At 42.5% G+C, this 129,997-nt stretch overlaps 1 protein-coding gene across 2 annotated transcripts; it reads left to right on the top strand.

Annotated features, from left to right (window-relative positions):
- Positions 1-28,237: 28,237 nt before the first annotated feature.
- Positions 28,238-93,694, top strand: pcp4a (Purkinje cell protein 4a). Of its 2 annotated transcripts, XM_034177471.1 has the most exons (5): positions 65,631-65,636; positions 72,798-72,804; positions 81,152-81,203; positions 89,843-89,875; positions 92,940-93,694. In XM_034177471.1, coding segments are annotated over exons 1-5 (222 nt in total). In that variant the 5' UTR covers positions 65,631-65,634; the 3' UTR covers positions 93,068-93,694. The 2 variants fall into 2 exon arrangements, with proteins under 2 accessions (XP_034033361.1, XP_034033362.1); XM_034177470.1 differs by lacking the exons at positions 65,631-65,636; positions 72,798-72,804 and adding an exon at positions 28,238-28,336 and having other exon boundaries at positions 92,940-93,683.
- Positions 93,695-129,997: the final 36,303 nt, after the last annotated feature.

Here is a 129,997-nt window from a genome sequence, read left to right as displayed (position 1 = left end):
CAGGGGCGATGGGCACAGGTAACGGCTGGAGGAGTCCCTGTGCCCGTTGATGGTCAGCTTTACCCCTGGCGCAGGTGGTGCAGGCCTGGACATAGTCCCGGACGTCGGCTTCCATGGACGCCCACCAGAAGCGCTGCCGGACCACTGCCACGGTCCTTCGCACACCTGGATGGCAGGAGAGTTTGGAACCGTGACAGAAGTCCAGGACGGCAGCTCTGGCCTCTGGTGGGACGTAGAGGCGGTTCTTCGGTCCGTTCCCTGGGTCCGGGTTCCGTGCCAGGGCCTCCCGGACGGTCTTCTCTCCGTCCCAGGTGAGGGTGGCCACGATAGTGGACTCGGGCAGGATAGATTCCGGCGGATCCGACAGCTCAGTTTTGACTTCAACTTCATGAACCCGGGACAGGGCATCCGATCTTTGGTTCTTGGTCCCGGGGCGGTAGGTGATCCAGACGTCAAAATGCCCGAAGAACAATGACCAGCGGGCTTGCCTGGGGTTCAGCCGCTTGGCGCTCCTGATATACTCCAGGTTCCGGTGGTCCGTGAAAACCGTAAATGGCACCGCGGCTCCCTCTAACAGATGTTTCCACTCCTCAAGAGCCTCTTTCACCGCGAGGAGTTCCCGATTGCCCACGTCATAGTTCCGTTCTGCCGGGGTCAACCTGCGTGAAAGATAGGCACAAGGATGGAGTATCTGATTGGACTACCTGCTCTGGGACAGCACGGCTCCTATCCCTGAGTCCGAGGCATCCACTTCAACCACAAACTGGCGGCCAGGATTGGGCTGCAAAAGAACTGGTGCAGTCGAAAAGCGGCGTTTCTACTCCCTAAACGCGGCCTCGCACCGATCCTACCAGGTAAATGGTACTTTGGAGGAGGTCAGAGCTGTCAGGGGGCTAACTACCTGACTGTAGCCCTTAATGAACCTCCTGTAGAAATTCGCAAAGCCGAGGAACTGTTGCAGCTTCCTGCGGCTTGTCGGTTGGGGCCAGTCTCTCACCGCCACAACCTTGGCCGGATCAGGGGCGACGGAGTTGGAGGAGATTATGAACACCAGGAAGGACAAAGAAGTGCGGTGGAACTCGCACTTCTCACCCTTCACAAACAGCCGGTTCTCCAACAACCGCTGCAGGACCTGACGTACATGCTGGACATGGGTCTCAGGATCTGGGGAAAAGATGAGAATATCATCTAGGTATACGAAGACGAACCGGTGCAGGAAGTCCCGCAAGACGTCATACCAAAGCCTGAAACGTCGCGGGGGCATTGGTGAGGCCGAACGACATGACCAGGTACTCAAAGTGACCTAATGGGGTGTTAAATGCCGTCTTCCACTCGTCTCCCTTCCGGATCCGAACCAGGTGGTACGCATTCCTAAGATCCAACTTTGAGAAGATTTTGGCTCCATGCAGGGGCATTAACACTGAATCTAACAGGGGCAATGGGTATCGATTGCGAACCGTGATCTCGTTCAGCCCTCTGTAATCAATGCATGGACGGAGTCCGCCGTCTTTCTTGCCCACAAAAAAGAAACCAGCACCCATCGGGGAGGTGGAATTCCAGATCAGCCCGGCAGCTAATGAGTCCCGGATGTAGGTCTCCATTGATTCGCGCTCTGGGCGTGAGATATTGTACAGCCTGCTAGATGGGTATTCAACGCCCGGGATCAAATCAATGGCGCAATCATACAGACGGTGCGGGTGAAGAGCGAGTGCCAGATCTTTGCTGAAGACGTCAGCAAGATCATGGTACTCGGCTGGCACCGCCGCCAGATTGGGGGGTACTTTAACCTCCTTGTTAGCGGTCAAACCGGGCGGAACCGAGGATCCTAGACATTCCCGGTGACAGGTTTCGCTCCACTGATCCACAACCCCAGACGGCCAATCAATCCGGGGATTGTGTTTAACCATCCATGGAAAACCCAAAATCACGCGGGAGGTAGAAGGAGTCACAAAAAACTCGATCTCCTCCCGATGATTCCCAGACACCACCAGAGTCACAGGTAGTGTCTTGTGTGAGATTAAAGGGAGAAGGGTGCCATCTAGTGCCCGCACCTTCAATGGCGAAGGAAGTGCCACCAGAGGGAGCCCTACCTCCCTTGCCCATCTGCTGTCCAGCAGATTCCCTTCTGACTCCGTGTCCACCAGTGCAGGGGCCTGAAGGGTTAAATCCCCACTCAGGATTGTAACTGGGAGTCGTGCAGAAAGACGGGTTTGTCCCACGTGAATTTCTTGACCCACCCTTAGCCCAGTTTCTAAGAGCGGGCGTTGGTGTTTAACCGTTTAGGGGCAGTCTCTCTGCTGATGCTCGCTTGAGCTGCAGATAAAGCACTCTCCGCGGGCCAGCCTCCTTTGTCTGTTAGTGGCTCTGACTTTAGCCCTGCTCGTGTCCATAGCATCGTCAGCAGGGGGAGCTGTCGCCACACGGAGCACTGAGGCAGTGGAGCATGGGGAGGGCGGTGCCCTTTCAGACCCGGTTGGTGACAGCTATGACAGATTGGTGACAGCTGTCATAGTTGATGAGTGACAGCTGTCACCCCGGCTGTTCCTGTGAGGCGGCAGCGCCCTCTCGTGCCCGAAGCCCGCACTTCAGGCAGGGCGCCCTTTGGTAGTGGGCCAACAGTACCTCCTCTTCAGCGGCCCACACAACAGCTACTTTTCAGATCTGAGGTTGTACTTTGAGAAAGTTTATTACAACATGGTCAATTTACCCCTTTTTTGCCGAATCATGCAAAGAATTGAGACTGTCATAGGCCCACAAAATATTTTGCCCTATTGATATAAAAATGTGTTAAATGCCCACATCAGCAAGGGTCTGTAGACATCATTTTGACACATTCAGGGCTATCCAAGGTTCAGGGGTGGTCTTCAGGCCCCCCAAAATAAAACTTTTAACCCATTTTCTTCATTTTGGGGAGTTTGAGACCTAATTTAGCATGAATAAAGGGTATTCCATAATCATATGAAGGCAGAGGGGTCCCTTGCAAGCAAAAACTGATTTGTGTGCCAGAGATAACAAATTCAGCCAGTTTAACCCTTTCACACTGGAACTAAAGCACCATCCAGAATTTGATGTTTGTCCAAATGATAGCTGTTCATATGAATATCTTTCCTTGATCCTTTCCTTTGTCCAAAAGGCTTGTAATGAATAACTGACTGATTGGTTGATTGATTGTAAAGATATCCTCTGGGTGTAAGAGTGGGTCCAGGACTATGATTAGGGTCATCCAGCAATCATTAAGTGGTTGTGCCTCAGCCTCTAGGCCATTAGGCTTTTCAAGAATCTCTTAGGTTTGGAATCTTAGTTAGCAGGCTCCTAATAACAGGGCAGCTGTCCCTCCTAATGATGGGACAGACGCCTCTCCTGATGGCTCCCTTGATGACTCTCCTGATGACATGAATGACTCATTACCATGAACAAAAGAGTCTTTTGAGAGTGCTAACTAGAGCACAATAGGTGCTAATTAGAGCTATTGTTTAGTCACTAGCCTATAGCAGTCGGCCTCTCGGTAGGAGGGGTCTGGTTAGGTTAAAAACTCCAGCTTTTGTTGGCTTCTGGTTTATTCTTCTCTACAAGAGTCAAGACAGAAGTCAGACTACCAGAGCAAGAATTTTAGCTGAGGAAGCTTCTGTGATTTGAAGTGAAACGTCCTCACGTCAAGCAACCCAGTCCAGTCGAAGATTCAAACTTCTCTACTATGGAAACCACCTGGACAACTGAGAGCCTACACAGAAACATTTTCATTGGAGCACTAGAACACGCCTCCTAAATGTGGAGTCATTTCGCAATGTAACATGCACATTATTTTTATTTTCATCCCAAATTGAAAACATGGTGTTATGGTTCCTGCTCTGTGTTCCTGGGACAGTTTTGAAGCCAACTGACTGGACCGTGTTGATTGCCGTGGTCGTCTCCATCTGATCCTTTGCTCTGCTGGTTTGGCTGATCATTGGAATCATCTTCTGCTGCAAACGCAGGAAAGATAAGAGTAAGAATCTTGATGTGTTATTTCTGAGACCCCCAACACGGATGCAGTTTTATGCAAATGTTTGGGCACCCCTGATCATTTTCATGATTTTCCATTATAAATCACTGGTTGTCTGAATCAGAAATTTCAGTTAAATATATCATATAGCAGACAAAGACACTGATATTTGAGAAGTGAAATGAAGTTTCTAGTATTTACAGAAAGTGTGCAATAATTATTTAAACAAAATTAGGCAGGTGCAAAAATTTGGAAACCCTTGTCATTTTATTGATTTGAATACATTTAGCACAAATTATTGGAACACAGAATTGGTTTGGTAAGCTCATTAACCCTTGACCTCCTTACACAGGTGAATCCAATCATGAGAAAGGGCATTTAAGGTGGCCATTTGCAAATGTTTCTCCTCTTTGCATCTCTTCTAATGAGTGGCAACATTGGAGCCTCTAACCAACTCTAAAATGACCTGAAAACAAAGATTGTTAAACATCATGGTTTAGGGGAAGGACACAAAAAGCTATCTGAGATTTCAGCTGTCAGTTTCCACTGTGAGGAACATAGTAAGGAAATGGAAAACCACAGGCACAGTACTAGTTAAGGCCCGAAGTGGCAGGCCAAGAAAAATCTCAGATAAGCTGAAGCAAAGGATGGTGAGAACAGTCATAGTCACCCTACAGACCTGCTCCAAAGACCTACAACATGATCTTGCTGCAGATAGTGTCTCTGTGCATCATTCAACTATACAGCGCACTTTGCACAAAGAAATGCTTTATGATGGTGTAATGCAGAGGAGGCCTTTTCTGCGTACATGCCACAGAGTTGCTTGAGGTATGCTAAAGCACATTTGGACAAGCCAGCTACATTTTGGAATAAGATGCTGTGGGCTGATGAAACTGAAATTGAGTTATTTGGACATAACAAGGGGCAGTATGCATGGCAGAAAAAGACCACAGCATTCCAAGAAAAACGCTTGCTACCAACAGTAAAATTTGGAGGTGGTTCCATCATGCTATGGGGCTGTGTGGCCAGTGCAGGTACTGGGAATCCTGTTACAGCTGAGCGTCACATGGATTCCTGTCAGTATTATCAGATTCTTGAGTACAATTTTCATGAATCAGTGACAAAGCTGAAGTTGTGCCAGGGCTGGATCTTTCAACAAGACAACGACCCTAAACCTACAAATCTACTAAGGAATTCATGCAGAGGAACAAGTACAATGTTCTGGTATGGCCATCTCAGTCCCCAGACCTGAATATTATTTAAAATCTGTGGTGTGATTGTAAGCGGGCTGTCCATGCTCAGAAACCAACAAACCTGACTGAACTGGAGATGTTTTGTAAAGAAGAATGGTCCAAAATACCTTCAACCACAATCTAGACTCTCATTGGAAGCTATGGGAAGCGTTTAGAGGCTGTTATTTCTGCAAAGGGAGTCGTGGTCTGAGAGTCCTTCAAGTGCCTTTTGGCAAACTCCAGGAGGGCTGTCATGTGCCTTTTACTAAGGAGTGTGTTGGGGTTTTGACCCAAAAACCAGGACTGGACTCCAAAGCAGGGAGGATGAATGGAAAGTCAAACAGTTTAATTGTACAAAGATGGTGTCACAGGACAAATGCTGCATGAATAGTGAGCACTGATTCTGAGGATGGCAGAGTGGTGACCTGGCCCGCGTTGTGGTGGAATCAGGTGGTTGCAGCCCAAGTAGAACTGGTGTGCAGGTGGCAGTCCTTGATGAGATGTTGGGTGATCTGTCGTCCAGGTGGCCCCCTGTGGAGCTGACGGAGAATGGTGTCACTGCGGAGGAGGAGAAATAATATGAGGACTGCTGCTCACAATCACTTAGACCAAAACTAGATCAGGTGACAAGAAACATGCATATAACCAAACAGTGAGTACGGCGACGGAACACAGACAGATTGGCTCTATACAGGAATAGAGAGGCCGATACCAGGTTGTGAACACTGAGTCTCTGGCACCAATGAGCTGTTGAACAAGGGTTTATATGGAGGCATGTAGATTGCAGGCAGGTGTGCTCATCAGGTCCACAAGGAATGCCACCTGGAGAGAGAGAGAGAGAGAGAGAGAGAGCAGGAACCAGGATGACACACAACAGAGTGGCTTCTCTCTGGCCACTCTACCATACAGGCTCGATTGGTGGATTGGTCTACATACCTTATATTGTATGTAGACAGGTGTGAGTCATTCCTAATCATGTCCTGAATTTACCCCAGACACATCGGACTATGAGGTCAAGATCAACAACTTGCTCAGTGACTCCAATACATACGAACGTCTGAAGAGAGACCCCACGAGCAGCCATAAGAAGAAAATCATTAGCTACCTCCAAAACCTGGAGAAAGAGGGACTAATCGACAGGCAGGCATACTACAGACTGTACCCTGGGGATGCAACTCCATGCATCTATGGACTGCCCAAAATCCACAAACAGGACGTGCCACTCAGGCCTACTGTATGTAGCACAGATTCCATCACGTACAATTTGGCCAAGCACCTCAAGTGGATTTTGGCTCCTCTAGTGGGTAACTCAGACCACCATGTGGAGAACACACACGATTTTGTGAACAAGATCAAGGACCTGCAGCTGGAGGCAGATGAACCTATGGTCTCATATGGTCTGATGTGACGTTGTTGTTCACCTGCATCCCCACCGCTGAGGCCATCTCAGCTGTGAGGCAGAGACTGCTGGAGGATGTGTCTCTACTTGAAAGGACCAAACTCACACCAGACCACATCTGCCAACTCTTAGAGATCTGTCTCAACACCACGTATTTCCTGTTTAGGGGGAATTACTACAGGCAGATCCATGGTTGTGCGATGGGGTCTCCGGTATCACCCCATTGTGGCCAATCTGTACATGGATCAAGTGGAGAAGACAGCCTTGACATCTTTCACGGGCATCCCTCCCAGTCACTGGTTCAGATATGTCGATGACACATGGGTTAAAATCAAGCAACAGGAGGTTGAAGACTTTACAAAACACATCAACTCGGTGGACTCCAATATCAAGTTCACATGTGAGGATGCCAGAAACAACCATTTAGCCTTCTTGGACTGTCATGTTACGATTGGAGAGAACAGGCAGCTCCAGACAAGGGTTTACAGAAAACCCACTCACACTGACCAATATCTGCACTTTGGCTCAAACCACCCCCTTGAACACAAGCTCAGGATGATCAGGACTCTTCAACACAGAGCCCTACAGGTGCCCACAACTGCAGAGGGAAGGGCTAAAGAACAACAACTTGTCCAGAAAGCCCTCACAGTATGTGGGTACCCACGATGGTCCCTGGACAAAGTGCAGAAGTCCCAGAGAACAAAGAGACCAGATAGACAGGAGAAGGAGACAAGAAGAAGAGGAGTGTCTCTCCCTTATTTAGCAGGAGTAGGAAAAACTATGGAGGATCTTCAGACAGCACAAAATCCCAGTTTACTTTAAATCGGTTAACACCTTGAGACAGAAATTAGTTCACCCTAAGGACAGGATCCCTAGTTACAAACAGAGCAATGTAGTGTATTCTATCAGATGTCAGGAAAACTGTAACGAATGCTACATATGTGAGACTAAGCAACCTTTACACAAAAGTGGACCTCAGTCTGCAGTTCATCTCCACCTTAAAGACACTAACCACGTGTTTGAGGACAAAGAAGTTAAAATCTTAGTCAGAGAGAAGAAATAGTTTGAGAGAGGGGTCAAGGAGGCATTCTAGGTGAAACAGTTGAAACCCAGCCTGAACCGGGGAGTGGGTCTGAGACACGCTTTGTCCCCTGTTTACAATGGGGTACTCAGGTCAAAGCAGTTTCAGTCTTTTGTTCATGGTAATGAGTCATTCACGTCATCAGGAGAGTCGTCAAGGGAGCCATCAGGAAACGTGTCTGTCCCATCATTAGGAGGGACAGCTGCACTGTCATTAGGAGGGTGCTAACTAGAGCATAACAGTTGCTAATTAGAGCTATTGTTTCATCACTAGCCTATAGCAGTCTGCCTCTCAGTAGGAGGGGTCTGGTTAGGTTTAAAACTCCAGCTTTTGTGGCTTCTGTTTATTCTTCTCTACAAGAGTCAAGACAGAAGTCAAACTACCAGAGCAAGAATTTTAGCTGAGGAAGCTTCTGAAACTTGAAGCGAAATGTCTTCGCGTCAAGCAACCCAGTCCAGTCGAAGATTCAAGCTTCTCTACAACCCTCATTTTTGAGAAACGCAGGAGCATACGAGGTGCACTGAAAAAGTATCCAACCCTATTTTATCCCACAGAAATAAATGAAGTGTGAGAGTTGTCATTTGGTGTGGAGGTGTAGGGAACCTTCTTGCGCATTCCTCAATTTTTTCCTGCCCTCAGAGTTCATCAGTTGCTAGCAGTCAACCTTAGTGTGAGTATGTGTACTGAGCACTCATCTGATTTTCATTTGCTATAACTTGATGGAATGACTTGAGCAAAGGCTTTGCATCAAATTTTGCGAAAAGCTTGGTGATACCAACTGGCAACTTGAGACTGCTTGATATGACACTTATGCAGAAGTGTAGTACTTTGACTGGCCACTTGAGGGAGGCTGGCTCCAAAACAGAGCATAGTCAAATCAAATCAAATCAAATCAATTTTATTTATATAGCGCCAAATCACAACAAACAGTTGCCCCAAGGTGCTTTATATTGTAAGGCAAAGCCATACAATAATTACGGAAAACCCCCAACGATCAAAACGACCCCCTGTGAGCAAGCACTTGGCGACAGTGGGAAGGAAAAACTCCCTTTTAACAGGAAGAAACCTCCAGCAGAACCAGGCTCAGGGAGGGGCAGTCTTCTGCTGGGACTGGTTGGGGCTAAAGGAGAGAACCAGGAAAAAGACATGCTGTGGAGGGGAGCAGAGATCAATCACTAATGATTAAATGCAGAGTGGTGCATACAGAGCAAAAAGAGAAAGAAACAGTGCATCATAGGAACCCCCCAGCAGTCTACGTCTATAGCAGCATAACTAAGGGATGGTTTAGGGTCACCTGATCCAGCCCTAACTATAAGCTTTAGCAAAAAGGAAAGTTTTAAGCCTAATCTTAAAAGTAGAGAGTGTGTCTGTCTCCCTGATCTGAATTGGGAGCTGGTTCCACAGGAGAGGAGCCTGAAAGCTGAAGGCTCTGCCTCCCATTCTACTCTTACAAACCCTAGGAACTACAAGTAAGCCTGCAGTCTGAGAGCGAAGCGCTCTATTGGGGTGATATGGTACTACGAGGTCCCTAGATAAGATGGGACCTGATTATTCAAAACCTTATAAGTAAGAAGAAGAATTTTAAATTCTATTCTAGAATTAACAGGAAGCCAATGAAGAGAGGCCATATGGGTGAGATATGCTCTCTCCTTCTAGTCCCCGTCAGTACTCTAGCTGCAGCATTTTGAATTAACTGAAGGCTTTTTAGGGAACTTTTAGGACAACCTGATAATAATGAATTACAATAGTCCAGCCTAGAGGAAATAAATGCATGAATTAGTTTTTCAGCATCACTCTGAGACAAGACCTTTCTACTTTTAGAGATATTGCGCAAATGCAAAAAAGCAGTCCTACATATTTGTTTAATATGCGCATTGAATGACATATCCTGATCAAAAATGACTCCAAGATTTCTCACAGTATTACTAGAGGTCAGGGTAATGCCATCCAGAGTAAGGATCTGGTTAGACACCATGTTTCTAAGATTTGTGGGGCCAAGTACAATAACTTCAGTTTTATCTGAGTTTAAAAGCAGGAAATTAGAGGTCATCCATGTCTTTATGTCTGTAAGACAATCCTGCAGTTTAGCTAATTGGTGTGTGTCCTCTGGCTTCATGGACAGATAAAGCTGGGTATCATCTGCGTAACAATGAAAATTTAAGCAATGCCGTCTAATAATACTGCCTAAGGGAAACATGTATAAAGTGAATAACATTGGTCCTAGCACAGAACCTTGTGGAACTCCATAATTAACCTTAGTCTGTGAAGAAGATTCCCCATTTACATGAACAAATTGTAATCTATTAGATAAATATGATTCAAACCACTGCAGTGCAGTGCCTTTAATACCTATGGAATGCTCTAATCTCTGTAATAAAATTTTATGTTCAACAGTATCAAAAGCAGCACTGAGGTCTAACAGAACAAGCACAGAGATGAGTCCACTGTCTGAGGCCATAAGAATATCATTTGTAACCTTCACTAATGCTGTTTCTGTACTATGATGAATTCTAAAACCTGACTGAAACTCTTCAAATAGACCATTCCTCTGCAGATGATCAGTTAGCTGTTTTACAGCTACCCTTTCAAGAATTTCTGAGAAAAAAGGAAGGTTGGAGATTGGCCTATAATTAGCTAAGATAGCTGGGTCAAGTGATGGCTTTTTAAGTAATGGTTTAATTACTGCCACCTTAAAAGCCTGTGGTACATAGCCAACTAATAAAGATAGATTGATCATATTTAAGATCGAAGCATTAATTGATGGTAGGGCTTCCTTGAGCAGCCTGGTAGGAATGGGGTCTAATAGACATGTTGATTTTTTTTGTTGGAAGTAACTAACGAAAATAACTCAGACAGAACAATCAGAGATAAAGAGTCTAACCAAATACTGGCATCACTGAAAGCAGCCAAAGATAACGATATGTCTTTGGGATGGTTATGAGTAATTTTTTCTCTAATAGTTAAAATTTTATTAGCAAAAAAAGTTATGAAGTCATTACTAGTTAAAGTTAAAGGAATACTCAGCTCAATAGAGCTCTGACTCTTTGTCAGCCTGGCTACAGTGCTGAAAAGAAAACCTGGGGTTGTTCTCATTTTCTTCAATTAGTGATGAGTAGTAAGATGTCCTAGCTTTACGGAGGTTTTTTCATAGCGCCAACAGACTCTTTTTCCAGGCTAAGTGAAGATCTTCTAAATTAGTGAGACGCCATTTCCTCTCCAACTTACGGGTTATCTGCTTTAAGCTGCGAGTTTGTGAGTTATACCACGGAGTCAGGCACTTCTGATTTAAGGCTCTCTTTTTCAGAGGAGCTACAGCATCCAAAGTTGTCTTCAATGAGGATGTAAAACTATTGACAAGATACTCTATCTCACTCACATAGTTTAGGTAGCTACTCTGCACTGTGTTGGTATATGGCATGGTATAGTCCCGTAGGACTCCGTGTTCAAATGTCCTTACCAACTCCTAGAGCAACCACACAGGCAACATTGGTAAATAAAAACTCCCTCTGATGATATTGAGGAAGAAACCTCAAGCAGACCAGACTCAAAGAGGTGCTTGGGCCATGCTACCGAAAGACTACAAATAAGGAATAATTTGTCAGCATTAAGCAACAGGAAAGATAGAAAGACAGATAGTTTCCTTGTCCATGACAACTGTGCGAGAAGTGAATTTTTTTCAAACTTCTTAGTTAGAAAACCCATAAAGATCTGTAAATTTGGGGGCGTGGTCACTTTGAGTGACAGCAGCTGAGGCCAGCGGCAGCTTCTCTTGTCTTTTAGCTCAGTGTCCGCGTCGATGCAGCTGGTAGGCTAGCTGTTGTGTTGTTGTGTCAGTTTGTATGGAGTATTTTATCACAAGCACCTCTAATAATCTGCTTTGTTGTTGTGGTAAAATATCCTAATGCATCATCTGTCTCTGTTGTAGTTTTCACACTGAGTGAAATTCTCGTCAGATTTAATGTATGCTAACAGTGTTATCTCTATTAGCAGCTGGCTTGTAGCAGTAGCGTCATCCATTAGGTCAACTTAATGCATCTTATTGAGGAAATAACTTGATCATAATTTTTAATGTCCACACCAAAGTAAATCTTTAGGAGAAACACCATGCAGTCCCCAAAAATGTGATTTAATAAACACCCAAACCCATGTTAGGTGGCCCGGACTCTAAGAGAAGGGCGTGTTCATCACACAAGGAGCCACCCACCCTCTAACCCTTTATGCATTAATGAGTTCATCATTCAGCTGCTGTGAACATGGGAATGCCAACAGCATAGCGCAGACACGTGGTTCCTTCTGGGTCTCTATAGAAAACCAATGGGTGACATCATGTTGCCTTTGTAAAGTATATATGCAGTCTATGGGTGACACCCAAGCAGAAACCATTCGCAAGACTCAGTATTCAGCATTCAGCTAATGGCATGATGATTCCATTAGCATAACACAAATAAAAGAGTGGAATAACTGCTTCAAAAAAGGATGCACATCAGTGGAGAGTGAAGCACATTTTGGTAGACCATCTTCAAGCCAAAATGACCAAGCGATTGACAGAATACAGACTTAGGTCATGGATGACCACTGCGTCACCAGTCAAGTATTTGTGGATGAGATGGAGATAAGCACAGATTCGCTACATTCCAATTTGACAGAGGATTTGTGCATATGGACAGTGTCAGTGAACTTTGTGAAGAAGCTGTTAATGACAAAGTAGAAGCAACTGCGTCTGGAAGTGTCACAGGACATGCTGAAATGCAACAACAGCAACCCCGATTTCCTGAAGACCGTATCACTAGTGATGAGACAGGGGTTTACGGGTATAATCCGGAAACCAAATTTCAGTCATCGCAATGGAAACATCCAACATCACAAAGGCCAAAGAAAGCACAGCAGGTGTGCAGCAATGTCAAAGTCCATCCATCCATCCATCCATTTTTTTCCGTTTTATCCGGAGTCAGGTTGCGGGGGCAGCAGCTCAAGCAAAGCCGCCCAGACCTCCCGATCCACACACACCTCCCCCTGCTCCTCCAGGGAACCCCAAGGCGTTCCCAAGCCAGCCGAGAGATGTAGTCCCTCCAGCATGTCCTGGGTCTTCCCGCGGGGCCTCCTCCCAACGCCTCAATGGAGAGGTGTTCCTGGCACGTCCCATTGGGAGAATGTCAAAGTCATGTTGACCATTTTGTTTGACTCCCGTGGGGTGATGCTCATGAGTATGCACCAGAAGTAAGAAATATTAAGAAAGAGTATTATTGGGCGGGTCCTATGTCCCATCATGGTGCAGTGCACCACACCCACCTGCTATGTGTGTGGAAAAAATGTTGGCAGCGTCATTATGACAATGCATTATGACCAGTGGTGGGCACAGATAACCAAAAAATTAACTTTGATAACAGATAATCAGATAACTGAAAGTTATCTCGATAAAGCTAAATGATAAACCACCCAAAACCACCTGCCCATTTTGATTCAGGCTTTCCTGGTCAAACACAACACTCCTGTGATTCATCAGACTCCCTATTCTCCTGACATGACTCCCTCTACTTTTAGGCTGTTCCCCAAGATCAAAACAACACTAAAAGGGGCCAGATTTGGAACGCAATGACCCAGCTCAACACTATTTCAAAAGCGGCCTTCCAGAAATGGAAGAACTGCTGGGAGAAGTGTGTGCAGTCCCAAAGAGACCACTTCAAAAAAGATTTTATAAGCAATTTTAGAAGCATTAGATTAAAAATATGAGAAACACTTTCCATTACAGTATGAGCAGCACTCCCAGTTACAGTCTCCTGATCAAATTAATAAAATGTAATGAATAATGAAGAATGTGATGATTTGAGGTTATTATGAACAGTAAAAATTGGGGCAGATTTCAATGAAATGAAAAAGTATGAAAAAATTGTGAGAGCATAATAAACATATTGATCTACTCACACCTACATAAGCGCTAAAGTTTTAAATTTAAAGAATGGTGGTGATATTATCAATCAGTTAACAGCAATGTGATATTTACAATGAAATAAAACAGTCAAGCTGTGCGTGTAGTTACTCATCTGGCTGATGATGTTAGCATGTTTTGTTTTGGGTTTTTTTTTGTTTTTTGTTTGTTTTTTTGCAGTTTTGGGAGTAATGCACAGTCGACTGCGTCAACCACCTCACATGCTGAGGATATTTGTCACAGCCTGCACCAAGAAGCCTTCAGGGCTGGGAAATCCTACCCTCAATGTGATTACCTGCTGTCTTCATGTTTGTGTGCTTAAAATCACATTAGTGCCACCATCAGTCTGTCATTTTCTTTCTTTCAATGAGTTAAATGACATAAATTTGAGCTCCATGCGAAAGATGATCTGCTTGTCCTTTGTGTCTTGTTTATTTTTTCGACATAGGCTGAAAATAGCACTGCAGATAACTGTTAGTTGGCTCTGCAGTCTTTTGATGAGATGAAAGCAGCAGTGTTGCCTGATGTTCCTGTAATTTAACATTTATGTTTCATTATAGTTACGTCCACCAAATGCATTTTGTAATCAAAGTGACCTTTGTATGATCTGTAACAGGACTTCTCAAGAACAGTTCAGCCGATCTCCATAAAAAATTGGTACTTACACTCAAAAATAAATATAATAAATATATGTAGTCAAAATATGTAGTATATATGTAGTACATATATTAAATATATGTAGTCCCAACTAAAATAAATTAAATGTTCTTCCATGGATGTGCTTTATTTGAGTTGGTGCTCAATATATTTATTGGATGGAAATCCTGCTCATAATCGAATTGAGTCTTTTTTTTTTTCTTTTTTTTCGTGTATTTGGATGTACAGTAGTGTTCAGAATAATAGTAGTGCTATGTGACTAAAAAGATTAATCCAGGTTTTGAGTATATTTCTTTTTGTTACATGGGAAACAAGGTACCAGTAGATTCAGTAGATTCTCACAAATCCAACAAGACCAAGCATTCATGATATGCACACTCTTAAGGCTATGAAATTGGGCTATTAGTAAAAAAAAAAAAGTAGAAAAGGGGGTGTTCACAATAATAGTAGCATCTGCTGTTGATGCTTCAAACTCAAAACTATTATGTGCAAACTGCTTTTTTTTTTAGCAATCCTGTGAATCACTAAAATAGTATTTAGTTGTATAACCACAGTTTTTCATGATTTCTTCACATCTGCGAGGCATTAATTTTGTTGGTTTGGAACCAAGATTTTGCTCGTTTACTAGTGTGCTTGGGGTCATTGTCTTGTTGAAACACCCATTTCAAGGGCATGTCCTCTTCAGCATAAGGCAACATGACCTCTTCAAGTATTTTGACATATCCAAACTGATCCATGATACCTGGTATGCGGATATATAGGCCCAACACCATAGTAGGAGAAACATGCCCATATCATGATGCTTGCACCACCATGCTTCACTGTCTTCACTGTGAACTGTGGCTTGAATTCAGAGTTTGGGGGTCGTCTCACAAACTGTCTGTGGCCATTGGACCCAAAAAGAACAATTTTACTCTCATCAGTCCACAAAATATTCCTCCATTTCTCTTTAGGCCGGTTGATGTGTTCTTTGGCAAATTGTAACCTCTTCTGCATGTCTTTTATTTAACAGAGGGCCTTTGGGGGGGATTCTTGCAAATAAATTAGCTTCACACAGGAGTCTTCTAACTGTTTCCCATGTAACATTAAGAAATATACTCAAAACCTGGATTAATCTTTTTAGTCACATAGCACTACTATTATTCTGAACACTACTGTATGACCTGTGTTGTGAGAGACTCATCACTTGATTAAAAGTATTTTAACAAGCTGTCAGTTGGAAACTGACTTCCATGTTTCTATCAAATGCAACATGAATGTTGAACCTTGCACATGCATTACCTCACACACATCAGATCTGACACAGAACTGCCCAAAAGCAAATAATTGGCCAGAACTAAAATTAGCTATAATTTTGCAATATATGACAGAAATAAAGGTACTTTCCAATATCTAGATATTGATACAGAGTAAATTTTGTGAAAAATTTAACAGCACTACAACCTTAAGTTGCAGTATTGTTAAAAAAAAATAGCCCTATAACCATAATACTGTTGTTAAACCTAATGCAAAATGGAAGGATTATTTTAACCTTGGTGAACGGTCTGAGTGCTCGACCACAAGTTTACTTCCCTCTGTGGCTCTAAAGGCAGATCAGGCAGCATGTTGGCAGCGGCTGAAATCGTTAATGAAGAGAACTAATAGAATTAATGAATAAAGCTGCAGTAATGACTATTGACGAGCCGTATATATAGTGTCACTCATCAAGTCATCCTGGCTTTCAGACCGCTTCCCTAAGCACTTTTACCATTACATATGCAATGTTCAGCAAATGAATGTCCCAAAGCAGACTTCCATCATGAGATTGGCTCTCTGCGGGGAGCTGGAACGATCTGAAACTTTAATGACTCATAATGAATATTGGCTGCTGCAGAACAGCTGATTCTCTGTAAATAAACATGATAATAATCTTTTTTCAAATCACTTTCCTTAAAGCTACAGCATGTAGGATTTAGAGTCATCTAGTGGTGAGATTACTGATTGCATCCGGTCAGGATTTTGATTTGCTTCGTGTTTTTGGTTCTTTGGTGATGGGAATTCATGCTCCCTTGGCTTCTTTTGTGATTACAAACAACAGAAAAGTGACTTACATTTTGGTGTTCCACTGCTGCTCAAGTTGAAATTGTCATGTGTAGTCCGATGATGCAGTGCACTGACTTCGGACTTCCACTAAAAAAAAAAAAAAAAAAAAAAAAAAAAAAAAAAAAAAAAAAGACTTGTGTAGTTCCTCAGTCCAGCCAAAAATCACGTCAGCTTTTCATCTGAACAGCTCTTCATGCATCCAGACGGCTTACAGTGGAGTGGATTCTGTGTGTGTGTGTGTGTGTGTGTGTGTGTGTGTGTGTGTGTGTGTGTGTGTGTGTGTGTGTGTGTGTGTGTGTGTGTGTGTGTGTGTATGTTACAAGAACTATCACCGTCAGTTAGCTCAAGCAAATCGTTGTCTCGCTGGGTCGGAACTTCTGCGCATGTGTACTAGAAAAAAAAGACTGTGTACTTCCTCAGTGCAGTGAAAAAATTACGCCAGAAATTAGTCCAGCTTTTCATTCTAACTTCCTGTAAACAGCCTCCAGACAGCGCAGTGGATTTGTTTTGTGTGTGTGTGCGTGCGTGCGCGCGTTTTGTGTGTGTGTGTGTGTGTGTGTGTGTGTGTGTGTGTGTGTGTGTGTGTGTGTGTGTGTGTGTGTGTGTGTGGTGTGTGTGTGTGTGTGTGTGAACCAATTTGCACTCTAAATGGAATCAAACTGCACTATAAATGCAATGTAACACAAATGGGGCGAATAATTCATGTCATGTGACATACAAAGCACCAATCAAACGACAAGGATCCACTCAGCCATTATATAAACACTAATGAACAGATTATTATGAATGGCATATTCCATAAACGCCCCTAAATCCCACATACTATAGCTTCAATGTTCTTTTGAATATGATTTCTGTGTTGTAGAAATTACATTATAAAAATGCAAAGGGGGTGTTCACAATAATAGTAGTGTGGCATTCAGTCAGTGAGTTCATCAATTTTGTGGAACAAACAGGTGTGAATCAGGTGTCCCCTATTTAAGGATGAAGCCAGCACCTGTTGAACATGCTTTTCTCTTTGAAAGCCTGAGGAAAATGGGACGTACAAGACATTGTTCAGAAAAACAGCGTAGTTTGATTAAAAAGTTGATTGGAGAGGGGAAAACTTATATGCAGCTGCAAAAAATTATAGGCTGTTCATCTACAATGACCTCCAATGCTTTAAAATGGACCAAAAAAAAAACAAAAAAAAAAAACAGAGACGCATGGAAGAAAATGGAAAGCCATCAAAATGGATAGAAGAATAACCAGAATGGCAAAGGCTCACCCATTGATCAGCTCCAGGATGATCAAAGACAGTCTGGAGTTACCTGTAAGTGCTGTGACAGTTAGAAGACGTCTGTGTGAAGCGAATTTATTTGCAAGAATCCCCCACAAAGTCTCTCTGTTAAATAAAAGACATGTGCAGAAGAGGTTACAATTTGCCAAAGAACATATCAACTGGCTTAAAGAGAAATGGAGGAATATTTTGTGGACTGATGAGAGTAAAATTGTTCTTTTTGGGTCCAAGGGCTGCAGACAGTTTGTGAGACGACCCCAAACTCTGAATTCAAGCCACAGTTCACAGTGAAGACAGTGAAGCATGGTGGTGCAAGCATCATGATATGGGCATGTTTCTCCTACTATGGTGTTGGGCCTATATATCACATACCAGGTATCATGGATCAGTTTGGATATGTCAGAATACTTGAAGAGCACTACTATTATTCTGAACACTACTGTACATGATAAGGCAACACTGGCATGTCATTTTAAAATGGATTATTTTACTTCATATCATCGCAAACCTCATTGTTTTGAATCTATGCAGCTATGAATGACAAATTTATTCTACTATTGAATATTGTTCAATCAGTTTACCGTGCGTTGCCATAGAGTTTCATATTTTGTGTAATTGTGTCCTCACTGTGGCTTGACTTCTATGTCATGAATGGAAAGTTGTTGAAATGGAAATGAGTACAATTTGTTTCCTGCTAACACTACATTCACCTTGTGTAAATATGTAAACTACAACATTTTGGGTGACTGACAAACTGATGGATGACTGATAACTTTCTTAAACTAAACACTGACAAAACAAACTGATGGATGACTGATAACTTTCTTAAACTAAACACTGACAAAACTCAAGCCATCCTCATCAGTACCCCACATCAAACCCAGTCCTCCTCCCTCACCAGTATTCCCATTCTCTGCCACAACATTCCCCTGTCCACCTCCGTCACCAACCTTGGAGTCAGATTTGACCCACATCTCACCTTTGACACCCACATCCACCACCTATGCAAAGTCTCCTTCCATCACCTCAAAAACATAGCCAAGCTCCGCCCCTCCCTTTCCCAACCAGATGCTGAGAGGTTAGTCCATGCTTTTGTCTCCTCCAGGTTGGACTATTGCAATGCCCTCCTTGTCGGGACCCCTGGTAAAAACCTGCAAAAGCTGCAGCACATCCAGAACTGTGCTGCCCGGGTCCTGACGAGGAGGTGCAAGTTTGACCACATCACCCCTGTCCTCAGATCCCTCCACTGGCTGCCCATCAAATACAGAATAGAGTACAAACTCTGCCTCCTGACTTATCAGTGCATGCATGGAACCGCCCCTGCCTACCTCAGTGAACTCCTCACCCCACACACCACATCAAGATCTCTCCGCTCCACCACCTCCTCACACTGCCTTCACCAACCCAGGACCAGACTCTCCACCATGGGAGACAGGGCCTTCCAGGCAGTGGCCCCTCGGCTCTGGAACTCCCTCCCAGAGACCCTGAGAGCCCCACAAAGTGTGGAGGCCTTTAAAAAAGGCCTAAAGACATTGTTATTTCAAAAGGCCTTTTAGATATCTTATCGTTTGAAATGGTTTTTGAAATCTGTTTTAATTCTGTTTTTAAATCATTGCTGTAGCACTTTGAGATTTCTTTGAAATGTAAGGTGCAATACAAATAAAATGTATTATTATTATTATTATTATTATTATTTTGTGAGTAAAAATTGACTTTTTGTGGCGCGTCTGCCCAGCGGCCCTTTTGTCCGTGGTTTTCAGTTCTTTATATGTTGTTGGATTTCATCTGTCCGTGATGTCTTATGATGTGTGCGTGTGTCCCCTCCTGGGTTGCTGTGTGCACTTCCCCTGCTGCTGGTGTGTGGGTGTGTCCACTCGGGTCCGTCTTGTCCACTTGTCTCCCTGTTCATCTTCTGTGTCCTGTATGTTGTCATCCCCCTGCCTGTGTTATCATTTTCATGTGTCATTTACCAGTTTTCCACGTGTATGGTTTATTTTTTCTGTTGTTCTACATACTTGGTTTGGGTTGAGCTCAGTTTGGTTTGAATGGTCTTTTACGGTCATTTAGCTTGATGTTTTATTTTTGTTGTTGTTTGTTTTTCATATGGGTTCCCAGTTCGTGGTTGTCTGTTAGTTTCTTCTGTTAATCTCTTGTCCTCTGTGCGTTTGCTTGGTTACTGTATTTTATTTCCTTCTCACCTGTTTTTATTTTCATTATCATTATTAATATTATTCTTACACCAGTTGTCTGTTCAGTTATTTTATCTGCCTGCACTCTGTTCTGTCCATGTGAGTCTTAAGTTACACCTCCTCGTTTGTCACTCACCTGTTGTTAATTTCACCTGTGCTATTTAAGCATGTCCTTGTTTGTCAGTTAGTGTCAGTTCATTGTGTACACATACCTATGTCTTGCTCCTTGCCTTGGTTCCTGTTTTATTCTGTGTGTAAGTACCCGCTCTCTGTGCTTATCCCCTCATAGTTCTTGGTACCTTTGGCTCTCTTGTTAATTGATTTCTTCGCAGCCTCCTTGGTTTTTGTGCTTCAATGTGTTTTGGATATTTTTGGGACTGTTTCACCTTTGCACTTTTGGAAATTGACTGTCACAATAAATCACATGATTGATATACATCTCTCGTGTCCATGGTGCCTGCATATTGGGTTCTTCTTTGATCCTGCTCAAAACTCGTAACAATTTTTGTTCTATTCATCCTGAAAATTGTGCTCAAAATACACCATTTGGTACCTAATTTTCCAAAAAAAAAAAATTCCCAGTGGAGGCTCTCTGGACCCCCCACCAGTGGGAAGGTAACCCCCTCCCACACCATCCCCAGTGTTGACACTCGCAGTCCAATAGTTTCAGATTTTTTACCTCACCCTACTTACTTGTTATCAGGCTGGATGGTAAGGAATCACTGGACATAAATGCACAACTCGAACAAACAGCTCTGGTTTTTAGAAGGCTTTATGGTGCGTTTACACATAACGACGGCACGTCACGAATGCCACAAAGTACACATTCTTGGTCACTGATCACGAATGTGATGATTTGGGGCAGAGGCATCAGGTGTCCTCAGGAACTCCTGCATGGCACATGTTGCTGGAGAATTATCAGGAACCATTACACACGGTCAAGAATAATGTTCCGCGTTGTTGCGTGCTATTGCGTGCCATCGCGCATAACAGCGCACCATTAAGTTCTGTCATGTTGTGAATGAGGCAAACTGTCTCCACACACACCCATATTCATCCAACTGTCAGCTGCTCAACAATTCAGATGGCTCCAGTTTGCTCCTTTTAAATCCACAGCAGAAGAACTTTGTGACTACATGCTTAGTTGGGCTCTGTGACATGCAGTGGCGCAGAGAGGAGGAGGAGATGGAGAGAGCCAGATGTGTGGCTTCACGCGGCTCTCGTCTTGCAAGCTTTACCAAACATCAGGCACATGCAGCAGGTGGAACACCTGCAGGAGTGTGCCAAGGAGCATTGGAACAAGGTTTTTAGAAGACTTGACATCACTGTCCTTCTTCAGCAGACTGCAGCAATGAAACCGAATGCAGTGCAGCAGGGTCTAATTGTGTGCATGTCAGAAAAGAATGCTGTCACACTCTATTAAAGATCATCACTAATCAAGACAGATCAACATGCTCAGTTGCAGCCTTCACGACATGAGGCGAAATGAGGGTGGTGCATGACATTCGTGGAAGATTTTTTGACAGGCAAAAACATGCTCCACGAAAATCACGAATATCACGCACCAACACCCACTATTAAGAAACCTATTCAGATGCGTTAAGTCACATTAAGAATGTCAGGAATGTGCTGCGAATGACGCAAATATGACATTCGTAACGCGTCTTGCTTATGTGTAAATGCACCTTTACTGTTGTGGATTGCAGAGGTCGGTACACGAGTTGGCAGTCAATGAAGAGCAGCACTACAAAAATCATCAGGCAAAAAGGCGTGGTCGATGCAACAGGCTGGAGGTCAGGAACACCCAAGGAGGCAGGCAGGACTATGGAACGCAGGTACAGAGCTGGAATGAAGGCACAAGGCACTATAAACTGGCGAGGAACTAACACACCCAGTGAGCTTATATAAACCCAGGTGATAATCATCAAATCAGAAACAGGTTTGCATGGAAAGCACCAGAACAAGGGCGTGGCCAGAGAGAGGGAAACATCCATCACCAAGAACCAAGAGAAAGACAAGAGAAGCAGAGACAGACAGACCCAAGCAGAAAAAGCCAGCAGGAGAATAAACAAACAAAAACCAATGAAATATGAAACATAACAAACAGACCAAAAGAAAGAAATAAAAACAGATACTCAAACCCTGACATGTCTGGAATAAGAAACAATAGGTTATTTTAATTTTTGTTCTGTTTGCCAGTGATTTTATATTATTAGCCTATTCTAAATACGAGGTTTGTTAGAAAACTATCCGACCTTTTTATTTTTTGCAAAAACCATGTGGATTTCAATCACGTGTGATTGCATCAGCCAAGCTTGAACCTTCATGCGCATGCGTGAGTTTTTTCACGCCTGTCGGTTGCGTCATTCGCCTCTCTTCGCATTTTTATTGCGAGTAAAATGTCTGAACGATTTGGAGCTTTGCTGCATCAAATTTTTCCAGAAACTGTGAGAGACCTCCAGGTGGACACCATTCGGAAAATTCAGATGGCTTTCAGGGACGATTTTATGGGGATCAGTGTTGGGAAGGTGTCGTGACATGGACCCACAACAGGGGGCGTTAATGTACGGACAATGGATAAGCCAAAAGTAACAATTTAATGTTGTGAATCGCACAACGAAATACAGACAATAACAATAATGTGGATTGTCAATTATACACAAGGTGACGTGTGGGCAGGCTCGAAGATAGAAGACGTCTGGCGAGAGAAGAGCCGGATCCCACACAGCTTCCACCACCAACGGATCTGAAGAACACCGGAGCCGCCAAGCCCTGCGCCCCAGGTGGCCACTGTCTTCAGCAGTCAGACCCGGTACTGCTGGCAGAAAACAGAAACAGTTAATGGTGGGTGTGTGAATACACACCCAGCAATCGTGTAAAGCTTAGTTCCTCCGGGAGGGAGAACCTCCACCTCCAGACACAGAATCACCCGTGCAGCTCCTGTCAGTCACTCTCCCTGGAAGGAGTGTGAGGCGAAGACGTCGCAAGTCACACTATCCGCCAATCCAGTTACAGACTGAGTCCACAGGATAACGGCTGCAAACAGAATAACATTTTAATCACTCGGAAATTCACAGCAGAGAACGATTACCTGGAACGATAGCTGATTTCTCGGTGGGGAGGTGGAGTTGCAGTCCGGCTTTTATGGAGGATGAGGTTGATGAGTGACAGCTGGTGTTGATGATGTGTGACAGCTGTCACTCCCAGTAGGTCCGACGCCCTCTCGTGCTTGGAGCCCGCACTCCAAGCAAGGCGCCATCTGGTGGTGGTGGGCCAGCAGTACCTCCTCTTCAGCGGCCCACACAACAATCACACAGATTAAGGAGTGTTACAGCTGGTTTAAAGACCGCCCACAGCTGCTGAGAGCGCTGATTGACAGGCTGAAATGACCAGATCATTTCCAAAGTGAAGGCTGTGTTGATCCGGGACATCGTCTGACTACCACAGAAATGGCAGAAGACGTGGACATCAGCACTTTTTCGGCACATTCCACTGTTACAGGAGTTTTTTTCATGGAAAGAGGAGCGGAGGAATGCGCCACAGAGCCACGAATGGTGCGGGACAAAAGCACCTCCGTGTTGGTCTCACAGGATGGCTTTCAGATGGCTTTCGGTGGCTTTTCAGTCATGTGACTATCCGAGAAATTGTGGATGAGCTGGACATGCCAGAACATGTCCTGTGAGGCTTCATCACGGCATTGATTTGCTCTATGCGGCTCCATCCCGATGAGCAAATTCCTCCGCACGTCTGTCTCAATGTGCTGAAAAAGTGCTGATGTCCACGTCTTCTGCAATTTCTCTGGTAGTCAGACGATGTCCCGGATCAACACAGCGTTCAGTTTGGAAATGAACGGCACATTCAACTGTTACAGGAGTTTTTGTTATGGAAAGAGGAGCGGAGGAATTCGTGCGTCGGGACGGAGCCGCATGGCGCAAAGCAACGCCGTGATGAAGCCTCACATGACATGTTCTGGCATGTCCAGCTCATCCACAATTTCTCGGATAGTCTCACGACAGAAAAGTCTTCTGCCATTTCTGTGGTAGTCAGACAACATCCCGGATCAACACAGCCTTCACTTTGGAAATGATCTGGTCATTTCAGCCTGTCGATTGCCACTCAGAGTTCGGCGCGCTCTCAGCAGCTGTGGGCGGTCTTTAAACCGGCTGTAACACCCCTTAATCTGTGTAATCCCCATAAAATCGTCCCTGAAAGCCATCTGAATTTTCCAAATGGTGTCCACCTGGAGGTCTCTCACAGTTTCTGGAAAAATTTGATGCAGCAAAGCTCCAAATCGTTCAGACATTTTACTCGCAATAAAAATCCGACGAGGGGGGTGGACCACTGCTCCCAAACTCACGCATGCGCACGAAGGTTCAAGCTTGGCTGATGCAAGCGCACGTGACTCAAATCCATATAGTTTTTGCAAAAAATAAAAAGGTCGGATAGTTTTCTAACGGACCTCGTATGAAGAGAAAATCAAACCATTTTTTAAAAAATATTTCTGTTCATTCTTTTCTGGGGGCAGCATGGTGGTTTAGTGGTTAGCACTGTTGCCTCACAGCAGAAGGTCATGGGAATGATTCCCACCTATGGCCTTTCTGTGTGGATTTTGCATGTTCTCCTGATGTTCATGTGGGTTCCTGTTGTGTGGCTGGGGTGCCTGGCTGGCTTTTGTTTCTGTCTTCTGTTTTTCCTTCCAGGTGGCATGCGTTCAGGACTGAGTGGCTGATGTGTGACTGAGTTATTAGGACCTCACCCTGATCACCTGAGGCTGGTCATGTGCAGCTCATCATGACTCACAGCTGTGGCGCATCTGTATGGATTGGGGCATGGTTGCATTTAAGTCTGGAGTACACAGTGTGTATTTGCCAGAGACTCGACCTTGTGACCAGACGGGTGAGATCGACGTTTGGAGAACCATCTCATCTTTATGGACGCAGAGACCGTACCAGGTTTGATGCCATGGTCTGTGAAAGAGGAGGGGGTGAGGTCTCATGCTCGTCAGCACACGTCCTGAGGTACTTTAGGTTTTGTGACTAACATGAGTACAGTCAGAAGATATGGTGTCCCTCACACCTTATTATATTGAGCTGTTATGTTAGTCGTTTAATCAGCTTCCACTGCAGTGGAGAGTTGGACTGGGTGTTCCATGCCTGCAGGGTGGGAAGCTGATTGGTGATTAAGCCAGGAAGTGTTTGCTGATTATGTACACCTTTGAGTGGTCTCTCTGTGTGTGGAGTGGTGGACTCACATTATGGTTTCTTCTTTCACAGACTCGGTTGGTCGCGGCCACCTGGGGGGTGTCGGCGGGGTCCTTGGGTCCGAACTGTTCTGGCTCCGGACCGTTTGTGCTGCTGGGAGCGCATCGTTTTTCCACCTCGCCAGACCGCGCACTTATTTGTTATTAATTAAGCACTCACTGTTATGTCATTAAATTCTGTTATCCTTTGAACCGTGCTCTGTTTCCTTTATGCTGGGTCCTAATGTCAAACGCTGGTCGGTGCTCCGACTGCGTCCGACACATAACAGGTTCCCTCCGGATGCTTTGGCTTCCTCCCACGTCCAAGACATGCAGGTTAGGTGGCTTGCATGCGGGTATGAATGTGTTTGTTTTTCTATATGTGGCCCTGTGATAGACTGGCGTCCTGTCCAGGGTGTAAGCTGCCTCATGTCCTATGACTGCTGCAACAAGCTCCAGTCCCCGTGACTCTTAATTGGGGTAAGAGGTTGAAGATGAGTATGTTCATCCTTTTTTGACCAGGAAAAAGAAACACAGCTCATATTTAATCTTTTGTATTTTTAAAGACTTCTGTTGATTCTGATTGTTTTCTTAGCTGTCTCCACCTTGTTTTTTCTTAAATCCTAGGACGCAATCACAAAAGGGTTTCTATAAAAAGGTAGATGATGAACAGCTTATGATTTGGCTGCATTTTTTTTTTAAATTTCTTTAATCCCTGTAAAACTTTGTGGAATATTTTAGTCTTACACTGAAACATTTTATTACCTAATGTTTCAAATTTGAATTTCTATGTCACTAAAGTACAAACAACTTGAAACACAGCAAACACTGATTAAAAAGCTGACGGATAGAGGTTGCCATTGCCTGTCAATTCTCATCATTCCAAAAGAAAATCACAACTTCTTCAGCTCTGCATCCTGTCTTTTTGTTAGTACCATGATCTCTAAGCCGTGCAACAAATCTGGACTCACTATAATCTTTCCCTTTCACTCTTGCAGATGCCATTTTTAATCACAAATCCTCCTCCTGTCACTTTTTCTACCCATCCCACCCTGCCTGCACTCTCCTCTTCACCTCTCTACCAAACTCTCCATTACTTTGATCAGTTTAACCCAAGAACTTAAATCTGTCTACTTTTACCACTTCTACGCTGTGCAACTGCACTATTCCACTATTCTCCCTCTTGTGTAGTCCTTCTTGTGCTGACTTTCATTCCCCATCTCCCCAGAGCATATCTCCACCTCTCCAAGCTCATCTCGACCTGCTCACTACTCTCACTACAGATCACAAGCTCATCTGCAGACATCATAGTCCATGGAGACTCCTGTCTGTGTTGTATGGCTGGGGGGCCTGGCTGCCTTTTTGTTTCTGTCTTTTGTTTTTCCTTCCAGGTGGCTTGCATTTGGGACTGAGTGGCTGTGTTGCTGAGGTTATCAGGACCTCACCCTGATCACCTGCGGCTCGTCAGGACTCACAGCTGAGGTGCATCTATATGGATTGGAACATGGTGGCATTTAAGACTGGAGTATACAGTGTGTATTTGCCAGAGACTCGACCTTGTGACCAGACGGGTGAGATTGTCGTCTCGGGAGCCATCTCATCATCAGTGGATGCAGAGAACGTCCAGGGTTTGATGCACGGTCTGTGAAAGAGGAGGGGGTGAGGTCTCACGCTCGTCAGCACACTTCCTGAGGTACGTTAGATTTTGTGACTAACATTTATACAGTCAGTATAAAGCTGTATGTTAGTCATGTATCGGTTAGTCATGTATCGGCTTCCACTGCAGTGGAGTTTTGTGAACTGGATGTTCCATGCCTGCAGGTTGGGAAGCTGATTAGTAATCAAGCCAGGAAGTGTTTGCTGTTTGTACACCTTTAAGTGTTCTCTCTGTGTGTAGAGTGTGGACTCACATAATGGTTCCTTCTTTCACAGACTCGGTTTGTTGTGGCCACCTGGGGGGTGTCGGCGGGGTCCTTGGGTCCGAACAGCTTCTGGCTCCGGACCGTTAGCGCTGCTGGGAGCGCACCACGCCAGACCGCACTTTCTTTTGTTGTTTTTTGTATCACTGTTATGTATTAAATTCAGTTAGCCTTTGTACCGTGCTCTGCTTATTTCATACTGGGTCCTTCAAACGCTGGTCGGTTCTCCGAGCTGCGTCCGACACATAACAGTCTGATCTTGTCCGTCAACCTGTTCATCACCATTATGAAAAAGGAAGGACTTATTTTTTTATCTTTGATGCAAGCCCACCTCCACCTTGATTGCATCTGTCATTCCTACTGGGCATCTCTGCTGCCACACTATCCTTGTACATATCCTGCACCACCCTCACATACTTCAATCAATGATGAGAGCCAACGAGAGATCAATTATTTTCCATACGTGGATCCTGAGGGATGCTTGCACCGCCGGAATGCTGACTGAATGACGTGCTCCGATTAAAATGTAAGAGGACGTTAAACACGGACTGATTAATGACTATTCACACACACAACACATAGGTGTCTTCAGTGGGTGTGAATCAGTAAAGCAAAGGACGTCACTTCTCAGCAGTTACATTAGTTGACATGTAGAATCTTCCTTCCTGTAGACGTTTGGACTATAAAAAGAATCCAAGTTCCTTTTTCAGTCATAGATAGTCCAAACTATACCTTTTTGGAATTTTTACGATCAGACAAATAATGTGGTGTAGTTTTCAAAATGATTTGAGCATTTTTAATTTCGACCCCTGTGTAATTCTTCAGTTGACCCCTACCTGGCTGCTGGCTGCATTTGCACGATTGTTTCAGTTATCTGCTGCACTATAAATATGAACCTGACTGGATCAAAGATCAGCAATCAGGATGAACGTTGAGTGATTATGATTAAAGATTAAACTTTGGGGTCTAAGAATATTGTACAGGAAATCAGCAGAATAAGAGATACAAAAAAAAAAATTATCAGAGCGACTGCTGGACTTTGCGCGCTTTTAATTTCCAGCGTCGTAAATGTGAACGTCATCAACAGCTACGATTTTAACTCGCATGCTTCGTCCTTTTTTTCGCCTCGCCACACTAACTGGCGGAATACATGGCGGACTGTTAAAAAAAAAATGAAATAAAATTTGAAATAAAAACCCGCGCCTGGCGCTGCAGACCGGAAGCTCATTGGTTTTACGCGGAGCTATAAAAGCCTGGTGTGTGCGCGCGAAGCGCACCTTCAGTTCGCTGCTCCGCGCGCATCACGCAAATCCACGCAGACCCACTGACAGTCAGCGCAGCCATGAGTGAGGTATGTTTGTGCTTTCACTGCTTTTTCCTCCCGACCTGAGCGTCAACCTGCAGCTTTGGTGTCTTAGTGTTTATGGATTTAATAAGGCGTCATAAAGGAAAAGCGCGCGACGGAGCACGAATGACTTTTAATTGGCTTTTAAACGTCGATTCATCTGAGCTGCAGGCAGCAGCCTGTTCAGTCGTTCGATGAAAATAACCATGACTGACTGACTGACTTCAAGGAAAAAAATGATTAATTGTACTTACGGTTTGGCGAAGTTTTTAAACTTCATTCTACACAACAGGATACTGAACAGCTGCACTAAAAAAGAATAATAATAAAAAAAAATCTGACTAATCTGAAGCCATCTAATTCAACAAGAACTGATCAGTTTGTCAATTTCTTTCAGCAAATACAACACACTTTATATAATAATAATAATAATAATAATAATAATAATAATAATTCAGCCCTGTTTTCTATTGCTGCAAACTAAACATGCTTGTATTTTTTACTTCAAAATAGATTAATTTGGAATTTTGGAAAGTGAGTTTGGGTTTTCAGTGGAAACATAAAGTACTATGAAAATAATTCTTACTGGTAGCCTCAACAACAGTAGCAATAATAATAATAATAATAATAAATAGATAGATAGAAGAAAAAGAAGGCAGCAACTGCAAAGAAGCAGATAAAGAAGATAGCAAAGACCCCACTAAGCAATATGACATTCTTGAAGAGCCAAAATCCTTAAAATTGTCAGCAAAGACAACTTGTTCTAAATCACTTATTAATCCAAATTTGTCCTGTTATTTAAAAAGCTGTATTTTTTGTGTTTGTGTATTGATCAACTCCTAAAATGTGTTTAAATATGCTTATGAGCTTTATAAATGAAAGCCATATGTACACACGTCTTCTAATAAAGTGTGCTGCAGCCCTTTGCACATCACTCAGTGTGTCATTTAGAACTATTAATTAGTGTAATCTTGCCTAATTGTGTCTTTGCTCTGTTGGTTTCATAAAACATGCAAATACCACAAGAAAACATGCAAACACTATGACAAAACACATAAACTCAACAGCAAAACACACAAACACCACAACAAAATACATAAATTCAACAGCAAAACATGCAAACACTATGACAAAACACATAAAGTCCACAGAAAAACATGCAAATACTATGACAGAAGACATAAATTCCAAATGCGACAACAAAGCACTCAAATAACAAAACAAAACATGCAAATACCACAACAAAACACACAAACTCCATAGTAAAACACACCAACACCACAACAAAACATAAAATCCACAGCTAAACATGCAAACACTATGACAAAACACAGAAAGGCCACAGAAAAACATGCAAATACCACAACAAAACACATAAACTCCATAGAAAACATGCAAACACTATGACAAAAGACATCAATTCCAAATGCGAAAACAAAGCACTCAAATAGCAAAACAAAACATGCAAATACCACAACAAAACATGCAAACGCCACAGCAAAACATGCAAACGCCACAGCAAAACATGCAAACGCCACAGCAAAACATGCAAACGCCACAGCAAAACATGCAAACGCCACAGCAAAACATGCAAACGCCACAGCAAAACATGCAAATGCCACAGCAAAACACGCAAACATCAGAACAAAACATGCAAACGCCACAACAAAACACGCAAACATCAGAACAAAACACGCAAACGCCACAACAAAACACGCAAACGCCACAACAAAACACGCAAACGCCACAACAAAACACGCAAACGCCACAACAAAACACGCAAACGCCACAACAAAACACGCAAACGCCACAACAAAACACGCAAACGCCACAACAAAACATGCAAATACAACAACAAAACACAAACTCCATAGAAAACATGCAAACACTTTGACAAAAGACATAAATTCCAAATGTGACAACAAAGCACTCAAATAACAAAACACATAAACTCCATAGAAAACATGCAAACACTATGACAAAAGACATCAATTCCAAATGCGACAACAAAGCACTCAAATAACAAAACAAAATATTCAAATACCACAACAAAACACACACACTCCATAGAAAAACATGCAAACACTATGACAAAACACATAAAGTCCACAGAAAAACATGCAAATACCACAACAAAACATAAACTCAACAGCAAAACACACCAACACCACAACAAAACATAAACTCAACAGCAAAACACACCAACACCACAACAAAACATAAACTCAACAGCAAAACACACCGACACCACAACAAAACATAAACTCAACAGCAAAACACACCGACATCACAACAAAACATAAACTCAACAGCAAAACACACCAACACCACAACAAAACATAAACTCAACAGCAAAACACACCAACACCACAACAAAACATAAACTCAACAGCAAAACACACCAACACCACAACAAAACATAAACTCAACAGCAAAACACACCAACACCACAACAAAACATAAACTCAACAGCAAAACACACCAACACCACAACAAAACATAAACTCAACAGCAAAACACACCAACACCACAACAAAACATAAACTCAACAGCAAAACACACCAACACCACAACAAAACACATAAAGTCCACAGCAAAACACACCAACACCACAACAAAACACATAAAGTCCACAGCAAAACATGCAAACACTATGGCAAAACACATAAAGTCCACAGAAAAACATGCAAATACCACAACAAAACACAAACTCCATAGAAAACATGCAAACACTATGACAAAAGACATCAATTCCAAATGTGACAACAAAGCACTCAAATAACAAAACAAAATATTCAAATACCACAACAAAACACATAAACTCCATAGAAAAACATGCAAATACCACAACAAAACATAAACTCAACAGCAAAACACACCAACACCACAACAAAACATAAACTCAACAGCAAAACACACCAACACCACAACAAAACATAAACTCAACAGCAAAACACACCGACACCACAACAAAACATAAACTCAACAGCAAAACACACCGACATCACAACAAAACATAAACTCAACAGCAAAACACACCAACACCACAACAAAACATAAACTCAACAGCAAAACACACCAACACCACAACAAAACATAAACTCAACAGCAAAACACACCAACACCACAACAAAACATAAACTCAACAGCAAAACACACCAACACCACAACAAAACATAAACTCAACAGCAAAACACACCAACACCACAACAAAACATAAACTCAACAGCAAAACACACCAACACCACAACAAAACATAAACTCAACAGCAAAACACACCAACACAACAACAAAACATAAACTCAACAGCAAAACACACCAACACCACAACAAAACATAAACTCAACAGCAAAACACACCAACACCACAACAAAACATAAACTCAACAGCAAAACACACCAACACCACAACAAAACATAAACTCAACAGCAAAACACACCAACACCACAACAAAACATAAACTCAACAGCAAAACACACCAACACCACAACAAAACATAAACTCAACAGCAAAACACACCAACACCACAACAAAACACATAAAGTCCACAGCAAAACACACCAACACCACAACAAAACACATAAAGTCCACAGCAAAACACACCAACACCACAACAAAACACATAAAGTCCACAGCAAAACACACCAACACCACAACAAAACACATAAAGTCCACAGCAAAACATGCAAACACTATGGCAAAACACAAACTCAACAGCAAAACACACCAACACCACAACAAAACATAAACTCAACAGCAAAACACACCAACACCACAACAAAACACATAAACTCCACAGCAAAACATGCAAACACTATGGCAAAACACATAAAGTCCACAGAAAAACATGCAAATACCACAACAAAACACAAACTCCATAGAAAACATGCAAACACTATGACAAAAGACATCAATTCCAAATGTGACAACAAAGCACTCAAATAACAAAACAAAATATTCAAATACCACAGCAAAACACATAAACTCCATAGAAAAACATGCATGCAAATACCACAATAAAACACATAAACTCCATAGAAAAAACTCTCAGGTTCTTGGTTTTCTGGGTGGTTGTTGTTGCTCCATCTACCTCTTGTTCTGTCTCTGCTCTATCTTTCTGCTTGGGTTTTCTCTGTCTTGTTGATTCTTGCCTTTCTCTCCTGGTTCTTTGGTGGGTGTTTCTCTCTGTCTGGTCACACCCCAGTTCTGGGAGTTTCTCCACACACCTGTTCTGAGTTTGCTATTAATCACCTGGGTGCTTTATAAGCCTCACAGTTTGTCTCTGTCCTTTGCCAGATCATTGTGCCTTGTGCCTTCGCTTCCTAGCCTTGTTTTGTTGCCTCATCGGTTTTTTGACTTCCTGCCTGTGTACTCCAACCACGCTTTTTTGCTTGGTGTTTCTGATCCTGTTGCTCTGTTTGGAATGCCTTTCTGTGTACTGACCCCAGCTTGTTCACCAAGTAAACGTTTCGTCTCCTCTAAACTGTGTTCCAGCGTTGTGCATTTGTGTCCTGCCCATCCTGCCTATCGAGCCTGATAAAAACATGCAAACACTATGACAAAAGACATAAATTCCAAATGTGACAACAAATCACTCAAATAACAAAACAAAACATGCAAATACTACAACAAAACACACAAACTCCACAGCAAAACATGCAAACACCACAACAAAACATGTAAACACCACAACAAAACACACAAATGCCACAACAAAGCACACAAATAACAAAAAAGAAAACATGCAAACACCACAACAAAACACGCAAACATCAGAACAAAACATGCAAACACCACAACAAAACACATAAACTCCACAGCAAAACATGCAAACACCACAACAAAACACGCAAACATCAGAACAAAACATGCAAACACCACAACAAAACACACAAACATCAGAACAAAACATGCAAACACCACAACAAAAACACAAACACCACAATAAAACATGCAAACACCACAACAAAACACACAAACACCACAATAAAACATGCAAACACCACAACAAAACACATAAACTCCACAGCAAAACATGCAAACACCACAACAAACGTTGTTGTTCATTCAGCTGCTCCCAGTTTTGTTACCAGATCCACACTGGTAATTGGCACAGGTTGTACGCCGGATGCCCTTCCTGATGCAACTCCACTTTTCTCCACAGCCGCTGGTGTTCCAAAGAGGTCTCCCATCCAAGTACTAACCAGGTCCTGCTCTGCTTAGCTTCTGAGATCTGACTGATCAGGCTGACACAGAGCAGACCGGCTGTGCAAACGCCACAACAAACAAAACACGCAAATGCTATGACAAAACACCACAAAACACATAAACTCCACAGAAAAACAGCAGCAAATACCATAAGAAAACACAAACACCACAATAAAACACGCAAATACCACAACAAAACACACAAACACGACAAAACACGTGAACACCACAACAAAACATGCAAACACTATGACAAAACACAAACTCCACCGCAAAACACACAAATGCCACAACAAAGCACACAAATAACAAAAAAGAAAACATGCAAACACCACAACAAATGTACAAATGCCACAGCAAAACACACAAATAACAAAACATGAAAATAACATAACAAAGCATGCAAACACAACAAAACATGGAAATACTATGACGAAGCACACAAACACCACAGAAAGTCCCTTTTGGGTTTGGACCAAGAACCTTCCTGCAATAGCTGACAGGAATGGTTGTCTTGTATTAGCATGTATATTTCATTTATAGACTTTTTTGTGATATTTTATATTCATATCAACGATCATCCCTTTTACTTTCATAAGTGTTAATCCACTCTTTCAAGCACAGTCCTCGACACTGATGCATCCTCTCAGCCCATCATAAAGTCTTAACTTTGACATTTGAAACAGTGGCTCAATGCTGCACATTGCATGGAGCTGACACTGTTATTAACCTGCACAGTTACATCGGTGCATAATTTCTTTGAGCTGAGATTTATGCAAACCCAGAGATACAGAAACAACCCCAGCAATCCTGTGAAAAAAGATTCATTGACAAATAAAGTATTAGATAGTCACTGAATAATTCAAAGGCTGCTGCTGTCCCACAGAAATAAAACATTATTTTAGTGTGCTCAGAGGAGCACAGGCTCCAATATGTCTGTCACCATCTCATTCATGCCAGGGAATTGGACTGAAATCATCAGACTGACAAAAGCAGCATTCTTGGACGTCTTGTTCAAATGTGGCTTCTGCTACTGCTAATGTCAGATCCATTTGGGTGGAGGCAGGGCGGGACTGGGGAAATTTTTCAGGCCGGGCATTTTTAACCAAGACCAGGCCACCACCAGGTATCGAAGGGGAAAAAAAATTAAGCCTGCTGTGACAGTGTGTTTTTTTTTGTTTGGGGGGGGGGGGGGGGTCCCTTAACCGATCAATGTGCACCAGGAGACACATACATTTTAACACTATAAGAAGCATTATGAAAAGTTCTCCCGAAATACAGTTATCATAGGCTTATCAAAAGTACGATCTATTGACAGTAGGTCACATTACTTTTTAGACATAATAAGCCGTCATTTCATTCAGCCTTGTTACTTAAATTTAGAAATAGAAAAGATTTAAAAACATTTGTTATAGAAATACTGTAGGCTATACTATAAATAATATATCATTACTTGTGTGATACAATTCATCATATAAAGCAAGAAATGACTGGATGACTGGACCAATGACTGGATACAAAGGTTGAACTTTTGAAACTGGAATACACAAAAAGGCCACAAGATGGAGACAGTTGTCTATCTCACTACACGCTACAAGTAACATCAAGGATTTCTTTTATTACCAATTTGTGTTGCTAATCAACTTAGAGAATGACTCTCAATTTAAAGCAAAATGTTAGGTATGTGAAATTATGCCAGGACTTGGGAAAATACATTTTAGACAGGGACACCGTTATACCACGCCACCGCACCGCAGACTGTGCAAAACAGCATACTTTGTATGACCGACGCACGACCGTCACACAAATAGAATAAAGAATAAAGAAACAACCTGGTGGCGACAGCATGGTAGCTAGCCATGCACACCATTTGCACAGGTTACATTGCTAGGCTAGGTTACATAACTGGCAGAGTTAGCACGAACAGAAATAATATCCAACCTTAATTCATATCTGAGTGACCCAGTTAGACAGCACTTTACTTCGGACCAGAAGATCAGAATGTCTCTCTCACACACAGATGTCTGATTTATGAACAAGTTAGGATGCTGTTCATCAATTAATAGCTGAAGTTAACCTTCACTTACTGTCATGGCTGTAGTGGTCCCCGCCTCACTTTATAGTCACCCTTTCTTGACTTCAATGAAAATATATACTTCTTTTATAAAAAGTAAAATAAAGACCTCTTTCTTGACCTCATATTTAACTGTTGACAGCACTGTAACAGTAAAACTTGTAATTTCTAACCTACATTGTTAATAAATGTAACTGTTAAATTCTTTCTAACATTTACATTTTCTCTAAACATTTTACTTGTCGAAATTATTATTATTTTAAGTAGTATTAGTAGTTGTAGTAAAAAAGGCTTCAAAACTGGACCTTTAATCTAGGGGTGTTGTGGGGGGGCACATCCTTGCTCCACACCCCCATTCCATCTGGATTCGCCCCTGCTTTGGCGTTTGAGCACAAAGAATGGATAACATTTATTTATGCAGAAAACATGACCAGATTTACAGGTAAGAAAGTTTTATTGCATTTTCACATCATGTGCTCCCCAGAAAGAGAGTTTAGGTACATTTGAGTGGAAAATAGTGTTAGTTGTTGACGCGTCGCGGAGGATCAGCTGTTTTAACGTGCAGATACGGAGCGGCTCAACTCAGCTCTAAATAAAGGAGGAAAAAAGCATAAAAATGTCTTTGTAAAGCTCAGTGCAGGTGTGCTGTTATCACCGCACTTTAAGAGGTGACAACGAGTCGTAGCTGCTACAAAAAACCAAACAAAAAAACAAAAAAAAAAATGCGGATGAAAAGCTCATAGCTCGCTTTACTTCGTAAAAAACTAAAATAAAAAAAATCTGCAGGCCAGTAGGCCATCAGGCCACTGGGCAATTGCCCAGTGTGCAATACTGTCAGTCCAGCGGTGGGTGGAGGTGGGGTGTATGTATGTATGTGTGTGTGGGGGGGGGGGGGGGGGGGTCATCATTGTTCCTGTGTCCTTTCACAGGTGGTTCAGCAAATCCTGTATTTTATTTTTATTTTTGAACATTACTCTATTCCCAGTGCTGGCAGCAGCATAGCACTTTCACAGCAAACATGTACCTGTGTAGGTGAGTGAGTTAATCAATCCCAGTTACCTTGTGTAAGCAATAACTAAAAAATAAATGATTCTATCATCTTTTAGGTCTCTAATTTAAAATGCCATAAAGTGAAGACCAACACATTAGAATATGGTGAATTTGAATTTGTGATTTGAATTTGTGATGCACCATATCAGTTGGAAAAGCAGGTTTGTTTAACTTATGCTATGTATTTGCCACCTGTTGGATATATCTGGGATTGTTGCAATGAAAAATGCACCGTACAATCTGACACATTCTAGACGTCAGAGGCTGTTTTTAGCCATTTCAGCGATGGCGAGCGTACATTTTTTGTGTAGGCCATGGTACATTGAGGCTGGATTCTAAGTGTCGTTTTGTCCCATTTAGTGGTACCAGAAACCTTCTTGGCCCATGGACTAAATAGCTTCACAGTCTCTGCTTAGGTTTATCCTCAGCGGACCTCTGGTTCCTGGCGGGGGTCCTGCAGGTATGTCTTTTAGCCCCTTGGTTAGATGAATTGTTGAAAAGCCCTCTTTCAAGCTTTATTTTGGGTAACAGTGTGTCATGGTTTGTTACACAAAACTTCACACAAAACACACAAAACTATATATATGTCTGTTAGAAAAGTATCTGACCTTTTTGATTTTTTTCAAAAACCTGATGTATTTGAATCACGTGTGCTTGCATGAGCCAACCTTGAACCTTCATGCGCATGCGTGAGTTTTTTCACGCCTGTCGATTGCGTCATTTGCTTGTAAGCAGCCTTTGTGTGATGATGGGTGGAGTCTCTTGTCGTTTTTTTCTTTGCAAGGAAAATGGCAGAACGACTGGAGCAGCGCAACTGCATCAAATTTAGCCAGAAACTGGGCGACAGTCAGGTGGAAACCATTCGGATTATTCAGACAGCTTTCGGTGACGATGTTATGGGCATCACACAGATTAAGGAGCGGTACTGTTGTGTGGGCCGCTGAAGAGGAGGTACTGCTGGCCCACCACCACCAGAGGGCACCCTGCCTGGAGTGCGGGCTCCAGGCACCAGAGGGCGCTGCCGCCTAACAGGAGTAGCCGGGGTGACAGCTGACACTCATCACCTATGACAGCTGTCACCACTCATCTGATCAGCATCAGTATATCAGCAAGATGTCATCTCCACCTCTTTGCCGAGATATCGCTTTACCAGGAAGGTAACGTTCTCAGCTGGCTGTGAGATTTATTCGACAGTAACCTTTTGTGACTTTTTGTGTATCGTATAACAGACTCTTTTTCCAACAAGAGGTGGAGTTGGTTTTCCTGCCGTGTGAATTGCTGGGTGCATACGCGCCAACCTTTAATTGTTTTTTTGTTCCTCGCCAGCAGTACCAGATCCGACACGCGGAGGCAGTGGCCACCTGGGAGTTCGGGACTTGGCGGCTCCAGTATTCCCGGGGTCTGGTGGCGGAGGAAATCGTGTGGTTCCGGTTCTACTTTGGACAGACGTCTCCTATCTTCGAGCCTGCCCACACGACACCTGTTGTGATTTGACCTTTTGTCTATTATTGTAATCTGTTGTGTTTGTTGTGCCCTTTCACAACAGTAAAGTGTTGTATTTGACTTCCTCCATTGTCCGTTCATTTGCGCCCCCTGTTGTGGGTCCGTGTACCTACACTTTCCCAACAGGTACAACTGGTTTAAAGACATCCAAACAACAGTGGAGACCGAGCCGCGCTCCGGTCGGCCATCAACATGCTGAAATGACCGGATCATTTCCAATGTGAACGCTGTGGTGATGTGGGACCGTCGTGTGACTATCCAAGAAATTGTGGAAGAGCTGGGCATGTCACAACATGTCCTGTGAGACTTCAACACGGTGGCACTTTTGCTGCACCATCAGCTTCTGCCAAAGCCATCGGCATGAATTTCGCTGCAAGTCTTTTCATGGCAAAATCTTCTTTCACAGTGGAATGTGCCGAAAAAGTGCTGATGTCCACCTCTTCCACAATTTCTCGGATAGTCACACGACGGTCCCACATCACCACAGCGTTCACTTTGGAATGATCTGGTCATTTCAGCATGTCGATGGCCGCCCGGAGCGTGGCTCGCTCTCCACCGTTGTGCGGCCGTCTTTAAACCAGTTGTACCACTCGTTAATCTGTGTGATGCCCATAGGATCGTCACCAAAAGCCGTCTGAATAATCCGAATGGTTTCCACCTGGCTGTCGCCCAGTTTCTGGGAAAATTTGATGCGCTGCTCCAGTCGTTCTGCCATTTTGTCAGCCAATCAGTGCAGTGTGACAGCGAACTACGGGGGCCGGTGATGAAGACATTTAAGCAGGGGTGTAAGCAGCTCTCAGTTGAATGGAGTCAGAGCTCCATCTACTGGACAAATGGTGCAAGGACATTTTACATTGCTAACACAAACATTATTTCAGTAATTGTTCTGTTCATGAGAAATTATCGGCGTTCTATCGGCAAAATTTCTGCGGATAGTTAGTACTTTGAAAAGGGCTTATATATATCGGCCGGCCGATATATAATATATATAATATCAGTCGGGCTCTACTTGTGTCAGACATTTACCACATCACCAATCTTTATGTCAGGCTCATTTTCTAAAGATGGTGCAAAAAGAAAAATTGAGCGAATTCTTCGTGTAACGACACATATATTGTGCGTCAGGCTAAATGTCATTGTGTGTTCATGGACCATATTTTGGATTTAGCCTTTTTCCAGGTTTAGTCAGACTGACGTGTAGTTGGGGTGATGGTGGCATAACATAGAAATATATTGCAATGCTAACATACTCTCTGCAGTATGAGCATCGTCTTCTTTATATTTGCAGTTGTTTAATTGTTATCCCAGTGCAAAGTATATATATGTACTACCGTGGTGCCTGTGGGGATCCACTGGTTCTAGATTTGGTAGTGTTTATAAAATAGGAAGCTGACATTTTTGTGGTAAGGGTGATAATAAATTAAGCAAAGCTGGTATAATGAGTTGGAATGGCGTGAGTCCAGAATGTTTTTAGAACCTTAAACCTCAACAATTTTTAGAAGAAAAACTCAATCCTTTTATTTCCTGTTAAATGTTATTTATTATCATATACACACCATAATAATAATAATGATAATTGTTATTGTTATTATTGTTGTTATGATTTTATTTCTACTTTTAATTTTGACAAACAAAGATAGTAGCGGAAGACATTAAAAACACTGTACATTTCACTCATGGTACCAAGATGAAACTTAAGTCACTCATGAACTACAAAAGCTACAAAAACACAATAAATTAATTAATAACACTAACAACACTGTTAAACTAACATAAACCACAATAACAACATTTAAAAGCTCAAAACCACAAACTCCCATTGTGCATAGCAGCACAATGTTTGCTGGTTGGTTAAAATGGCTGATTTCTCCAAATATATTTGCCCTATCAACTTTCCCTTTTCGCAGTGTTCATCCTTGACCTAAAATATATAAGCATGCTTACCAAATGGCAAACGTCAGCTCCCCCCGGATTATGACTGAAGCCATACACAGGTATACATGCACACAGAGGCCACTTGGCTTTTATATATATATATAATTAATTCTACATTTATTGTCATTTATATTAATTATTAAGATCCCATTGTCTTGCTTATAGTTTGTACATGCTCAAAAAAGCTCCTCTATCAATCAATCAACCTGTCATAAACAATATTTACGTTTGTGAGCTTTTGACAAGAGCAGAAGTTAGCTTTGAGTTAACGGAAGTTAGCTTGCACACTGACGTCTGCGAAATGTCAGTTAAATCACTCCAGAGGTGTTACCAGTTTACAAAAACAGCATTTTCAGTTTTAGAAGTGTTTATTTCTCACTAGCTTTTACATAATATATGACAGAGGTTATATTTACACACAAACTAAACGGTTTGCAGCTAGCTACCAGCCTGTGACGTCACCATGCTAACATCTGCCTTATGTCTTGTTAATCACTTAAGAGGTGTTATTAGGTTCTAAAAGTGTTTTCACTTTTTGAATTGTTTATTTGTTGCTAGCTTTTACATAATATAGAAACATGTTATGTAAACACATAAATGAAGCGGTTTTACACAGACCTGTCACCGACGTCACAGTGCCGCTCTATTCTGATTGGCTGTCACCTCAGCCACTTAAAAAAAAAGATAAAAAAGGAACAGAATGAAACAGAATGTGACTTTTTAATCTCTTAAAATAGGTCAAGGTTAACCATCTTTGAGTTTGTCCAAGGTATTACTCTGGCAGTAATAGGACTGGACTTGTGCTGAGCACAGACAAACAGATGGTTGCAAAGTCTTCGCAATACCCTATGGCCATATTTGATGGCCGTGGGTAAAAAATGAAATGGTGATAGATCCGTTTTATCTGTTTATGATCATAATTAGTAAACGCTTTCCACCGAGGCTGTTGTGTGTTGGGGGGTGTGGCTGGACATTTTGGTGTTTCTTTTCTTTTCTTTGCTCTCCAGGTGGTATGAAAACTGATTTGTCTGTGGAGAAGGTGCTGGCTGAAGAGTCCTTCACCCTCATCAACGTAATGTGCAGCACCTGTGACTGGTGCTCACGTGCAGCCTTAAAGACTTTCAGCTGAAGCAGATAATGAGATGGCGTTCTGCATTTAAGTCATGTGTGATTCAAGCAGAATTGCCAGGAACTCGACCTTGTGATGTTCGTTTGTGAGACGCTGAGGACCGCGCCTGCGTTTGACACATCGTGCCTGTGAAGGAAGAAGGGTGAGGGACACATGCTGTCAGCACACATCTGAGGTGATTAATTGTTTGACTAATTGTTGATAGTAACTTGGTATTTTGTTACGCAGTAGATTTTAATTGTGATGAGAATTGTGCAGCTCGCTTCTCACTGCCGTGGCGTGCGGAGTGGTAATCCTCCACCTGTTGTGAGAAGCTGCTCATTTACATAAAGCTTAAATACAGACCTGAATGTGTTGCTGATAGTGTGTGCCTTTTGAAGGATATTGATTGTAGCTGCTGACTTACCTCACCTTTTCTATCCTTCGCAGAGAGTCGGTTTGTCGTGTCCACCTGGGGGGTGTTTGGCGGTAAAGTGATTCCAGAAGCGCCGGGCTTCGATCCTTTTAGGCGCTGGAGAGCGTGCCAGCCTTCACTCCACCAGACTGACGCATTTTTTGTTCATACACTTTGTTATGCACCAGAGGGTGGAAAAAATAAATTGTTTTGTTATTGGAACCGCTTTCTGGTTATTTAGCGCTGGGTTCCATCAGACGCAGGTCCGCTCCTCAACCCGCGTTGACACATAACAGAGGCTAAATTAACGTTGTCTGTGTTCACCTCCTGGATGGTTTAATTACAGTGAGAGTGGTGGCCGATGCCGTGGCTGCTTGGCAAAGATATTTGTTTCGTCAGCCAAAGTGGACTGGAACACTTTTTCTTTTTAATTCAGTTAATGAGATAAGATGTGTTGGAAGTTGCTGATGGTGGTAAAAAAATAGCAAACTAAGACAGGGAGAGATGTAGCTGGGGATAGACTTTCCTTAAAACTCAGTTTTGCTGACTAAAAACAGATTAAGTGATTGAAATATGCAGTAAAGCAGTGATAGAAAAAAAAATCTCTGCAGCCCTGACTCGTTTGAAGTACACGTACATACAGTCAGATCCATAAGCAGGCCTCTTAACAAACGGAAAGAAAAAGCTCAATCCGGATGGAACATTTCCCATTCCTTCCATAAAATGTGCTGTTTATGATGAAAGATCACACGAATCAGTCGCAAATACAGTAGTGTTCAGAATAATAGTAGGGCTATGTGACTAAAAAGATTAATCCAGGTTTTGCATATATTTCTTATTGTTACGTGGGAAACAAGGTACCAGTAGATTCAGTAGATTCTCACCAGGGCTTAATTTGAGGGGGAGCAAGCCGGAGCGCGCTCCGGAACCTCTGACGTTGGCTCCGCCAGCTATTTATTCCTTTATCTACGGCGATGGCGCCCACGCCATATTTTCCATATGTATCAAAGCGCATTGTTAAGCTAACACCAAGGGCTTTCCAGTGATATATGGTGTATTACGGTAAACGTAAACCTGTGATGTCATAACGCAGAGGAAAAACATGGAAGTTTCACACTAATGCGCCGCTGATTCTCATTACCGTAAGTTCTCATGTAAGCCCTCACTCTGAAAAATTTCAACACTGACAGCAAGCCAAGAACCCGTGCTTTCCAACAGTATGCTATATGTTGCATATATTACGGTAAAGTGCGTTCGGTGACTTTTGAAACGAGGGAAAAGTATGAAAAAGAGCGCAAAAGTGACAGAAAAGTACAGAGACAGACAGCAAACATAAATGTAGTAATTTTTGAGGAAAAGGCAGGGTGTTGGTGTCATTTGTGAAGATGTGTGTGCGTTTGTGTGGGTGTGGAGTTTATTTTAAGTGTGGCGCACAGCATTGTTCGCAAGCTCCCCCCCGCCCTTCTTCGCTCCGGGACCTCCCACTTTACAAATTAAGCACTGATTCTCACAAATCCAACAAGACCAAGCATTCATGATATGCACACTCTTAATGCTATGAAATTGGGCTATTAGTAAAAAAAAAAAGTAGAAAAGGGGGTGTTCTGGACTGGTAAGCATTGAAAGCCGAGATAGGCATGTCCAAACTTGTCCTCTGACACGCCGAAATGGAGGTGTTCCGTTGTCTCGCTTCCAAAGTGAATCGGTCTTTACGCGGGAAGCCTCCGCGCGGCTTTCCATGACAAAATCTCTTGTTAAAAGTGAAATCTGCCAGAAAATGGCTGATGTCCAGCTCTTGTGATAACCAGAGAAAGAGCACACGACGGTCTCGTATCCACAGAGCCATCCGTTTAGAAGGGGTCCTTAAAGGGGTCCTTAAAGCTGTAGTAACAGTCCTTATTCTCTGTAAAGCCTGTAAAATTTTCACCGAAAGCCAGATACATTTTTCGAATGGTTTCCAGGTGCCGGTCTCTAACAGCTTCTGTAAAAATTCTGATTGAAAAAAAGTTCTTTTCATTCCGCCATTTCCAGACAATGAAAATGCGTTGAGGGGGTGGGACCACTCCTTCCCAAGGCGTGCTCACAGGCGAATGACGTCACCGACAGGCGTGGAAAAACTCACGCATGTGCACGAGGGTTCAAGCATGTCTGACGTAAAAACATATGAATGAAATCCATATAGTTTTTGAAAAAAATAAAAAGGTCCGTTACTTTATAGACAGACCTCGTATTTTGTGGACTGATGAGAGTAAAATTGTTCTTTTTGGGTCCAAGGGCCGCAGACAGTTTGTGAGACGACCCCCAAACTCTGAATTCAAGCCACAGTTCACAGTGAAGCATGGTGGTGCAAGCATCATGATATGGGCATGTTTCTCCTACTATGGTGTTGGGCCTATATATCGCATACCAGGTATCATGGATCAGTTTGGATATGTCAAAATACTTGAAGAGGTCATGTTGCCTTATGCTGAAGAGGACATGCCCTTGAAATGGGTGTTTCAACAAGACAATGACCTCAAGCACACTAGTAAACAAGCAAAATCTTGGTTCCAAACCAACAAAATTAATGCCTCGCAGATGTGAAGAAATCATGAAAAACTGGTTATACAACTAAATACTAATTTAGTGATTCACAGGATTGCTAAAAAAGCAGTTTGAACATAATAGTTTTGAGTTTGTAGCATCAACAGCAGATGCTACTATTATTGTGAACACCCCCTTTTCTACTTTTTTTTTTTACTAATAGCCCAATTTCATAGCCTTAAGAGTGTGCATATCATGAATGCTTGGTCTTGTTGGATTTGTGAGAATCTACTGAATCTACTGGTACCTTGTTTCCCATGTAACAATAAGAAATATACTCAAAACCTGGATTAATCTTTTTAGTCACATAGCACGACTATTATTCTGAACACTACTGTACACCTATTCCCGAAATAAAAACGTCCCTATCAGTAACTGATGCATCATTTTGCGTTACGGAAATCTCCATACTGGAGATAACTAAAACGATTATGGTAACAACAAGCTCACTCGCGGACACAACATCAGCAGTTTCTGTGACAGTTCGGCCTCTCTGGACAAAACAGCCTCGTTTCCAGAGACCAAAGCGGAAAAAACATGGTGGACAAAGAACACAAGAAGTGATCATAAGGTTGATATATTTGCCTGTGTATATTAAACAGTAGATAGCATCTATTCAATTTTGGCATCAAGTACAATCAATTCGCCCTACTTGAGTGTGAAATGAAAATATGTGGGTCTGTGTGTGTGTGTGTTCTTATTATATGCAAACTGTTTCTCCACTGTAGTGAAGATGCTACATGTCACACTCTCCTGTACCGAATTACATAAAAACTGATGATGACTCTCCATTTAGGGCTTCCTTCACCTTTTGGAACTGTTGTCCTTCAATGTGTACATTTTTTTTTACAGTTGTATCAATTATTGCTCTCCGTATTCAAGAAATGATAACTCGCCATGTTCTCCGGAAAGGAGGCTTTTTTGCCCAGAACAGAGCTAGTTGTTACCGTAATCGTTCTAGTCCTCTCCAGTATGGCGAGTTCAGTAACCGAAAACAATGCGTCAGTTACTGATATAGGGACATTTTTATTTCAGGAATAGGTGTGTTTGTGACTGATTCGAGTGATCTTTCATCGGGAACAGCACATTTTACAGGGGCAACGGGAAATGTTACATCCAAACTGAGCTTTTTCTTTCCGTTTGTTAGGGGGGCTTGATAAGTATTTAGTCAGCAACACAATTTTTGTAATTTTGCCTCTCTGCCCCCCAGATAAAATCAAGTAAAAAATGACCTTCTTATAGTGTCAATTTTCAGCAGTAATTCAAAGGGTTCAACAGAAATATTACATGAACTATTCAGGAATTACAGCCATTTTTATGCAGCGTCCCTCCATTTTGAGAAGTACTTGGAAAAATGAAATGAAAAGATTACTTTCAATACAAATGATCACAGGCACTTTCCTTTAGTCAAGTCAGAGGATGGATACATGAACATTTCCAAGTCCAAGAATGTACTGCCCTCCGCCTCCAATGCCTTGCTGGAGTTGGCAGCCAGGTTAAACTTCTCCCACAAATGGCTGCGCTAGGGTTGGGTATCGTGAAACGGTTCTTTTTGGATATCGTTAAGTGATTCGATCCACTGACATCGATAGCTTTTTTGCTTAGCGATTCCCTTATCGGTCCTTCAGAACGCCCGTTGTTTTGAGGATGTTTGTTGGGAAAATGATCATTTCTCTACATTGATTACAGACCCTGCAGGGGGTCTGTAATCAACCATTTTTGCAGCGCGGCTTTGCTTTGAATCTTGAACCAATGAAGCAGTGCTAGGATCTGCTGCTTTGTTGGTTCATTGTTTCGCTCCTCTTCAGAAGCAGCAACTCCGCTTCTTAACCCCTCTCAAAGCCATTAAAATATGTCAATCGTACGTCACTTTTGTGCAAATTAAAGTGACTAACTGGGACTCCTGTCTTGTTGCAAGAAAGAAACAAGAATCGTCCTCAGTTCCGTGGCTCCAAACACTGCGCTGCCCTCTGCTCGGAATTAATAACTTCAAAGCAAATCACCGTTTAAATCAAATGACACCTCCTTCCTAATGTTGTAATACAAACAATAAACTGCAATTGATCAAAATGGGGGTTTTTTTTCGTCCCAAAATGAGACGTCCTGTGCAGATGTGCAGCAGCCCAAGACTGTATGGCTGCAGAACTGCAGACTCCAGCAGCTGGCTGAGTTCAGCTCAGATGGAGAGACATTCATCCAGGGTTTTCATGTATCCCATAATCCCTTGCGCGCCAGTGAGTCGCTGCAGTCAAAACAACAGAGAATCCACATGATGACAATTGTAAATGAATATTATACTACAAAAATGTATTTTTTATGCTTTTCATCACGTTAATAAGAGACTGCTGCATAATACACTGAAAACTTGCTAAAACAATTATAATGAATAATCCGTGTCTGCTACGTTTAATCTGCGTGGAATTTAATAAATGCAAACCGAATTTCAGACATATTATATATATTAGTCTGGAACAAAGAGGACAAACAGTGTTGTAAAGAACAATAATCAAGACGTTAAAGCGCAAACTTCACTTTCCCCCAGAACGACATGATCAGGAAGCGAGTGTCGCTCACAGCAGCTCCCATTGAAAATAACGGAGAGACAGACTGTGATTCTCGCATGTTTACATAAAATAAACACAATAACAACGTCTATAAACCCAGAGAATATATTCATGACAGTTTTAGGCACAATATAAAAATAGTTTTATGTTGCGATGTTAATGCTGTTGTCCGTGTGCAGTGGTTAAAGTGCAGCGTGATCAGAGCATCTCAATGCAGTTCTCAATGTTACTGAGATCTCGCAGCGCAGCGACCTCTCCGAAGTTTTGCGGGATTTGAAACCTGAAAAGGGCGGATGCCATTAATATCTGAAAGGAAATGCTTTTGACAAAACTGCAGATTTTGTTTATTTCTATTTTTGTCCAGAGATCAAGAATCCAGTGACCAATTTCATATTTATTTACTTTAAGACTCAATAAAATGTTGTTGACATAGAAAACTTGTAAAGCCTACTTTTAGTACACAGAAAATTCACAGAGGTATCAATAAGGGAATCGATAAGGAATTGGATCAATAAGCGGACTCGATAATGGTATTGATATCGATAAAATCGTATCACTGCCCATCCCTAGACTGCGCTGACAAAAGGATTCAGGTTCACTCTTTTGATATAGCCAGTTGGAGTAGGGTAAAACTGAGAAACAAATCATACTAAATAAGTATCTATGAGAGAAATAAGTATTTGATCCAATTTTGCAAGTTTTTCCACCTACAAAGAATGGAGAGGTCTGTAATTTATATCGTAGGTACACTTCAACTGTGAGAAACAGAATCTAAAAAAAAAAAAAATCAGAAAATGACATTGTATGATTTTTAAATAATTAATTTGCATTTTATTGCATGAAATAAGTATTTGATCACCTACCAACAAGCAAGAATTCTGGCTCTCACAGACCTGTTAGTTTGTCTTTACCTGTATTAATTGTACCTGTTTGAACCCGTTACCTGTATAAAAGACAACTGTTGGCACAGTTATTAGAAAATGTAAGAAACACAAGATAACTGCCAATCTTCCTCGGGCTGGGGCTCCATGTAAGATCTCACTTTGTGGGGTAAGGATGATTCTGAGAAAGCTCAGAACTACACAGGAGGACCTGGTCAATGACCTGAAGAGAGCACATGATGCTGTCATGATTTAAAATCCTGCAGGGCAGCAAGGTCCCCCTGCTCAAGCCAGCACATGTCCAGGCCCCTGTGAAGTTCACCAGTGACCATCTGGATGATCCAGAGGAGGCATGGGAGAAGGTCATGTGGTCAGATGAGACCAAAATAGAGCTTTTTGGAATCAACTCCACTTGCCGTGTTTGGAGGACGAGACCAACCCCAAGAACACCGTCCCAGCTGGGGCATATAAATATTAGAAGCATATTTTCAAAAGCGGAACAACTTCAACATCTTCTGTCGGACTCAAATTTAGACTATCTGTGTCTCTCGGAGACCTGGTTAAAACCTCACTCCCCCTTAAGTCACATAATAGTACCTGGATACAAAATATATAGAAACGATAGAATAAATTGCAAAGGTGGAGGGGTTATGATATATGTCAAAGAATATTTGCAATGTGAACAACTGGACTTACCCAACAACAATTTAGAGTGTATTGGTGTAAAATTTACATTATCACCTGAAATGTCTTTTCTTGTATTTGTCCTCTACAGACCACCGTCCGCTAAGGAAGATTTCTATGATGACCTGGGTCAATTGTTAAAAATTTATAGTGCAAAAGAAATGATCCTTCTGGGGGATTTCAACTTAAATTGGATGGACAAAAAAACAAGAAAGAAATTGAGTGACATGTGCATTAAATATCAACTGTCACAATTAATCAATAAGCCTACCCGAATCACCAATAAATCACAAACGTTACTGGATTTAATTCTCAGTAATAAAGTAGACCGTATCTCTAAAACATACAATTTAATAACTGGAATGTCTGACCACAATCTTACATTAGTTGCACGTAAATTATCCCGATTTAGGAAATAAAGGTAAAATGTGTAGATATTATTCCAAAAAGAAACTTAGAACCTTTGGAAAATGATCTTGGGCTGATTAACTGGGATGGAAAAATTGTAGGACCTGATTGTGAAGACGTGGCAAATCAAATAATAAGTACAATCCAAGACATATTGTCTAGATACAGGAAAACAGTACCAATAAAAGATAAAAAGCAAAATATACCCTGGTTAAATGAGACCTTGAGGCAAATGATGAAAATTACCGATATGGCGTTAAAAAATTTTTTTAAATCAGGCCGGAATACAGATCACATAGTATTTAAAGGGATGAGGAACAAAGTAACATCAGAACTCAGGAAAGCTAAAGCAAATTTTTTTCAAAATAAAATAAAAGAAGCAAAAGGCAATAATAAAGCCTTATGGGAAACACTCAATAAATTGACGGGCAAAGATCATCAAAAATGTGAAATTACACAAATTAAATGTTGTAATGAAATTTTTAATGATAGCGTAAGTATTGCAAATAATTTTAACACATATTTTATCAGTTCTATATATGAACTCCAGTGTATCCCAAAAAAAGACTAATTACAGGTAACCCAAAATTGAACCTATGCTTAACTAATGAATTTCAGGTAAAAAAAAAATTTTGGTTTCTCTGACAAATTCAAAAAGCAAAGACATCTATGGAATAGACTCTGCGCTCATTAAAAAAAATTATGAATACTTAAACCACTAACAAGGTTAACGAATCTTTCAATTGAACAAAATTCTTTTCCAGATAAAATGAAAATTGCAGCAATAATTCCTATACACAAATATGGTAATAAACAAGAAATGGAAAATTATAGACCGATTAGCATTCTTCCAATATTTTCCAAAATCATAGAAAAGGTAGTGTCCAGACAAATAATTGACCATCTAGAATCAAATACGTTGTTACATCCTATGCAGTTTGGTTTTAGAAAGTACCATTCTACAGATACAGCCTGTAGCTATCTCTTGGAAAACATAAAATCAAATTTAGACAAAGGAGGTGTTGTTGGAGCAATTTTCTTAGACTTACGCAGAGCGTTCAGTACCGTAAATCATGAACTTCTCTATTCAAAATTACAAAGATTCAAACTATCAGAAAACACAATAAGTTGGTTAAAATCTTATTTATCAGGGCGAAATCAATGTGTCAGAATTAATAATGTAGTATCTGAGATAACATTCTTCTGAGGGGTGCTTTTCTGCAAAGGGGACAGGACGACTGCACCGTATTGAAGGGAGGATGGATGGAGTCATGTATCACGAGATTTTGGCAAACAACCTCCTTCCCTCAGTAAGAGCATTGAAGATGGGTCATGGCTGGGTCTTCCAGCATGACAATGACCCCAAACACACAGCCAGGGCAACTAAGGAGGGGCTCCATAAGCATTTCAAGGTCCTGGAGTGGCCTAGACAGTCTACAGATCTGAACTCAATAGAAAATCTTTGGAGGGAGCTGAAACCCGAAACATCTCTTTGGCTGCTAATCCAACATGGTGGGAAACCCACTTCGAAACCACTGTGTTTCTATCTACGTAGATCTAACATGTTTCTCATATATTATGTAAAAGCTATTGAGAAATAAACACGTCTAAAACTGAAAATGCTGTATTTGTAACCTGATAACACCTCTGGAGTGATTTACAAGTCATCTTGTGGACGTCACCATGCACGCGCATCACACACGGTCAAAGGTCACCCACTCTAGTAAAAGCTCATGTATGCGCACACGTATGCCCTCCTGCAGATGCCGTTAAAGGTAAATAAAATATTGTTTATGATTGATTGATTTTATTCTGCAACATCAATGTAAACAGATGGAGGTGAATCTATCAACGATACAGTAGTGTTCAGAATAATAGCAGTGCTATGTGACTAAAAAGATTAATCCAGGTTATGAAATTGGGCTATTAGTAAAAAAAAGTAGAAAATGGGGTGTTCACAATAATAGTAGCATCTGCTGTTGACGCTACAAACTCAAAACTATTATGTTCAAACTGCTTTTTTAGCAATCCTGTGAATCACTAAATTAGTATTTAGTTGTATAACCACAGTTTTTCATGATTTCTTCACATCTGCGAGGCATTAATTTTGTTGATTTGGAACCAAGATTCTGCTTGTTTACTAGTGTGCTTGGGGTCACTGTCTTCAAATCAAAATCAAATCAATTTTATTTATATAGCGCCAAATCACAACAAACAGTTGCCCCAAGGCGCTTTATATTGTAAGGCAAGGCCATACAATAATTACGTAAAAACCCCAACGGTCAAAACGACCTCCTGTGAGCAAGCACTTGGCGACAGTGGGAAGGAAAAACTCCCTTTTAACAGGAAGAAACCTCCAGCAGAACCAGGGTCAGGGAGGGGCAGTCTTCTGCTGGGACTGGTTGGGGCTGAGGGAGAGAACCAGGAAAAAGACATGCTGTGGAGGGGAGCAGAGATCAATCACTAATGATTAAATGCAGAGTGGAGCATACATAGCCAACTAATAAAGATAGATTGATCATATTTAAGATCGAAGCATTAATTAATGGTAGGGCTTCCTTGAGCAGCCTGGTAGGAATGGGGTCTAATAGACATGTTGATGGTTTGGAGGAAGTAACTAATGAAAATAACTCAGACAGAACAATCGGAGAGAAAGAGTCTAACCAAATACCGGCATCACTGAAAGCAGCCAAAGATAACGATACATCTTTGGGATGGTTATGAGTAATTTTTTCTCTAATAGTTAAAATTTTTTTAGCAAAGAAAGTCATGAAGTCATTACTAGTTAAAGTTAAAGGAATACTCAGCTCAATAGAGCTCTGACTCTTTGTCAGCCTGGCTACAGTGCTGAAAAGAAACCTGGGGTTGTTCTTATTTTCTTCAATTAGTGATGAGTAGTAAGATGTCCTAGCTTTACGGAGGGCTTTTTTATAGAGCAACAGACTGTTTTTCCAGGCTAAGTGAAGATCTTCTAAATTAGCGAGACGCCATTTTCTCTCCAACTTACGGGTTATCTGCTTTAAGATGGGAGTTTGTGAGTTATACCACAGAGTCAGGCACTTCTGATTTAAAGCTCTCTTTTTCAGAGGAGCTACAGCATCCAAAGTTGTCTTCAATGAGGATGTAAAACTATTGATGAGATACTCTATCTCACTTACAGAGTTTAGGTAGCTACTCTGCACTGTATTGGTATATGGCATTAGAGAACATAAAGAAGGAATCATATCCTTAAACCTAGTTACAGCGCTTTCTGAAAGACTTCTGCTGTAATGAAACTTATTCCCCACTGCTGGGTAGTGCATCAGAGTAAATGTAAATGTTATTAAGAAATGATCAGACAGAAGGGAGTTTTCAGGGAATACTGTTAAGTCTTCAATTTCCATACCATAAGTCAGAACAAGATCTAAGATATGATTAAAGTGGTGGGTGGACTCATTTACATTTTGAGTAAAGCCAATTGAGTCTAATAATAGATTAAATGCAGTGTTGAGGCTGTCATTCTCAGCATCTGTGTGGATGTTAAAATCGCCCACTATAATTATCTTATCTGAGCTAAGCACTAAGTCAGACAAAAGGTCTGAAAATTCACAGAGAAACTCACAGTAACGACCAGGTGGACGATAGATTATAACAAATAAAACTGGTTTTTGGGACTTCCAATTTGGATGGACAAGACTAAGAGTCAAGCTTTCAAATGAATTAAAGCTCTGTCTGGGTTTTTGATTAATTAATAAGCTGGAATGGAAGATTGCTGCTAATCCTCCACCTCGGCCCGTGCTACGAGCATTCTGGCAGTTAGTGTGACTGGGGGGTGTTGACTCATTTAAACTAACATATTCATCCTGCTGTAACCAGGTTTCTGTAAGGCAGAATAAATCAATATGTTGATCAATTATTATATCATTTACTAACAGGGACGTAGAAGAGAGAGACCTAATGTTTAATAGACCACATTTAACTGTTTTAGTCTGTGGTGCAGTTGAAGGTTAGGGTTAACCCCAACCAGTCCCAGCAGAAGACTGCCCCTCCCTGAGCCTGGTTCTGCTGGAGGTTTCTTCCTGTTAAAAGGGAGTTTTTCCTTCCCACTGTCGCCAAGTGCTTGCTCACAGGGGGTCGTTTTGACCGTTGGGGTTTTTCCGTAATTATTGTATGGCTTTGCCTTACAATATAAAGCGCCTTGGGGCAACTGTTTGTTGTGATTTGGCACTATATAAATAAAATTGATTTGATTTGATTTGATTTGAAGGTGCTATATTATTTTTTCTTTTTGAATTTTTATGCTTAAATAGATTTTACTGGTTATTGGTGGTCTGGGAGCAGGCACCGTCTCTACGGGGATGGGGTAATGAGGGGATGGCAGGGGGAGAGAAGCTGCAGAGAGGTGTGTAAGACTACAACTCTGCTTCCTGGTCCCAACCCTGGATAGTCACGGTTTGGAGGATTTAAGAAAATTGGCCAGATTTCTAGAAATGAGAGCTGCTCCATCCAAAGTGGGATGGATGCCGTCTCTCCTAACAAGACCAGGTTTTCCCCAGAAGCTTTGCCAATTATCTATGAAGCCCACCTCATTTTCTGGACACCACTCAGACAGCCAGCAATTCAAGGAGAACATGCGGCTAAACATGTCACTCCCGGTCCGATTGGGGAGGGGCCCAGAGAAAACTACAGAGTCCGACAATGTTTTTGCAAAGTTACACACCGATTCAATGTTAATTTTAGTGACCTCCGATTGACGTAACCGGGTGTCATTACTGCCGACGTGAATTACAATCTTACCAAATTTACGCTTAGCCTTAGCCAGCAGTTTCAAATTTCCTTCAATGTCGCCTGCTCTGGCCCCCGGAAGACAATTGACTGTGGTTGCTGGTGTCGCTAACTTCACATTTCTCAAAACAGAGTCGCCAATAACCAGAGTTTGATCCTCGGTGGGTGTGTCGCCGAGTGGGGAAAAACGGTTAGAAATGTGAACGGGTTGGCGGTGTACACGGGGCTTCTGTTTAGGGCTACGCTTCCTCCTCACAGTCACCCAGTCGGCCTGCTTTCCCGGCTGCTCGGGATCTGCTGGAAGGGAACTAACAGCGGCTAAGCTACCTTGGTCTGCACCAACTACAGGGGCCTGGCTAGCTGTAGAATTTTCCACGGTGCGGAGCTGAGTCTCCAATTCGCCTAGCCTGGCCTCCAAAGCTACGAATAAGCTACACTTATTACAGGTACCATTACTGCTAAAGGAGGCCGAGGAATAACTAAACATTTCACACCCAGAGCAGAAAAGTGCAGGAGAGACAGGAGAAGCCTGTATATAAATACTGTGAGTGAGACCACCATAGACTGCATCCTCAGGAGGAACCATATGGCAATGAAACAGCTCTTTTTCAAAGGAACTCTGATGCTGTGAAGGAGGCCAGATGCCAATAAGTGGAGGTAAGGAATCATTACTATACTGTTCCTGTCTGCCTTGTTCTATCCTGCAGTTACTGTAGAGGCAACTAGAGTCACTTTTATGTCATTATAATTTGGACTTTTTTTCCTTTAGAGAATAATGGCGCTTGAAGCTGAGGGGGCACATCACGTCTTCATTTATGTAGATGAGGCCGGCTTCAATCTGTGTAAAGTCAGGACACGAGGAAGGAACCTCATTGGGCATAGGGCCACTATTGTAGGTCCAGGGTTGATGGGCACCAACATAACTGTGTGCTGCCATCTCCAATGATGGCGTCCTGTGCCATATTCCCACCACTGGCCCCTACAACACCGAGCGCCTCATAGCTTTCCTGGATGCTCTTCATGACATGCTGATCCCACCTCAGGAGAGAGGGCTGTTGAGGACTGGCTTGCCACTGTTCGTTATCATATGGGACAATGTGGCATTCCACCACTCTTGTATTGTAAATGAGTGGTTTCCAGTCCACCCTCGGATGATGGTGCAGTTCCTTCCACCGTATTCCCCTTTTTTTTTAATCCGATAGAGGAATTTTTTAGTGCTTGGGGATGGAAAGTTTATGATCATCACCCCTATGATCGGATGCCCCTGCTCATTGCAATGACTGCTGCAGCCCAAGATTTTGATGCAGAAGCATGTCAAGGCTGGATCAGGCATGCCAGAAGGTTTTTCCCTCGCTGCATTGCCAGAGAGAACATTGGATGCGATGTGGATGAGGCCATGTGGCCCATTCGTCAAGACAGAAGAGACTGAGTATCAATCCTACTGTACTCTATACTCTTATAGTATAAGCCTACTAAAATTTTTTGTTCTTTACTGTAAAAGATTGTTTTTTTATTTTCCTAATTTCTTATGATTCTTATAATTCCTACAGTAATGGATTTTACATATTTTGATTTACATACTTTCTGTAGGAATATTTCAGTTGTCAGCCATGAAAAAATCCTGAAAAAAAAAAATAATAAGAAGAATGTAATGGAATCAATAAAATTTGCATCAAAGCATATCTGATTCTGGATCCATTTTTTTGCAAGAATGCAGCAAACGGCACTGGCATGTAACAGTTACGGGCTACAATGTCAACCAGTGGTGCACTGATTCACACTGAGTGCTGCTTTTTGTTTGTATTTTGTTGTCCATTGTGTTATGATTGATTGTATTTGCTCATACACCTGTGGGCAAGTTGTGCTGTTTGAAGGCTAAATTTGCTTTTGTTCCTTATTTTAAATGTTTTGGCACAGTTAGAGCCTTTTGCAAACAAAATGTGTCATTTTGACCATTGGGGGCACTGTTTAGGCCTTTGGGATTTTTGAGTTGACTCAAAGAAATCAATTAAAAACTGTAATTAGCCCCAACCCATCAACAGCTAGAAGGATACATAAGTGCCCTCTGCTGGTCACTAATGCTGCGTGTCACCACATCCACCACACTACCGAACTGTCTTGGGACCTGGATTGCAACCACAACAATCCATCCCCTACTTCTCGAAAGTAGGTGTTGGGACGATCAATGAAAATCATAGTCTAGTAATTGGACACCATTAGTTAGTCAACAACTAATCGAGTCAGGTGAATTCTAGCAACATGTACTGGTTTCACGCATCACAACATCCACCACACCATAGATCCATCCTATGTCCTGGATGGCAACTACCCAGGCAGACAATCAGTTCATCCCTACCTCTCAAAACTAACCATCTGACTAAAGCAGCCATGTGAAATGTGGGTGTGTCCTTGGGTTTCTTCAGTCACTGGGGTACCTGTGTGCTGGATTACACCCAGAAAAGCCACATGATCAAAATGTCATAGCTACTGACAGAGAAATAATCTCCAACTGCAGTGTGGTGGATGCGGCAGTGTGCGGCACCGGGGCATGTTTTCAGATTTCAGTTCAATTTATTTCATTTATACAGCGCCAAATCACAACAAAGCTGCCTCAAGGCACTTCACACAAGTAAAGTCTAACTTTACCAACCCCTAGAGCAAACACACAGATGAGAGTGGTAAGGAAAAACTCCCTCTGATGATTTGAGGAAGAAACCTCAAGCAGACCAGACTCAAAGGGGTGACTCTTTACTTTGCTTGGGCCAGACTTGATAATGGCCAAGGATATATGTCCTCTTTGACCTGTGGACCATCTTTCCACAATAAATGTCATTCAGAAAATTGTTTTTGAGTCATAGCGACAAGACTGTTTATGAAACAACACCCACCTCCCCTGCTGGATCTTTCTTTTTGGTCAGTTTGTAATCCATATTTAAAATTGCTCACCTTTCCAGACAAAGGTTTTTTTTTTCTTTGCAGTCTTGTCCCCAGAACATGGGGACATCTGATCACCCTATTTTATAAACTGTTTACTTGTAATTGAGGATTGATGCAAATCCACCTGTTGGACATCACCAAAGTTGAACTTCAGAAAAAAAAAAAAATCACGTAGTCACTCAAAAAAAATTTTCTCTGAAGCTGAATCTGTGCTAACCTCTGAATTGTGGAAGTTAGCACTGAAATGAAATGAAGTGAAAACTGAGACATTTCTCATCCAAACACTCAAGGACAGCAAAGGCATTGTTTGACCTTACCTTGTCAGTCATTTGAGATTCATTATATTTACTAGTCCACTACATTTTGCTCCCCTCCTTCCACTGGACAAGTGTTTTCATTGTAAATGCTACCAATTAAATTTAAGTTGGGGATGTGATTCACTGACTCTGTTTTGATTCATGACCACATTAGCATAAAATAAAAGGCAGCCAACCTTTACATTATACATTTGTACAAGAAGATGACAGTCACATCAAGACGTCATTAACAGTAAGAATTTGTGGCTATGACCGGCTATATTTTTATGGCGTAGAGGCAATTCTTTTGATTCTTCTGTCATGATTTTCTTTATTAGTGTGGCTGTCAGAGGAGAAAGAAATACCCTCTACTGCACATTGTTAGTGAGTTAGAAACTGAAGATGGCCTTCAAGATCTCAGTGGCTCGGCTCAGTCAATCATCTGACACCAGCTGGAGTCCAGCATTCGTTTATGGGTGATTCTTAGACTACGGGCACTTATTATGTCCTTTGATCATATTGTATGAAAAACAGAAAAAAGGGGAAATTTCACACTTTTATAGTTATCTTTACAATGAAAGTGTGTTAAGAAATTTGTTCTAGTAGTCTATGATGACTTTTTCACCTTTTTTCAGCATCATTATATGCAAATATTGCCGTTTTGTGCTTGTCCCACACCCAGACTTTTGATCTTCAATGATAAAAATGAATGGTAAAGAAACGTTTTTTTCTAATGTTTTAAAATATCTCTGAATAAAATATCAGTAAAATAATCAAAACATAATTGGGGTATTCAATGTCATACAACTGTTGTGATTTTTTTTAAACAAAATATAGTTGTCCCACACTATTGCCGTAATTTCCACCACAACACTGTAATGTCCCTTTAAACAGTTTGTATGAAAGATTGTTTGGGTAGTTTCTATGGAGATAAACAGTGACATCAGATCACATGTATATAGCGCCAAATCACAACAAACAGTTGCCCCAAGGCGCTTTATATTGTAAGGCAATGGTGTGGTGGAAATTACATTTACAAGGCCAATAGTGCCCGTAGTTAAAGAATCACCCTTATAGGGAAGAGTTTTGACAGCTGGTGATCAGAAAACATTGCATAATCAGACAAAAAGTGCAGAAAAAGTGAGCTTCCATTGATATCTGGAGTCTGTTTTAAAATGAGAGGGGCTCCGAGAAATGTTATCATGTAGAGGGTATCTGAGACCTGAGTGGATGCCAATTACTCAACAGTGACACATTCCCATGCTGACCTCCTTCTTTCCAGCCTGCTGGTGGAAATGTTGTCTACATGAGCTGTCTATGACCTAGATTTGGTGTCTCCTTGTTAAATTGTTAATAGCTTCTGAGTGCAGCATGGAGTCTCTCTGGGGAGCCTGAGCTGCCATACGAACCAAAAATAGCCCCCAGCACACTGGGAAGGTAATTTATTTATTTTACTATTTCCATCCACATACACGCCAATCCTTGTGGCTTAAATGTGAGTGTTTTATAAATAGTATTGTCAAGAATAAGGTGCACACTATGGCAAATGCACAATGAAACAGCAGGGGGGACAATAACTACTGTAATAAATAGCTAACCATAAAACTAATCCTGTTTCTGTGGATGCAAAATTATAAGGTTCATATGATACTGAAAGCCAAACTTTTACATACTGACCACCAGTCCAAGGCATTGGAAACGGAAGAAACTGACATTCATTTCATGATACATGCAAGTTCAACCACACCGCCTCCTAATTTCCAGCATACACCCAGCAATCATCCAGCAGGTGTCAGTGTTCAGTGGGTGGCAGACAGGTATATTTAGCGCGAAACCTTAAAAACACATCAGTGGCTTTCCATCAAGATGATATCCAATGTAGCAACCAAAATACGGCGCTCTGTTATTATTAATTCCATTGTTTGTTGCAATTTGTTATGATCCCTGTCTGTGTTTGTCCTTGTCCTCTGGTTCCCCCTTGTGACTGTTTCTGTTTTTGGTTGTTTGGGTTGTCACTATTCGATCTTTCACCTGCACTTCCTGTCTTATTTTGGTGGTCACAGTTTCCTTGTGCGTTCTGGTTAACTTTCTTCCTGTATTCCTTCCCCAGCTGTTTCTAATTAGTGATTACCTTGCCTGTTTCCCATCTGTGTGATTGCCTTCTGTGTGTATTTATACTCCTGTGTTCATCCCGTGCCTTGCCTGAATGTTGTGAGTTTTTGCCTGCTTTCTTTCCCTCATTTCTAGTGTTTTCCTGTCTATTACTTCTCATTGCTAAACCTTGTTTTGTCCATTGAGTGTTTGGCCACTCTCCTGCCTATTGTGGAGGAAAAAATGCTGTTTTCCTCCTGGCTGCAGAATGTACTGGGCCAAGATCATACCTTGCTTGCTTGTCTTTGTTGATATAACACGTGTTTCTCCAAATTCATGACCAATCATCTGATCATGGCCCAGACTAGCCAGAGGCCATGCTTGTATTATGATTTTGTTTTAATTATGGCAGAGATCCTTAACATGGCTCTCTGAGTGTGGAAAGGCAGAAGGCTCGGTGGGTACGTTGAAGCTCAAAAGGCGGTGCCTTTTGAGCTTCTCCAGGTGCACGTTTTCTGCGTAAACCAAAAATAAATCAATCTGCATCGCTATGTCTGAATCCTAAGTGCTCCTTCATCGCCTGTCTCATTTAGTCCTGACATCTTCACAGAAATTCCACAACACCTATCGTCACAGCGGACCCGGCGCCACGAGGGGGCGTTTGGGGGCGACGCCCCCTCACGTCATCACTCTCGCCCCCTCAGATGTGCGAGTTATCAAAAATAAAAATAAAAAAGAAAGAAAAAGAAATACTGCAAAATATAGCGCCTCGCAGTTTCGCAGAATTTTTAGTCCAATTTTGCTTTTGCTTTTTTTTTTTACAGCTTATTGTGTTCTGTGCCCTCATCAAGCAGGCTGGTGTTCTGTTGAGATGATGGGACACCTGTTGCGGCACCGCGAAGGGAGAGTACGCGCATTGTGTTCTGCGTGTCCTGCCTGTTTATAAGAATCTTCTTGCCCACAAGAAAAAAGAGCACCAACAACTACCCATAACTGTGTTCTTCACTCGGAAAAAGACACCTGCAGCGAGGAGTGAGTGGAAAAAGGCGCGACAGTGGCGCGGCACCATGATGAAGAGGTGCCATCAGAGGAACTGTGAAATACTGGTCAGTCACTATTAATAATTTCTTACGTGTCCAACCTCGTAGGTTGATCGTTCAAATTAGGGACCTCGTAGTACCATATTACCCCATTAGAGCGCTTCGCTCTCAGACTGCGGGCTTACTTGTAGTTCCTAGGGTTTGTAAGAGTAGAATGGGAGGCAGAGCCTTCAGCTTTCAGGCTCCTCTCCTGTGGAACCAGCTCCCAATTCAGATCAGGGAGACAGACACCCTCTCTACTTTTAAGATTAGGCTTAAAACTTTCCTTTTCGCTAACGCTTATAGTTAGGGCTGGATCAGGTGACCCTGGACCATCCCTTGGTTATGTTGCTTTAGACGTAGACTGTGGGGGGTTCCCATGATGCACTGTTTCTTTCTCTTTTTGCTCTGTATGCATCACTCTGCATTTAATCATTAGTGATCGATCTCTGCCCCCCTTCTCGGCATGTCTTTTTCCTGGTTCTTTCCCTCAGCCCCAACCAGTCTCAGCAGAAGACTGCCCCTCCCTGAGCCTGGTTCTGCTGGAGGTTTCTTCCTGTTAAAAGGGAGTTTTTCCTTCCCACTGTGGCCAAGTGCTTGCTCATAGGGGGTCGTTTTGACCGTTGGGGTTTTTCATAATTATTGTATGGCCTTGCCTTACAATGTGGAGCGCCTTGGGGCAACTGTTTGTTGTGATTTGGCGCTATATAAGAAAAAAGTTGATTGATTGATTGATTAAATTTGTTAGTTCTAAAAGCCATCATAATTATTTATAGGAAAACGTTCTATTTTTATTTCTCAAACAAATGTTTGGGCCTGAAAACAGGTTGGTCTTATTTTTCTACTAAGGTTTGAACTTTGAGAGTGTTTACACACGAGAGAAAAGTGAGAAAATGTTAATGCCTGTTTGAGAAAAGTGTGTAAAGTGTGTAGTGAGGGGTTTTACAGCCTTAAAACGTCTATAATAATTGTCAAAAATATCGCTGACTACTTTGCGGATTTCACCTATTGCGGGCTATTTTTGAAAGGTTTATCTTTGACCCGTTGTGTGACTGTCATGCCCAGTTGCGCTGTGTTTGCGCTTGTGATGGAGGGCTGTATGTGGGGTGAATCTACTGTCTTGTGTCGTTTCTCAGATCAGTTGTTGGTTTGGTTTTGTGGTATGCAGGAGATCACTTGACCAAGGGTCTATACGTTCAAATAATAATCAAAAAATACTGTCATCACTCTTTACTCTTACTTAGTCAGTCTCTTACAACGGTGTAGCCTAAATACACGAGCTTTCTATTTGCGCACCCAGTTCATTACGCACGCTCAGAGGCAGGTACCCTCCGGTGCGCACTTTTTTTGGGGGGGGGGGGGGGCGACCCCACCCCCTGTGATAAACTCATCGCCCACTTAATTTTTTTTTTTCTAGCGCCGGGCTTGCGTCACGGACACTGTTGCCAGATTTGGACTGCTCATCTTTGTTTTGACATTTGACCTCTTCTGTCAAAGTGAGTCAATAAAGATATTGTTTCACATTTTTGTGTGATAACTGCATTGGGGTGTTTCATTAAAATTTGCCAAAAAAATGCACAATTTGTCTCGTAACAAATTGTGCATTTTTTGGCACATTTTAATGAAAAAACTTACCACTTTGGATGTCATTTTGAATTTAAAACCCATGATTGAAATTATAAAGGCACAAATGGATTTATTTTGATCCCAAATCTTCATATCACTGAATATTTTTGAAAATTAAGCCCTTTGTATGTTGATTAATGCATTTGGAAGGAAAACAGTATTGCAGTATTGAGGCAACCATTTTGGACACCATCTTGAATATCTGGGTTGAAGGACAGTTTTTATTTTTGGGAACATCCTGATAGTGTTTAGGGGTCATCTAAGGAATTGAAAAAAGGAAGGACTTGTAGAGCAGCGTTGTAGTCTTACACACCTCTCTGCAGCTTCTCTCCCCCTGCCATCCCCTCATTACCCCATCCCCGTAGAGACGGTGCCTGCTCCCAGACCACCAATAACCAGCAAAAATCTATTTAAGCATAAAAATATTAGTTGGCTATGTACCACAGGCTTTTAAGGTGGCAGTAATTAAACCATTACTTAAAAAGCCATCACTTGACCCAGCTATCTTAGCTAATTATAGGCCAATCTCCAACCTTCCTTTTCTCTCAAAAATTCTTGAAAGGGTAGTTGTAAAACAGCTAACTGATCATCTGCAGAGGAATGGTCTATTTGAAGAGTTTCAGTCAGGTTTTAGAATTCATCATAGTACAGAAACAGCATTAGTGAAGGTTACAAATGATCTTCTTATGGCCTCGGACAGTGGACTCATCTCTGTGCTTGTTCTGTTAGACCTCAGTGCTGCTTTTGATACTGTTGACCATAAAATTTTATTACAGAGATTAGAGCATGCCATAGGTATTAAAGGCACTGCGCTGCGGTGGTTTGAATCATATTTGTCTAATAGATTACAATTTGTTCATGTAAATGGGGAATCTTCTTCACAGACTAAAGTTAATTATGGAGTTCCACAAGGTTCTGTGCTAGGACCAATTTTATTCACTTTATACATGCTTCCCTTAGGCAGTATTATTAGACGGTATTGCTTAAATTTTCATTGTTACGCAGATGATACCCAGCTTTATCTATCCATGAAGCCAGAGGACACACACCAATTAGCTAAACTGCAGGATTGTCTTACAGACATAAAGACATGGGTGACCTCTAATTTCCTGCTTTTAAACTCAGATAAAACTGAAGTTATTGTACTTGGCCCCACAAATCTTAGAAACATGGTGTCTAACGAGATCCTTACTCTGGATGGCATTACCCTGACCTCTAGTAATACTGTGAGAAATCTTGGAGTCATTTTTGATCAGGATATGTCATTCAAAGCGCATATTAAACAAATATGTAGGACTGCTTTTTTGCATTTACGCAATATCTCTAAAATCAGAAAGGTCTTGTCTCAGAGTGATGCTGAAAAACTAATTCATGCATTTATTTCCTCTAGGCTGGACTATTGTAATTCATTATTATCAGGTTGTCCTAAAAGTTCCCTAAAAAGCCTTCAGTTAATTCAAAATGCTGCAGCTAGAGTACTGACGGGGACTAGAAGGAGAGAGCATATCTCACCCATATTGGCCTCTCTTCATTGGCTTCCTGTTAATTCTAGAATAGAATTTAAAATTCTTCTTCTTACTTATAAGGTTTTGAATAATCAGGTCCCATCTTATCTTAGGGACCTCGTAGTACCATATCACCCCAATAGAGCGCTTCGCTCTCAGACTGCAGGCTTACTTGTAGTTCCTAGGGTTTGTAAGAGTAGAATGGGAGGCAGAGCCTTCAGCTTTCAGGCTCCTCTCCTGTGGAACCAGCTCCCAATTCAGATCAGGGAGACAGACACCCTCTCTACTTTTAAGATTAGGCTTAAAACTTTCCTTTTTGCTAAAGCTTATAGTTAGGGCTGGATCAGGTGACCCTGAACCATCCCTTAGTTATGCTGCTATAGACGTAGACTGCTGGGGGGTTCCCATGATGCACTGTTTCTTTCTCTTTTTGCTCTGTATGCACCACTCTGCATTTAATCATTAGTGATCGATCTCTGCTCCCCTCCACAGCATGTCTTTTTCCTGGTTCTCTCCCTCAGCCCCATCCAGTCCCAGCAGAAGACTGCCCCTCCCTGAGCCTGGTTCTGCTGGAGGTTTCTTCCTGTTAAAAGGGAGTTTTTCCTTCCCACTGTAGCCAAGTGCTTGCTCACAGGGGGTCGTTTTGACCGTTGGGGTTTTACATAATTATTGTATGGCCTTGCCTTACAATATAAAGCGCCTTGGGGCAACTGTTTGTTGTGATTTGGCGCTATATAAAAAAATTGATTGATTGATGTACACGCTCTACAAAAATGGACTAAGAGATAAAATATGGCTAAAAATAAAGGAGCTCAACGAAAACCTGAAAGCCTCAATAGTGAGCAGATATGGACTTACAGGACAAATACAGATCAAAGACAGCATTAGACAAGGAGGAGTCCTGTCAGTCATAATGTCCGCACTACTAATAGACGAAATAGGCAAAGAGATCCTGAATAGCAACCTTGGAATAGAGACAGGTACAGGGAAAAAAAAATAAGATGCCTACTATGGATGGACGACATAGCCCTCAAAGCAGAGATGGCCAAGGAAATGCAAATAATGCTAAAGATAACAAATGATCTGGCAAATAGGTACCACATAGAATTTGGCAAATACCTAGGGAAAATAATCAACAATAACAACAACCAAGCCGACCAGATAGAAGAAGCAAAAAAGAAAGCTGAAGGAGCCTTACAAACCATCCTACAAATAGCAGGAAGCCCGGACCTAAGAGGAATAGAGATGAGAGTTATCTGGCAACTAGTGGAATCATGCATAATCCCAATAATTGTGTATGCAGGAGAGTCAGTGGTAACAAAAAAGGAGGGGAAAATGAGGAACCAAATGTTGGACAATATAGTAAAACGGCTCCTAATACTACCAACAACAACACCGAGAGAAATCATGTATGCGGAAACAGGGCTCTGGGATATAGACCATATAATACAAAAAAACAAGGTCAACTTCCAAAAAAGGATAAATACAGTAGGATCAGACCTAATGAAAAGAATAATCAACAACAATAGTAAACCATGGAAAAGGGAAGTCAACAGGATTAAGGAAAAACTGCAGATAACGGATCAAACAAGCAAAGGAGATATAAAAAGGAAAATAGGCGAACAGCTAAAGAAGAATATCAAAGAACAAGGAGAGATCAAATCAAAGGTAAAACATTACATTGAAAACGTAAAAACGTTGGAAGTAGGAAAAAGGAAACCCTACCTGGACAAACTAAACAGGATGGAAGCGCATAGCATCATGATGGCAAGAACAAGAATGCTGGCAGTAAAATGCAACTATAGGAATAAATATGTCAATGTATCCTGTAGGTTCTGCAATGCTGAGGAGGAAACTCAAAAACATATACTAGAGGAATGCCAGCAAGTCAATAGGCAAGAATGCCCGAAAGTAACAACGGAGGATATCTTTGAAGAAGATACAACCAAATTAAGAGAAATTGCAAAAGCTCTTAACACGGATCGAGGAAAAGCTAAAACACTAATGTGCTGCTCCCCCCTCAGAACGGTAGGGGAGCCCCCAGCAGACCTGGGAACGCACACACGAGAAGAAGAAGAAGAAAAGATAAAACCATGTAACAATGAAAATAAATAAATACATATAGAAATAAATAACTGTTTCCTGTGAACACCTAGTGAGTAGCCTACTCTCGTTTAGGTTTTGAAGCCTTGTTTCTGAAGTGTTTTTGTGTGATGTGCACAATTTTCAGTATTTTGACTAATACTACCAGTCATTTACAAGCCTAGATAAACTTTTATTTTAAAAAAATCAGTCAGTTTTTGATTATTAACATTTACTTGTACTTTTACTTTCAATACTTGAGTACATTTAGTTTTACATTACTTGTCATACTTAAGTACAATAAATACTAGATACTTTAGGACTTTTACTTGAGTAGCATTTCAATCAGTGACTTGAACTTCTACCCAAGTCATTTTTTTAATGGGTATCTGCACTTTTACTTAAGTGTGATTTTCCGGTACTTTATACAACACTGATTCAGACAAAACTCCTCAAGGGGTTCTTTTATTTACCATCCAGAAATGAAAAAAAAAATGGCTCCATGGCAGCCATGTTCTTTAAGTGATGGGTCTGAATTTCAACAGGTGCCTTCCTCTATCCAATCCAGACCCATTGCAAAAATTTCAGATCGATACCTACAGGAACTTTTCAGTTATCTCCCAGAAACGAATGTTTATGAGACAGACAGGTGGAATACACATGTGAAGCCAATTAAAAACATTCCAGCTGTGATAAGACGGAGAAATAACAGGGCAGATTGTCGATTCAAGCTTTTTGTTTTATTCCACGTTTGAAATTCCGGAGGGTGCTTTTGAGTCTTTTGCTATGAATTCTGCTGACAGAGTGACAGTATCACCTCAGCTGCTCGTGACAATCATCACATTTAGAATTCATTATTTCTGTGTTTTTATGATAATGCTTCCTTCGTCTTTTCGCTTGATGTACATATTTAAAAAATATGCTGAAATTAGCAAAATAAAACATGCAGCAGAAAAGGGGCCTGTGTTTGGAGAATGTTAGAGTTATCCCCTTACACATTATGTGTGGAGTTATGCAAGTCTGACTGTATCCAGGCAGAGAGAGAGAAAATACCAGTGACAAAAGGTAGAAATCAGAGAAGCAGCAGCTTCACGTGAGATTATGATTATGTAATTGAATTTTCAGCCACTTCATCGTTGTAGGTCTTATGATGCTGTTCTGTTTTTAGTGACATTGTGAGGACACAGAGACTTGAGAACACGTGACACTGACTGTTTGATGACTTTTGACCTCTGACATCTAACAAAGTGATTAGAACACTCAGATTTTGACGGTTTGTCTGAGACTCTTTCTCTGATGGGATGTTGGCGTTCACATGCAGTTCCTCCTCGCTGCTGACTAATTTTTTTTTTTTAATCCACTTGTCCTGATCACGTGATATCTTTGATGTCAGAAGTCTGACATCATTGTCAGACTTCTGACATCAATGTCTCCTGTGCACCCAGGAGAACAGAAATCTATGCAATTATAGCTGATCAAGTTTCTCAGGTGTGGTGGCTCTACGAGGTCTGTGAGAAAAGTATCGGACCTTTTTATTTTTTTTCAAAAACTATATGGATTTGAATCACGTGCGATTACATCAGACAAGCTTGAACCCTTGTGGGCATGCAAGAGTTTTTTCACGCCTGTCGGTTGCATCATTCACCTGTGGGCAGGCTTTGAGTGAGCACTGGGCAACCCCTCCTGTCAGAATTCCTTTGTCTGAAAACTTGCTGAGAGACTGGCGCTTTGCTTGATCAAAATGTTTTCAGAACCTGTGAGGCAGATCAAAGTGGACACCATTCGAGAAATTCAGCTGGTTTTCGGTGAAAATTTTAACGGTTGATGAGAGATTATGGAGTGTTACTGTCGCTTTAAGGACTTCCCACGGAGCGGGACGTCGCACTGCGCTCGGAGGCGCCGTCGTCAGCCTGTTTCGAGCTGAAAACCTCCAAATTTAAGCCTCTGTTGACCCAGGACGTCGTGAGAGAACAGAGAACTTTCAGAAGAGGTCCAGCTGAATTTCTCGATCTGCCTCACAGGTTCTGAAAAAATTTTGATCAAGCAAAGCGCCAGTCTCTCAGGAAGAAGTCAGACAAAGGAATTCCGACGAAGGGGGGTGGACCACTCCTCACTCAAAGCCTGCCCACAGGCAAATGACGTAACCGACAGGCATGAAAAAACTCACGCATGCGCACGAGGGTTCAAGGTTGGATGATGTAATCGCACGTGATTCAAATCCATATAGTTTTTGAAAAAAATTAAAAAGGTACGTTATTTTTCTTGCAGACCTCATAATTTAGACAATGACCTCTCATTTGACCTTGATCTTAGGCTGACTTTGACAGGACCTGTGTTATTCACCTACTTTGATTTAAATTGCTCTTTATGTTCAGAGGTTATTGCAACTGACAGCAGTGATGGGCACAGCTACCCGAAAATTAGCTTCAATAACATTAGACTGCTAACTGAAAAGTTCACTTTTATCACGCTAAATCAATAAAGCGTGAAGCGCTTTAAGGCAACTCTGTTGTGATTTGGCGCTATATAAATGAAAAAATAAATAAATAAATAAATAAAATTTGCGGAAGTTACCGCTAACTTTTAGTATTGACTCGGTACACTGTCAGCTCCCGATAAGCCAGTTTTGAGTTTAAGCGCCACAGGGGCTGCTGGGTAAATTCAAAGGCAATCACAAACACAAAACAAACACATGAAAAATAAATATACAAAAAGTAAAACCCCAAACACTGTCACCATCTTTACCAAAAGCAGCAAATCACAGTCTTAGAAGTCACAGTTTATCTATGTCTTATATATATATAAAAAGCATTAATGGAGCTGCATTCATAAACATAAAACAAATGCACGAAAAAAATAAATAAAAATATGATGTTTGAGCTGCTTACCAGTGGTGGGCACAAATAACCAAAAAATTAACTTCGATAACAGATAATCAGATAACTGAAAAGTTATCTTCGATAAAGATAAAACAATAAACCACCCAAAAATGTATCGGAAGTTACAGATAACCGATAAATTCCAATATTATCTCTGGCACATTTACAACTACTAGTAAAACAAATTTAATAGCTTCTAGTAATATTAAAAATAGCAACAGACCCAAACATTGAGACCACACTTTTTTCTTTCAACATTCTGCCCCTGCTGGAAGCTCTTGTTTACTACAGTGCTCCCAGCACAGAAATACCCCGAGAGCAGCCATAAAGTCTATCAATTACAACGCTCCAGTCAGGCGGAGGTCTTGAAAATAAAGTCATGCTGAGTTATGGTTTTGATTTATAAATAACATTAATACCGATAGAATAACTCCATTAATGTCAATTCAGTCATTTGTACAAAGTTAAAATATAACATATATCTTTTAATGTTGAATAATGCGCTAATTCTGAGGTTTTGTAACAAACAGACAGATCGCAAAGGATTCTGGGTAAAAGTGCCTCTGCTAAACACTGATTGGTTCAGTCATTCATTATGTAAACCAACACATTAATGTGACGTCTGTTGTGTGTTGGTGCTTATAAATGTGTTTTTGTAAAATATTCCATTTTTTTATTTGTAAAAACAGGCATTTTTACAGAGCCCTGGAAGTGTCATCGCAAAATGTTTTGCATGTGGAGAGAATGTGCGCATATTTTATGATGTTGTAAAATGTGCTTTAAACTGTGCGAGATGATTTCTTGTATATTCATCCATGAATTGTTTTGTGAATTGTTCTGTAATTTATGTTTGTATCATGGCCCAAGCAGATGGTCACCCCTTTGAGTCTGGTCTGCTTGAGGTTTCTTCCTCAGAGGGAGTTTTTCCTTACCACTGTTGCTCTGGGGGTTGGTAAGGTTAGACCTTACCTGTGTGAAGCGCTTTGAGGCAACTCTGTTGTGATTTGGCGCTATATAAATGAAAATAAATTGAAATTGAATTGACCTTTGATCCTGACATGACATGTTGTGAGAGAACAGCCCACACAGTTTATCCACCATGTTTGACTCAACTTGCTGTTTGTGTTTTGAAGACATCGGTGTGAACAAACAGACAATGTGTCCATGACAACAGCCTCTTCCTGTTTGGAGAAGAGGCTAAATATGTCAGGGACCTTTTCAGCAGACTAATGTAGATTAACACGTGCTTTAACAACAGGTATTAAACTAGAACAGCACTTGCAGATCGCATACCTTCACCAACATTTTTTAAACTTTATGTTGACACTCTGCATTACCTTTTAAAAAAAAAAAACTTAATTTGGCGTTGTCATGGTGGTAACTTTTTAATCCACATCTATTTGTATTTTAGCTGGTTGGTTTTGATTGTTTGCAAGATTACACAAAAACCACTGAAATGATTTTGGTGAAACTTTGTGAAAGGGTGAGGTATGGTTGAAGGAGTAAACTGTGACCTCCTGGAGTGGATTCAGTTAAGGAACCAGAGAAAATGTTCTTCACTTTCTTTAAGTGAAAACATAAATAAACCAGAGCACCACGTCCTGAGAGCGCAAACCTCTGCCAACACAAGTTTACAATTCCACAAACTTTTACCTTGGAAAAAATTTTCAAGGTCAAAGTCCTGTTATTAGTGGCTTTTCATAAGCTAATGATTCTAATACAAACTAGAAGCACTCAGAGAGTGCAAACCTCCGCCAAGGCCATGGGGTCACTGACGCCATAACATCTACACACCGTAGAATCATTGAACCTAAAAAAGTCTAACAATGATGTTTGCTCAGTAGTAAAAAAAAGTTTAATCTGCTGTGACTGGATAGCATGTATCCTTAGCGCTTGGCATCACAGTTTATTGCAACTTGCACTTTTCCCAGAAGCTACTGTCATCTGAGTACTGATATTGATATTGCATGTGCTTACAGACAAAAACAAATAAGAGACAAAATTCAATTTATTATTCAACTAAACTGCAAACATATGAATTTTTTAACATTTATGAAACACTTCTCTAAACAAGGCCATAGGGTCACTGACCCTAAAGAGATTCCCTCCTTGGCACAGTGATCTATTTCTTTTTGTCTCTTTCTCTAAAATTGTATATAATAATCATTAGATTATTAATATATAAACAAAATAAATTTAAGAAATATTACAATTTGAAAACAAATGCACCTGAACGTGTTGACAGCTGCAACTGTTTAATGCTAACTTTTAACATTGAAAAGGCCATAGACATGCTAACACGTTAGCATCGGGATCTGGATCGTGATCCTGATCACCACTAAAATTTAATCACTTGTTCCTCTTGTCATTTCCAACCACTCCACAAAACTTCATCAAAATCCGTTCAAAACCCTTTGAGTTATCCTGCTGACAGAAAGACAGACAAACACGACTGAAAACATAACCTCCTTGGCAGAGGTAAATATAGATCAAAAGGGCTTTTCAATGTTAAAAAGAATCAAATATCTACTAAATCAACAATATGGATCAGATGTGGATCAAATTTAGTCTATTCATTGAGAGTGCCAGTTGTCACAAATGAGAGTGATTGAGATACTTTTGATTGAGATATAATGCAAAATGGACATCAATGTTAAGTTCAAATGGCCACAAAATCCACAATCTGGATCAGATCCAGTATCACAGACTGATTCCCCCTTCTGATTAGTCCCAATGCCTTCACTGCGCATGCGTCATTTCTGAGCATCAGCAGTGATTCACTGATTATCGCCTCGTTTCTGCTTAAAACTGCACTCCAGTCATCACCTGTCTCAGCGACAGATATCTGAAGCTTTTGTACAACAATCATTTCCACATAAATTCAGTATTATTTCATAAATCATAAAAGAGCAACATTGGCGCGTCTGAATCTGACTCTGTGAGTCTGACTCTCTACACCCAAAGGGAATAATGTGATTATTAACCATCAGATGACAAAGTAAAACCTCTTAAATCATCATAAAGTCAGTTTTAAGCACAAACGAGGCCATTTTAAGCAGAAATGAGGCGATAATGGGTGATCCCTGCTGATGCTCCGAAATGACACGAGCTGTGAAGGCAGGGGGAGCGATTTGTAGGGGAAACCGTTCAAGTCTGCCACACCGGATCAAACTTTGGCAGGCAACAGTGAGTGCCATAACACTTTCGAATATGAAAGAAATTGGATCTTATTTGCCCCTTGACCTTGAAAATGTAATCAGTTCTTGCCTATCAGGATATCAATCTTCAGTTATAAAAAAAAAACATAAAGATACATGAAAACTGTGGGCAAACAGGAGTGATAACATAACCTCCTCCAACTTCATTGGCGAACGTAATAAGAAAACTCCTTCCTTTCCTTTGGATGTTGCATTCTTCTTGCTCTCAATCTGCTACTCCATTAATTCTTAAAAAAAAAACTTATTTACACGAATGTTAAAAACACAAACACAGAGAGCATCTTTTATTTCCACAAATAATGTTTTGTAGCACTTCATGGCTGTGTGGAATTGCAGCCTGTGAATATTTTATATCTGAATGTGGAAAACAAATCCAAACGTGATCCGTGTGAGAACAACAACCTGAGGATGCAGAGGAGGAGAAGAAAGGATGAAACTGAAAGATTCATGTTGGAACACAATGATACAGAAAGCAACATCAGAACTTATTGGAGCCTCAGCGTGTTATTGATCCCGGCGTTGTGCATTTGTCTTGATTTGTGTCCTTGATGGAACACAGCAATATTGCGCTGCATCTGAAAACTGCACTGAAGTAATCACTCAGATATTATTGTTCCTCTGCTGCTCCTGTCCTGATGGGTGGAGGTGTGATGTATGGCGGCACTACTGCACGGCACCCATCGGACAGACCAACAGCCCGCGCGGTGTTCACAATCCCAGCGGCTTTGACTCGCTGTGAGTTCTCCGTGCAAACAGATGAGCAGATGGCCACACAGTTAACCACGTTTGTCCTCTGCTGGCTTCTGTAATGACACACAAAGTCGCAGAGTGGCGGCGTCTCTCTCCAACTTTTATTGTGCTCCACATGGAAACATCCAAACCATTTCACTGAGAGCACGGGATTAATATTTCAGGCTGCACTCAGTGAACTGGAGCAATCATCTCTGCAGGGTGGCGGAATGTCTGATATACAAAATTGAATGACATCTGCTCAGCAGCATGCATTATGCTCTTAAAATGGCTGAGATGTTGGACAGATGGGTGTAAAGTGGACACCAGAATGACATCTCTGCAGACTAAACCTCAGGGTGACTGACTGCAGGAAAACACATTTAGGGTTCTGGGGTAGCACTGCCCACTAGCCATGTAAGAATTTGGCTGTAGTCACTAAGAACTTTTTCATGGCCATACACAGTTCATATGAATTCCACACCAGGTGCAGTTATTGGGTAAAGCACTGTGAGAGTCATGTTCTTCAACTTCTCCAGTGCGTTCAACACCATTTGGCCTGATTTGCTCAGCAATAAGCTACGTGACATGAAAGTGGAGGCTCCACTGATGGCCTGGATTACCAACTACCTCACAGGCCGCCCACAGTATGTGAGGCTTCGGGACATTACATCCGACACCATCAGGAGCTGCATGGGGGCACCACAGGGAATGGTCCTGTCTTCCTTCCTGCTCACACTCTACACCTCAGACTTCAAGTTCTGGTCACAGTCCTGCCACCTGCAGATGTTTTCGGATGACTCTGCCATTGTGGGCTGCATCAGCAGTGACCAGGAGGCTGAGTACAGGAGTGTGGTGGACAGGTTTGTGGAGTGGTGTGGACTCAACCACCTGCAGCTCAACCTATCTAAGGGCCCTGTCCCACTGGAGAGAGGATTAATTGTGCATGAATAGAGTATACAAATTGCGGGCGTTCGTTGTGGTCTGCAACAAAAATGACAAATGTCCCAGTATGAATTACGGATATATTAATAATATGAGGTCTGTTAGAAAAGTATCCGACCTTATTATTTTTTTCAAAAACCATATGGATTTGAATCACGTGTGATTGCGTCAGACAAGCTTGAACCCTCATGCGCATGCGTGAGTTTTTTCATGCCTGTCAGTTGCTTCATTAGCCTGTGAGCAGGCTTTGAGTGAGGTGTAGTCCACCCCTCTCGTCTATTTTTTATTGCGAATAAATGTCTGAACGATTTGGATCTTTGCTGCATCAATTTTTTTCCAGAAACTGTAAGAGACCTCCAGGTGGACACCATTTGAAAAATTAATATGGCTTTCAGGGACGATTTTATGGGGATTAAACAGATTACGGGGTGTTACTGCCCCTTTAAGGACGGCCCACAACTGCTGAGAGCGCAGCGTGCTCCCAGCGCCAATGGACAGGCTGACACCCCGCACAAACAACCAGATCATTTCCAACGTGAAAGCTTTGTTGATCCGGGACCTCATCTGACTTTCACAAAAAGGCAGAAGATGTGGACATCAGCACTTTTTCCGGCACATTCCACCGTTACAGGAGGTTTTTTTCATGGAAAAAGAAGCCGAGGGACGCGCCACGGAGCCGTTCATTACGCGGGACAAAACCACCTCGGTGTTGGTCTCACAGGACGGCTTAAAGGTGGATTTCAGACGGATTCCGGTTGCTTTCCAGTCGTGTGAATATCCGATTGTGATTGTGCATGAGCTGAACATGCCAGAACATGTCCCGTGAGGCTTCATCACGGCGTTTCTTTTCGCCATGCAGCTCCGCCACGACGCGCGGAATTCCTCCGCCTTTGTTCCTCTTTCCATAACAAAAACTCCTGTAACAATGAAATGTGCCGTTCATTTCTAAACTGGATGTTGTCTTGATCCGGTATGTCCTCTGACTAGCACAGGAATTGTGAAAAGACATGGACATCAGCACTTTTTCCGGCACATTCCACCATTACAGGAGTTTTTTTTTTTTATGGAAAAAGAAGCCGAGGGACGCGCCACCGTGTACCTCTTGACGCGACACAAAACCACCTCGGTGTTGGTCTCTCAGGATGGCTTTCAGGTGGCTTTCAGACGGATTCCGGTTGCTTTTCTGTCATGTGAATATCCGAGAAATTGAGCTTGAGCTGGACAAGCCCCAACATGTCCTGTGAGGCTTTATCACGGCGTTTCTTTGCGCCGAGCGGCTGCACCACGACGCGCCGAACTCCTCCGCACTTCTGTCTTAATGTGCCGGAAAAAGTGCTGATGTCCACGTCTTTTCACAATTCCTGTGCTAGTCAGAGGACATACCGGATCAAGACAGCATCTAGTTTAGAAATGAATGGCACATTTCACTGTTACAGGAGTTTTTGTCATGGAAAGAGGAACAAAGGCGGAGGAATTCCACGCGTCGCGGCGGAGCTGCATGCGAAAAGAAACGCCGTGATGAAGCCTCACAGGACATGTTCTGGCATGTCCAGCTCATGCACAATCACAATCAGATATTCACACGACTGGAAAGCAACCGGAATCCGTCTGAAATCCACCTTTAAGCCGTCCTGTGAGACCAACACCGAGGTGGTTTTGTCCCACGTAATGAACGGCTCCGTGGCGCGTCCCTCGGCTTCTTTTTCCATGAAAAAAAAAACTCCTGTAACGGTGGAATGTGCCGGAAAAAGTGCTGATGTCCACATCTTCTGCCTTTTTGTGAAAGTCAGACGAGGTCCCGGATCAACAAAGCTTTCACATTGGAAATGATCTGGTTGTTTGTGCGGGGTGTCAGCCTGTCCATCGGCGCTGGGAGCGCACTGCGCTCTCAGCAGTTGTGGGCCGTCCTTAAAGGGGCAGTAACACCCCATAATCTGTTTAATCCCCATAAAATCGTCCCTGAAAGCCATATTAATTTTTCGAACGGTGTCCACCTGGAGGTCTCTTACAGTTTCTGGAAAAAATTGATGCAGCAAAGATCCAAATCGTTCAGACATTTATTCGCAATAAAAAATAGACGAGAGGGGTGGACCACACCTCACTCAAAGCCTGCTCACAGGCGAATGAAGCAACCGACAGGCATGAAAAAACTCACGCATGCGCACGAGGGTTCAAGCTTGGCTGACGCAATCACACGTGATTCAAATCCATATGGTTTTTGAAAAAAATAATAAGGTCGGATACTTTTCTAACAGACCTCGTATATAGCAAATATATGATGAACAGTCACGGTTATATAACACATGTAGTGAGGAAACTGATCCGACACATTGAGATTATCACGGCAGTATTACGGGTGTATTATGAATGCATCGCGCACGTGTTGCACGTGCATGGCATCTGCATTACAGTCATAAAAGAAGCGCACTCGGGCCGTCGGCATCACTATTCACACCAACAATACAGCCTCTGGAGCATTTGCTGGACTTGTACAAGTTGATCACAGAGTCATTGTTCATTTTGTCATGTGAGGGTTAACTGTTCATGAGTTTGGGGAGCGGGAGGGGGCAAGCTGCTCGGGTGTGAGATGGTGTTTTTTTTTTTTTTTTTTGAGTGAGTTATGGCTAAACACCAACTCTTCCTTTTGTTGGTGTTAAATAAAAGTCCTGGATTGCAGCAGCTACGTCTTTGTGGATTTACACATCCAGACCAGCACTGACTGGCAGGTATGTCGCTTTCTGCCACATATAGTACTTTGGGTTTGTGTGACGTGTTTGTTATGCATTCACAGAATGTCCGCAAAGCAGATGTAATAAAAACGCTTTATTTGTGGCCAGTTTGTATGCATTCACTACAACATATTTTAGTTTGTGATGTGGACATGATGGGCACGCAATATATCTGTTTTACACACTGTCCCAGTCCGCTGCCAAGCCGCAAATCTCCATCAGTTGCAGATATCAGCAGTTAACGGCAGATATACAGCACATAGAGTGAGTATGTATTGTGTATGAATTGAGTATGTATGGAGTATGTAAGGCGGATGTCATCCGCATTCAGATTTTTGAACAGCTCAAAAATCCTGGCTGTGGACACACGTGCCTCTGTGGATGATCACGGGCATGTTCAGATGACGGCCGACTCATACAGGCATGTTACACAGATATTGCGGATGTTTGGCGAATATGGGCCAATTCTGTGCGCAATCCATACGCAAATCCTCCTAAACACCAGTGGGACAGGGCCCTAATATGAAGGAGCTGGTGGTGGACTTCAGAAGATGGAAGACCCATCCGCCGAACCCAGTTACCATCAATGGAACTAGTGGACATTGTGGACTACTACAAGTACTTTGATGTCCACATAGTCAACAGACTGGACTGTAAACACAGATGCTATGTATAAGAAAAGTCAGAGCTGATTGTACTTCCTCTCGAGGCTCAGATCCTTCAATTTCTGCAGAAATATGTTGCAGATGTTTTACCACTCTGTGGTTTCCAGTGTCATCTTCTGCGCTGTAGTGTGCTGAGGCAGCAGGCTGAAGGCAGCTGAGACAAAGAGACTCAACAAGTTAATCAGGAGAGTTGGCTCTGTCCTTGGGGTTGAACTGGAGTCTGTGGTGGAGGTGTTAGCGAGGAGGATGTTGAGGAAACTGCTCAGCATCTGGGACAGCACCTCTATGCCACACTGACGTCCTGTCAGTGCATCTTTAGCCACAAACTGAAACCACGAGGTGCACCACAGAATACCACAGGAGGTCTTGCTACCTGTGGCAATCAGACTATATAATTCCTCCCCCGTCTGCAGGATGAATACATAATGAACAGTTATTCAGTTAGTCAGAGTTATGTGCAGTATTGTCAAACATCTTGTGCAAATGTCTTTTAAAAAAGCAAACATTGTTCACTATTTTGGTACGGTGGCAAAATCATTTCCTTCAGGATACATAAAGTTGATCTTATTCTCATCCCCTTTATGAAACTGTTAATTTATTATTTGGTTTTGTTAGCGAGCTAACCTAAGCTATCTATATATTAAAAGCCAAGTGGCCTCTGTGTGTGTGTGTACTTTGATCATGGAGAAACTGGGGTGAGATGACATTTGCCGTTTGGTATTCTGATGTATTTTGGGTCAAGGATGAACGCAGTGAAAACAGAAAGTTGATGGTACTAATATTGTTGGAGAAATTAGGGATATTAGGTAACAACAATGAACAATGGACGTTGATATCACCATTAATCAGTCTCTGGGAACCAGACAAGCTCTGAACAAAGGAAATATCTCAACCTTGCCAGTTGTAAAACACAACATCAACTAAATGTGCAACATAATAAATATGATTATTCACAAAACTTTCTCATTTTAATTTACCGCACTTTCAGTTAAAATCATTACAGAAACTTTGCATAATTTATTAGCACTCTTGAAAAACATCATCTACATATTTTACAAACATTACCCAATCTAGAGCCCGTGGATCCCCACGGGCAACGTGTTAGTTTCCTTTTAAGGCTTTAATTTGACAAAATCATTTCTTAGATTAGACTGAAGTAACATATTGTGGGGCCAACCTAATAACTGAATGAGTTTGTCTATCATCAAAAGCACGTGTCACGTCAACACTGACAGAAACTGGCAGAGTTTAATACTGGTATCTGCCTACAAAGTAACCTGGGAGCTTGTAGCCTTCCCCCTGGTCGAACCAGACTGTCCAGTTAAGAGTACCAACATGTACAAAGGTGTAAATAGGATATGTCACCATTTTGACATCCTCTTGTGGACAATGGAGTGAATGGCACTGAATTTATTATTTATATAAATTATTTATAAATGAGTGGTTAAATGTTAAATGGGCTGCATTTATATAGTGCATTTATATAGCGCATTTATATAGCGCTTTTCCATCTGCATCAGATGCTCAAATCACTTTACACAATCACCCCGATGTCAGGCTGCTGCCATGCAAGGTGCCCACTACACACTGAGAGCAACTATGGGATTAAAGACCTTGCCCAAGGGCCCTTAGTGATTTTTCGGTCAGGCTGGGATTTGAACCGAGGTCTCAAGCCCAACGCTTAATAGTGCAGCAGATAACAGAATATTTACAGAGGAATCCTTCAAATAGTGATACAAGCACCAAATTTGGCAAAAGTACACCTTAGATATTACTCTAGGGATCAATTGAAGGGGTCAAAATATAAAAATGCTCCATATTAATACCACATTATTTGTCTGATTGTAAAGATTCCAAAAAGGTATAGTTTGGACTAGCTATGACTGAATTCTATAGAGTTATGGGGTAAAAACAACAAGAATGGTGGCAAAGTTCAGTTTCAGTTTGTACAGGGGTCAAAAGTTAGAGTTGCTCCAATTTTGTTCAAAGGTGATGCAAATTATTGCTTGAGTTAATAGGGTTTCAAAAAGGAATAGTTTGCACCATGTATCATGCTTAGTTATCACGTTATAGGGTAACATATGTCACATGTCTTACTACTTACCATCTTACTACTCATCACTAATTGAAGAAAATAAGAACAACCCCAGGTTTCTTTTCAGCACTGTAGCCAGGCTGACAAAGAGTCAGAGCTCTATTGAGCCGAGTATTCCTTTAACTTTAACTAGTAATGACTTCATGACTTTCTTTGTTAATAAAATTTTAACTATTAGAGAAAAAATTACTCATAACCATCCCAAAGACGTATCGTTATCTTTGGCTGCTTTCAGTGATGCCGGTATTTGGTTAGACTCTTTCTCTCCGATTGTTCTGTCTGAGTTATTTTCATTAGTTATTTCATCCAAACCATCAACATGTCTATTAGACCCCATTCCTACCAGGCTGCTCAAGGAAGCCCTACCATTATTTAATGCTTCGATCTTAAATATGATCAATCTATCTTTGTTAGTTGGCTATGTACCACAGGCTTTTAAGGTGGCAGTAATTAAACCATTACTTATAAAGCCATCACTTGACCCAGCTATCTTAGCTAATTATAGGCCAATCTTCAACCTTCCTTTTCTCTCAAAAATTCTTGCAAGGGTAGTTGTAAAACAGCTAACTGATCATCTGCAGAGGAATGGTCTATTTGAAGAGTTTCAGTCAGGTTTTAGAATACATCATAGTACAGAAACAGCATTAGTGAAGGTTACAAATGATCTTCTTATGGCCTCAGACAGTGGACTCATCTCTGTGCTTGTTCTGTTAGACCTCAGTGCTGCTTTTGATACTGTTGACCATAAAATTTTATTACAGAGATTAGAGCATGCCATAGGTATTAAAGGCACTGCGCTGCGGTGGTTTGAATCATATTTGTCTAATAGATTACAATTTGTTCATGTAAATGGGGAATCTTCTTCACAGACTAAAGTTAATTATGGAGTTCCACAAGGTTCTGTGCTAGGACCAATTTTATTCACTTTATACATGCTTCCCTTAGGCAGTATTATTAGACGGTATTGCTTAAATTTTCATTGTTACGCAGATGATACCCAGCTTTATCTATCCATGAAGCCAGAGGACACACACCAATTAGTTAAACTGCAGGATTGTCTTACAGACATAAAGACATGGATGACCTCTAATTTCCTGCTTTTAAATTCAGATAAAACTGAAGTTATTGTACATGGCCCCACTAATCTTAGAAACATGGTGTCTAACCAGATCCTTACTCTGGATGGCATTACCCTGAGCTCTAGTAATACTGTGAGAAATCTTGGAGTCATTTTTGATCAGGATATGTCCTTCAATGCGCATATTAAGCAAATATTTAGGACTGCTTTTTTGCATTTGCGCAATATCTCTAAAATTAGAAAGGTCTTGTCTCAGAGTGATGCTGAAAAACTAATTCATGCATTTATTTCCTCTAGGCTGGACTATTGTAATTCATTATTATCAGGTTGTCCTAAAAGTTCCCTGAAAAGCCTTCAGTTAATTCAAAATGCTGCAGCTAGAGTACTGACGGGGACTAGAAGGAGAGAGCATATCTCACCCATATTGGCCTCTCTTCATTGGCTTCCTGTTAATTCTAGAATAGAATTTAAAATTCTTCTTCTTACTTATAAGGATTTGAATAATCAGGTCCCATCTTATCTTAGGGACCTCATAGTACCATATCACCCCAATAGAGCGCTTCGCTCTCAGACTGCAGGCTTACTTGTAGTTCCTAGGGTTTGGAAGAGTAGAATGGGAGGCAGAGCCTTCAGCTTTCAGGCTCCTCTCCTGTGGAACCAGCTCCCAATTCAGATCAGGGAGACAGACACCCTCTCTACTTTTAAGATTAGGCTTAAAACTTTCCTTTTTGCCAAAGCTTATAGTTAGGGCTGGATCAGGTGACCCTGAACCATCCCTTAGTTATGCTGCTATAGACTTAGACTGCTGGGGGGTTCCCATGATGCACTGAGTGTTTCTCTTTTTGCTCTGTATGCACCACTCTGCATTTAATCATTAGTGATTGATCTCTGCTCCCGTCCACAGCATGTCTTTTTCCTGGTTTTCAGTTCATAATATATATTTTCACAGTTTGTAAAACAAATATTTACCTCATTTTGTCCGCCTTGATGTCAGCTTGTTTGTTCATTAGTTAATGCTAGTGAGTTACTGGTTGTCATAACAATAATTGGGTGCAGATTACTTTAGTAGTGGTTTAGCTGCTTAGGGACATGCATGTCCAACGCATTGGACGTGACGCTTGAACGTGGCACATGCTTTCTGTGATAGCCGATGACATTACATTACTACACATATTTCTCATTTTAGCGGTTATATTTTAAGGAATTTTCAATTGTTAATGTAGGATGATGTTCACATTGTGTCATTTACATATTCCTCTGCTGAAGGGAGCCAATTTAGTTATTACAGAGATTCTGAGTTTCTCACAAGCCTGGACAAGCACAGTTTGCTGCATCCTGAATCAAATTGCTTATTCGAGCCTGGAAAACTGCTCTTGTGTGAAGGCAAAGATACACATTCACAATTCTTCAGCTGTATTATATATAATCATGAAAAAAATTACAAAGTAATATTTGTGGAAATTGCACCCTGGACCCAGATTTGTGGAAATCGCAACCTGGATCCAGCTGAAAATGAATGAATGAATATTTGTCGGAAATGATTTTATATGCCTTAAGACTGTCCAAGAAAAGTATTTTTCATGGTCCGGAATTTTTTTATTTGTGCTGATAGTCCTTACAGAATGGACAGGATCAAAGGTTCTGCCAGTATTTGGATTTTTATCATTTTGTTCTTGTGCTTCCTTTGCAGAGACAAACATCTGGAGCAGCAACTGGAAACAGCAAACCATGTGCTGGACAAGGTATTTTTCTATACAGGATATTCAGTATAAATACTACAACCATGCAGAAACACAGTGCAGAGTATTGTAGTGTTATTTCCACTACACCTTATTTGACGCCTAAAGCTGTCTGTAATTTTACACTTTTGCTGTAATGCTCATTGCTTTAACCATGAACTACAACCCCAATTCCAGTGAAGTTGGGACGTTGTGTAAAATGTAAATAAAAACAGAATTCAATGATTTGCAAATCCTCTTCAACCTATATTCAATTGAATACACCACAAAGACAAGATATTTAATGCTCAAACTGATAAACTTTATTGTTTTTGTGCAAATATTTGCTCATTTTGAAATGGATGCCTGCAACATTGTTATGTGTCGGACGCAGCTCGGAGAACCGACCAGCGTTTGAAGGACCCAGTATGAAATAAGCAGAGCACGGTACAAAGGCTAACTGAATTTAATACATAACAGTGATACAAAACAACAAAAGAGTGTGCGGTCTGGCATGGTGGTGATACGGTGCGCTCCCAGCAGCGCTAACGGTCCGGAGCCAGAAGCTGTTCGGACCCAAGGACCCCGCCGACACCCCCCAGGTGGCCGCAACAAACCGAGTCTGTGAAAGAAGGAACCATTATGTGAGTCCACACTCTACACACAGAGAGACCACTCAAAGGTGTACATAAACAGCAAACACTTCCTGGCTTAATTACTAATCAGCTTCCCAACCTGCAGGCATGGAACATCCAGTTCACAAAACTCCACTGCAGTGGAAGCCGATACATGACTAACGTACAGCTCAATATAATACGGTGTGAGGGACACCACATTTACTGACTGTATAAATGTTAGTCACAAAATCTAACGTACCTCAGGAAGTGTGCTGACGAGCGTGAGACCTCACCCCCTCCTCTTTCACAGACCGTGCATCAAACCCTGGACGTTCTCTGCATCCACTGATGATGAGATGGCTCCCGAGACGACGATCTCACCCGTCTGGTCACAAGGTCGAGTCTCTGGCAAATACACACTGTATACTCAAGTCTTAAATGCCACCATGTTCCAATCCATATAGATGCACCACAGCTGTGAGTCCTGACGAGCCGCAGGTGATCAGGGTGAGGTCCTGATAACCTCAGCAACACAGCCACTCAGTCCCAAATGCAAGCCACCTGGAAGGAAAAACAAAAGACAGAAACAAAAAGGCAGCCAGGCCCCCCAGCCATACAACAGTACCCCACCCTCACGGGAAGCCTCCCGGCAACCACACAAACCTGGCCCAGGAGAAACACCCCCCTCCAGGGACCATGGCTGGAAACCGCATCTGCATTCGTCTTCCAACAGAATGGTTGATGTCCTCTCCTCTGGCTGCATCCTTGCCTTTGTTTCAGTCAGTCACTTAGCACAGGTGTGGCCAGGAGTTCTTAAACCTGTGCGGTCAGCCTTTATCCAACCATGTGCGGTCTTTAGTCATAAAACAAAAAAGACAAACACAAACAACCAAAACACCCCCCCTCCCCAGGGGACCGTCCCATCAAACCCCGGGAAGAGGAGAAAAGAAAACCCCCAAACTTAAGCTTACAAATAAAAGTGCTAAAACACCCCCCCCCCCCCCCCAAACGACATGTAGGGACCAACACCCCCCAGAGGACTTCCCGCCAGCTCCAGGAGTAATAACCACAGCCGAGGTCCCTCTGGGATCCAACGTCACCCACGGGGACTCCCAGCGCCTCCCAGAGGACCACTCGTCAACCCCAGGAGACGCCTCCCCTCATGACCAACGGACCCAGCCCCGGCCGTCTATGGCTAGATGGACCCACAGCCCTTTCCCCCCCAGAGGACACCACAGTCAAACCCTGAGGGCGGAAACTGGGGGGAAAAACAAGAAGAGGAAAAAAAAACAAAACATACAAACAAAACAACCCCAACCCCACCCCCTTGGCGCAGTGGAAACTGGAAGCACGTCCAGTGTCACCAACCGTGACTATACCCCAGAAGCCAACCGGGAGGAGTGGAACAGCGGTTATGGCAAACAGCACAAAACGGCGCCACTCCTCCGACTTCTACACCAGCCACTAGCTGCGGGTATATCCCACTGCCCCAAACCTCTGAAGCCGGAGGTGGAACAGGGAATCAAAACCCCCCAGGTGCAGAGGTTACCCGGGAAACGCCCAGTATAACCACACTGCACCACTCCAGCAACGCCGACACTACGGCTCACCCGGCTGGAGCCAGAGGAGAAGAGAGGGAAGAAAAAGAAAATACCCCAAACCCCCTCCTGGGTGCAGAGGCTACCTGGGAAATGCCCAGCACAACCAAACTGCACCCCTCCAGCAACGCCGACACTACGGCTCACCCGGCTGGAGTCAGAGGAGAAGAGAGGGCATAACACAAACAAACAAAAAAAAACGAAAAAAAAAAAACCCAAGTACCACCCCATCACCCCCCAGGGGACCGTCCCATCAAACCCTGGGGAGGTGAAACAAAAAGAAATAAAAAGAAAGACTAACAGACCAACATACAGTTGTTTGGGTCCTTTTTTTTTCTTTTTTTTTCTTCTTAGACAGGCTGCAGGGTCACAACCCCAGACACAAACAGTGGGAAAAAAAAACTAAATCCCACACAAAAACAAACTCAAAAAACACCCACACGAAATGAACTAACACAAAACAAATCAGTGACGTATACCGTTAAGCTCAAACAAATCGAACACACCTGTTCTAATTTAAGAGCTTAACGGTAATGTGACTAAGTCACCAAAAGAGGGAGCCAAAGTGCTAAAAATGAAAAAAACCCATTTGGTGACAGAAAACAAACGAGCTGCATCTCCGTGCGCAGCTGTGTGCAACACACAACCAAAATGTGCTCAACTAAATGCTGGAGCTGATACAACAGACGCAGTAGTTATCTTTATCCGGGGAAACGGGGCTACAACTGTAACACAGGAAGCTCAGCGACCCGTGCCACAGAGCTCCGCCGTGCGCGTGCACCCATTACAGACACACTCTTGCAGCTCCCGTTTAAACCTCTTATCCGGTCGGAGCGTGACGCGAAGCCGTCGCCAGTCACACTCCACCACGACCCACGGATAAGGCACAAACACAGGAACACGGCTGCAAGAGAGCACAAATCAGTATTTAGTAATGGGTCTGAAACACGCACCATCCGGGCGGAGAGCACCCGCAACTGATCCGGATAACTACTGAACGTCTGCTGCCGCCTTCCCGGCGCGTTACCGTCTCTGCTACCGCTGGGTCCGTGATGTTTGGCCAGAGACTACTGTTATGTGTCGGACGCAGCTCGGAGAACCGACCAGCGTTTGAAGGACCCAGTATGAAATAAGCAGAGCACGGTACAAAGGCTAACTGAATTTAATACATAACAGTGATACAAAACAACAAAAGAGTGTGCGGTCTGGCATGGTGGTGATACGGTGCGCTCCCAGCAGCGCTAACGGTCCGGAGCCAGAAGCTGTTCGGGACCCAAGGACCCCGCCGACACCCCCCAGGTGGCCGCAACAAACCGAGTCTGTGAAAGAAGGAACCATTATGTGAGTCCACACTCTACATACAGAGAGACCACTCAAAGGTGTACATAAACAGCAAACACTTCCTGGCTTAATTACTAATCAGCTTCCCAACCTGCAGGCATGGAACATCCAGTTCACAAAACTCCACTGCAGTGGAAGCCGATACATGACTAACGTACAGCTCAATATAATACGGTGTGAGGGACACCACATTTACTGACTGTATAAATGTTAGTCACAAAATCTAACGTACCTCAGGAAGTGTGCTGACGAGCGTGAGACCTCACCCCCCTCCTCTTTCACAGACCGTGCATCAAACCCTGGACGTTCTCTGCATCCACTGATGATGAGATGGCTCCCGAGACGACGATCTCACCCGTCTGGTCACAAGGTCGAGTTTCTGGCAAATACACACTGTATACTCCAGTCTTAAATGCCACCATGTTCCAATCCATATAGATGCACCACAGCTGTGAGTCCTGACGAGCCGCAGGTGATCAGGGTGAGGTCCTGATAACCTCAGCAACACAGCCACTCAGTCCCAAATGCAAGCCACCTGGAAGGAAAAACAAAAGACAGAAACAAAAGGCAGCCAGGCCCCCCAGCCATACAACAAACATGTTTCTAAAAAGCTGGGACAGTGGTATGTTTACCACTGTGTTATATCACCTTTCCTTCTAACAACACTTAATAAGCGTTTGGGAACTGAGAACACTCATGAGTGGGTATAAAAGGAGCATCCCTAAAAGGCTCAGCCATTCACAAACAAAGATGGGGCGAGGTCCACCACTATGGGAACAACTGCATGAAAAAATAGTCCAACAGTTTAAAACAATGGTTCTCAATGTTCAATTGCAAGGAATTTAAGGATTCCATCATCTACAGTCCATAATATAATCAGAAAATTCAGAGAATCTGGAGAACTTTCTCCATGTAAGCGGCAAGGACGAAAAACAACATTGAATGCCCGTGACCTTCCACCCAGACGTATCCATTCAGCAGAGTTTTTACTGACGTACTACATTTCCACTTGTGTTGGTTGTAAAACTGAAATACAGAGGAAGAATAAAGAGCATTCAATATCAATATAACTGAATAACATTACATTCACAATTGGGATCACAGCCTTAGCAACAGAAAGAAGACAGCATGCACAAAAATGAAAGGGCAGTGTTACTCATGCTAACCTCTATGACAACAAGCTAACAGGGAAACCTCTGCCGAATAAGAAGTAGAATATACACAAGAATAAATGAAAACTCATCTACTTCGCTTTGTTATATGTAAACATACGTAAGTGTCTAGAAAAATTTAAATTATGCTTTCTCAAACAGAAGAAATGCAGGAAATGCAGAGAGACGGCTTGTGTAGCGGTCCGCTACGGATGCTTGGAGAGAAATGCACATTTCTAATATTCAAGTTCCCCACTAAACAAACAGAATACAAACCCTTAACTTGTATGAGGGACAGAATAGAAGGTGTTATGCATTTAAATTTATAGAAACTTTTCAAGATGACTAATTTGACAGTTAGTTGCTTAGGGCCCCTTCACACATAGTATGAACGTGGTCGAATTGCACATGAAGCAGGAATTGTATGCAATACATGTGAAATCGCAGCTGCTTCCAACGCCTCATACACCTGTTGCTACAACAGCTGTGAGAGCCGATTGAACCCTCTCACGGCAGGTGTCGACTAAATTCCAGGTAACACATATGAACATCTACACCGTTCGCTTGGCACCTAGAAAATGTGTGGCTATTCATACTGTTAGCACACAAACAGTCAGCAGACAATCACTTTCGAGCTGATGGTGAAATTTATCTAAGTGCCTCCATAACTGTGAAGTTGCCAAGTACGCATGTGGTGTGCCAGAGTGTCGGTCCCCCCAACACATGCATGCGTGTGGTTTGCCCCCCCTGCGCAGGTGAGGCACCTCTCATCTGTTCACAGAGTGACACCTTTGTTTGTGCACTGAACGGACGGGGGCGTGGCTGGCTGCCAAGAACTGTTGAGACATCTCTGTTCCTGGAAAACCCAGTCTCAGAGCAGGTCATGATTCAGCAGCACGAAATATACTATCTATCTACTGATTCATGATATTGTGACGAAGAGCACCTCATTTTTGTCACGGCAGCATGAATTCATTCTAATTCATTCCATGATGGCTGCACGAAATTAAAGGTGAAGTGGGGGGGGTCAGGAGTGGTTATGGTTAGGGTTGGAGGAAGGAGTAGGATTAGGTTATGGTTAAGGTTAGGGTTGGGGGTAGAAGTAGGGTTAGTTATAGTGAGTTAAATAAAACCCGGCCATGAAAATTTGACTCATTTCGTGACGGGTGCACAAAAAAAAAGTGAGACTGGACTGTCCTGGATGTCACAGCTGCAGAACATGTACCGTGTTTTGACAGACACGTGTGGTGTGTGTGTGTGTGTGTGCTTGCTGTCCTCACATAGAAATACATAAAAACATATATTGCTTTTGCGACAGCTGGAGAAAAGTTTCCGTCTGGTAATCAGACCTTTTGTAAATTGCAGGTTCGAATCCCATGAGTGGCATTTATTTTTTAATTAACCAGGGTTATTTAACCGCGGGGTTCTGTATTGTGTCCCCTTTTATTTATTATTTATATCAACCCAGTGATATTCACTAATCATACATACTGGTTTTTATTTTATTGTTCTCCACATCAGTGGCACAATGCACCATGTCCCAGCTGCTTGCACTGTGTTCCTGCTTGCACGACACCGTCGTGCGCACGACACCGTGAACAAAAATCCAAGAACTACATGGAGGGACCTGATGAATGACCTGCAGAGAGCTGGGACCAAAGTAACAAAGGCTACACACTACGCAGAGAGGGACTCAAATCCTGCAGTGCCAGGCGTGTCCCCCTGCTTAAGACAGTACATATCCAGGCCCGTCTGAAGTTTGCCAGAGAGCATATGGATGATCCAGAAGAGGATTGGGAGAATATCATGTGGTCAGATGAAACCTAAATAGAACATTTTGGTAAAAACTCAGCCAGTCATGTTTGGAGGAAGACAAATGCTGAGTTGCATCCCAAGAACACCATATCTACTGTGAAGCATGGGGGTGGAAACATCATGTTTTGGGGCTGTTTTCTGCAAAGGGGACAGGACGACTGATCTGTGTTAAGGGAAGAATGAACGGGGCCATGTATCATGAGATTTTAAGCCAAAACCTCCTTCCATCAGTGAGAGCATTGAAGATGCAACGTGGCTGGGTCTTCCAGCATAACAATGATCCCAAACACACCGCTCAGGCAAGGAAGGAGTGGCTCTGTAAAAAGCATTTGAAGGTCCTGGAGTGGCCAAGCCAGTCTCCAGACCTCAACCCCATAGAAAATTTGTTGAGGGAGATGAAAGTCCGTGTTGCTCAGTGACACCCCCAAAACATCACTGCTCTAGAGGAGATCTGCATGGAGGAATGGACCAAAATACCAGCTACAGTATGTGCAAACCTGGTGAAAACTTACAGGAAACATTTGACCTCTGTCATTGCAACAAAGATTATGTTACAAAGTATTGAGTTTAACTTTTGTTATTGACCAAATACATATTTTCCACCATAATTTACAAATAAATTCTTTAAAAATCCTACAATGTGATTTCCTGGAATTTTTTTTTTTTCTCATTTTGTCTCTCATAGTTGAAGTGTACCTATGATGAAAATTACAGACCTCTCTCATCTTTCTAAGTAGGGGAACTTGCACAATCAGGGACTGACTAAATACTTTTTTACCCCACTGTATTTGTCAAGAGAAATTGCTGTCCTCCTGTTCATCCTAACTTCCATCCATATGGCAAAACCTTCCGTGTCATAAAACGCAAGAACTGTAAAACTCTCAAAATCAAAATAGTTAACATTAACACTTGGAGGTCAAAGACTTGTCTGCAATAAATAAATAAATCATGCATTTGTAACACTATTAATGCCTTTTTTTTTTAAATTTATTTAAGGTTTCAAGTAGTAAATGTACAGAAGCCCTGAAATGTTCACATCACCCACTAGTGACAAAAGCTGCTCAAATGTGCCAAAGTTCTTGAATGTTTATTCGTTTGAGAAGTTAACTGTTGGTGAAAATAGGATGGGCTGACAGCCAAAATCAACATACACTTAAGTCCTTTGCCCTTAGGGGGGAATTTTACTTGTCTCAAGTTTTTTGAAAATCGAAGTGAAAAACTTAAATTTTGACCATTGACCCCATTGAGCTTGACGTCAATGACTGACCTTCATGAAAATCTGACCTCACATGGGTACCCGCAAAACCCAACTCCTTATCTGTGTTAAATTGGAGTGAAAAACCAAAATGATCTTGACCCCATGTTTGACTTTTGGTAAATTTGACCTTGCCGGGGCAATTACAGAACCCACCTTCATATGTTTGTCAATTTTGATACAAACTGAAGTGGAAAAACTTCACTTCTGATCTTTGACCATAATGACTGACCTTTGGCAAATTTGGCATTGCCCGGGCAACTTATATATGCCAAGTTTGGTGGACATCAGAGTGAAAATCAAAAATTTTGACCTTGGTTCCCAATGACCTTGATGTTTGTCCAACCAAACCCTTTAAGGGCAGTTCTGGATTTGGCCGTCAGCCACATGTCAAATTTGGTGGAAATCAGCCAAAGGACCTGAGAGGAGCAGAGAGACAGACAGACAGACAGACAGACGTTGCTCACATTATACAATGATGTCTTGAAACTGTTTTGGTCAAGTCAGAGGAAATTTTGTCTCCCTGAAAAGCACTGCTGCCAGTTTTTACAACAAGAGATGTTTGAATATGACAGTTTGAGGTGATAACACTTTTGGTTTGTTGTCCAGACTTTATCAATCACACTTTTTCTGTTTTCATCTCAAAACTGTTCAGGTAAACCATTTGAAGTGAAACCACTAAAACCTTTCTCTGCCCTCTATGGAAATAAGTCCCATCATGCAGCTGTGTCAGTTAAACTCAGTCATGCAGCGGCACAGTGCTGAAAGTCTCATGAGCTCTCATGCTCTCACTGAGCGTGTTATTATTTTAAAGACGTTCACGTGATAGAGACCCAGCGAGCGCGCCTCTTCTGCGATCATGAAATATTTTTTTATGTCATTCAAGGTCTTCAAGGTCAACAAAAGCTTCCATCTAAATGTAAGTAAGCCATTTTGGACAAATCACAACTTCGGATGACTGTGCATGCACCTTGCACAATCGTGCACGGAGCACTGTGCTTGTGCACGCAGCACTGTGTTGGACGACGTGCTGCTTGAATGAAGATTGTTACTTTTTGGCTTATCCAGTGTCCGTTCATTAACGCCCCCTGTTGTGGGTCCGTGTCACGACACTTTCACAACAGGATTTCTCGGCCAGCGTCATGGATCCCGAGGGGCGTCAACCATCGCTTGAACAGCCAATGGGAGAGCGAGGTGCACAGGCAGGAGGCCTGGTGGGTGAGCTGCAGCACATCTTAACTGCCTTTGCCGCTCGGTTGGACTTAGTTACCGAGCAGAGCAGTGTTCTCAATCGCAGGATAGAGGCTCTCACCGCCCAGGTGGAAGCGCATGATCAGGGCGCTGCTGCAGCACCTCCTCCTGCTGACCGTGTGCCAGAAACAGACATTCCGCTGGTCGTTCAACGAACCCCCCCACTGTCCCCTGAAGCATACATAAGCCCTCCGGAGCCGTACGGAGGCTGTGTGGAGACGTGCGCGGACTTCTTGATGCAGTGCTCGCTCGTCTTTTCACAGCGTCCCGTCATGTAAAGTGAATGAACAGTAACTTATTACGTCTCATTTGAGTCTCCTAAAGTAGCCAATCAGGACACACACACACATTCCAGGGTTAACCAATAATCCTCCAAAGAGTCCTGATACCAAACCATCCAGTCGTCACCTTCAGTCACTGATTTTAAGTCTCATGAAAATATATTTGTTGTACAATTACATTCTTCTGCAAAATCCCATAAACTGGTTAATTTGTTGTTACTCAGACCTGCTCTTTGTGTTGTGTGGGCCGCTGAAGAGGAGGTACTGCTGGCCCACCACCACAAGATGGCGCCCTGCTTGAAGTGCGGGCTTCAAGCACGAGAGGGCGTCGGCTTTGCTGGAGGTGACAGCTGTCATCAATCAACACAAGCTGTCACCCATCACCACCACTACAAAGACCGGACTGCAACTCCACCTCCTCGCCGAGAAATCAACTACCATTCAGGTCATTTCTCTGCAGACTGACACTTTGTGTGTAATAACCTGAACTTCTGTTGCAGCCGTTTTCCTGGAGTGTGTCCTTATCTGAGGGATTGGCGTTTGGTGTGACAGCGACGGCTTCGCCTCACACCCCAACCCAGATAAGTGGTTGACCAGGAGCTGCACGAGTGTGTGTGATTGGAGGTGGAGGTTCTCCCTCCTTTACTTAATACAGACTGTGGGATTACTGAGTGTGCGAACTCGCACTCATCTGGACTGTCTCTGTTCTCTGCCAGCAGTACCGGGTCTGACTGCTGAAGACAGCGGCCACCTGGGGCGCAGGGCTTGGCGGCTCCGGTGTTCTTCAGCTCCGTTGGTGTTGGAAGCTGTGTGGGGATCCAGCTCTTCTCTCTCCAGGCGTCTTCTATCGTCGAGCCTGCCCACACGTCACCTGGTGTATGATTGATAGTCCACCATATTGTTATTGTCTGTATGTTGTTGTGCGATTCACAACATTAAATTGTTACTTTTTGGCTTATCCATTGTCCGTTCATTAACGCCCCCTGTTGTGGGTCCGTGTCACGACACTTTCACAACACTTTGTTTTGAACATGTCGTTCATGTTGCGCTCCAAGTGCTCAGCTGTTCTTAACCTTATACAAGTATTATCCATGTGAATAGATGTATCCAATAAAAACCCTGTTTATAATAACAAAATAAAATAAGGCGGCACGATGGTTTAGTGGTTAGCACTGTTGCCTCACAGCAAGAAAGTCATGGGTTCACTTCCTATCTGGGGCTTTTCTGTGTGGGGTTTATATGTTCTATGCATGTTCGGTAAATTGGACACTTTAAATTATCCATAGGTGTGAATGTGTCTGTCTGTCTATAATATAGACAGACAGACGCTCATCTGTTTTTTTTATGTGTGCCACATACACACTTTATATGTGGCCCTGTGACAGACTAGCATCCTGTCCAGGGTGTACCCCGCCTCACACCCTATGAGTGCTGGTATAGGCTCCAGCCCCCCCCATGATCCTTGATTGGAGTAAGCAGTTATAGAAAATAATAAATAATAAAGTCAGCCTTTTTTCTTTGCTGAGGAGAAATAAATACAACAGGAAGAAAACTGTGAACAGGGCACTCACCCACTAGTTGAATGATTTCCCATATAGTGAAAAATAGAATGTTCAGCAGTCATGCATGCAACGTCCTCTTCAGATGTCCTCCTTGGTTCTCAGGAATGGCCAGTATTTGTCCACTGCTGTACTGAAGCCCACCTCTGTGAGCACGGGCTGATCAGGGCTGCCAGCATGACACTTTCCCCATTGTGGTTCTGATTTAGTAGAAAAGAAAGATCATCTCAGCTACTGTGGACAGGTGTGTCCAGCCCGCTGACCATGTTTGCACATAGGTCAGGGGTTGAGCCATGGCTGCGAACTTCCTCAGCCACTTGACTAATGTCAGATCCTCATTTTTGCCTCCAATTACTCAAATGTGGTTTCATTCATCGTCAATCCCTCACTACACTACGTTCTCTCACGATTCTTGTGCATCATGAGTCATGGAGACTACAATCAGAGTGCTTCCTGATGCGTGCAATGGCTCTATGGGCACTTGGCTAGAAGCTCTGTCGCCAAGGCCAACTTCGAACTATGAAAAATTTAAGTGACACGTGAGCGAGAGCTTGCAGGTCATGCGAGGGGACGGTGCCGCCCTGCAAATGCTGGTCACAAGCTGTGGTGGCCCAGTGAGATACCACTCTGAGAAACTGACAGATTGAGAAAGTAATTTAATTTGTCCCATGGCTGTTGAATAGAGTAAGCGGGTATAGAAAATGAATGTATGACTTTCAGAATTTCATTAATAGAGATAATTTAATAATAATAACGCAAGACATGAGACACAAGACTAAAATTGAGTAAAGGGCAAAGTAATGCTTAATCCTGCAATAAAATAAAAAGATACTTTCCAGTCTCGCTCCACATGATCCTGTCATCTCCACTGTTTATTTTCTTTTCCGCTTAGATGAGAAGATCAATCTGCCCCAGGACTTTGACATCGACATGGACGACCCGGAGACGGCGAAGGCCGCCGTGGCCATCCAGTCGCAGTTCAGGAAATTCCAGAAAAAGAAGCACGATGTGAAATCGTAGAGCGACCGTGTACTGCGTCGTCGCTCGATGTGTTCTTGACCTTGCATGTCAATCAAACATCATCATGATGAACTGCATGTGAGAGGTGGTGGAGTGTTGGATTGTCACTTCCTGAACGTGGATGTATACCCTGAGTGCTCGTTACAAAACATTAACTCTGTGTGTATGCAGATGCTTTCTATCATTTTGTTGTGTTTGTTGTAATATTGTTTACTAGTGATGCAGTTCACGGTGTACCTGCAGTCGTGCTTAAAGTTTGAGCTCACGTTCAGTGCAATCTACTTATTTAACCAGAACTTCTGTGAGTTACTGTATAATCTTGAATTCAGGAGGAATATTAAGCCACATGCAGAGCTGCGATTGTGCTTCACGTTTCATCTCGACTTGTGTGTTCAGCAGTTTGGAAGTTAAATCAAACGCGTCTGATTTGTCCTCACATTCCAGAGATCTCAACTCCGTCACATTTTCATTTGATGTGACGTGAACATTTCTCACCCGTTCAAACTCTTAATGTTGTATTTATTATTCCTGTCATTCCATTGTGACTTAAACAGTTTTGTTCTGTTGGAGCTCACGTGTTCACTGGACAAGCTCACGCTGACATGCAAACACACACCCTGTGCATGCAAACTCACACAGGTACACAATTGAAAATTGTGACAGTAGAGACACAGGCCTGTAGTTAGTAAAAAGATGCTTGCTGCCAGATTTGAATAAAGGTATCACTTTTGCCACTTTCATACTGTTAGGATCTTTTTGTATTCAAAATTATGCAGATTTATAATCTTCAGATATACCTTACAGCGCAGTGGCACCCACAGTAATACTGTCTCAGTTCATCCACCGACTTCAGCAGCCTTGCACCACCTTTGGGGGCCCTGATGTGTTACAACGGTGCAGGCACACAGAGTGCCCCACCGCTAAGTCCACAAGAGACACAGGAAAGAATTACTAATCTGGAGCGATACCACCCCAGACACTGCCCAAGTTCATAACTAGCCTTACGTGCTTCCAAAAGCATCCCGGCTTGTCAGATTTCCCAGCTGTACTTTCTTTACATTCACCGGAACTTTCTCCAGAGTCATTCCAAAGACAGAAATTTATAATCTTCAAATATTGTGGTTTTTAAGATATAGTATGTACTCTGAGATGTCTCACTCTTGGATCTACAGGATCATTAACATTAAGGGTGAGAAGAACCTGTTTCAGGGCCTTCCTGAGCAGGCATTTGTTTATATACCCATCCTTCTAAATGGTTGCAAAAACCATCAAGGTAGTAGTTCCTCCATAGTGTTTAGTATTAGACTAGAGGATTTGCCAGTTTTTTCAAGGGATGTCTCACGTCCGCTGGATGATCAGGATTTTCACATACAGTAGTGTTCAGAATAATAGTAGTGCTATGTGACTAAAAAGATTAATCCAGGTTTTGAGTATATTTCTTATTGTTACATGGGAAACAAGGTACCAGTAGATTCAGTAGATTCTCACAAATCCAACAAGACCAAGCATTCATGATATGCACACTCTTAAGGCTATGAAATTGGGCTATTAGTAAAAAAAAAAAAAAAAAAAAAAAAAATAGAAAAGGGGGTGTTCACAATAATAGTAGTGTGGCATTCAGTCAGTGAGTTTGTCAGTTTTGTGGAACAAACAGGTGTAAATCAGGTGTCCCCTATTTAAGGATGAAGCCAGTACCTGTTGAACATGCTTTTCTCTTTGAAAGCCTGAGGAAAATGGGATGTTCAAGACATTGTTCAGAAGAACAGCGTAGTTTGATTAAAAAGTTGATTGGAGAGGGGAAAACCTATACAAAAAAATTATAGGCTGTTCATCTACAATGATCTCCAATGCTTTAAAATGGACAAAAAAACAGACGCGTGGAAGAAAACAATCATCAAAATGGATAGAAGAATAACCAGAATGGCAAAGGCTCACCCATTGATCAGCTCCAGGATGATCAAAGACAGTCTGGAGTTACCTGTAAGTGCTGTGACAGTTAGAAGACGCCTGTGTGAAGCTACAGTAATTTATTTGCAAGAATCCCCCACAAAGTCCCTCTGTTAAATAAAAGACATGTGCAGAAGAGGTTACAATTTGCCAAAGAACACATCAACTGGCCTAAAGAGAAATGGAGGAATATTTTGTGGACTGATGAGAGTAAAATTGTTCTTTTTGGGTCCAAGGGCCGCAGACAGTTTGTGAGACGACCCCCAAACTCTGAATTCAAGCCACTTGTGAACTTGAGAACTTGTGAGGTGACATCAAAAAAGCTGCTTCTGAAGCAAAACCAAGAAATGTGAATAAATTGTGGAACTTGTTTTTTTACTAATAGCCCAATTTCATAGCCTTAAGAGTGTGCATATCATGAATGCTTGGTCTTGTTGGATTTGTGAGAACCTACTGAATCTACTGGTACCTTGTTTCCCATGTAATAAGAAATATACTCAAAACCTGGATTAATCTTTTTAGTCACATAGCACTACTATTATTCTGAACACTGCCTGTCTCTAGGCTCCACAGAGATAATGTGCAAACAAAAGAAGTACCAGTCAGTGAGTCGTGGTTCCGGCCATTCTACAACATTTTTGTCTCAGCAGTCACTGCTCACTGGATTTTCTGATCATTCTTAGTGGATCTTAGTTGAGTGTGATTACCTCACTAGAATACCAGTTCTTCAGCAACTCAAATAAACACTTGTTACCACTGAGGAATGTTGGAGATCATCTCCGAATGTGCAACACGTCAAACCTTGCAACAGACCATTTGTTGCAAGGTTTGACGTGTTGTATATTCAAAGAACTTCTGCTCCAGACAGCTAAGAAGAGGATACTGGGGCTACAGTCAACATGGGCTCACCAAATTCGACATTGAGAATTGGAAAATACCTGGTTTGATCTTGATTTCTGTTTTTGGATTCTATGTTCAGAATTTGATGCAATCAACTTGAAACTATGAAACCTTTCTACCTTTTACCAACAATCCATGATATTGCTGGTGGTGGTGTTATGTGTCAACTCTGTGATGTCATATTGTTAACATGGACCAAAGTCTGAAGAATATTTCCAGCATCTTGTTTGAATCAGTGCTTTGAAGAATGGAGCAGTTAAGATAGTTCTGAAGGTAAAACAGTGTCAAACCCAGTGGCAAGATGTGTCAAAGAAAACACGTGAAACCAACTTTCATGATTTTAAAAGGACTCTTTCTACACCCTACCTTTGTTAAGACTCCAAAAACACCACATCAGGCAATGAAATAACACAAACAGCAATACATTTCCATATTCTCTTTGCTGACTTTTCTTTCCTTCATAAAAACATAATTTATTTTAAAATTTGGGCCAAACGTGTTCACATTTTCTGAATCTAAGTTTGAGAACCACATATATAATTTGCAATTAAAATAAAATAATAAATGCTTGACTAGTTCCATTTATGTCAATATGCTGTGAAAATGATTGGAATAAATTTCAGGGCCATTTTGTGATGGTATCATGAAAAGTAAATCAATATACGGTCAGCCCAGTCTCACCTTTTTTTTTTTTTCGTGCTCCCGTGACGAAATGAGTCAATTTTCGTGACGTTTTTTTTAAAACTCACTATTCCTAACCTTACTCCCACCCCGACCCTAACCTTAACCATAACCTAATCTGTTGCTCCAACACATGGCACTGTGGAATATGGCTCCGCCCACCTGACAGGTTTACGTGCAGAGGTGGACTCTGCTTGTTCAGGCTGCATGAGGTCCTCACACTCCCTGAATCTGTGTCTCCGCTGAGGCTCCAACAGCACATTCAACATGGAACAGTTTCCAAAGTGCTGCACATAAAAATGATTATACAACTATACAAAACAATAAACCCACTCAGATACTAATAAATAAATAAACATAAAAACAATAAAACAATAAATAAATAAAACACTGGGCCAAAGACAACAGAGGACCATACACTCATGCAGAGCTAAAAGCCAGAGAATAAAGGTGGGTCTTCAGACGAGACTTAAAACACTCCATTGTGGGGGCTGTTCGAACGTGGAGAGGCAGAGCGTTCCAGAGTCTGGGCCCAGCCACAGAGAAGGCCCTGTCCCCCCTGGTCTTAAGTCTCGTCCTAGGCACCACAAGCTGGAGCTGGCCCTCAGACCTCAGAGCACGCGCTGGGGAGTAAATTTGGAGGAGGTCTACAATATATTGTGGGGCCAGTCCATTTAAAACTTTAAAAACAAATAATAAAATTTTAAAATCAATTCTAAAATTAACAGGGAGCCAGTGCAAAGACGCAAGAATAGGTGTAATATGTTCATGTTTTTTGCTCCCAGTTAAGAGGCGTGCAGCAGCGTTCTGGACTAACTGCAATCTGTGAAGTGTATTTTGATTAATTCCATAAAAAAGTGAATTGCAGTAGTCCAGGCGTGAAGAAATAAAAGCATGCATGACGCGCTCCAAGTCAGAAAAGGATAAAATTGATTTAATTTTGGTTAAAAGACAAAGCTGATAAAAGCTGGATTTAACAACCGCCTTGACCTGCCTGTCCAGTTTAAGATCAGAGTCCATAATGACGCCAAGGTTGGTGGCTGTGGGCTTCATGTGTTGACTGAGAGGGCCCAGGTCTAATCGAACTGTGGAACCAACACTGGGCCCAAACACCATCACCTCGGTTTTGTTCTCATTTAAGCTAAGAAATTTTTGAGCCAACCAAGCCCTGACGTCTTCCAGGCACACAAGCAAGGGTGTCAGGGGGCTGCTAGAGTTCTTCTTAATAGGCAAATAAATTTGAGTATCATCTGCATAAAGATGATAAGATATGCCATGTTTTCTAAACACCTGACCTAACAGGAGAAGGTATAGGGTGAAGAGAATAGGCCCAAGAATAGAACCCTGGGGGACTCCACAGTTCAGAGGAACAGAAGACGAGGTGGACTCCCCCAGCCTGACAGTAAACGAACGGCCTGTAAGGTAAGACTGGAACCAGTCCAAGGCTGTCCCCCTGACACCCACACAGTTCTCAAGAAGAGATAAAAGAGTTGCATGGTCAACTGTGTCGAAGGCAGCAGTCAGGTCCAAAAGCACCAGAATGGCGGAATCACCAGAATCAGTGATTAAAAACAGGTCATTAAAAACCTTTAAAAGTGCAGACTCCGTGCCGTGAAATAATTTATAACCTGACTGAAAACTGTCTAAAATGTTGTTTGTTTCTAAAAACTCTTGTAGTTGTACAAGAACAGCTTTTTCCAAAAGCTTTGAAATAAAAGGAAGCTTAGATATGGGCCTATAATTAGAGATAACAGAGTTATCAAGACTCGCTTTCTTTAAGAGGCTCAACTACAGCCTGCTTACAAAATGCAGGAACTTTTCCTGACATAAGGCTGCTGTTGACCAAAACAACATCAGGGCCGATAGTTCCCCAGACCTCTTTAAAGAGTCGTGGGGGGGATACAGTCTGAGGGACAAAATGAAGGTTTGAGATTTTTAACAATATTTGATAAATCTGAAAATAACACAGGTTCAAACCGGTCTAACACAGCAGAACAGGTGTGAGCCATGATTGAACTGGCCGAAGTGACAGTCATCCCAGCCCTAATACTGGCGACCTTATCACAAAAGAAATTTAAAAAGCAATTACAAACAACTTGAGTTGCTTCCAAAGTGGTGGATTGGCCAGGGTTTAACAAAGATCCAATAGTTTTAAAAAGCACACGAGGTTTGTCCCAGTTATCAGAAATTAGATTGGAAAGTATTTTGCCTTTTCAGACCTGACCATATTTTGGAATTTTCTCCAACTTTTTTTAAGAATTTGATAGGAGACGGTCAGACATCTTTCTTCCATTTGCGCTCGGCCCTCCTACACTCACGTCTGGCCTGTCGCACAGTTTCATTCAACCAGGGCTCCTGCCTGGGTTTAGGGCGCATAGGTTAGAGTGGAGCAGTAGTGTTCATAATGGTATTACATGCCAAAAGAAAAGTAGATGCAATTTGTTCTGTGTTTTGGCATGTGACAGCTACATTGTTTTTTGAGGCCACAAAAAGGGAGGAGAAATGATCTCCCGCTCCTGGCCTCAGCTGCCGCCGATAGCATGCAGAAACACTGGGTTTATTACTGCTGTCCAAAATAAAATTAAATATGCAGAGAACACTGCATCCAAAAGCTGAACATTACTGACATCAAAACCATTAGATAAAAGCAAGTCCAACCTATGACCAATATGTGCGTTGCTTCAGTAACATGTTGCATAAAATTAAAGGTATCAATCAATTCTAAAAACTCAGTGGCCAAAGGCTTGGACGGACAGCAAACATGAACATTAAATCACCCAGAAGTAAGATTCAATCGTACTCTGGAATAACAGCTGCAAGCAAGTCAGAGAAATCCTTTAAAAAATCTTGTTGTGCTTGGGTGGGCGATAAGTGCGCACAACACAGGATTGCGGTGTCCCAGTTCAAAGCAGCATAATTCAAATTATAAAAACATCCAGGCACAATACTTTTATATGCCAAACTGTCTCTGAAAACAGCAGCAATGCCACCACCCCGACCACTGCTTCTTGGAACATTAACGAATGAGCAGTTCGAAGGAACCAGGTCAAAAAAAGCTGAGGACTCACCCGCAGAGATCCAAGTCTCAGTCACAAACAATACATCCAAAAGTGTGTGGAGAAGAAATCCTGCAAAAATGAAAGTCTTGTTCATCACGGAACGCGCATTAACTAGCGCACAGTTGATAATCTGTGTATTAGCCTCCGAAGCTACCTGGCTAAGGCCTCGGAGGTTGGCGTGGTTTATGCCTGGAGAGACTTAATTTCGATGTGGCTGGTGGTACGTAGCGTCCAGGGCTCCACATCAAGCGGAGGAGGAACCACAGGAACCAACCAGGCGCCAGAAAAGTTCAAGGTGCAGCACCCGACGTGAAACGACGAAAAGAGTCCATATATTCAATGGGCATATTGTACAAATCTGCAGAATGTGTCAGCCAAAGCTTCAGCTTGACAAGAGTACCCCCACGCTTCCCTCGACGTCTCTTCTTTCGTTTGACAGGTAAGATGCCGGTGCGCAACAGGTACACAGGAACATTAGCCAGCAGAGGGGAAAAATAAGTTCCACTATTACGATATGCCTCCACCGAATCCACCGCAGATTTTATTTTCAAAAGCTCATAGCGGTTATAGCTCAGCAGAGAAGTCAATGGACCTTGTCATCAAACACAGTATGATTAAAAAACATACAACTATTGCCAGTACAAGACAGCGTGCCAAGCATGCCGGCGCCATCTTTTTTTCTTTTTTTTTTTTTGCATGCTGGAAAACCGAGTCTTTGTCTTCTGACCTGTACGCTGAGATTTCTCAGTGAGAGAGGAGTTAAGATCCTGGAAGCTGTGGCTAAGTTGGAAACAGTGAGCAGCGAAATCCACCGTTTCTGGTCTTAAAACTAGAGCTGGGCGGATCGATCCTAATATCGATACCAACACTGGTATTGATATTGAACGATCCTCATGTAAAAAGATCAATACTCAAGCTTTTTTTCTCTCCTGCACGCACTGACTGCTGCACACGCAGATTCATCAAAGCCTACTCTTTGTAAGAACAGCACTGCGCTGTGTCACACAGCACAGAGCAGCGCACCCTCCCCCTCTGATCTTTTGTTGTTGTGCCGTCACATGGCTCAGCAGCGCCAGCCAACGCCATGCAGGTAGGCTCAGCTGGCCCGCCCACTCAGTTGTGTTGAGTGATATTTTTTAAACCAAAAATGTTGATTGTGATAATAAAGTTGGTTTTTTTGTCACATACAATGTTTGGCGAAATTCTATCCTAGGTGTTTTGGATCCTTTGGATCTATGAAGCTTAAATATGAAAAAAGTATCGGTATCAATATCGGCAATACTGGGCCTGTATTTACTTGGTATCGGATCAATACCAAAATTCCCAGTATCGCCCACCTCTACTTAAAACTCAGGAGAAATCTGGAGGGGAGGAGCCAGGAGGAACATAAGGTGGGCCGGGGTCCCAGAGGCGGTCGAGGACACCTGGGGGTGTCCTCGACGCCACCCCCAGGACACGAGCAGACTCATGGTCCAGCTGCTGAAGGACACCATCAGCCTGCATCATTTACACTTCTTGAACAAAGAATTTATGTTTGACTTGTTATAAACACACATATGTATTTATGTACTTATGTTTTTTTATGTTATACAGGACACAATTTGGACTCTTGTGACAGTCTTTTTTTTCTGATTCTTGTGTCTCCATAAACCCAAACAAACCTTTGAAAAAAAATATTTGCTGCAGTTTTCAATGTTTCAGAAAGGAAGAGAAAGAGACACAATAAATTTTCAAACATGTCTTTATGAATTTGGAGACGTCGGCTCGGCAGACGGGGCAGATGTTGTTCTCCTGCTGAGAAGAAAAAACACATCTGTCAGTTTTATCTTATAACCAGAAACGAGAAACGGGATTTAAAATAGAACTGGAAAAAAAAAACATCAAAATAAAGAAACTAATCATTGTTATAATAAATATGCAGCTGGTAAAGTTTTTATTTCAGATTAATCATTTTCTTTGTGATTGGGTCAAATGGTAACAGATTCTCTGCACAGTAACATTAACTAAACATTTATGCAACATTTAATGGCTCCATAATATTCTGGTAGCAAACATGACAGTTAGCATGCCAGTGCTAATGCTAATGTGCCAGTGTACATGCTAATGCTACCATTCTGGGCTGACAACAGAGACATTAACCAAGTTGGACTGAGCACAGTGACGAGGTCGTTGTATTTGACCCCAAACCCACATTCTCCCCAAAATCAGTCCAAAACCGTGGCGTGTGGAAATGAACACAGCACGTGAAAATGAACATGGTGCATGGAAGTGAACGCGCCACATGACAGTGAACACAGTGTGATGTGGAAGTGAATGGGATGTGGCGTCGAAGTGAACGGGGCGCATGGAAGTGAACGGGTGATGCAGAAGTGAACGGGGCATGATGTGGAAGTGAATGTGATGTGGAAGTGAACGTGGCGTGGTGTGGAAGTGAACGTGATGTGGAAGTGAACGTGGCTTGTTGGAAGTGAACGTGGCATGGCGTGGCAGTGAACGTGATGTTTAAAGTGAACGTAATGTGGCATGGAATGGAAGTGAACACGGCGTGGCGTGGAAGTGAACGTGATGTGGCATGGTGTGGTGAACACGGCGTGGCATGGAAGTGAAGGTGATGTGGCATGGTGTGGAAGTGCACACGGCATGGCATGGAAGTGAAGGTGATGTGGCATGGTGTGGAAGTGAACACGGAGTGGCGTGGAAGTGAAGGTGATGTGGAAGTGAACGCGGCGTGGCGTGGAAGTGAACGTGATGTGGCATGGTGTGGAAGTGAGCACGGCGTGGCGTGGAAGTGAACGTGATGTGGCGTGGCGTGGAAGTGAACGTGATGTGGCATGGTGTGGAAGTGAACACAGCATGGCGTGGAAGTGAAGGTGATGTGGCATGGTGTGGAAGTGAACACGGCGTGGCGTGGAAGTGAAGGTGATGTGGCATGGTGTGGAAGTGAACACGGCGTGGCGTGGAAGTGAAGGTGATGTGGCATGGTGTGGAAGTGAACACGGCGTGGCATGGAAGTGAAGGTGATGTGGAAGTGAATGCGGCGTGGCAGTGAACGTGATGTGGCATGGTGTAGAAGTGAACACGGCGTGGCGTGGAAGTGAACGTGATGTGGCATGGTGTGGAAGTGAACACGGCGTGGCGTGGAAGTGAATGTGATGTGGAAGCGAACGTGGCGCGGTGGGGAAGTGAACATGATGTGGAAGCGAACGTGGCGCGGTGGGGAAGTGAACGTGATGTGGAAGCGAACGCGGCGCGGTGGGGAAGTGAATGTGATGTGGAAGCGAACGCGGCGCGGTGGGGAAGTGAACGTGATGTGGGAAGTGAACGCGGCATGGTGGGGAAGTGAAGGTGATGTGGCATGGTGTGGAAGTGAACATGGGTGGCGTGGAAGTGAACGTGATGTGGCATGGTGTGGAGTGAACACGGCGTGGCGGGAAGTGAACACGGCGTGGCGTGGAAGTGAATGTGATGTGGCACGGCGTGGAAGTGAACGTGATGTGGCATGGTGTGGAAGTGAACACGGCATGGTGTGGAAGTGAAACGCGGCGTGGTGGGGAAGTGAACATGATGTGGAAGTGAAACGGCAGGTGTAGAAGTGAACGCGGCGTGGTGGGGAAGTGAACGTGAGTGGAAATGAACGTGGCGTGGTGTGATGCTGACTTGGAGGATCAGGACCAGCAAGCCTCTGTGTTGACCCAGATACTGTCAATAAAACATTTCTTCTTAATTTCATATTTCTTCCATATTTCATTACTGAACAAAAACATGTTCCAATCATTTATTTCTTGATAATTTACATCATTTGTTTAATTTGCTGAGATTTACTGCTGTGCTGCTGCTAAAGTGTTTGCATAAAGTGTGGCTTTAACAGAGGACAGTCTTTGATACCTGTAATCAATCCCAATACAGAGGGCGTGAAAGACGTGGTCGCACGAGAGGCGGCTGTCTTCGCCAACCACGTAATCCATCAAACAGGGTACAGCTGTCAATCAAAAGACAAGCTGAACACATGCTGAGTCAGCAAACATTTAACACCATCATTGTTACCAAACAGTCAAACAGCAGAATCATTTTCCACATTAAAGGTCAAGGTCAGCCAGGAAGGAGTTTTGAGTCCACAGATCAGATTCTCTGAACTAACCTCATGTTTCTGGTGGTGAAGTTTGCAATCAAACATCACACGAAACAAGAAACTGATCACAGCCCCAGGACTAATTTGGAAAAAATGCCCTCATGTCACATTTTAACATTGATGTGCACATTTAAATATATTTTTAAAATCACATTAAATCTTAAAAACACATTTAACTAATTTGCTCTTGTTATTTCCACTGACAAATATTTGGGATATAATGAGCCATCATTAAATCATTAATTAACCGTTAGGATGCATTACTATGGGCACCATGGTGGCTTAGTGGGTAGCACTGTTGCCTCACAGCAAGAAGGTCATGGGATTGATTCCCACCTGTGGCCTTTCTGTGGCCTCATGTTTGCGTGGGCTCTGGTTTCCTTCCACATCTGAAGACATGCAGGTTTGGTGACATTGGAAACTATAATTCCAAACAGGTTCCCATGCAAAAGAGTCTCAATCTCAGCAGGACTAACCTGGTGAAATAAGGGAATATGGGGCTTCCATGCAAAACCATTGGGAGTATGGGGAGATTAGGCGTCATGGAAAATCATGTTACCTAACCTATTAGGCCATGGAAGACTCTAAAGTTTCTAGGTGTGCTGAATCCGGATTCTGGATCAAGTTTCACTTTATATAGACTTTGAAGGATTACATCAAAACTACGTCACGGGTTGTCACCTAATTTTCACCACAAATACAGTAGTGTTCGAATAATAGTAGTGCTATGTGACTAAAAAGATTAATCCAGGTTTTGAGTATATTCTTATTGTTACATGGGAAACAAGGTACCAGTAGATTCAGTAGATTCTCACAAATCCAACAAGACCAAGCATTCATGATATGCACACTCTTAAGGATATGAAATTGGGATATTAGTAAAAAAAGTAGAAAAGGGGGTGTTCATTAGGTCTCTCTCTGCTAAGTCACTGTTAGTAAATGATATAATAATTGATCAACATATTGATTTATTCTGCCTTACAGAAACCTGTTTTCTGCAGGATGAATATGTTAGTTTAAATGAGTCAACACCCCCGAGTCACACTAACTGTCAGAATGCTCGTAGCACGGGCCGAGGGGGAGGATTAGCAGCAATCTTCCACTCCAGCTTATTCATTAATCAAAACCCAGACGGAGCTTTAATTCATTTGAAAGCTTGACTCTTAGTCTTGTCCATCCAAATTGGAAGCCCCAAAAACTAGTTTATTTGTTATCTATTGTCCTCCTGGTTGTTACTGTGAGTTTCTCTGTGAATTTTCAGACCTTTTGTCTGACTTAGTGCTTAGCTCAGATAAGATTATAGTGGGCGATTTTAACATCCACATAGATGCAGAGAATGACAGCCTCAACACTGCATTTAACCTATTATTTGACTCAACTGGCTTCGCTCAAAATGTAAATGAGTCCACCCACCACTTTAACCATACTTTAGATCTTGTTCTGACTTATGGTATGGAAATTGAAGACTTAACAGTATTCCCTGAAAACACCCTTCTGTCTGATCATTTCTTAATAACATTTACATTTACTTTAATGGACTACCCAGCAGTGGGGAATAAGTTTCATTACAGTAAAAGTCTTTCGGAAAGTGCTGTAACTAGGTTTAAGGATATGATTAGTTCTTTGTTATGTTCTCCAGTGCCATATAACAACACAGTGCAGATAGCTACCTAAACTCTGTGAGTGAGATAGATTATCTTGTCAATAGTTTTACATCCTCATTGAGCACAACTTTGGATGTTGTAGCTCCTCTGAAAAAGAGAGCATTAGATCAGAAGTGCCTGACTCCGTGGTATAACTCACAAACTCGCAGCTTAAAGCAGATAACCCATAAATTGGAGAGGAAATGGCATCTCACTAATTTAGAAGATCTTCACTTAGCCTGGAAAAAGAGTCTGTTGCTCTATAAAAAAGCCCTATGTAAAGCTAGGACATCTTACTACTCATCACTAATTGAAGAAAATAAGAACAACCCCAGGTTTCTTTTCAGCACTGTAGCCAGGCTGACAAAGAGTCAGAGCTCTACTGAGCCGAGTATTCCTTTAACTTTAACTAGTAATGACTTCATGACTTTCTTTGCTAATAAATTTTAACTATTAGAGAAAAAATTACTCATAACCATTCCAAAGATATATTGAAAGGGTAGTTGTAAAACAGCTAACTGATCATCTGCAGATGAATGGTCTATTTGAAGAGTTTCAGTCAAGTTTTAGAATTCATCATAGTACAGAAACAGCATTAGTGAAGGTTACAAATGATCTTCTTATGGCCTCAGACAGTGGACTCATCTCTGTGCTTTTCCTGTTAGACCTCAGTGCTGCTTTTGATACTGTTGACCATAAACTTTTATTACAGACATTAGAGCATGCCATAGGTATTAAAGGCACTGCTCTGCAGTGGTTTGAATCATATTTATCTAATAGATTACAATTTGTTCATGTAAATGGGAAGTCTTCTTCACAGACTAAGGTTAATTATGGAGTTCCACAAGGTTCTGTGCTAGGACCAATTTTATTCACTTTATACATGCTTCCCTTAGGCAGTATTATTAGAAAGCATTGCTTAAATTTTCATTGTTACGCAGATGATACCCAGCTTTATCTATCTGAAGCAGCAGGACCTTCGTGGCCGGGATGACGGCGGAGGATCGAACCCACGCGGCTCGCACCAAAAGACCATTCCTCTACCAGGTCAGCCAAATGAAGCAGCAGGACATTCGTGGCGGGGAAGACGGTGGGGATCGAACCCACGCGGCTCACACCAAAAGACCGTTCCTCTACCAGGTCAGCCAAAGGGGAACTCCCCGTTAGCCAAGCTAGCGGGAACGTTTTTCAATTGGGACCCGGGACTTTCATCCCCCTACACATCTCCCCACCATTTCTGACTTTGTCCCGAAGTCACAGGTGCATGTTAGCATACTCTGTGACCCACATCCTGTTCGTGACGCCAGAATGTGGCGACCCCTACAGGTCACCAACAAAAAAAAGAGAGAGATTCTCAAACTAGGGTAAGAAAAACAAGCAGAGGCATCGTCCCAAGTTACAATAACTCACAGTTTTTATTTTCAAATGTTTAAAATGGCCAACTTGTGTTGTGGTTAAAAATTAATTAACAAACACAAAGCATGGAGGGATTGGTCAGCAGCAAGGGCTTACCGGTGAAAAGGAGACACCAGCAGTGATGGTCCCTAAAGAAAGAAATAAGCACCCTAGTCACACGTGACACACACACTGTGAAGGTCCAATCCTGCGGGGTGGGTGAAGCACAAACACCAAAATCGAGGGATCCAACACCCTGGGCCCCTACACCACCACCGTTGCCCCACAACTGAAAAACAAATAAAAGAGATCAAAACAATCCCCCCAATGAGACATAGATAAAAAAAAAGATTTAAAATTAACCACAGACTAGACGCAAAAAAAGCACATCAGCCAAAATTAAAAAGAAACACACAATATACAATTAAAAGAAAAAGAATAAAATAAAAAAAAAACAAAAATTACTAGACAGCGCATTTATATAGCGCTTTTCCATCTGCATCAGATGCTCAAATCACTTTACACAATCACCCCGATGTCAGGCTGCTGCCATGCAAGGTGCCCACTACACACTGAGAGCAACTAGGGATTAAAGACCTTGCCCAAGGGCCCTTAGTGATTTTTCGGTCAGGCTGGGATTTGAACCGAGGTCTCAAGCCCAACGCTTAATAGTGCAGCAGATAACAGAATATTTACAGAGGAATCCTTCAAATAGTGATACAAGCACCAAATTTGGCAAAAGTACACCTTAGATATTACTCTAGGGATCAATTGAAGGGGTCAAATATAAAAATGCTCCATATTAATACCACATTATTTGTCTGATTGTAAAGATTCCAAAAAGGTATAGTTTGGACTAGCTATGACTGAATTCTATAGAGTTATGGGGTAAAAACAACAAGAATGGTGGCAAAGTTCAGTTTCAGTTTGTACAGGGGTCAAAAGTTAGAGTTGCTCCAATTTTGTTCAAAGGTGATGCAAATTATTGCTTGAGTTAATAGGGTTTCAAAAAGGAATAGTTTGCACCATGTATCATGCTTAGTTATCACGTTATAGGGTAACATATGTCACATGTCTTACTACTTACCATCTTACTACTCATCACTAATTGAAGAAAATAAGAACAACCCCAGGTTTCTTTTCAGCACTGTAGCCAGGCTGACAAAGAGTCAGAGCTCTATTGAGCCGAGTATTCCTTTAACTTTAACTAGTAATGACTTCATGACTTTCTTTGTTAATAAAATTTTAACTATTAGAGAAAAAATTACTCATAACCATCCCAAAGATATCGTTATCTTTGGCTGCTTTCAGTGATGCCGGTATTTGGTTAGACTCTTTCTCTCCGATTGTTCTGTCTGAGTTATTTTCATTAGTTATTTCATCCAAACCATCAACATGTCTATTAGACCCCATTCCTACCAGGCTGCTCAAGGAAGCCCTACCATTATTTAATGCTTCGATCTTAAATATGATCAATCTATCTTTGTTAGTTGGCTATGTACCACAGGCTTTTAAGGTGGCAGTAATTAAACCATTACTTATAAAGCCATCACTTGACCCAGCTATCTTAGCTAATTATAGGCCAATCTTCAACCTTCCTTTTCTCTCAAAATTCTTGCAAGGGTAGTTGTAAAACAGCTAACTGATCATCTGCAGAGGAATGGTCTATTTGAAGAGTTTCAGTCAGGTTTTAGAATACATCATAGTACAGAAACAGCATTAGTGAAGGTTACAAATGATCTTCTTATGGCCTCAGACAGTGGACTCATCTCTGTGCTTGTTCTGTTAGACCTCAGTGCTGCTTTTGATACTGTTGACCATAAAATTTTATTACAGAGATTAGAGCATGCCATAGGTATTAAAGGCACTGCGCTGCGGTGGTTTGAATCATATTTGTCTAATAGATTACAATTTGTTCATGTAAATGGGGAATCTTCTTCACAGACTAAAGTTAATTATGGAGTTCCACAAGGTTCTGTGCTAGGACCAATTTTATTCACTTTATACATGCTTCCCTTAGGCAGTATTATTAGACGGTATTGCTTAAATTTTCATTGTTACGCAGATGATACCCAGCTTTATCTATCCATGAAGCCAGAGGACACACACCAATTAGTTAAACTGCAGGATTGTCTTACAGACATAAAGACATGGATGACCTCTAATTTCCTGCTTTTAAATTCAGATAAAACTGAAGTTATTGTACATGGCCCCACTAATCTTAGAAACATGGTGTCTAACCAGATCCTTACTCTGGATGGCATTACCCTGAGCTCTAGTAATACTGTGAGAAATCTTGGAGTCATTTTTGATCAGGATATGTCCTTCAATGCGCATATTAAGCAAATATTTAGGACTGCTTTTTGCATTTGCGCAATATCTCTAAAATTAGAAAGGTCTTGTCTCAGAGTGATGCTGAAAAACTAATTCATGCATTTATTTCCTCTAGGCTGGACTATTGTAATTCATTATTATCAGGTTGTCCTAAAAGTTCCCTGAAAAGCCTTCAGTTAATTCAAAATGCTGCAGCTAGAGTACTGACGGGGACTAGAAGGAGAGAGCATATCTCACCCATATTGGCCTCTCTTCATTGGCTTCCTGTTAATTCTAGAATAGAATTTAAAATTCTTCTTTTACTTATAGGATTTGAATAATCAGGTCCCATCTTATCTTAGGGACCTCATAGTACCATATCACCCCAATAGAGCGCTTCGCTCTCAGACTGCAGGCTTACTTGTAGTTCCTAGGGTTTGGAAGAGTAGAATGGGAGGCAGAGCCTTCAGCTTTCAGGCTCCTCTCCTGTGGAACCAGCTCCCAATTCAGATCAGGGAGACAGACACCCTCTCTACTTTTAAGATTAGGCTTAAAACTTTCCTTTTTGCCAAAGCTTATAGTTAGGGCTGGATCAGGTGACCCTGAACCATCCCTTAGTTATGCTGCTATAGACTTAGACTGCTGGGGGTTCCCATGATGCACTGAGTGTTTCTCTTTTTGCTCTGTATGCACCACTCTGCATTTAATCATTAGTGATTGATCTCTGCTCCCGTCCACAGCATGTCTTTTTCCTGGTTTTCAGTTCATAATATATATTTCACAGTTTGTAAACAAATATTTACCTCATTTTGTCCGCCTTGATGTCAGCTTGTTTGTTCATTAGTTAATGCTAGTGAGTTACTGGTTGTCATAACAATAATTGGGTGCAGATTACTTTAGTAGTGGTTTAGCTGCTTAGGGACATGCATGTCCAACGCATTGGACGTGACGCTTGAACGTGGCACATGCTTTCTGTGATAGCCGATGACATTACATTACTACACATATTTCTCATTTTAGCGGTTATATTTAAGGAATTTTCAATTGTTAATGTAGGATGATGTTCACATTGTGTCATTTACATATTCCTCTGCTGAAGGGAGCCAATTTAGTTATTACAGAGATTCTGAGTTTCTCACAAGCCTGGACAAGCACAGTTTGCTGCATCCTGAATCAAATTGCTTATTCGAGCCTGGAAAACTGCTCTTGTGTGAAGGCAAAGATACACATTCACAATTCTTCAGCTGTATTATATATAATCATGAAAAAAATTACAAAGTAATATTTGTGGAAATTGCACCCTGGACCCAGATTTGTGGAAATCGCAACCTGGATCCAGCTGAAAATGAATGAATGAATATTTGTCGGAAATGATTTTATATGCCTTAAGACTGTCCAAGAAAAGTATTTTTCATGGTCCGGAATTTTTTATTTGTGCTGATAGTCCTTACAGAATGGACAGGATCAAAGGTTCTGCCAGTATTTGGATTTTTATCATTTTGTTCTTGTGCTTCCTTTGCAGAGACAAACATCTGGAGCAGCAACTGGAAACAGCAAACCATGTGCTGGACAAGGTATTTTTCTATACAGGATATTCAGTATAAATACTACAACCATGCAGAAACACAGTGCAGAGTATTGTAGTGTTATTTCCACTACACCTTATTTGACGCCTAAAGCTGTCTGTAATTTTACACTTTTGCTGTAATGCTCATTGCTTTAACCATGAACTACAACCCCAATTCCAGTGAAGTTGGGACGTTGTGTAAAATGTAAATAAAAACAGAATTCAATGATTTGCAAATCCTCTTCAACCTATATTCAATTGAATACACCACAAAGACAAGATATTTAATGCCAAACTGATAAACTTTATTGTTTTTGTGCAAATATTTGCTCATTTTGAAATGGATGCCTGCAACATTGTTATGTGTCGGACGCAGCTCGGAGAACCGACCAGCGTTTGAAGGACCCAGTATGAAATAAGCAGAGCACGGTACAAAGGCTAACTGAATTTAATACATAACAGTGATACAAAACAACAAAAGAGTGTGCGGTCTGGCATGGTGGTGATACGGTGCGCTCCCAGCAGCGCTAACGGTCCGGAGCCAGAAGCTGTTCGGACCCAAGGACCCCGCCGACACCCCCCAGGTGGCCGCAACAAACCGAGTCTGTGAAAGAAGGAACCATTATGTGAGTCCACACTCTACACACAGAGAGACCACTCAAAGGTGTACATAAACAGCAAACACTTCCTGGCTTAATTACTAATCAGCTTCCCAACCTGCAGGCATGGAACATCCAGTTCACAAAACTCCACTGCAGTGGAAGCCGATACATGACTAACGTACAGCTCAATATAATACGGTGTGAGGGACACCACATTTACTGACTGTATAAATGTTAGTCACAAAATCTAACGTACCTCAGGAAGTGTGCTGACGAGCGTGAGACCTCACCCCCTCCTCTTTCACAGACCGTGCATCAAACCCTGGACGTTCTCTGCATCCACTGATGATGAGATGGCTCCCGAGACGACGATCTCACCCGTCTGGTCACAAGGTCGAGTCTCTGGCAAATACACACTGTATACTCAAGTCTTAAATGCCACCATGTTCCAATCCATATAGATGCACCACAGCTGTGAGTCCTGACGAGCCGCAGGTGATCAGGGTGAGGTCCTGATAACCTCAGCAACACAGCCACTCAGTCCCAAATGCAAGCCACCTGGAAGGAAAAACAAAAGACAGAAACAAAAAGGCAGCCAGGCCCCCAGCCATACAACAGTACCCACCCTCACGGGAAGCCTCCCCGGCAACCACACAAACCTGGCCCAGGAGAAACACCCCCCTCCAGGGACCATGGCTGGAAACCGCATCTGCATTCGTCTTCCAACAGAATGGTTGATGTCCTCTCCTCTGGCTGCATCCTTGCCTTTGTTTCAGTCAGTCACTTAGCACAGGTGTGGCCAGGAGTTCTTAAACCTGTGCGGTCAGCCTTTATCCAACCATGTGCGGTCTTTAGTCATAAAAAAAAAGACAAACACAAACAACCAAAACACCCCCCCTCCCCAGGGGACCGTCCCATCAAACCCCGGGAAGAGGAGAAAAGAAAACCCCCAAACTTAAGCTTACAAATAAAAGTGCTAAAACACCCCCCCCCCCCCCAAACGACATGTAGGGACCAACACCCCCCAGAGGACTTCCCGCCAGCTCCAGGAGTAATAACCACAGCCGAGGTCCCTCTGGGATCCAACGTCACCCACGGGGACTCCCAGCGCCTCCCAGAGGACCACTCGTCAACCCCAGGAGACGCCTCCCCTCATGACCAACGGACCCAGCCCCGGCCGTCTATGGCTAGATGGACCCACAGCCCTTTCCCCCCCAGAGGACACCACAGTCAAACCCTGAGGGCGGAAACTGGGGGGAAAAACAAGAAGAGGAAAAAAAAACAAAACATACAAACAAAACAACCCCAACCCCCCCCCCTTGGCGCAGTGGAAACTGGAAGCACGTCCAGTGTCACCAACCGTGACTATACCCCAGAAGCCAACCGGGAGGAGTGGAACAGCGGTTATGGCAAACAGCACAAAACGGCGCCACTCCTCCGACTTCTACACCAGCCACTAGCTGCGGGTATATCCCACTGCCCCAAACCTCTGAAGCCGGAGGTGGAACAGGGAATCAAAACCCCCCAGGTGCAGAGGTTACCGGGAAACGCCCAGTATAACCACACTGCACCACTCCAGCAACGCCGACACTACGGCTCACCGGCTGGAGCCAGAGGAGAAGAGAGGGAAGAAAAAGAAAATACCCCAAACCCCCTCCTGGGTGCAGAGGCTACCTGGGAAATGCCCAGCACAACCAAACTGCACCCCTCCAGCAACGCCGACACTACGGCTCACCCGGCTGGAGTCAGAGGAGAAGAGAGGGCATACACAAACAAACAAAAAAACAACAAAAAAAACGAAAAAAAAAAAACCCAAGTACCACCCCATCACCCCCAGGGGACCGTCCCATCAAACCCTGGGGAGGTGAAACAAAAAGAAATAAAAAGAAAGACTAACAGACCAACATACAGTTGTTTGGGTCCTTTTTTTTTCTTTTTTTTTCTTCTTAGACAGGCTGCAGGGTCACAACCCAGACACAAACAGTGGGAAAAAAAAACTAAATCCCACACAAAAACAAACTCAAAAAACACCCACACGAAATGAACTAACACAAACAAATCAGTGACGTATACCGTTAAGCTCAAACAAATCGAACACACCTGTTCTAATTTAAGAGCTTAACGGTAATGTGACTAAGTCACCAAAAGAGGGAGCCAAAGTGCTAAAAATGAAAAAAACCCATTTGGTGACAGAAAACAAACGAGCTGCATCTCCGTGCGCAGCTGTGTGCAACACACAACCAAATGTGCTCAACTAAATGCTGGAGCTGATACAACAGACGCAGTAGTTATCTTTATCCGGGGAAACGGGGCTACAACTGTAACACAGGAAGCTCAGCGACCCGTGCCACAGAGCTCCGCCGTGCGCGTGCACCCATTACAGACACACTCTTGCAGCTCCCGTTTAAACCTCTTATCCGGTCGGAGCGTGACGCGAAGCCGTCGCCAGTCACACTCCACCACGACCCACGGATAAGGCACAAACACAGGAACACGGCTGCAAGAGAGCACAAATCAGTATTTAGTAATGGGTCTGAAACACGCACCATCCGGGCGGAGAGCACCCGCAACTGATCCGGATAACTACTGAACGTCTGCTGCCGCCTTCCGGCGTTACCGTCTCTGCTACCGCTGGGTCCGTGATGTTTGGCCAGAGACTACTGTTATGTGTCGGACGCAGCTCGGAGAACCGACCAGCGTTTGAAGGACCCAGTATGAAATAAGCAGAGCACGGTACAAAGGCTAACTGAATTTAATACATAACAGTGATACAAAACAACAAAAGAGTGTGCGGTCTGGCATGGTGGTGATACGGTGCGCTCCCAGCAGCGCTAACGGTCCGGAGCCAGAAGCTGTTCGGACCCAAGGACCCCGCCGACACCCCCAGGTGGCCGCAACAAACCGAGTCTGTGAAAGAAGGAACCATTATGTGAGTCCACACTCTACATACAGAGAGACCACTCAAAGGTGTACATAAACAGCAAACACTTCCTGGCTTAATTACTAATCAGCTTCCCAACCTGCAGGCATGGAACATCCAGTTCACAAAACTCCACTGCAGTGGAAGCCGATACATGACTAACGTACAGCTCAATATAATACGGTGTGAGGGACACCACATTTACTGACTGTATAAATGTTAGTCACAAAATCTAACGTACCTCAGGAAGTGTGCTGACGAGCGTGAGACCTCACCCCCTCCTCTTTCACAGACCGTGCATCAAACCCTGGACGTTCTGCATCCACTGATGATGAGATGGCTCCCGAGACGACGATCTCACCCGTCTGGTCACAAGGTCGAGTTTCTGGCAAATACACACTGTATACTCCAGTCTTAAATGCCACCATGTTCCAATCCATATAGATGCACCACAGCTGTGAGTCCTGACGAGCCGCAGGTGATCAGGGTGAGGTCCTGATAACCTCAGCAACACAGCCACTCAGTCCCAAATGCAAGCCACCTGGAAGGAAAAACAAAAGACAGAAACAAAAAGGCAGCCAGGCCCCCCAGCCATACAACAAACATGTTTCTAAAAAGCTGGGACAGTGGTATGTTTACCACTGTGTTATATCACCTTTCCTTCTAACAACACTTAATAAGCGTTTGGGAACTGAGAACACTCATGAGTGGGTATAAAAGGAGCATCCCTAAAAGGCTCAGCCATTCACAAACAAAGATGGGGCGAGGTCCACCACTATGGGAACAACTGCATGAAAAAATAGTCCAACAGTTTAAAAACAATGGTTCTCAATGTTCAATTGCAAGGAATTTAAGGATTCCATCATCTACAGTCCATAATATAATCAGAAAATTCAGAGAATCTGGAGAACTTTCTCCATGTAAGCGGCAAGGACGAAAAACAACATTGAATGCCCGTGACCTTCCACCCAGACGTATCCATTCAGCAGAGTTTTTACTGACGTACTACATTTCCACTTGTGTTGGTTGTAAAACTGAAATACAGAGGAAGAATAAAGAGCATTCAATATCAATATAACTGAATAACATTACATTCACAATTGGGATCACAGCCTTAGCAACAGAAAGAAGACAGCATGCACAAAAATGAAAGGGCAGTGTTACTCATGCTAACCTCTATGACAACAAGCTAACAGGGAAACCTCTGCCGAATAAGAAGTAGAATATACACAAGAACAAATGAAAACTCATCTACTTCGCTTTGTTATATGTAAACATACGTAAGTGTCTAGAAAAATTTAAATTATGCTTTCTCAAACAGAAGAAATGCAGGAAATGCAGAGAGACGGCTTGTGTAGCGGTCCGCTACGGATGCTTGGAGAGAAATGCACATTTCTAATATTCAAGTTCCCCCACTAAACAAACAGAATACAAACCCTTAACTTGTATGAGGGACAGAATAGAAGGTGTTATGCATTTAAATTTATAGAAACTTTTCAAGATGACTAATTTGACAGTTAGTTGCTTAGGGCCCCTTCACACATAGTATGAACGTGGTCGAATTGCACATGAAGCAGGATTGTATGCAATACATGTGAAATCGCAGCTGCTTCCAACGCCTCATACACCTGTTGCTACAACAGCTGTGAGAGCCGATTGAACCCTCTCACGGCAGGTGTCGACTAAATTCCAGGTAAACACATATGAACATCTACACCGTTCGCTTGGCACCTAGAAATTGTGTGGCTATTCATACTGTTAGCACACAAACAGTCAGCAGACAATCACTTTCGAGCTGATGGTGAAATTTATCTAAGTGCCTCCATAACTGTGAAGTTGCCAAGTACGCATGTGGTGTGCCAGAGTGTCGGTCCCCCCCACACATGCATGCGTGTGGTTTGCCCCCCCTGCGCAGGTTGAGGCACTCTCATCTGTTCACAGAGTGACACCTTTGTTTGTGCACTGAACGGACGGGGGCGTGGCTGGCTGCCAAGAACTGTTGAGACATCTCTGTTCCTGGAAAACCCAGTCTCAGAGCAGGTCATGATTCAGCAGCACGAAATATACTATCTATCTACTGATTCATGATATTGTGACGAAGAGCACCTCATTTTTGTCACGGCAGCATGAATTCATTCTAATTCATTCCATGATGGCTGCACGAAATTAAAGGTGAAGTGGGGGGGGGTCAGGAGTGGTTATGGTTAGGGTTGGAGGAAGGAGTAGGATTAGGTTATGGTTAAGGTTAGGGTTGGGGGTTAGAAGTAGTAGGGTTAGTTATAGTGAGTTAAATAAAACCCGGCCATGAAAATTTGACTCATTTCGTGACGGGTGCACAAAAAAAAGTGAGACTGGACTGTCCTGGATGTCACAGCTGCAGAACATGTACCGTGTTTTTGACAGACACGTGTGGTGTGTGGTGTGTGTGTGTGCTTGCTGTCCTCACATAGAAATACATAAAAACATATATTGCTTTTGCGACAGCTGGAGAAAAGTTTCCGTCTGGTAATCAGACCTTTTTGTAAATTGCAGGTTCGAATCCCATGAGTGGCATTTATTTTTAATTAACCAGGGTTATTTAACCGCGGGGTTCTGTATTGTGTCCCCTTTTATTTATTATTTATATCAACCCAGTGATATTCACTAATCATACATACTGGTTTTTATTTTATGTTCTCCACATCAGTGGCACAATGCACCATGTCCCAGCTGCTTGCACTGTGTCTCTGCTTGCACGACACCGTCGTGCGCACGACACCGTGAACAAAATCCAAGAACTACATGGAGGGACCTGATGAATGACCTGCAGAGAGCTGGGACCAAAGTAACAAAGGCTACACACTACGCAGAGAGGGACTCAAATCCTGCAGTGCCAAGGCGTGTCCCCCTGCTTAAGACAGTACATATCCAGGCCCGTCTGAAGTTTGCCAGAGAGCATATGGATGATCCAGAAGAGGATTGGAGATATCATGTGGTCAGATGAACCTAAATAGAACATTTTGGTAAAAACTCAGCCAGTCATGTTTGGAGGAAAGACAATGCTGAGTTGCATCCCAAGAACACCATATCTACTGTGAAGCATGGGGGTGGAAACATCATGTTTTGGGGCTGTTTTCTGCAAAGGGGACAGGACGACTGATCTGTGTTAAGGGAAGAATGAACGGGGCCATGTATCATGAGATTTTAAGCCAAAACCTCCTTCCATCAGTGAGAGCATTGAAGATGCAATGTGGCTGGGTCTTCCAGCATAACAATGATCCCAAACACACCGCTCAGCAAGGAAGGAGTGGCTCTGTAAAAGCATTTGAAGGTCCTGGAGTGGCCAAGCCAGTCTCCAGACCTCAACCCATAGAAAATTTGTTGAGGGAGATGAAGTCCGTGTTGCTCAGTGACACCCCCAAAACATCACTGCTCTAGAGGAGATCTGCATGGAGGAATGGACCAAAATACCAGCTACAGTATGTGCAAACCTGGTGAAAACTTACAGGAAACATTTGACCTCTGTCATTGCAACAAAGATTATGTTACAAAGTATTGAGTTTAACTTTTGTTATTGACCAAATACATATTTTCCACCATAATTTACAAATAAATTCTTTAAAAATCCTACAATGTGATTTCCTGGAATTTTTTTTTTTCTCATTTTGTCTCTCATAGTTGAAGTGTACCTATGATGAAAATTACAGACCTCTCTCATCTTTCTAAGTAGGGGAACTTGCACAATCAGGGACTGACTAAATACTTTTTTACCCCACTGTATTTGTCAAGAGAAATTGCTGTCCTCCTGTTCATCCTAACTTCCATCCATATGGCAAAACCTTCCGTGTCATAAAACGCAAGAACTGTAAAACTCTCAAAATCAAAATAGTTAACATTAACACTTGGAGGTCAAAGACTTGTCTGCAATAAATAAATAAATCATGCATTTGTAACACTATTAATGCCTTTTTTTTTTAAATTTATTTAAGGTTTCAAGTAGTAAATGTACAGAAGCCCTGAAATGTTCACATCACCCACTAGTGACAAAAGCTGCTCAAATGTGCCAAAGTTCTTGAATGTTTATTCGTTTGAGAAGTTAACTGTTGGTGAAAATAGGATGGGCTGACAGCCAAAAATCAACATACACTTAAGTCCTTTGCCCTTAGGGGGAATTTTACTTGTCTCAAGTTTTTTGAAAATCGAAGTGAAAAACTTAAATTTTGACCATTGACCCCATTGAGCTTGACGTCAATGACTGACCTTCATGAAAATCTGACCTCACATGGGTACCCGCAAAACCCAACTCCTTATCTGTGTAAATTGGAGTGAAAAACCAAATGATCTTGACCCCATGTTTGACTTTGGTAAATTTGACCTTGCCGGGGCAATTACAGAAACCCACCTTCATATGGTTTGTCAATTTTGATACAAACTGAAGTGGAAAACTTCACTTCTGATCTTTGACCATAATGACTGACCTTTGGCAAATTTGGCATTGCCCGGGCAACTTATATATCCAAGTTTGGTGGACATCAGAGTGAAAATCAAAAATTTTGACCTTGGTTCCCAATGACCTTGATGTTTGTCAACCAAACCCTTTAAAGGGCAGTTCTGGATTTGGCCGTCAGCCACATGTCAAATTTGGTGGAAATCAGCCAAAGGACCTGAGAGGAGCAGAGAGACAGACAGACAGACAGACAGACGTTGCTCACATTATACAATGATGTCTTGAAACTGTTTTGGTCAAGTCAGAGGAAATTTTGTCTCCCTGAAAAGCACTGCTGCCAGTTTTTACAACAAGAGATGTTTGAATATGACAGTTTGAGGTGATAACACTTTTGGTTTGTTGTCCAGACTTTTATCAATCACACTTTTTCTGTTTTCATCTCAAACTGTTCAGGTAAACCATTTGAAGTGAAACCACTAAAACCTTTCTCTGCCCTCTTATGGAAATAAGTCCCATCATGCAGCTGTGTCAGTTAAACTCAGTCATGCAGCGGCACAGTGCTGAAAGTCTCATGAGCTCTCATGCTCTCACTGAGCGTGTTATTATTTTAAAGACGTTCACGTGATAGAGACCCAGCGAGCGCGCCTCTTCTGCGATCATGAAATATTTTTTTATGTCATTCAAGGTCTTCAAGGTCAACAAAAGCTTCCATCTAAATGTAAGTAAGCCATTTTGGACAAATCACAACTTCGGATGACTGTGCATGCACCTTGCACAATCGTGCACGGAGCACTGTGCTTGTGCACGCAGCACTGTGTTGGACGACGTGCTGCTTGAATGAAGATTGTTACTTTTTGGCTTATCCAGTGTCCGTTCATTAACGCCCCCTGTTGTGGGTCCGTGTCACGGACACTTTCACAACAGGATTTCTCGGCCAGCGTCATGGATCCCGAGGGGCGTCAACCATCGCTTGAACAGCCAATGGGGAGAGCGAGGTGCACAGGCAGGAGGCCTGGTGGGTGAGCTGCAGCACATCTTAACTGACTTTGCCGCTCGGTTGGACTTAGTTACCGAGCAGAGCAGTGTTCTCAATCGCAGGATAGAGGCCTCACCGCCCAGGTGGAAGCGCATGATCAGGGCGCTGCTGCAGCACCTCCTCCTGCTGACCGTGTGCCAGAAACAGACATTCCGCTGGTCGTTCAACGAACCCCCCCACTGTCCCCTGAAGCATACATAAGCCCTCCGGAGCCGTACGGAGGCTGTGTGGAGACGTGCGCGGACTTCTTGATGCAGTGCTCGCTCGTCTTTTCACAGCGTCCCGTCATGTAAAGTGAATGAACAGTAACTTATTACGTCTCATTTGAGTCTCCTAAAGTAGCCAATCAGGACACACACACACAGTCCAGGGTAACCAATAATCCTCCAAAGAGTCCTGATACCAAACCATCCAGTCGTCACCTTCAGTCACTGATTTTAAGTCTCATGAAAATATATTTGTTGTACAATTACATTCTTCTGCAAAATCCCATAAACTGGTTAATTTGTTGTTACTCAGACCTGCTCTTTGTGTTGTGTGGGCCGCTGAAGAGGAGGTACTGCTGGCCCACCACCACAAGATGGCGCCCTGCTTGAAGTGCGGGCTTCAAGCACGAGGAGGGCGTCGGCTTTGCTGGAGGGTGACAGCTGTCATCAATCAACACAAGCTGTCACCCATCACCACCACTACAAAGACCGGACTGCAACTCCACCTCCTCGCCGAGAAATCAACTACCATTCAGGTCATTTCTCTGCAGACTGACACTTTGTGTGTAATAACCTGAACTTCTGTTGCAGCCGTTTTCCTGGAGTGTGTCCTTATCTGAGGGATTGGCGTTTGGTGTGACAGCGACGGCTTCGCCTCACACCCCAACCCAGATAAGTGGTTGACCAGGAGCTGCACGAGTGTGTGTGATTGGAGGTGGAGGTTCTCCCTCCTTTACTTAATACAGACTGTGGATTACTGAGTGTGCGAACTCGCACTCATCTGGACTGTCTCTGTTCTCTGCCAGCAGTACCGGGTCTGACTGCTGAAGACAGCGGCCACCTGGGGCGCAGGGCTTGGCGGCTCCGGTGTTCTCAGCTCCGTTGGTGTTGGAAGCTGTGTGGGGATCCAGCTCTTCTCTCTCCAGGCGTCTTCTATCGTCGAGCCTGCCCACACGTCACCTGGTGTATGATTGATAGTCCACCATATTGTTATTGTCTGTATGTTGTTGTGCGATTCACAACATTAAATTGTTACTTTTTGGCTTATCCATTGTCCGTTCATTAACGCCCCCTGTTGTGGGTCCGTGTCACGACACTTTCACAACACTTTGTTTTGAACATGTCGTTCATGTTGCGCTCCAAGTGCTCAGCTGTTCTTAACCTTATACAAGTATTATCCATGTGAATAGATGTATCCAATAAAAACCCTGTTTATAATAACAAAATAAAATAAGGCGGCACGATGGTTTAGTGGTTAGCACTGTTGCCTCACAGCAAGAAAGTCATGGGTTCACTTCCTATCTGGGGCTTTTCTGTGTGGGGTTTATATGTTCTATGCATGTTCGGTAAATTGGACACTTTAAATTATCCATAGGTGTGAATGTGTCTGTCTGTCTATAATATAGACAGACAGACGCTCATCTGTTTTTTTATGTGTGCCACATACACACTTTATATGTGGCCCTGTGACAGACTAGCATCCTGTCCAGGTGTACCCCGCCTCACACCCTATGAGTGCTGGTATAGGCTCCAGCCCCCCCATGATCCTTGATTGGAGTAAGCAGTTATAGAAAATAATAAATAATAAAGTCAGCCTTTTTTCTTTGCTGAGGAGAAATAAATACAACAGGAAGAAAACTGTGAACAGGGCACTCACCCACTAGTTGAATGATTTCCCATATAGTGAAAAATAGAATGTTCAGCAGTCATGCATGCAACGTCCTCTTCAGATGTCCTCCTTGGTTCTCAGGAATGGCCAGTATTTGTCCACTGCTGTACTGAAGCCCACCTCTGTGAGCACGGGCTGATCAGGGCTGCCAGCATGACACTTTCCCCATTGTGGTTCTGATTTAGTAGAAAAGAAAGATCATCTCAGCTACTGTGGACAGGTGTGTCCAGCCCGCTGACCATGTTTGCACATAGGTCAGGGGTTGAGCCATGGCTGCGAACTTCCTCAGCCACTTGACTAATGTCAGATCCTCATTTTTGCCTCCAATTACTCAAATGTGGTTTCATTCATCGTCAATCCCTCACTACACTACGTTCTCTCACGATTCTTGTGCATCATGAGTCATGGAGACTACAATCAGAGTGCTTCCTGATGCGTGCAATGGCTCTATGGGCACTTGGCTAGAAGCTCTGTCGCCAAGGCCAACTTCGAACTATGAAAAATTTAAGTGACACGTGAGCGAGAGCTTGCAGGTCATGCGAGGGGACGGTGCCGCCCTGCAAATGCTGGTCACAAGCTGTGGTGGCCCAGTGAGATACCACTCTGAGAAACTGACAGATTGAGAAAGTAATTTAATTTGTCCCATGGCTGTTGAATAGAGTAAGCGGGTATAGAAAATGAATGTATGACTTTCAGAATTTCATTAATAGAGATAATTTAATAATAATAACGCAAGACATGAGACACAAGACTAAAATTGAGTAAAGGGCAAAGTAATGCTTAATCCTGCAATAAAATAAAAAGATACTTTCCAGTCTCGCTCCACATGATCCTGTCATCTCCACTGTTTATTTTCTTTTCCGCTTAGATGAGAAGATCAATCTGCCCCAGGACTTTGACATCGACATGGACGACCCGGAGACGGCGAAGGCCGCCGTGGCCATCCAGTCGCAGTTCAGGAAATTCCAGAAAAAGAAGCACGATGTGAAATCGTAGAGCGACCGTGTACTGCGTCGTCGCTCGATGTGTTCTTGACCTTGCATGTCAATCAAACATCATCATGATGAACTGCATGTGAGAGGTGGTGGAGTGTTGGATTGTCACTTCCTGAACGTGGATGTATACCCTGAGTGCTCGTTACAAAACATTAACTCTGTGTGTATGCAGATGCTTTCTATCATTTTGTTGTGTTTGTTGTAATATTGTTTACTAGTGATGCAGTTCACGGTGTACCTGCAGTCGTGCTTAAAGTTTGAGCTCACGTTCAGTGCAATCTACTTATTTAACCAGAACTTCTGTGAGTTACTGTATAATCTTGAATTCAGGAGGAATATTAAGCCACATGCAGAGCTGCGATTGTGCTTCACGTTTCATCTCGACTTGTGTGTTCAGCAGTTTGGAAGTTAAATCAAACGCGTCTGATTTGTCCTCACATTCCAGAGATCTCAACTCCGTCACATTTTCATTTGATGTGACGTGAACATTTCTCACCCGTTCAAACTCTTAATGTTGTATTTATTATTCCTGTCATTCCATTGTGACTTAAACAGTTTTGTTCTGTTGGAGCTCACGTGTTCACTGGACAAGCTCACGCTGACATGCAAACACACACCCTGTGCATGCAAACTCACACAGGTACACAATTGAAAATTGTGACAGTAGAGACACAGGCCTGTAGTTAGTAAAAAGATGCTTGCTGCCAGATTTGAATAAAGGTATCACTTTTGCCACTTTCATACTGTTAGGATCTTTTTTGTATTCAAAATTATGCAGATTTATAATCTTCAGATATACCTTACAGCGCAGTGGCACCCACAGTAATACTGTCTCAGTTCATCCACCGACTTCAGCAGCCTTGCACCACCTTTGGGGGCCCTGATGTGTTACAACGGTGCAGGCACACAGAGTGCCCCACCGCTAAGTCCACAAGAGACACAGGAAAGAATTACTAATCTGGAGCGATACCACCCCAGACACTGCCCAAGTTCATAACTAGCCTTACGTGCTTCCAAAAGCATCCCGGCTTGTCAGATTTCCCAGCTGTACTTTCTTTACATTCACCGGAACTTTCTCCAGAGTCATTCCAAAGACAGAAATTTATAATCTTCAAATATTGTGGTTTTTAAGATATAGTATGTACTCTGAGATGTCTCACTCTTGGATCTACAGGATCATTAACATTAAGGGTGAGAAGAACCTGTTTCAGGGCCTTCCTGAGCAGGCATTTGTTTATATACCCATCCTTCTAAATGGTTGCAAAAACCATCAAGGTAGTAGTTCCTCCATAGTGTTTAGTATTAGACTAGAGGATTTGCCAGTTTTTTCAAGGGATGTCTCACGTCCGCTGGATGATCAGGATTTTCACATACAGTAGTGTTCAGAATAATAGTAGTGCTATGTGACTAAAAAGATTAATCCAGGTTTTGAGTATATTTCTTATTGTTTCATGGGAAACAAGGTACCAGTAGATTCAGTAGATTCTCACAAATCCAACAAGACCAAGCATTCATGATATGCACACTCTTAAGGCTATGAAATTGGGCTATTAGTAAAAAAAAAAAAAAAAAAAAAAAAAGTAGAAAAGGGGGTGTTCACAATAATAGTAGTGCGGCATTCAGTCAGTGAGTTTGTCAGTTTTGTGGAACAAACAGGTGTAAATCAGGTGTCCCCTATTTAAGGATGAAGCCAGTACCTGTTGAACATGCTTTTCTCTTTGAAAGCCTGAGGAAAATGGGATGTTCAAGACATTGTTCAGAAGAACAGCGTAGTTTGATTAAAAAGTTGATTGGAGAGGGGAAAACCTATACAAAAAAATTATAGGCTGTTCATCTACAATGATCTCCAATGCTTTAAAATGGACAAAAAAACAGACGCGTGGAAGAAAACAATCATCAAAATGGATAGAAGAATAACCAGAATGGCAAAGGCTCACCCATTGATCAGCTCCAGGATGATCAAAGACAGTCTGGAGTTACCTGTAAGTGCTGTGACAGTTAGAAGACGCCTGTGTGAAGCTACAGTAATTTATTTGCAAGAATCCCCCACAAAGTCCCTCTGTTAAATAAAAGACATGTGCAGAAGAGGTTACAATTTGCCAAAGAACACATCAACTGGCCTAAAGAGAAATGGAGGAATATTTTGTGGACTGATGAGAGTAAAATTGTTCTTTTTGGGTCCAAGGGCCGCAGACAGTTTGTGAGACGACCCCCAAACTCTGAATTCAAGCCACTTGTGAACTTGAGAACTTGTGAGGTGACATCAAAAAAGCTGCTTCTGAAGCAAAACCAAGAAATGTGAATAAATTGTGGAACTTGTTTTTTTACTAATAGCCCAATTTCATAGCCTTAAGAGTGTGCATATCATGAATGCTTGGTCTTGTTGGATTTGTGAGAACCTACTGAATCTACTGGTACCTTGTTTCCCATGTAATAAGAAATATACTCAAAACCTGGATTAATCTTTTTAGTCACATAGCACTACTATTATTCTGAACACTGCCTGTCTCTAGGCTCCACAGAGATAATGTGCAAACAAAAGAAGTACCAGTCAGTGAGTCGTGGTTCCGGCCATTCTACAACATTTTTGTCTCAGCAGTCACTGCTCACTGGATTTTCTGATCATTCTTAGTGGATCTTAGTTGAGTGTGATTACCTCACTAGAATACCAGTTCTTCAGCAACTCAAATAAACACTTGTTACCACTGAGGAATGTTGGAGATCATCTCCGAATGTGCAACACGTCAAACCTTGCAACAGACCATTTGTTGCAAGGTTTGACGTGTTGTATATTCAAAGAACTTCTGCTCCAGACAGCTAAGAAGAGGATACTGGGGCTACAGTCAACATGGGCTCACCAAAATTCGACATTGAGAATTGGAAAATACCTGGTTTGATCTTGATTTCTGTTTTTGGATTCTATGTTCAGAATTTGATGCAATCAACTTGAAACTATGAAACCTTTCTACCTTTTACCAACAATCCATGATATTGCTGGTGGTGGTGTTATGTGTCAACTCTGTGATGTCATATTGTTAACATGGACCAAAGTCTGAAGAATATTTCCAGCATCTTGTTTGAATCAGTGCTTTGAAGAATGGAGCAGTTAAGATAGTTCTGAAGGTAAAACAGTGTCAAACCCAGTGGCAAGATGTCAAAGAAAACACGTGAAACCAACTTTCATGATTTTAAAAGGACTCTTTCTACACCCTACCTTTGTTAAGACTCCAAAAACACCACATCAGGCAATGAAATAACACAAACAGCAATACATTTCCATATTCTCTTTGCTGACTTTTCTTTCCTTCATAAAAACATAATTTATTTTAAAATTTGGGCCAAACGTGTTCACATTTTCTGAATCTAAGTTTGAGAACCACATATATAATTTGCAATTAAAATAAAATAATAAATGCTTGACTAGTTCCATTTATGTCAATATGCTGTGAAAATGATTGGAATAAATTTCAGGGCCATTTTGTGATGGTATCATGAAAAGTAAATCAATATACGGTCAGCCCAGTCTCACCTTTTTTTTTTTTTCGTGCTCCCGTGACGAAATGAGTCAAATTTTCGTGACGTTTTTTTTAAAACTCACTATTCCTAACCTTACTCCCACCCCGACCCTAACCTTAACCATAACCTAATCTGTTGCTCCAACACATGGCACTGTGGAATATGGCTCCGCCCACCTGACAGGTTTACGTGCAGAGGTGGACTCTGCTTGTTCAGGCTGCATGAGGTCCTCACACTCCCTGAATCTGTGTCTCCGCTGAGGCTCCAACAGCACATTCAACATGGAACAGTTTCCAAAGTGCTGCACATAAAAATGATTATACAACTATACAAAACAATAAACCCACTCAGATACTAATAAATAAATAAACATAAAAACAATAAAACAATAAATAAATAAAACACTGGGCCAAAGACAACAGAGGACCATACAACTCATGCAGAGCTAAAAGCCAGAGAATAAAGGTGGGTCTTCAGACGAGACTTAAAACACTCCATTGTGGGGGCTGTTCGAACGTGGAGAGGCAGAGCGTTCCAGAGTCTGGGCCCAGCCACAGAGAAGGCCCTGTCCCCCCTGGTCTTAAGTCTCGTCCTAGGCACCACAAGCTGGAGCTGGCCCTCAGACCTCAGAGCACGCGCTGGGGAGTAAATTTGGAGGAGGTCTACAATATATTGTGGGGCCAGTCCATTTAAAACTTTAAAAACAAATAATAAAATTTTAAAATCAATTCTAAAATTAACAGGGAGCCAGTGCAAAGACGCAAGAATAGGTGTAATATGTTCATGTTTTTTGCTCCCAGTTAAGAGGCGTGCAGCAGCGTTCTGGACTAACTGCAATCTGTGAAGTGTATTTTGATTAATTCCATAAAAAAGTGAATTGCAGTAGTCCAGGCGTGAAGAAATAAAAGCATGCATGACGCGCTCCAAGTCAGAAAAGGATAAAATTGATTTAATTTTGGTTAAAAGACAAAGCTGATAAAAGCTGGATTTAACAACCGCCTTGACCTGCCTGTCCAGTTTAAGATCAGAGTCCATAATGACGCCAAGGTTGGTGGCTGTGGGCTTCATGTGTTGACTGAGAGGGCCCAGGTCTAATCGAACTGTGGAACCAACACTGGGCCCAAACACCATCACCTCGGTTTTGTTCTCATTTAAGCTAAGAAATTTTTGAGCCAACCAAGCCCTGACGTCTTCCAGGCACACAAGCAAGGGTGTCAGGGGGCTGCTAGAGTTCTTCTTAATAGGCAAATAAATTTGAGTATCATCTGCATAAAGATGATAAGATATGCCATGTTTTCTAAACACCTGACCTAACAGGAGAAGGTATAGGGTGAAGAGAATAGGCCCAAGAATAGAACCCTGGGGGACTCCACAGTTCAGAGGAACAGAAGACGAGGTGGACTCCCCCAGCCTGACAGTAAACGAACGGCCTGTAAGGTAAGACTGGAACCAGTCCAAGGCTGTCCCCCTGACACCCACACAGTTCTCAAGAAGAGATAAAAGAGTTGCATGGTCAACTGTGTCGAAGGCAGCAGTCAGGTCCAAAAGCACCAGAATGGCGGAATCACCAGAATCAGTGATTAAAAACAGGTCATTAAAAACCTTTAAAAGTGCAGACTCCGTGCCGTGAAATAATTTATAACCTGACTGAAAACTGTCTAAAATGTTGTTTGTTTCTAAAACTCTTGTAGTTGTACAAGAACAGCTTTTTCCAAAAGCTTTGAAATAAAAGGAAGCTTAGATATGGGCCTATAATTAGAGATAACAGAGTTATCAAGACTCGCTTTCTTTAAGAGGCTCAACTACAGCCTGCTTACAAAATGCAGGAACTTTTCCTGACATAAGGCTGCTGTTGACCAAAACAACATCAGGGCCGATAGTTCCCCAGACCTCTTTAAAGAGTCGTGGGGGGGATACAGTCTGAGGGACAAAATGAAGGTTTGAGATTTTTAACAATATTTGATAAATCTGAAAATAACACAGGTTCAAACCGGTCTAACACAGCAGAACAGGTGTGAGCCATGATTGAACTGGCCGAAGTGACAGTCATCCCAGCCCTAATACTGGCGACCTTATCACAAAAGAAATTTAAAAAGCAATTACAAACAACTTGAGTTGCTTCCAAAGTGGTGGATTGGCCAGGGTTTAACAAAGATCCAATAGTTTTAAAAAGCACACGAGGTTTGTCCCAGTTATCAGAAATTAGATTGGAAAAGTATTTTGCCTTTTCAGACCTGACCATATTTTGGAATTTTCTCCAACTTTTTTTAAGAATTTGATAGGAGACGGTCAGACCATCTTTCTTCCATTTGCGCTCGGCCCTCCTACACTCACGTCTGGCCTGTCGCACAGTTTCATTCAACCAGGGCTCCTGCCTGGGTTTAGGGCGCATAGGTTAGAGTGGAGCAGTAGTGTTCATAATGGTATTACATGCCAAAAGAAAGTAGATGCAATTTGTTCTGTGTTTTGGCATGTGACAGCTACATTGTTTTTGAGGCCACAAAAAGGGAGGAGAAATGATCTCCCGCTCCTGGCCTCAGCTGCCGCCGATAGCATGCAGAAACACTGGGTTTATTACTGCTGTCCAAAATAAAATTAAATATGCAGAGAACACTGCATCCAAAAGCTGAACATTACTGACATCAAAACCATTAGATAAAAGCAAGTCCAACCTATGACCAAATATGTGCGTTGCTTCAGTAACATGTTGCATAAAATTAAAGGTATCAATCAATTCTAAAAACTCAGTGGCCAAAGGCTTGGACGGACAGCAAACATGAACATTAAAATCACCCAGAAGTAAGATTCAATCGTACTCTGGAATAACAGCTGCAAGCAAGTCAGAGAAATCCTTTAAAAAATCTTTGTTGTGCTTGGGTGGGCGATAAGTGCGCACAACACAGGATTGCGGTGTCCCAGTTCAAAGCAGCATAATTCAAATTATAAAAAACATCCAGGCACAATACTTTTATATGCCAAACTGTCTCTGAAAACAGCAGCAATGCCACCACCCCGACCACTGCTTCTTGGAACATTAACGAATGAGCAGTTCGAAGGAACCAGGTCAAAAAAAGCTGAGGACTCACCCGCAGAGATCCAAGTCTCAGTCACAAACAATACATCCAAAAAGTGTGTGGAGAAGAAATCCTGCAAAAATGAAAGTCTTGTTCATCACGGAACGCGCATTAACTAGCGCACAGTTGATAATCTGTGTATTAGCCTCCGAAGCTACCTGGCTAAGGCCTCGGAGGTTGGCGTGGTTTATGCCTGGAGAGACTTAATTTCGATGTGGCTTGGTGGTACGTAGCGTCCAGGGCTCCACATCAAGCGGAGGAACCACAGGAACCAACCAGGCGCCAGAAAAGTTCAAGGTGCAGCACGACGTGAAACGACGAAAAGAGTCCATATATTCAATGGGCATATTGTACAAATCTGCAGAATGTGTCAGCCAAAGCTTCAGCTTGACAAGAGTACCCCCACGCTTCCCTCGACGTCTCTTCTTTCGTTTGACAGGTAAGATGCCGGTGCGCAACAGGTACACAGGAACATTAGCCAGCAGAGGGGAAAAATAAGTTCCACTATTACGATATGCCTCCACCGAATCCACCGCAGATTTTATTTTCAAAAGCTCATAGCGGTTATAGCTCAGCAGAGAGTCAATGGACCTTGTCATCAAACACAGTATGATTAAAAAACATACAACTATTGCCAGTACAAGACAGCGTGCCAAGCATGCCGGCGCCATCTTTTTTTCTTTTTTTTTTTTGCATGCTGGAAAACCGAGTCTTTGTCTTCTGACCTGTACGCTGAGATTTCTTCAGTGAGAGAGGAGTTAAGATCCTGGAAGCTGTGGCTAAGTTGGAAACAGTGAGCAGCGAAATCCACCGTTTCTGGTCTTAAAACTAGAGCTGGGCGGATCGATCCTA

This window comes from Thalassophryne amazonica, chromosome 9, assembly GCF_902500255.1.
Source record: "Thalassophryne amazonica chromosome 9, fThaAma1.1, whole genome shotgun sequence".
Classification (NCBI taxonomy): Eukaryota; Metazoa; Chordata; class Actinopteri; order Batrachoidiformes; family Batrachoididae; genus Thalassophryne; species Thalassophryne amazonica.
This window is presented reverse-complemented; position numbering and strand designations above follow the sequence as displayed.

Coding starts and splice junctions, on each gene's coding strand:
- pcp4a (XM_034177471.1), top strand. Junction 81,204..89,842: donor CAAACCATGTGCTGGACAAG/GTATTTTTCTAT, acceptor ATGTCATTCAAG/GTCTTCAAGGTCAACAAAAG. Junction 89,876..92,939: donor ACAAAAGCTTCCATCTAAAT/GTAAGTAAGCCA, acceptor TTTTCCGCTTAG/ATGAGAAGATCAATCTGCCC.